We start from the raw sequence: 116,519 nt of genomic DNA on the forward strand, positions 1-116,519 counted from the left end.
AGGTGGGAGGGGGTGGGCGAAAGCAGCGTGGTTTTCCATTTTTCTGAAGTGTCAGAGCAAACTCTGCTAATGGTGAGATGTTGATCTGGGTTGTTCACTTATGTAACCTCAGTATCTGGAAGAGTGACTGGCATGTAGCAGGAGCTTGAGGAAGCGATGAAATGAAGTGCCAGATGCCCAGAATATGCGCAGTATTTGATAGCTTTCAAGGCTGAGGGCGTTAGGATTCCCCAAGTGAGTGGACTAGTTAGGACTCCACTGCGTAACAGAAACTAAGTTCAACTAAGCAAAAATGGAGTTTATTTGTGTCTATCATGGAACCCCAAATCAGGAAAGTATCTGGATCCTGGGAAGGACTGGAGCCAGGAACAGGAAGGCAGTGAGAGTTTTCTGGCTCTTTTTGCTACTACTTCTTCCATACACGGGAGATTCCTTCGTCTCAGCACCCTGGCTCACCTGGTCCTGAGTCTGCATTGGGAGGGAAGGCTGGACTCACAGCTGCTAGTATCACATGCAGCTGTTCTCTTTTATCGGGTCAGATGGTCAGACACCTCCCTGCTCTGGCCCTTTGGAGCACAGGTTCATTTCTGGAGATTAGAGAGGGGAAGCTATGAGCAGACACTCAAAAAATTGTGCCCTATAATAAGCAATTGGAATGCACTAAAGCATGTGGCCGGGGTGCTCTTATTTCTATGCCTATATGTCTAAACCATAAGTACTATCCATATGGAATACGTTAGTCTAAAATTTTTTTAAATGCCTGTTAGTTGACTTATTTTCCACTTCTTCATTTCTACATCCTGGTAATTATTTACCAAATATTGGTCACCAGTCTCTCCAGCTCCTTTCAGCATTGTCCTGACTGCCAGAGAATGAGCAACACCATTTCCCAGACACTGACTGACTTTCTGTAATGTGCTCATGCTACCTTGATTGGCCTTTGTGAAAATGTAGGATTTTTGAGCTGGAACAGGACATGATTACTCAATTTCTTTCTTTTATAGATGAGGAGATGGGTCCATGAGTAATTTATAATTAAGGTTTAGTAAATGTTTTGCAAACATAGAAATAAAAATTACATTATTGTGATTCTAGAACAAACAAAGAGGGCTTTTGATATGTTGCAAAGAACAATGGATTTTTGGGACCAAGAACCTTAGTTTTATTGCTTTTTAAGCTGTAGGTATGGCCTTGAGCCTTATTGATAAGAATTCTCAAATGTGCAAGGGAAATACTATAATAATATTAATAGTAACTATTGTACAGTCCTGTAGTAAAAAAATAGAAAAATAAAATATTGAAGGTGATGTCATTTAATAAATGGTAAAGCACATGCAATGACGGTTATCAACAATAAGTATGTCAGGTGAAAAACAACCAGGATGAGATATTTACTGCAAATTACTACAAATGACTACACTTAGTTAATGGTGAGCTTATGCACTACCAAATGTTAAAGGCTGTTTCAGTTTGGAAGTACAGTATATAACACAGAAACTCTACTATCAGTTTCTGGAGTTATGAATAGTTTCACATGGATTCTCCATTGTCTTAGGAAAACCTGGTATATGTGGCTTTCACAATTCTATCAAGAGTTAATAGTTTAATTGCATTCAAAATTTGCTTACTAAAATATCCTATTGTAATTAAGTTTTAAGTCATGTCCACAAGATGGGGAAACATACTGTGGTGAAAGAAAATAAAACCATAGATATGTAGAGTGGGGAGATAATCTTGTTTAACCTCTAATTACAGATAAAGATGGGGAAAATGTAAGTTTTTATAGAAGAGTTCAGTGACTTGCTCAAAGGCACGCGGTCATTAGTGTTGAACTTGAAGTAAAACTCACATCTGCTCACTCTTCAGCTGTTCACTATAACACCAAACCTATTACTTAATCACAATATTCAAATAAGAAAAATTTAAGTAGATCCCCAATGAAAAACCATAGATCTGTAATAAAGGACCACCCAATTTTCTCTAGGTTTGAATAGAAACACAAAGTTTTATTCACCAATTTTGTAATTTGTAAAGATAACAATGAGTCACAGTGGGAATAAAGGAACACTTATAAATGAAAATAAAATGCAAAAACGATAAAGCTATTTGCTATATTCGGAGGTAGCCAAGTTTAGTTTTAAACTTTTCCATCTTTGAGTCATTAGGTGTTTCCGAGGATAGAAGTATTGGAAACGAAGGAGAAAGAAGAGGGAGGAATAATGAGAGGGCCAAGGGGGAAAAAGGAGACAGAGAAACGAGGCTGAGAAAGAACACTTACAGCTGGCTCCCGGCACCATATTTAACGTTGGCCCACTAGATGGCGATATAATGTAAGGCGCTACCTCGACTTTTTTTTTTTTTTTTTTTTAAACAAGCTATTTGCTGATTTGTATTAGGTACCATAGAGTGAGGCCGGGATGAAGCCGAGAGGATAGGATGCTGCAGAGGGCTCTGGTGCATGTGTGCATGTGTCCGTGTGTGTCTGTGTGTGAGTGCTCTGCCCCAGGGAGACCGCAGCCCTTGGAAATACTTGGTCACCTTTTGCAAGAAGGAATCTGAACAATTGCAACTGAAGGCACTTTGTTATCCTCTGGGCTCTGGGAGATGCAGTTCCTCATTGCAGATGGGTAATTTTCCTTTTCATCAGGTAAGCCATCTGGTCGTTTCGTCGCGGCGTTAGACATGTTCCTTCCAGTTATTCCTCTGGAAAAGGAGCCGGTGGAAATAGGGACTGGGCAGAGCAGGAAGTCCATTTTCGTCTGTGAATTCGGCCCAGCTGGCCCCCTCCTCCCCCTCTTCTCCTCCCCTTCTGCTCTTCTTCCCCTCCCCCCTCCCCTCTCAGCCTTCCACGAACTGAAATGGGGCTTGTTTTGCAGCTCAGCATTTTGATACAAGATGCGATTCCTTGGCCTGAGACAGCTTGGAGCCTGGCCAGCTCCTGCCTTGATCCTATTCAAGGTCTCCTTCTGAAGCCCCCTCCGTCCCTGGTGCTTTAGAGCTGGACTGGCTGCGAATAGAGGTCATAGTGTTCTTAGGGAGGGAGCAAAAATTAGATCTGGGTGTTAAGGCCAGGAGGAGAAGGCAGGACTGCTGCTGGAGCCTCGCACTGCAGGGGTGGTCAGCCTCCTCAGGCTGAGGCTGGGCTGTTGAGGAGAAATGCCCGATGGTTTGGGCGAGAAGGGGACAAGATTGATTCCCCCTAACTCCAACCGGACAATGCTAAAAAAGGAGCTTAGGGAAGTGGGCAAGAATCCTGTCTGTGAAATGCCAAGTGGGAAATAATGAGTTACTTTTAATTAGACAGAGGTCACTATCAGCAATGATACTGCAGATGCTGTTCCATTCCCAGTGTGAAGCATCTTGCTTTTCCAAAAGGCACACAAAATGTCTCTGGGTGGATGGGAGGCTTTTCCAAACATTTCATTGTCATGGATTCCCTCTCCTACCTGTTAGAGGCATGTGTTTGAAGACACCCCCCACCCCACATTTACTTTTCACGCTTCTCTTTGTTGCTTTCAGTTACTCACTGACAGCTGTCACTCCTCTTTAACAAATCAACCTAAATAGAGTGGTGGCAGGTGCTTTTTACCTGTGCTTTTTGGCTAAAGCCAAAGCAGGGTAACGTTCTATCCATATGTGCATGTGACTACCTATTTCTGAGGTGCAGCAGCAAACTTGCAAATTGCCAAACGCTGTTGCTATTCCACTTACAAGATGTAGCTCCTTTTTCTATGGATTTACAGGTTCATGTGGTGTTTCGGATGCACTAGTGTAGAAACAGAACATATTTCTCCATAGAGCACTTTAAATCACCCCAAGAGGATGATGCCAAACAGAAATAGGAAAATTCCATGCTGAGGTTGGTGGTTTCTGCTTTAGGAGCAGTGGGTAGCTTACCTTTCCTATTTGCTGCAATACCTAGCACGCCAGGGTGATGCAAGTGGAGGTTCTGCACGTTCACCAGGCGTCTGACACTTTCTTTCCCCTCAGCTGTGCATTTGGGAAGCAGGGTAGCTGGTGAAAAACTCCTGCAAACCTCCCTTTTGTGGTTGTTGCCTTTTTAGTTGCTGTCAAACCATTGCACCCTTCTTCTAGGAGCAGTGTTGCAATTTAGGCCTTCCTCCACAAAGCTCCTTGAAGAGATTTTTTAGATGGTGTCTATTTTAGGAACATAATGTGTAGACAGGAATGGATGGCCACAGAGATTTACGGGAAAACAATTTCGTGGAGAGGGCGAAGTAACATTATAAACCACTAGAACAGAGCCCCGTAGCTGGTTATATATCACATGAACCCAGCAATGGAATTAGTTTCATTAAACTCACTGCAACTCATGTGATGATTTTTTTTTTCTTCCCTCTTAACATTGTGCGTCTGTTTTTCCAAGTATTTTTTCAGGCAGCCAGTGAATTCAGAATGCTCATACTGGCAAACATAATTTTTTGGATTTTTTTAGCTGATGCTAATAGTCTCCAGTTATTTCCTGTGATATTTTCTATCTGGGGACTCATTTATTAGGACAGTCTCCCTTTAAGCCATGGACAAGAGGGTTCCTCCATCTATGGGAGGGGAGGGAAGGAACAATTGGAGGCCTAATTAATTATATAGTATCCAGGAAGGCACTGGGGATCTTAGACAGGATTCTGCTTTACCAACCAGAGATACCAGGGTGAAGGGATGGACTAGAGACCCAGAAGTAGTCTTTGGTCACCAACACAGGAAAACTCTGGAGTCTTCCAGAGTTCAGTAAGAAACATTCTAGCTCCTTGTGTAGAGGACACTGTCAGGGAGCCCAGAGATTCAGAGAGGGAAATGGAAGAGCATCTTCTCTGGGGGTTGAGGGAGAAATCTGGGGCTAGTTTGGAGTTATTTCTAGCACTTTACAGACCAGGCGGTCCTCACCAGTTTATATTGGTATGTGCTTGACACATAAAAGCATCCCCCCCAGATTTAGCCTGGGGGCCCATATCAGGTATTTTCCTCTGGGTAGTTGGAGAGACCAAGCCCTCACTTCTTCCCTGTAAGTACCAAGAGCACAAGACCTGATCTCCCAGATACCTTAGAAGTGGGAAAGGGGAAGAAAGGGAGGGTGGAGGGAGAGTGGGAATCAGCAATTGAAGCTCTTAAAATATTCAACTCGGGATCAATGAAGCTGTAGCTGCGAAGTAATCAGTTCCCTTTGAAATTCTGATTAGCCTATTGAGCATGTTTCACAGCTCACCCTAGATTATGCTGGTTATAGGGTCGAGGTGGGGAAGAGAGTTATTCTGAGAACAACTGTGGTCAGAAAAATAGTTAAGCCAAATTTCCCCCACACAGTGCTTTTCCAACTTTTTCTTTTGGCCATGTTTTGAAGTTCCCAGTTATTAATTATTTTATTTAACAAAGATGGATAGCTTTTATTCAGTGCCAGCCACCATTGCAAGCAGCACTTTACAAATATTTTCTCACTTAATTCCATGAGGTAGGTGCTGTTATTAATCATCAATTTATAGACAAGGAAACCAAGGCACAGTGAGGATGCGTTAACTTGCCCTTGGTCAGACAGTGTGTAAGTGGCAGAGCTGAAACTTGAACCCAGGTAGTCTGGCCGCAGTGTCTTGCCCTTCCGATCACCTGCGTGATGGTAGAGCTCTGGCTTAGCCCTGACTGATAGTCAGGACTCAGGTTGGTGTGGTCTGTACATGGCAGCTGTAATTCATCTACTTTCTCACATGCCGGAATTTCAAAATGCTTTATTTGGTTAAGAATGATTCCCTAAATCTATAGTCATTCATTAAAAAAAAAACAACACAAAAAAACAGCAAATAAATGTGCCCTCTCCTAGCATAAGACAGTCCCTACTCTAGGTGCTGGAATGTGGTAAACAACAAAAATTCCTGCCCACATGGCGTTTTCAGTCTAGTGATGGAGTTAGGCAGTAGGCAAATCAATGTGTAAGGAAATAACAGTGAATATGCTTTCTTTGAAGAAAAATATAGCAGGGTAAGGAGATAGTGAGGCAAGAGCAGCATGAAGGAAGAAAATGTTACTGGACCAAAGGAAGAGTCAGTTTGCCTGTGGACATCAAAGCCCAGTAAGACAGGAATAGGACACAGGAGTTTGCAGCAAAGAAAGCAACACTTATTTTTAGGAAGTAGCCCAGCCGAAGAAAGACAGGTTAGCTAATGCTCAAAGACGTGGCTCCCCAGAGGCTCCCAGGGGATGGGTTAAATCATTAATCTTGGTGACTAAGGGAGTTAGGGCTGTGGTCAGGGTGGTAGCCTCTACTGATTGGTCAGCGCTGGGTAGGAGGTAGTTGATCAGCACTTGGCATCCCTTTGTCTGGTTTTGCCACTTTTCTGGGCCTGGAGCTAAAACACAACTGAGGCCTAGATGTTATCTCTGGTTTGATGAAACTCTACGTCTGGGGTCAACAGACCCAGGCTTTGTTCCTAAGATTATTGAATCAGAACCTCATTGTCCTCAGGGCTTAATGATTAAGGGAGTGGACCGACCTGCAGGGCAAGGAGTCAGGGTGCTGCATGAGGTCAGTTTAAAACAAAAGGAAAGAAACAGAAAAGGTCATATTAAAGAAGTGAAGTTTTTAAGCTATTACAAAAATGCTGTTTAGGAGGTGCAGATAGTGCTTTTTATCTGAATGAAGTGAAAGAAGAGCATTCTGGGCAGAGAAAAGGGAGGAAACACAAAGTTCCCAAAGGGCACAGTGTCTCAAGGGTATAAGGAATGGCACCTGTTTTGTGATCATGAGAGCAGAAGAAATGGAAGGAAACAGACCATACAGGTGACCAGCCTGATGCGTGGAGTTGCTGAGCACGCTCTAATTGTCCCTGGCTTTTACCAAAAAAAAGCCCCAAAACCAAAAAACAAATTTAGGAGCAATTTAAGTCTCATATTAATGGTGACAAGTTACTAGGTTTAGAAAAACAGTCACCTGGCAGGGTGTGGCTCAGTGGTTGAGCGTCGACCAGGATCCAGGTGATCGGGGTTTGATTCCAGGACAGGGCACATGCCCGGGTTGCAGGCTCGATCCCCAGTCGGGGGTGTGCAGGAGGCAGCCGATCAATGACTCTCTCATCATGGATGTTTCTCTCTCTCTCTCTCCCTCTCCTTTCCTCTCTCTGAAATCCATAAAGATATATTTTTAAAAAACCAAAACAACAAACAGCCATTTTCACATGCAAAAAAAGTTTTAACAATTTTTGTTAAGTTCTTTGAAACATGCTATGGTTCCTAGAATACAGTGAAATTGACTGAAAAGCACTTAAAAGACACTATTGATGAAAAAAATCTGTTTGAATGAAATTATTGGTTAGCTTGCTGCAAATTATCAGTTAAAATAAAAATAGCCCCAGTGACCCAATCAGTCTTCTTGCACATAAGGATTTACCCTGAGATGACTGAGGATGGAGACCAGCCTCTACATACCCCGGAGTGGTCAGGGCACTGCAATTCCTCAAATCATCTTCTGAAAATTAATTAATGTGATTTCAAAGTAGTATAGTAAAATATAAACATTCGCTTTCAGTTTTTACCTGTATTAAAACTTTTGTTACATTTCTGTTTCTTCAAAATTTACATTCTAATGGTTTATGCTTTTATATTTTCTGGCTATTTGCTTCTACTCTTTCGCAGTTACCTACCAGCCTTATAGTTCCTCTCTAGCAAATGTGAGTTTCTATTCTAACTGAGAATAGAACTTGGTTCTTATTTTATCCCTACAAGGGGTAAAAACTCCTCTCCTTGCCCTCTCATATGGCCTCTGCCTCCTTTGGTGCTCCATCTACAATCTTGCTTTAATTTTGATGAAATATCTATAATATTTGATTTAATCTTTTCTTTTGTCACTTGTGATTTTGTGTTATATATAAAAAATCATTGCCTAATCCAAAGTCATGAAACTTTACTTCTATATTCTTTTCTACACGTTTTATAGTTTTAGCACTTACATTTAAGTCTATGATACATTTTGAGCCAATTTTTGTACATAATGTGAGGTAGAGGTCTAACTTCATTATTTTACATGTTGATATCCATTTGTCCCAGCGCTATTTGTTTAAAAGACTATTCTTTCCCCCATGGAGTTGTCTTGTTAATCTTGTTGGTTGTGCCATATTTATGTGCATCTGTGTTTTAGCAAATTACTATTAACAACACTTTTATACACTGGGTGCTAGGGACAACTTTTTTATTTAAAAAAAGAGCAGTGATAGTCTTTCTTGAGAATTCACATAACTTTAAAGTAAAAGAAAATTGACCCATATGCCATTATCTTTTTAAAAAAAAAATTAACTTTATTGTTGAAAGTATTTCAGATGTCCCCTTTTGTTCTCCCTTAACCCCTTCCACCCCCCCGCACCCACTCCCATACCAGGCCATCACTACTTTATTGTCTGTGTCCACGGGTTATTCATAATATGAATATAAGTTCTTAGGTTAATCTCTTCCTGCCCACCCACTCACCCCCACCTTCCCTCTGAGATTCCTCAGTCTGTTGCATGTTTCTGTCTCTGGGTCTATTTTGTTCAGTTTATTTTGTTCATTAGATTCCACATATGAGTGAGACTGTGTAAAACTGAATAAGGAAGAATCAGAAAACCTGAATAGGACAATAATAATTGATGAAATTGAAGCAGTAGTAAAAAAACTCCCAATAAACAAAAGCCTTGACCCAGATGGCTTCACAGGAAAGCTTTACTGAGCATTCTACTTCTTATTACAGCAGTCCCTTTAACATTTCTTGCAATGCTGATTTAGTGGTGAAAAACTCCTTTAGCCTTTTTTTTTTTTTTTGTCTGGGAAGCTCGCTATTTCACCATCTATTTTGAATGATAACCTTGCTGGATAGAGTAGTCTTGGTTTCAGATCCTTGCTTTTCGTTTTCTTGAATACTTCATGCCATTACCTTCTGGCGTTTAGAGTTTCTGATGAGAAAAATCAACTGACAGCCTTATGGGAGCTCCTTTTTAAGTAACAGTTTGCTTTTCTCTTGCTGTGTTTAAGATTCTCTCTTTGTCTTGAATTTTTGGCATTTTAATTATGATGTGTGTGGGCGTGGGCCTCTTTAGGTTGTTCTTGCTTGGAACTCTCTGTGCTTCCTCAACTTGTGTGTCTTTTTCCTTCAGCAGATTTTAACTCTTAAACACTTTTTTGACCTAACTTCATGTCAAAAAATTCTAATTGAAAGTATATTCATTTTTTTACTCTACTGGAAATTTAATAAGATAATGAGGTACAGTTCAGTAATAAGCTAATATTTTAGAGAAAGATTACTAGTTATTTCTAAGAAACACCTCTAATGTATTGCACATGCTTTATCAAACTTTATACAGACATTATCCGTGTTCTTTATGATATACGTTGCTAGTCTGTTTTTGTTTCATAAACACCATCAGAAGGAAACTGTTGAACTTGAGATACAGAAATTCCATTCAAAATGGGTTGGTTGTTGCATTAGCTTGCTAGGGCTGCCATAACAAAATAGCACAGAACCAATAGCTTAAACAGCTGAAATTTATTTCTCACAGCTCTGGAGGCTAGAAATCCAAGATCAAGGTGTTGGCAGGTGTGTTTTTTCCCAAAGCCTCTCTCCTTGACTTGCCCAGGGTGGCCTTCTTGATGTATCCTCAGGTATATTTTTTTTCCTCTGTATGTGTGTGCATCCCAAGGGTACTTTTTTGGATCCAAATTCCCTCTTTTTATAAGGATAACAGTCAAAATGTAAAAGGGGCAACCCCAACAGCCTCATTTTACCTTACTCACCTCTGTAAAGTCCCTATCTCCAACAACAGTTACATTCTGAGATATTAAAGGTTAGAGCTTCAACACATGAATTTTGAAGGGTTCACAATTCAGTCCATAGCAGTTGTCTTTGGTTACACTTATGATTGCTAAAATAATGAGCAAAGAAGATTGAAACTGATAAGTAATTTTTTGTTGTTAAGAAAATTGTTGTCATACTATGGTGGATTTTTATTATTCATGCCTTCTTTACACTGGATAATATGGAGTTTTCTGTGTATTTGTTAATAGTCCAATGAAGGCAATTAATTGGGCTTGTATTTAAAGAAGCATGATGAATAAGAAAGCAGAAGTAATATGGTGATGACATTGATTTCACTTGTAAGCCTATAAAGGCATGTTTATCTTCATAATCTATGATAAATTTACTATGCTAAGGCTCTTACTTGTTTCAAAGATAGAAGTGACAAAACAATATAAAATATTGGGTATTCATGAGGAACTTGTAAGTAAAATAATTTCAAACTGTATAAGCAACTTTAACAGGATAATTTAAATATAAAAGCAATGTTTTGGAAAGTTAATACAGCTTACAGAGTTGAGGAGTAGCTAAAATCTAGACACTGGAAATGGCAAGAGTAAGGAGAGCTGTAACAGTCAGGAAGCCTAGATTTTAGACATTTTGGTGGTTTCTGCCAGGTGCTGCTATCTCCTGAAATGAATTAGTTCAATTGCTTTCAGAATTTTTTTTTTTTTTACATTATTGAAGATTAAAATCTTAGGAAGTGAGCATCTGGTTGATCAAGTTTGGATTATGAATCTGATCCCTTTAGTTACGGGTAAACTGGACCCCTTGACTGAGAGTCCCACCAAATTATTTCCCCACTCAGGAGGACTAATTCCACTCAAACAAAATTGAAAATAGCCTGAATACACGAAATTAGAAGAATTATTAAATAAATCATGACCTATGCAAAAAATGAGATGTTATAAAGCCATTAAACATAATGTCTCAAGGAATATTTACACCTATTGCAACTGCTCAGAATATAATGATGCATTAAAAAGTACCATGTAAACATATCTATCTAGTTTATTTCAAAGAAAAATAGAAAACAAAAAAAGATATATTAGCTTAGGGAGAAACCTGGAAATAATGTGATCATTGTATCTGGTGTATGGGATCAAAATGTCCATTTCCTTCTTTATAAAGTGAAAAACAAAACAAAACAAAAGAATGTTACTGCCTTGGCCAGGTAGTCAGTTGGTTAGAGTGTCATTCTGATACACCAAGTTTGTGAGTTCGATCCCAAGTCAAGGCACATACAAGAATGAACCAATGAGTGCATAAATAAGTGGAATAACAAATTGATGTTTCTTTCTCTCTCTCAAGTCAATAAATAAAAATTAAAAAAAAATAAAATATTGCATTTTGTTTTTTATAATAAAAATAATACATGCTAATTATATAAAGCAAAAAGAAAACTATTAAAGGATAAAGGTGATAAAATAACCCCAATAATTCTGCATAAGCAAAATTATCAGTATTAATTTATTTTATATACCAAAATATTTTTGATACAAAATCTCCAAAATAAGCATATATTGCTTTATTAATCAAAATAAAAGTTAGCAAGTATTATTTTTGAATGTAATTGGGTAAGGCTTTGGACTTTTTTGTGGCTTCTGCAAGGTGTACTTATTTTTAAATCCCTACCCAAGGGTATGTTTATTGATTTTAGAAAAAGGAAGGGAGAGAGAGAGAGAGAAAGAGTGGGGGGGAGAAAGAGAGAGAGAGAAACATCAATGTGAGAGAGTGACATTGATAGGCTGCCTCCCTTAAGTGCCCCAACTGGGATCGAACTCACAACCTAGGTGTATGTGCCTTGATTGGGAATCATAATTTTTTGGTGTATGAGATGACACTCAAACCAACTGAGCTACTTGGCCAGGGAAAGGTGTACCTTTTTATACAAAGATATGTATTATATTGCTAATCAAAACAGTAAACTCAAAGTTATTGAGGTAACAGATAAATGTTTGAATATTTTATTAGCCCCCAAACACTCTATAATAAAATTATAGTATTTTGAAAATTTTGTGACAATAAATGAGCTTTGGGAAGGGGTCTAATATAAAGTTAGTTTTAAAATGTCTAAGGGCTGTTGTCCTGGAAATTGTATAATTTGGTAATGTGCATTTTCCCTTTAGAATTTAGCAGAATTTTAGGAAAGTTATTATATATTCATGGAGCATCTACTATTCCCAATGAATAGTTTCAGTAAAAATTGACCTCAGATTGAGAACATTAAAAAACAAACAAACCACTCTGGCCAGTTTTGCTCAGTGGTTAGAGCGTCCACCTGTGGACCAAGGGGTCGCAGGTTCGATTTCCCTTCAAGGGCACAAACCTGGGTTGCAGAATCCCTGCCCCTGGTTGGGAGAGTGCAGGAGACAACCAATCGATGTGTCTCTCTCGCATCAGTGTTTCTCTCTCTCTCTTTCTCTCCCCCTCCCTCACTCCCTTTCACTTTCTAAAAAATTCAATGCAAAAAAAAATCCTCAGGTGAGGATTAACAAAAAACAAACAAATAAACCTGTAAATACTAACACAGTATGTACATACAATTTTAAGCTATATAGAATTCAACTCATCAAATTGGCAAAATCAAGTTATAAAATTACCACAAATGGAATGACAAGAGTAAATTAACAGTGTATACTCTTATACTCTTGAGCCGGAGGAGGCAGAGTGGAGCAATGAGGGTAATTATTAGTATCTGGTGCGTTTGGAGATGTGAAATTATTTGTGTTGAGGCTGTAGTGGGAAGAACCTGTGTGAAAGAGAATAAATGTTTATGACAAGTCTTAGATTAAAATATCTGGCTTATTTTAAGCAATTATTAATAATATAAAAATTAAAGAGAAATATTGAATAAAAAAAAAGAACCGGAGTTCAGGGTTTTTAATTATATATTCAGGAAGAAGAGAAAACTAAGAGAGTTCTGTTACATCAAATATTTCAATCAAAGAAATTCAGTGAATTTGAAAATCCTGGAAAGAGTTACTTTAAGCCTTGATAAATGCTACCAGGCAGCAGTTTTGATATTACCCTGGAATGTGATATGCCATTTTAAAGGCCAGTGGTATTTTGGGCTATGTATGTCAGTGTGTTAGGACAAAACCAGAGAGACAACAGACTGGTTTTCAGTCTAGAATACCATAATTTCTGTGCTACGTGGGCCTCGGCGTTTCAGGTTTCGGGTGATTTGAGAAGTATGAAAGATTGCACACCATTTTTTTTTAAAGGCATTTAGAGGATTATAGATCAACCTGTATGAATGAAGAGTGCCTTTTGAAGAAACTCCAAAATGGAAGTTTGAACATAGTGAAGAAGTTAGATAGAAGTAAACAAAGAAAAAGAAAACAAGAGGGTGAGCTCCATAAAACTCTCTCTGGAATAACAAAGAATGGAATTTCAACTCTCTCTTCTCTGGGGCCAAACCTTATTTTACTGCTTTTCTTTACTCATATATTTTTTTCATTCCTAGGCATTTTGTTTTAACCTCTGGTTTTGCATTTCATTTCTAACCCTCCCTCCACCCAGTGGGTTATGTAAAAATATTTCGACAGTTGTGTTCTGTGCATGTTCATAGTCTTTGATTCATATAGAATATAATCCAAGAAACAAAAAAATTATTAACATGATTTCAGCACGTATTTTCAAAGCATGGTCCACAGACCCCCTTGAAACCTTTTAGGGAGTCCATCACATCAAAACTATCTTCATAATAGTACAAAAACATTTTTTGCCTTTTTCACTTTATTGACATTTGCACTTATGATGCAAGAACAATGAAAACTACCTTAGCAGTTGTCAAGGCAGTGACTCCAAAATGCAGTAGTAGTCATTGTATTCTTCACTGCCATTCACTCCCAGTAAAAATAAGTAAGTAAATAAATAAAATTAAAAGCCAGTTTTACTAAAGAAATGTCTTCGGTGAAGCAATAAAAAGTATTAATTCTCATCTAGACAAGCAATTACACATATTTTAAATATCCTGTGTGCTGAAATGAGACGTACACATAAAGAATATCAGCCACATGCTAAATTATGATGATAGTTGACTCAAACCCCCCCCCCCAAAAAAAAAACCCACATAAAACATGTGCGATTGTTTGAGTTGCAAGCCAAACTAACTGCTTTTCTATGGGACACCATTTTTACTTGAAGGACTGACTGATAGACAAATTGTAGTTATTCAGACTTGGTTATTTGACAGATGATTTTTCAGAAATGAAGTGAACGTGTCATTTCAAGAAAAAATAACTGACAATATTTGTTACTAATGACAACATTTAAACTTTCAAAAGAAAAATTAGAATTTTGGAAAACTTGTATTTGTCACCATGAGCTCAACAACTTCTCAAAACTTAAAAGATTTTCTGATGTGATTAGTGGTGATGTTAGCAGATGGATAATGAAATGTTTCAACATTTCAAAGATCTGCATGACTTATCAACCAATATTTTACAATGGATAATGATATAAAATCATGCATGGATAATGGATCCATTCAAAGTGCAAGATAAACAAATAGATTTTAGCATAGCAGAAACAATGAGTTTATTGATATGGTTTCAGATTCTCTACTTGTCTAGTTTTGATAGAAAACTAGAAGACTATTAACAATTATGTGAAGAGGCTATTAAAGTTTTCCAGCTACATATCTATGTGAGGTCAGATTTTCTTCATCAGATGTAAATTAAAATAGATTGAATGCAAAGCTGATTTAAAAATCTAGACTTTAAAGCATATAGTAAGCATATATTAAAAATGATGTGAAAATTTATAAAATAATGCCACTCAGATATTTTTAGGGCTATGACTATTTTTCACCTAATATATTATTTTGTTAACATGCTATTGGTTTGTTATTATTTATAAATGAGTTAAAACATTTTTATGATTTCTCCATTTTAATTTCTAATACAGTAAATATCAATAACCTTAACCCACATAAATAAAATATGTGAATATTACTGATCCTAAGGAAATCAATATACTTAGTCATATGCACTAATCTCAATGAAAATTCAATACTCTGCCTCAATTGGTCATAATAAGATTTAAAATTCCAACTTAAATTTGGAACATTGATTTTTCTCTTTTGTAATGCCCAACATAACACCAAAGGTAATTAATAGACATTCTATAAAGAATAATCATTCTTGACTTCATTTAAATGTTGTCATTATTATTTTTATAAAATTCTCAACTTCTTGAAATCCAAAAAGGAGTAATGGGTAAAGAATCAAGGTACTCTGATTCATAAAAAAGTAAGGGAATGAAATAATTATCACTGCTGACATGATTATTGTTGCGGTGTTAGCTTCCTTGATAGGTCTTCGGTGCTTTTTAGTATATTTACATGTATCAGTGCTTTATTATTTTTAATTGCCCTGATATATCCATGTAATAAACATTTTGTTTATTCACCAATTAATGGATATTTAGGAGGTTTCTACTTGTTGACTACTGTGAATAAGGCTGCTATGAGTATACCCATGCAAGTTTTTATATTCATATAGGTTTTCATTTCCCTTGGTTAGATACCTGGGAATGAAATTACTGAGTCATATAATATACTTGTGTTTAACATTGTGAGAAACTGCCAAAGTGTTTTCCAAAATGCTTTTCCATTTTACATTCCCATCAGCAATATATGAGGGTTCCAGTTTCTCTACATTCTCAACAACACTTGTTGTTATCTGTCCTTTTATTATCGTCATCCTAGTGGTGTGGTGTGGTATCTCGTTATGGATTTGAATTTGCATTTGCTTCATGGCTAATAATGCTGAACATCTTTTAATGTGGTTATTGGTTACCTGTATATCTCTTTTGGATAAATGTCTATCCAAATTCTCTGCCTATTTTTAAAATGGGTTTTTCTCTTTTTATCAGTGACTTGTAAGATGTTCTTTAAAACTATATTCTGTATATACTCTTATCGGATATATGATTTGCAAATAATTTCTCCCATTCTGTGGGTTGTCTTATAAAAAATATTGCATATGTTTTTCTGTCTTCTTATTTAATAGTTTATAAAAATATAGTATTTATACTTTGCTTCTACTTTAGAAGACTTCTGTCAGTAATATTGAAAATATAGAGTGTTTCATTCCAGTGGTAGACTGCATAAAAGGGCAAATTGGGGGGGTCTGTCTTTGAGAAAAGTGATTGAATAACTTTAGGACCTTTATCTTAACTGATTATCTTGAAATATCTTTAAAAATAAGAAAATAATGAAACAAAAAAAGCCATATTTATATTGAAATTGAGAGTCACCTAAAATAGTACAGATAAGAACCACTATGACCCTATGAATAGAAATTGTCAGACCAATTTTATTTCCTTCTGTGACAAAGTAAAAAGTCATGTTGATCATCACAATAGATATCACTCATCTGTCCTCAGGGAGGCTTTTGCATATCTGTACATGATCTTTCATCATTGATTCCCAACTTTTATGTCAAGATTGTGAAAGATCACCACATGAAAGAAGTTAAACTTTAGTGTCTGTTGATGGTAAGGATACACATTGACAGCCATAAAGGTTTCTGTGAAAGAATTTGTATTTTATTAAAGACAGTACTACCACATATGTGTAATTTTTAAAAAGATTATGGTATGAATGTGTGTAAGGCATGTATTCAGTATGAAACAAAACTGGTGTGGGCATTATAGATTCTTGTGATCTTTAGAATAACACTGAACTTGATTTCCTGCATATATTAGTCTATGTCATATTACTGTTAGGGTAATGTTCAAGTGATTCAGGATGGTTAACAATGATTTCATGATGTCCTGGAGAAATATATCAATTATACTCTATTGAAATCAATCCAGAGACTATTACTGTTAAATAACTTTTTACTACTGATCTTGATGTTGAAATTGAAAAGTTTAAGTGGTACGTAGTAAATGACATTAATAGCTCTGAGGGATATAGGAAACATAGTAACCTTGAAACCTTCAGAAACTGTTTCATTAAGCCAAGAGAGACTGTAGTATGTAAAGTTTATCCAAGGTGTGGTATATTTTAAATAAAAAAAACAAATTATACAAATAACAAGATGGTGGAGAAACTCAGTCACAAGTTGGTGGAATCAACAAGGCCCTTGTGTTTAACAGGAAGTCAATATGTATTTGTTGTTTCTGATTAATTGCAGGAAGACTAGGAGGATCATAGGATATTTTTACATATAAAGATCAATTTTATTGTTTCATTCCTTTTTTTAAAAAATGTCAAGTTGATTTATACAAAGACACAGACTAGATAAGAAAAGGTATCCTATTACTAGAAGATGACAATAATTTGTACTAAGGAAAATGTATACGAAATTCAGGCATCTTTATGCTATTTTATTACCATTTTTCTATTAGAGTCTCTAAGCAGATCAGTGAAGTTGGGCAGAGATTGGAAAGGAGCAAATACAGTACAAATAATATTGTATTCATGATATTGGACTGAAAATTTTTCAGTTTGGTAAAGAGAAAACTAAAGGGAGACATTATAACTGCCTTCCAGTGTATGCAAGTCTGTCTCAAGGACAGTGTGCAATTGGATCTTTTATCACTGGAAATGGGCATAAACTGTAGCAAGGGAAAGCTTCATTTGGTTTATTTCTTTCTATTTCCAAAAATGATTTGAAAAGAATTACAAAATCAAATACAATATAAATCAGAATAATGAAGACCAAAACGCCAAAAAGAATGGTGAAGTTATTGCCAAATGCTGAAGTATCATATTGATTTTTTGTTGGATCTTGAGTTTAAGTTTGTGCTTCTAACAACTAAAAGGATAGGGTGGGCGAACATGGGGACTTACATAGGTAAATTCCATTATCTACATAGGAAAGTTGGTAACTAAAGGGGAGCACACTGCCAGTCTCTGATGGCCCTATGTCCCCTAGCATGTAACTTGGCGTAGTTGTGGGTTAATAGTTTCTTTGGTGATCGATTGATTGGCTGGTTGGTATTTCATGATCATTTAAAAAAAATTTTTGTTGAATTCTCTTCCACTACATATATGCCTAGCAACTATATGCCTATGCCAATTAAATACACATTTCTGGTATTTTTATCATACTCAACTTCTTTTCTGGCCCTACTTTGAAACATCTAACACACTAGATATTTTTATACCAAAATTCTTTGAATGTTGAATGTTATTCCTTATTTCTGCCAAAGGATTATATAACATATAAAACTGTGACTTTATGTGGAAAATAAATTTGGCTCAATTTAATATTATGGGCACAACAGTGTCAATTGTGCTAAAATTTGTTCCTTCTGGCAGATGTTATACAAGATCTAAAATGATCATTTAAAACAGGGGTGGGGAACCGTTTTTCTGCCAAGGGCCATTAGGATATTTATAACACCATTCATGAGCCATACAATTATCAACTTAAAAATTAGCTATAAGAAAAAACCTCCTAGATTTATTGAATTTCGAGTCCCACCTGCAGTTGCCTTGGCAGCACCAGACCAAATGGTTTCGAGGAGGGTGTATAGGGCCCCAGATGTTCATCACCCCAGATTTTTCCAACCACTCAACTCCTTAATGGCTCAGAGTTTCCATTTGCAGGCTGCCCTTTCTGACAGACCTATCAGCATACCATTCTCAAAAACAGTCATTCTTCAAATGTCTTTTTTTTTTTTTAATGTTTAAAGTGTACTAAGAATGGCTGCCTTTTTTTTTTTCTTCCTGGTAAGTTTTTATCCATCCTTTATAACATAGAGCTCTGACAGCCCAACTATAAATTTGTCCAAGTGCTTGACATTGTATTAAAGATCATTTTTGAGAAAGATTTGTCCTGGTAGGTTTCTTTTATTCTACCTTTATGAAAAAGTAGATGGCTCAATTTCTCAGTGAGGAAACATGTTGGGACAATAAATATTTCAAATAAAATATCAACCCTGCTGCCTGAATTTCTGGATTTAAAACAAAAGCATTGAACTGTGAAACAGTAGACCCAAATTCAAATGTTAAACTTCCCACAAGCCATCTGAGTGGGGCTAGTCACTCTGTTATCTGATATGCAGCTCTCTTGAATCTCCACTTTTTCCTCTGAAAGGTGGGCAGTTAAAATTTAAGAACCTTTGTGAGCAAAGGCTGTTTACATTTTTGAAATTTTGGTCTGGAAACACTGACCAAATTTCAAGGAATAAAAACACATTCAAACTAGTATAAGTAAAACGGGCTATTTACTGTAAGACTATAATTGGAAATCCCATTGACCAAAACACAGCTAAGCCATAAAGAGCCAGAAATGGAACTGAGAAGCCAGGAACAAAATAAAAACAGCCCACTTTTTCTCGGTGGTTGCATGCTTACTTCTTGTTTCTGCTTATCTCGCTTTTGCTGGTTTGGCTGGTGTCCTCTGCTTGCTCATGGCCAGATATCACTTCCCCAGACTCGACTCCAGATCACTCAGCTCAGGTTCCCACAATGTTTTGACTCACTCAGTCTTACTCCAGTTAAACATTCTCCAGAAAGAGAATCCTCTTGGCTCAGTTGGGCTTATGGGTTGGTTCGCCTGTGATCAGTGTCATTTAACCTATCTGGCTCTGGGCGTGGGATTGGGATGGAACGGGAATGGGAGGTGGTACAAACATGGTTGTCTAGGTTCATCTTTTCAGCATCAGTTACACATGGGGCAAAATTTCCAAAAATGTATGAAGGCTAGGAAGCACCCAAAGTATGTTATAACAATCCTTCACGTTTTATAAATGATGGAATGGAAGCTGAAGGAGGTCAAGAAACTATTTTAGTGTCACAGTTTTATTAAGAATTAGAACCAAAAGTTGAACCAAGATATTCTCATTCTAAATCCAGTGATTGTACCAAACTTTCATGGTTAAGAAAATAAATCTCTGGGTCGAAAACGATCCCTTCCAGCATTTAAATTAATTAAATCATGGATTTATTTTTAATCAACAGACCAATACGTGCATGAATTAACTCAATTCCTTAGGTACCAAAAGCTTGCTTTTGATATTTGTTAAGGATGCTTCACCCAGTCCATTCTTCTTACAAATGTTTTTCAATATTTGCCTATTGATAAAGTACAAGCCCTATATTCTAATCACCAGGACAGGTGGCTTGAGAACAGATTCAGGGCAGAACTTCAGAGCTCTAAAACAGTCTTAGCTTGGGACCTTAGACTATGTATTTTCTTTTTTCCCCCCAACGTCATTTATCCCCTCTATGTCCTCTTGACAACCCCCCACTAGCATTCCCACCATCACCACACTGTTGTCCATTCCCATGAGTTCTCTCTCTCTTTTATTTTTTTTTTTTTTGTATTTTCAAAGAGATCCACAGATGATTTTTATGAATGCAGTGGCTAACATCCTCAAAGCTCAGTGTTTATTAGAAAAACAACAAGCAATATGCCATATAATTTTAGTTCACAAATATAAAAATCGTCACTTAATTAAAATTTTATGTTACATTCTTGGATTTCAAAGAAAGGAGAATTTTTACCTGACTAAAACTCTGAACATTTTCATTGTGGCTTTATGTTTTAGTACTCTTAGTTGGTGATAACATGCGTTTTAGCATGAGATGAGATAGGACAGTGATGTTGCCATCTTATGACCTGTGCACTGAACAAATGGCCTAAGGTAAGCCATTAATTATGAACTTATTCATTCACTCACTCATTTATTTATTCATTCAAAAAAAATTTACCGAGCACAGGGTGGCACACATTTTGGTTCTTGAATGTGTCTGATAGAATGATTATGCGTATATTTCTAGGGGAGTTGCAGGAGACTATAGGACAGAAGAGATTGAGTTGAGTTAGTTCTTACTGAATATTTGCACGATTTGCCTTTTTCCTTAATGCTGAAGTTGTCTTTTCTCCCTTCCTCTTTGGCGGAAAAACAAACAATGAATGGAGCAGCAGTAAAAAGGGTCTTGATCTGCTTATGCAGCTGGCAAGATTTATCAGAAAATGCCCAGAGTGCTGAGTAATGCTTACAAAGGTAACAGGCCAGTCAGCCCCTTCTCTTCAGCTCAGGTAAAGACTCTACCAGTGCTCTTTAATCTCTAATGTTGTTATAGCCCTGCTTCTAAGCTCAAAATGAACCTCAAACTAAATAAAGCATAAAATAAGTTTAGGACTCATTTCTTTATTCAAATTAGTAGCATCAAATTCCCTCTTGTAAGGTCCCTCTGCGTTGGTTACTAGAGAGATTAAAATATTTAAAAGTTCTATGTCTAGTTTCTAAAACTTGCTAAACAATTTCCTAAAGTAAATACCTTTCCTTGTAGCCAGTGTTTAAAGGAATTAATGTTAGATTAGTTATGTCCATTTAAAAGAAAGAAAGGAAAAGAAAAATCTCTTTTTTTCTCAGCTGAAAATAAGCAATGCTACTCCAGAATGGTTTTATTACCAGCCTCCCTGCAGCATCTCCCTACTGCATTAGTGCGTAGCTGCAAAACTCCGCGTTGTATAACTTGCTTCATCAGTTGACTGGCTGTTTAGCTCTCTTTCCCATAAAAGTCATTGTTCAAGAGGGGGCAAAACCCAAGACTATAATGCAGGTTAGCTCATTATGTCCTGATGCCTGTTTCATGCAGCCTGTGGTGCAATAAAATGCTAGTAGCTGAAAGAGAATCTAATTGTAGTTTGAGTTAATTTTGGTAAATTGTTTTATTTTATTTTATTTTTAATTTATCTTTATTATTGAAAGTATTACAGCTGTCCCCCCTTCTCCGCCCCCATTGATCCCTGCTTCTACCCCAACCCCAGCCCTTCCCCACACTATTGTCTATGTCCATGGGTTATGCATTTATGCATAGAAGTTCCCTGATTAATCTCTCCCACCCACTCTCCCACCCCCGCCTTCCCTCTGAGATCCCTCAGTCTGTTCCATGCTTCTATGTCTCTGGATCTATTCTGTTCATCAGTTTATTTTGTTCATTATATCCCACATATGAATGAGATCATGTGGTACTTGTCTTTCCCTGCCTGGCTTATTTTGCTTAGCATAATACTCTCCAGGTCCATCCATACTGTCCCAAAGGGTAAGAGATCTTTCTTTTTTAACAGCTGTGTAGTATTCCTTGGTATAAATGTGCCACAGCTTTTTTATCCACTCATCTACTGATGGGCGCTTGGGCTGTTTCCAGATCTTAGCTATTGTAAATTGTGCTGCTATGAACATAGGGGTGCATAAGTTCTTTCTGATTGATGTTTCGGGTTTCTTAGGATATATTCCTAGAAGCAGGATTACTGGGTCAAAAGGCAGCTCCATATTTAATTTTTTGAGGAGACTCCACACTGTTTTCCATAGTGGCTGCCCCAGTCTGCATTCCCACCAGCAGTGCACTAGGGCTCCCCTTTCTCCACACTCTCGCCAGCATGTGTCGTTTGTTGATTTGTTGATGGAGCCATTCTGACAGGTGTGAGGTGATACCTCATTGTCATTTTAATTTTAATCTCTCTGATGATTAGTGACTTTGAGCATTTTTTCATGTGTCTCTTGGCCATCTGTATGTCCTCTTTGGAGAAGTGTCTATTTAGGTCCTTTGCCCATTTTTTAATTGGCTTGTTTGTCTTCCTTTTGTTAAGTTGTATGAGTTCCTTATATATTTTGGATATTAACCCTTTATCAGATGTGCCATTGGCAAATACGTTCTCCTATACAGTGGGCTCCCTTTTCGTTTTGTTGGTGGTTTCTTTTGCTCTGCAGATGTAGTCCCATGTGTTTTAATTTCTCCTTTGTTTCTCTTGCCTTAGGAGATGTATTGGCAAATATATTGCTACAAGAGATGTCTGAGATTTTGCTCCTATGTTTTCTTCTAGAATGTTTATGGTTTCATATCTTACATTTAAGTCTTTTTCCATTTTGAGTTTAAATTGTGTTATTTTAAACACAAGTCTTAAGAAAATGAAATTTTAAAATTGGATTATTTGATTAGGAGTAGCAAATAGCAATATGAATAAAACAAGAGATAATATAAAATATTAGATTTTGGAGTTTAGAATATGTTTGGGAATTTTGCTTAAAAGATGAATTTTAATGAAGAATTGTTCATTTAACCAAAATATTTGGAGGGCCTATTAAATACATATTGCTCTTCTGGGAGTTATGGGAGGTAAAAAAAAAAAAAAAAAATTGTAGCTATGTTTAGTGTACCACATTTTATAAGAAAATATCTGTCTCAGCCCAGTATGTGGTAAAGACAGTACAATTGACCCTTAAATAACATGAAGTTAAGTGTAACAACCCTCTCATGCAGTAAAAAATCCATGTAAAGCTTTTAACTTCCCCAAAACTTAACTACTAATAGCCTACTGTTAATAGGAAGCCTTACAATAAACAGTTGATTGTGATATCTCTACCATTTGTGAAAGTCTGCTTGCCACTGATTTTAACATTTACCATTATCCACTTTTGAAAAATAAATCTCACCACTGATTTCCCTCATTGGTTAAGCCTGTCTTCAAGAAAAATTCTATAATAACTGATTTTTCTCTGGCACTGCTATCTTACACTCCACCCTCATTCCATCCTTTTATAGTCATTCGTTCCTTGACATTTCAATAATTTTGTCAGAAAATCCCCACTAAACATAGTTCATCTATAGGTATCCTTCCATTGAAATGAACAGTTTCTACCCAACCCCACACTCTACCTCTTCCCACCAAAAAAGGAAACCTGATACCCTCAGTTAGACTTATTTTACCCACTTTGATACTGAGAAACAAATGAGACAGAGAAGTAAACAGTCTCTTTAAATTAATCAACACCGATGCATGAACGACCCATATACCTCCCAGAGATATTTGTCTTTTAAAAAGAAAAGCTTGTTAACTGAACTGAAAATGTTAATTAATTGAATTTTAGGCAACGTGAAAAGAATTTTTAACAGAGAAGCCTTTCTGCAGATTTAGGCTTGCCAGATTAACAAATAAAAATACAGAATGCCCAGTTAAATTTGAATTTCAGATAAATAATGTATATACATTTTTAGTAAAAGTTAAATATTATATCAGATATGCTTCTACTTAAAAAAAATCTGTTGTTTCTCTGAAGTTCAAATTTAACTGGTTATTGTGTATTTTTTCTGGCATCTCCATTTCGATTTCTTAAATCAGCATGACCGTTACTAACACCCCCATGGCTTAAGCTGGCCCTGGCACTCCCTACCTCCAGTTGCCAGCCCAGCCCCAGGTGCTGGATTGGCCTTTGCACACAATTATGTTTTTTCCTCCTAGTGTTCTAGCCAGAAGAGAATGGCAGTTGTCACAACAAACCAAGCACTCTTCTAGGCCAACTCTATAGCACTTTAAAAACAATAGTGCCAGGCTGAAGGAGCAGCCCCTACTGGAGACACGCCATTCTCGGGGCAGAGGGGAAGAACCAGAGGCTGGGTGGCCGCACCACACTGCGCTGAAAGTTTCTGTTTGATTGGAGACTGTGTTTGTCTTCTCACCTTCCATCGTGACCAATGGAAGTCACATGGTCAAAGAACAGTGGGGCAAGAACATACATTCCAGGAACTGCACCTACCAGGAGGGCTGAAAGTCACACGGCAACTGCTGGAGATGTACCATCCTCCTACCGGGAGCAGACGACTGAGCGTATATCACAGCTGAATGCCACTGAGGTGCCCCTTTAACCCCTTCCAGTCCTTAAGGCCTCTGTGCCGTGCTTAGTGTATAGGAGTTTGGGGTAAGGCTGAGCCCCTTGCTGGCAAGGATCTAGCCTCCCAGCCTACCCTCTGATATTTTATTGCCTGCCTAGGGCACTGCCATCTCCTTCCGCATCTTTAGATTCTCACTACTCTCCCATGCAGCTCTCTCCCCAGTCTCCCCTGCTCTGGAACTTCTAGCATCACATCTCTAATGCATTCAAGATTTCACCAAGAGAGAGAAGAAAGCATGGACTTTAGCAGCTTCTGTTTACTGTACTTTAATTCCTGAGGCATTAAAGACCTCACAATTCAATTTGCTTGAACTGATAGAGAAAAGAAAAAATATAAACACAGCACACACAAATTTATATTTCAGTAAACTATTCCACCACATAATGATTTTCTAATGGGTAAAGCTCTCAGTCTAAATGTAGTACACATACATTTCAGTACTTCATGCTGTCAAAACATCATTTTACTTAGAAATACATTAAGTGCAAGATATGTCTTATTGGGTTGAGTGGTTTCTGGAGTTCAGGAAACAAACTGATGGTATAGTTAAAGGTATGATCTAAAAATAACAATTGTGCATAAAACTAGACCCAATGAATTATTTTGCCAAATAAAATTTACCATAGAGCAAAGAAAAATAGGAATTAAGACAGGATAATACCTATTAGAACTAAATTGGCATAAGAAATTTCTGTGTGGAGTAAGAGTACAATCTGTGGGCTACAACACCATATGTATGGTCAAGCACACTATGGGAACTGATTTGAGTGAGTCTATGTATTTTTTTAAATTCATCAAATACTGCCTCAAACATATTTCCAAAGTAAGATTATATTCAAAGTTAGCTTCAACTGAACTTAGGTTCTATTATGTTTTTCTAAGCATTTAATTCAATAGTTATGCAATGAGGCAAAAAACATGCCCCAAATTGCACAATTTTATTAATAAAAAAGTGATATGCTATATATTTCTTAATTCCAAACATGACTAGAATGCAGTGTTTTATTTTAGCTTACCATACAGTACATTTTATCATGCTCTTTGCGTTAACTTTGCATTAGTGTCTGAAGTAAATATAGACCATCTGTTCAACAGAATAATTCATTGTGTAGCCAATTTGAACAAAGTAGTTTATTGATATTGGACTGGCAAAGGCAATTGTGGATAGAGTGAATTTTGTAGTTTATTTTTAGGATGTCCTGAAAAATACTCTTAAAATACACAAATACATATGTAGACATGTTAGTTATGTGACCTTATTTTAAATGTAATCTGCATGTAGCATAAAAACTTAGGGGTGGATAATAGAGTTATTAAAGAATGTAAATATCTTAAACACATGTGTGAAATATGTTGTGTCATTAATCCTAATTATAATACTAAATATGGATATTATTAAAAACCAAATGAAATAAAGAAACCATAAACATACCAAACTAAATTATTTCTAGAAAAGAAATTTATAAAATAATATTTTCTAGGCCTGTGAAATTCTATGAACAGCAGTTTCTTTGTTGGATGTTCAAAAAAGAGTTATGTGAGATCACAACTGTAAGAATAACATTGTACCTAGTTATTTTTACTATTATTGGCAGTAACAGTCTTATGTAAAGTGGGTGGCAGAAAAACTGCAAAATCAGCTCAAATACTTCTCCACGAATTGCCATCTCCAGATGGTTTATGTCCCCAGAATAGTAGAGGGACTCTACAAGGAGCTGGCAGTCATTTTGGCAGGAGTCTATTTTCTCCTCAGCATGAAATTCAAACCATTTTAAAGACAGAATTGCAGATATATGAGTTTTCCCTACCTCAAATTATGTAGTATAAGGTGGTCAAGATACATAAATATTGTATGATTATGTTATAACTTTGGTGTTAGGTGAATTATATAGTGATCTACTCAGTAGATAACTAGCAGTAACCAGGCTTAGCAAAACTTTAAAAAGTTTTAGAAATAAAATATAAATTGACTGTGGAAATATACTTCATCAGGTTTCAAACCTACATAATACAATTTCTAAATTTAAATATTATGAGCATTTTTTGATGTCTTCTGTTTTGCAGATTTTTAAAGATAGTCTCTATTTCTGCCAAGCTACTTCATTTACTATATTTGTTTTGTATTTCTCCAAGGAATAGAATTCATTGAAGAACTACTAGTTTAATATGTCTACTGTGTTATATTTGCTTACATTTTATTTAAGTTTACAATCATTAAAGCACTTGAAAATTGTTTAAGAATTATTAGAATCTGGCAGGCACTGGCTTGGGAAACAGGAAGTAAACGTTCTGATTCCAGTTCTGCCGTTAATAAGCTGTGTGACCCTGGACAAATCACATATTTATTGTGGAGGTAGGAAGCACACAGACTCTAAACAAGAAATGTCAACTTTGTTTGATTCACTTTGTTTTCTGTTAAACGAGAGGGATGGATTAGATAATCTCTAACTTTCTTTTCAATGTTCGATATTTCTAAATTTTATGATTGACTTATCTTTGTCTGATTTTCTTAAAATAATTTACTTAACATTTCAGAAGTTCAGAGGCTGAGGCAAACTAAGTCTTCACTTCTGGAAATCCTGTGTTGTGAACTCCAATGACCTGCTTCACATCAACATCAAAATACTATTACATTAAGGATTACGTATATACTCTTGGCAGTAAGGAAACACTTAAAAGCTGCAACCCCTGACAATCTAAGACAATGTGTTTAATTCACTCATCAATTAGTCAATTGTTTTTTCTCTTGTAAATTTCTTGCAGGGTCATACAAGGCATAAAATAATAGCAATAATCCTAATAGGTCATAATGGCAGCAGTAGAAGCTTGGACAAAAAGATGAGAGAATTGTCTCAGCGTGTAGGGGGAGGTGAGTGGAGAAAGGAAATTACTTTTAGGCTTTAAAAACAACATGGAATTTAAGGACATTGTTAAACAAACAAACAAACAAATCCCATGAAAAGTCACTGAATTATTATATTATTGCTCTCCTAAATCCACAATGGCACCAGAATGCAAAGTTGTGGATGTTGGAAGTCTCTTAAGGGGAATATTTAAATAGCATCCCTCTTTCTCACGTGAATTCTGAACAAAGACAAGAATTAAGCCAAGGGTTAAGACAAGTAAGTTACAGAGGATCATCTTACAACCTCATGGAAATGTGTTTGGAGAGCGTAGCTTTATATGAAAACCCCAAGGACTTGTTAACCAAATTCCAGGGTTAGGCAGACCTCCCCGCCCAGGCCCCAGTAGTCATGGCCAGAGGTGCTCCCCAAAAGAAGCAGCATAGTAATTAACTTATAAATGGCCAAATTTCTTCAAGTAGCAAAACATTTATAAGATTAAGACTTGTGTGAAATGCCACAGAGAAAATGAAATGCTCCCATCTGAGCTATTATGGATATTTCTATTTGGGTGAAAAAAATACATATGCCCAAAGCAGTCTGAACTGTGAGAGCTCATGAGTTAAGCTCCGTCTGCACTGCGAAGGTAACCAAAACCATATTGCTTCACGAGCCACTTCAGAACGAAGTATTTTGGCTGTGAAAAATGCTTACTCAAGTCCAACATGTAATACAATTGTAATGTAATACAAATGTAATACATGTAATTGCTGCAAAAAAAAAGACGTATGAAATATCCAGAAACAAAAACTTCATCCAGATCTGAGTATTTATTATCATAATACATGTCATGAATTAGGAAAGTCTAGAAGTGACGCAGAATATTATCATTAGTAACTTTTTGATCTAACAAAGCCCCCCCAAGAATGTGTAGCATTACTAAAATATCATTCTAATGCTACTAATTTAGTTCCTCCTCTTTTATATCAGTTTGATATCACCAGAATGTACTGTTTCTTTCATTTATTATTTGTATATTCTAATACATTTCCCCCCTCTTACTCTTCTTTCACCCACATTAATTAACATTGGTCTTACTATTGCTATTACTTTACCATTTCCACTCATGATTCTACTTTGCTTTTTGACAGCTTCCATTTCCTTTCCTCTGGCTTCCATTTACTTTCTTTTTGATTTTTTGTCTTCTTTAGGAGTTCTTATTTAATCGGTTTCTACTTTAGTTTTGCCTGTCTTTCTAAAAAACAAAATAAAACAAAAAACGTTCTTCTCCCATTTTCCTATTGCCCACTACGCTACTTGTTCCCAGTATTTTTTGTTGTTCTTTCAGATTTGCTCTCTGTTAACATACACTCCCCGATATTCTTTTGTTTCTTGCTATGGTTGTTTAGTCTCCTCTCTTTCTCTCTCTCTCAGTTCTTTTTTTTTTTTTTTTTTGTCTAAATGCCTGTCATTATACATCACGAAAATATGTCATCTCTTTGAAGTCTTTTCTCACCAAGAAATTTATGTTGTTTTATCTCTTTTGAAAGAAGCCAGGGCTCCTCTGTCAACCCAAAAATGTATTTAAATGCTGGTTCTCATGTAGAGAGAAAGGTGGAAGCCCAAATTACAGATTCTGGGAGGTTTTTCTCTCCCATATCTAATGAAGTATAGTTTCATAAATTAGGACCATTTAAAGTATTCAGTTATAAATTTTTACACTGAAAAGTAAGGTTCCCTTTCAAGTGTAAATGGAAAACTCATGATCTATCTCTGTATTTTTTAGCAAAGTATGTACAGATTTTAAATATAATTTAGAATTTTTTCTATAACTTACTGACAAAATATTAATATTAATTGTATTTGACAGTTTTTAGATATTCCATGAGTAAACTTAGGTGATTATATAATTTTTTTATTTTTATAATTAATGTAATATAAGGTTTATTTTTAATACTATTTGAATATAAGGTATATTAAAGTTGAAGAAATACTTTAATTAACCTCAGTATGATATCATTATAATATGGGTTAAATTTCTTGCATATAAATGTAATTCTAGCATCTGAATTAAATTATAATTTTAGGTACTATATTTGAAGTGATCATATTTGTCGGTGTAAAATTCTTTTCTTCTATCTTCCTGGTTGTTTACATCCCCAGTTGACATTGAGAGCCTGTGATTAGAGAGATTCGCTTAGAGGGTTTTCTCAAATGGACTATTTCTGGAGAATAGGAAGGCTTTTAGTAAAATGTTTCTGTTCCATCTACACAACTTCTTGGACAATGATCTCCAATGGCACTCCCTTTGCAAGTCACAGATTGGCCACAATGGTCATATATATTTTAAATATACCTGTATATAATATCTGAACATATACATATCAATGATAGCACTAAACAGTGAAATAGAAAAGATGAAACCAAATGGATAGGCAAAAACATACCAGATAAATGCAAATGAGAAGAAAGTAGGAGTCATTTTATGGTATCAGGCAGAGATGTCTTTAGAGGAAAGAAATTGCAGTAAAGTGATACAAGGGCTATGTAAGGGAGTAAAAGGTTTAGTTTACTGCAAAAATCTGATCATAAGTAATATCTACATTCCAAATAACATAGCATTAAAATTCATAGAACAAAAATTCCGGGAACTACAAAAATAAATGGCAACATATTAAAAGTAGACTTTAATTCACCTCTTTTAATCATAATAGATCAAGTAGAACAAAAATATGTACAGACATAGGTCTGAGTAAGATAAGAAAAAAGGTAAATTGAATTGATATATAATGAACTCTATATCTTTAAAATAAAGAATGCGCTTCTTTTCTGTGTTTTGATAAAGTCATTTGAGAAACAACTTCAATTAGGACAAAAAGGAAATATCAATAAATTCCAAGAAACAGAAATGGTATAAACTACATTATGGGATTATAATGTGATAAAACTAATCATAAATAAAAAACTTAGTGGAAAAATCTATTATTTGGAAATTTTAAACACTTTGACTTACACAGCTTCTATAATAAAGTGGAACTTGAAATCAGAATTTTCTGGTTATTTTTGTTTTCTAGTTTTTCATATGAAGTTTGAAGTAAGTTTGTATAGTTCTAAAATTTTCTTGGTAGTTTTGTGGGCTACATTTAAATTACTCATTAATTTAGGAAAATTTCATATCTTTATTATATTGTATTTCTACCCAAGAATAAGATATGCCTTTTCATCCATTTATATTTCTTTTCAATTTATTGAAAACTTTAAAAAACTCATATTTTATTTATAAAATGTTCATCAATTGTATTTTCCCCTTTTAAATAGACTTTTATTTTTTTGGTTAACAGGAAAATTGAATAGGAATTAGAGCTCCTATATAAACCCAGCCCCCACAAAAACACAGTCCACCATCAACACTGCACACCAGAATGGTACATTTGTTATATTGATGAACCTACAACGATGCATCATTATCACTGAAAATCTGTACTTTATATTAGGGGTCACTCTTGGTGTTGAACATTCTATGAGTTTGAACGAATGTATAATCACCTTATAGTATCATACAGAAAACTTCCACTGTTCTAAAAATCATCTGTGCCTTACCTATTTATCCTTCCCTCCCCCAACCGCAGGCAACCGCTGATTTTCTCACTGTCTTCATAGTTTTGCCTTTTTCAGAATGTCATATAGTTGGAATCATACTGTATGTAGCCTTTTCAGATTGATTGGCTTCTTCCACTTAGTAATGCACATTTAAGTTTCCTCCATGTTGTTTCATAGCTTGATAGCTCGTTCCTTTTTAGCTCTAAATAATATTCCATTGCCTGTACATACCACACTTTGCTGATCCATTTTTCTACTGAATGACCTCTTGGTTGCTTCCAGTTTTGGCAGTTATGAATAAAGCTGCTATAAACATCCATGTGCAGGTCTTCGTGTGGACATGATTTTAACTCATTTGGGCAAATACCAAGGAAGGCAATTGCTGGATTGGTATGGTAAGAGTAAGTTTTGTTTTGTAAGAAAATGCAAAAGTGTCTTCAGTAGTGGCTGAACAATGCAGTGGCTGTATTGCATTCCCAATAACAATAAATGAGACTTCCTGTTCTGCCACACCCTTGTCAGCATGTGGCGTTATCACTGTTCTGGATTTTGGCCATTCTGTTAGGTGTGTAGTGGTGTCTCATTCTTGTTATAATTTGTGTTTCCCTGATGACATATGATGTGGAGCATCTTTTCATATACTTATTTACCATCTATATGTCTTCTTTGGTGAGGTATCTCTTAAGGACTTGGGCCCACTTTTTAAATCAATTTGCTTGTTTCCTTATTGTTGAGTTTTAAAAGTTCTTGTATATTTTGGATAACAATCCTTTATCAGCTTTGCTTTTGCAAACATTTTCTGTGGACTGTATTTTTATTTACTTAATATTGTCTTTCATGAGGCAGATGTTTTTATTTTAATTAAGTCTAGCTTATCAATTATTCCTTTAATGGATTGTGCTTTCAGTGTTTATTTAAAAATTCATTGCCAAAACAAAGAGCATCTGAATTTTATCCTAGTTTATCTTCTAGGAATTGTATAGTTTTACATTTTACATTTAGGTCTGTGATCAATTTTTTAAAAATATATCTTTATTCATTTCAGAGAGAGGAAGGGAGAGGGAGGGAGAGAGATAGAAACATCAATGGTGAGAGAGTCATCATTGATCAGCTGCCTCTTGCACACCCCTGACTGGGATGGAGCCTGCAACCTGGGCATGTGCCCTGACTGGAAATTGAACTGCGAGCTCCTGGATCCTAGGTCGATGCTCAGCTGCTGAGCCATGCCCAGCCGGGCAAGGTCTGTGATCAGTTTTGAGTTAATTTTTGTAAAGGAGGTAGGGTCTGTGTCTCGTTTTGTATAGACAGATGATAGACAGATGATGGTGGATAGATAGATCGATAGATAGATAGATAGATAAAATTTTGCATATGGAGGTCCAGCTGGTGCAGCTCTATTTGTTAGAAAAGACTATGTTTGCTCTATTGTATTGCCTTTGTCCCTTTGTCAGAGATCAGTTGACGATATTTACATGGCTCTATTTCTGGTCTCTTTATCCTGTTCTGTTGCTCTGTTTGTATATTATTTTGCTAATACCACACTGTCTTGGCTACTGTAGTTTTACAATAAGTCTTCAAGTGGGCTAGTGTCAGTCATTCAACTTTGTTCTTCTCCTTTAATATTATGTTGGCTTTTCTTGGTCATTCGCCTCTCCACATAAACTTTAGAACCAGTTTGTCAATATTCACAAAATAATAACCTGAGGGAATTTTTATTGAGATTGCATTGATCAGTAGATCAGTAGACCAATAGATACCAAGTTGGAAAGATCTCACATCCCAATAATATTGAGCAGGAAGTACCTCTCCTTTTATAAAGTTCTTCAATTTTTAAAAAATCAGTTTTATAGTTTTCCTCATATAAACCTTGCACATAGTCTATTAGATCTATACCTAAGTATTTCATTCTGGGGGGTGCTAATATAAATGGTTTAGTGTTTTCAATTTCAAATTCCATGTTCATTGTTGATGTACAGAAAAGTGATTGGCTTTTGTATATATTAACATTGTATCCTGCAAATTTGCTATAATTGCTTATTAGTTCTAGGAATTTTTTGTTAATTCTTTTGGATATTCTATGTAGACAGTTATGTCATCAACTATAAAGACATTTTCATTTTACCATTCTCAATATGTATACCTTTTAGTTTATTTTCTTGTCTTATTGTTTAGCCAGGACTCCAGAATGATGTTGAAAAGGAGTGGTGAGGGGGGGAACATCCTTGCTTTGTTTCTAATCTTAGTGAGAAAGTTTCTGTTTTCTTCCATTGTATTTTTAAACCTGTCTTGTTCTTATAAAGGAAATCTACTGAGTTTTTAATGTTATTTTTCATCTTAGACAATTTGACTGGCTTACCACTTGTAGGAATTTTGCAGATATTCTGTTGGGTTTTCTTGGCATATAATCCTATGTTTGCAAATAATTATAATTTTATTCCCTTTATTCTTATATTAAAAAAATAATAAAAGGAAAGAAAAGAAGTAATCATTCCTCATATCTAATTATATTGGTTTGCACACCAGAAAATTGTTAAATAATAGTGTTAATTTTTATCTTTAATGAAATACATCTAGGATTACTTTGTAAAGTTTGTTGCTGAGTTTAGGGTTCATATAAATAAATATATAATTATATTTTTAACATACAATGAAGGTAGCATTGTGTATCAGTGGAGAAAAGTTATTCATTCAATAATTAATGTTGTAACAACTGGGAGGAAAAAGGATCTCTACCTCACTTCATAGAGAAAACAAATTCCAAATAGGTTACAAATTTATATTTATAAAATTAAATCATAACAAGGTTAAAAGTTCAAGAAAACACAATATATGATATGTCCCTTCACACCTCCAGGGACATAGGTGCTTTCCTAAGCTTGACACAAAATATAGAAGTCAAAGAATTAGAGTAAGATCATCACATTAATATTTTAAAATTTTTAATTAAAAATTTTTAATCTGTGGCACAAGATCATCATAAGGTCAAAAAACATATACTTTTTCAAAAGGCCCCACATTGCAAAATTATATGGTTCATTTTGTATCTAAAAAGGTGCTATAGATTAAAAAGAAAAAGAAAATGAAAACATGGGTTGTTCTTTAGGCAGTCACAGAAAATAAAATAAAAAGTAGTTCTTAAACATATGAAAAAAAAGTTTAGCTTTTCTCATAGTAAAACAATTGCAAATTAAAACTATAATATCACTTTATATTTGCCCCAAGTAGATTGGAAATGTTGAAACTATAACAGTATGTGTTGTGGATGTAGATGAACAGGCACTGTGTTACATTGCTGTCAGGAAAATCAATTTGTGCAAACTTCATAGAGAGTAATTATTCAGTTATATCAAAATTAGAGGTTCGCTTTACACAGACAATTTACCTTTAGAAATTAATTCCATAAATAAATCTACATATATGTGAAATTATGTGTATAAAATATATTCATTGCAGCTTTATTCTTAATACCAAAATGTTTGAAACAACCTGAATGCCCTTGACTGGGAAATTGATTCAATAAATTATGGTACTTACGAACAATGGAAAACCATGTAGCAATAAAAAGAAAGAGCCGAATTTATAGAAACTGACAAGGAATGAACTTTAATTTATATTTTAGGTGAAAAACAGCTTATATGGTAAGATATTGTGTGTATTTGTTTTAAATAGAATACGTGTACATACGCATACCCTCCTGATTTGCGTGTACCTATTACATATCTAGAAAAATAGATGGAGACAGATAACAGTGGTTACCTCTGGGAACAGGAACTGAGCACTGCAGAACAAGGTGGAAGGCAGAATTTACACTATATTTTTGTTAAATGTTTTGAATTTATATTATTTACACATATTTTCTATCAAAAACTGATTAGCTAAAAATAAAAACCATACATACATCTCTGCCATAATACTTCCCTTGTGAGACAGTGCACCAATTTGTTATCCCTAACTTTTATTTCCAAATAAAGAAATAAGTGCCATTATTTTCTTGATGCCTTATTGGAGAAGCAGAGTTTGCTTTTATTTAAATTTACTAATGTAATTTTTTTATTCTCTCAGTGATTGCAGGTAGATTGTAAGAACATCTGAAAGGTTTGTTAGATAACTCAATAAACGGAGGCTACGCATTTAGGCTTGAATCCCCCCTTCTTTCTGGTCACCCACTGAAAAATCTGGTCATAAACCTCACAGCAGTGAGAACCTCCTTCAGTGAAATTTGAGGTCCCTATAGGACTTTTCACAGAATAGTTATAGCTGCAATTTTATTATTGTAATTCATATATACAAAAGACACAATTAACTGTATCATAGCTTGCTGACCTTAATGAGTTAATGCAGTGTCCAAATAAAACATGTGGCCAAGCAATAGGTTAGGCTCTGGGAAGTTTTGGCTCAGTAATATCTGTGAAATTTGAGCTTATATTAAATATGCCTGAAAAGAATACATTTGGGATTTGGAGTCTGGCATCAGATCAGGGCTGACTCTGCTATCTGGAGTTGAGAGTTTTGCCTCAGGTTCTCATAATATGTTTAGCACTATAGGAGTATAGTATCAGCAAGAATATTGTTATTGCTTTAGTAAGAAAAATAGTGCAGTTCCTATTGAGCTCATGGTATCCTGCCTTCCTTCTGGTTATTTTTTCCTGAAATAGGAGAACCCTGCTGTCTCCTGTATCTTTAGCTATCTTCTCCCACCACGACCCAATCTAGTAATTTCTTTCTAGTCTAGTCTTTCATTCTTAGCCATATCAATGGCATCTGTCCAGTCTTGAATTGTCTCTGTCTGTGTGCTCAAGTAAGCCAACGCCAGCATCACTAATGACATGAGCAGTCACAGTTCCAGTTGTCTCAACCTCAGAGTAGATGAAGGCCCAATCAGGACATCAGTGACTGTCTGATCGGTCACCAAGGCTGCCTGCAGCAAACTGCTCTGACCACGTTGGTCAGGAGCCACTTGCCAGGACTCGAGGGCTGGGTTTTGTGTCCCCTCAGACAGCTGCCCTTCTGCTGCACCCTGTCGCTGAGCTAACCCTTGTCTCCGTGGGGCTGCATGCTCGCCTCCTGGGTCTCACAGAGCGAAGGCCACTCATCAGGGACATGGTGGTATTTCGCCCACTGTACTTTAATTAAGGCTAGACTTGAATGCTTTCTTAACTTAGGGCACAGTTCCTGTGTCTGCAAAGCACAAGAATGAACAAACACGGTCGGCACACGGAACAAAACCCTAGGTAGAAATCGTGTCTGCTCAGCCAAACTCCTAGGAGCGGAGTGTAGAATGCCGGTCCGAGGGCCTGGGGGAGCGAGAGGCGGGGAGTCGCTATTCAGGTCTACATCTGTTCCAGTATTATAGCAAGAATGCTAACACACTTAGGGTTTGCTGGAGAAAAAGCTGTCATTTAAGACAAACTAGTGATTTTTTTCCACTCCTGAAGTAACTGCAATCGGTGCTAAATGTCTACTGTATAATTTCGTGCCTATCGTTAACAGTACTGTCTTACACACTTAAAAATTTTTGTTAAAATGGTAGATCTAATGCTAAATGTTCTTACTACAAAAAAAGAATTCATATTTAGTAATTACATTTTAATTTAATTGGAAACAAATTTCAGTACTCTAGTATTTAATGCAATAGTTATAGATAGTAAGTCTTCTCTTAATCTCCTTAAAATATCAGCATTCTTTTTTTCTTTTAGGACTCTCATATGCAGAATAAATGGTAATTAAAATGTGCAGGATGACAAGATGGAGCAAACAGTGCTTGTACCACCAGGACCTGACAGCTTCAACTTCTTCACCAGAGAATCTCTTGCGGCTATTGAAAGGCGCATTGCAGAAGAAAAGGCTAAGAATCCCAAACCAGACAAGAAAGATGACGACGAAAATGGCCCAAAGCCAAATAGTGACTTGGAAGCTGGAAAGAACCTTCCTTTTATTTATGGAGACATCCCTCCAGATATGGTGTCAGAGCCGCTGGAGGACCTGGACCCGTACTATATCAATAAAAAAGTGAGTGTTTTTTATCAGGCATGTTTCGCTGCTAATTGCCTACTGCATACCTTGGACTGTTATAGCACCAACACAGGTTGAATTAGCACAGCCTTAGTATCCTCCTGTTTAAGAACTAAAACAGGTTTGCATGTGTTTATGCGCGTACATGAAAAATGAATATATTATAACTGGTGAAGCTGTCCCAAATGCACCACGACAGATACTTAATAGCAAATTTAAGTTAGACGCAGCCAATTTAATGAATTAAAAAATTTACTGTAGAATTTTATGTGTTTTCTGCACTTGAAAATCCTGGAATTATCACAAGCTATAAAGACTTCAAAAATATTATTATTAATTTTTCATGAAACAAAATTTTATGCCACAAGGGTTTTCAATTTCTATATTATATTAGATAAATAAATCAGTTAACTTCTGGAACATTGCGATATAAATTCCAATTTAAAAAATTATTCAATCTTTTGTTAAAAACATATTTATATTGGTAAGAATTAACAAAAATATTGAATTCAGAAGGACATAAAAACTGTATTTTAATGCTTGCATTTTCTGTACCCATGCTTGAAATGAGTACCTCGTATTAAGCACCCAACCTTTCATTAAGACCACGATTTCACCAAACCTACAAGAAAAGCCTATAGAAAAAGATAAAATCAAAACAGATTATTGTATTGATTTTGAATTAAATTTATGACTATTTAATTTGCAAAATTTTATTATCTTTTTCTTCTGATACATCTTTGAGCTCTTGGTGGAAGGGTAAGGTACAAAGATTGTAATTAAGCAAATGAAATATTTTAGTTGGACATGGGCCTTAAAATACCCTAGGCTCCCTTTGTGGCTGGCACAGTTCTTGACAACATGAAATTAGTCCTTGCCAAATACATAAGTTTGGCAATTTCAATATGTGGATTTGAGAGTTTTGTAAATCACTTTTCATTGCTGTAGTTTCTGAGATAAAAACCTCACAAAAGGATGACTAGCACCGTTTATTTATTTTTCTTTTCTTTTAACTTGCAGGATATAGCTGGTTTAAATGCAATACTTACACTTACTTTCCCTTTTTAAAACCTGTTTTGCCCATTTTACAGTAAATGAAGAGATAATCATTTTCCAAGGATTTTTCTTTCTTCATTGAACATTGCTTATAACATAATATTGCCAAATCTTAGTAGCTAAGGGATTATCCATTTCATTACTGACTTTTAAATTATGAGAAAAGTTGTACTTTATCATTAAATCACTCCTTTGGAATACAACTTAATATGCTACCTGAAATGCTAAAGCCCAAATTAAGCAAATTATGAGGGGTTTATTTGTACAAGGAAAGTAAAAATGCAGATAATCCAATTATTTTAACATTTTTAACTTATTTAAAATTACTTCATTATTGAAGTAATGACACCCGCTGTGTTCTAGACAGAAATTCATTCACCCCATAGAGTGTGTTAGTTTATTGGTAGTCATTGGACATATTCAGTCTATTCAAAGACTGCTCTAATTATGGGTTAGGGGGCTCAACCCCCAGAAGGCCTTTTGCTACTTCCAGACACCCAGTCCCTATCTCTCCAGCAGTAAACACCTTTAAAAACTGTTAAAGCCACCCAGAGTCTTCATCAAACAGGCTGGAATATAGCATCCCAGCTCCTATGCCATATCCTTATTTGTGAAACAATAAATGAATGCTTTGAGAAAGACCGAACTAAAGCACGTTGACAAGAGTGGAGACTCTTCATGTGAAAACCAGGTCATCTAATCAATCTTTTCCTTTTAATTAGTTTTCAGACTGATAAAATGTGTTATCTTGAGAAGATGTTCCCAAAACAAAACATTATTTCATAATGAGTGATATATAACAAAGGACATAAAGGCAGATGGGAAACAAAATTATGCAAACTCTTCTAAATAACTTAAAAGAAAGGTTTTACAACTGAGTATGAATCAGTGGAATGATTAGTCAGCCAGATGCCTGTGCTGATGTAACCCTTATAAACTGTGTTAGGTTCACATTCAAATTTGCCATGAACATCTTTTATCTTTATCTTCAAATGCACATTGTGTGAGGAAGGAAAAACATTTTGACATTTTGGAACAAATCACAGTGTGCAAGTAGAACAACCTGATAAGAAAAATATTGTTATCAGGAAGGAGTTTTCCCCAAGGTGAGGCACATCCAATTGCTTTCACATTGGGCTGACATCAAACAAGTTTTCAAAAGTAAGTCATTCAACAGCAATGCAAAACCAATATGGCAGGCTTAGGACACCTGGTTGAGCTATATGTTTGAAATTTCATTCTTTTGCATTTAAAACTTTCTCTAGTTGCCTGAACACAGTTTTCTAATCTTAAATTTTCTTTCATAATTGTATTATTTCATATGAGGGACTACTCTTAAATTCTGAATTAGTTTGCTCTGATTAAAGTTAGAACGCTTAGCAAAGTAATCACCTTTCAAAAATAATAAATTTTTCTTTTGATATTTGATGAGTAATTTTATTTTAGTAACTTGAGTATCTGAGATGGGCAGGGTGATCTTCATTAAAACAAGGCAGTACACATGCACAGTACTCAGGCATAGCCATAAGGTCTAATGTGGAAATGTCACTAGGGAAAGTGCTTCTTAGAATGAGATTTTCCACTATTACTGATATTGAGGGTGTGGATTATATTGATTGAGTGAGTTGGAATATGCAAACATCAATTAGGCCAGTGACTTCTCTAAGGTTTCACTCAAGTACAATAATTAATGTGTCATTCGTATCTATATACAAAGTCTCTAGTTTCTTTCTTAATATATATAGAATAAGCAAAGCAAGACTACTATAAAAATAGTTGCAGAATCTATTCTTTTTGTTACACTTTTTATTAAAGTACATGTATACATACATAAAATATATATATATATTTATAGAATTAATGTGTAAGGAATAGAAAAGACACTAAGCTCTCTGTGATCTTCTACAAAGACAATGTCAGTAAGCTTACGGAAATGTCACTCCTGATGCTGTATTTCCAGATGGCATATGCCCACATATTTTTATCTTCTCTGCCCCAGTTTAAAGTGTGCAAATTACATAATGTTAAAAAATTCTACTAAAATTGTGAAAGTAGTTTAATCCTTGATCAGTGACATTGTAGTAGTAACTGGAGAAATAGCAACCTTCTCATGAGCATTCCTGGTGTATGGAAGCATTAGGAACTTTCCCAACCCTCAGATGTTTTAAGTCTTCAGAAGTCCAAGGTAGGGGCTAAGAAATAAAATGGTGCAGCCAGAATACTGTCATAGAATTTTCCATACCATGCGAGCTCTGGTGCAGCGGTCTTCAGAACATCATTCAAGGTTGGGTTCCCTTTGCTGTTTATTTACTTTAGTTGTGTGGCAAAGCACATTTTAGCTTGTGAACTCGTCTTCCTTTTTCCCCCTATGGGATTTTTTTTGCAGTTACCTTACATAGCTTGGATTGATTTTGTACCATTTAGCTATGCATTCAAATTCTTCGCCCACTCTTTATTACAGAGAACTTCTCCCTTCTCATGTTCTTCTTAAAATTATAGATGACTCACTAGTACCATGGACAATGTGGCAGTGTACTGGAAATAGAATGAGGTATTTTAGATCTGTGGTGAGAATGGATAAGTTTGTTAATTATGGAATGTTGAAATGTATCCTTTAAAAGCATACCTTTTCCTTGATTGTCTCGTGGACCATTTAAAAACACCTTATTCTCTCTTTTTAGCAGTTCTTTTTAAAAATATGCATACTCCTTCTTTATTAGGCCTGCATGAAGAGGCATACATGAATTTGTTATTTTAAATTCATGTCTGATCTATTTGGCTACAGGAATTTTTAGTTGTTATATTGGGTAGAGAGAGTTATTTGCTTTGTTTTTCATTGGGTTCGGGGAATTTTTCTTGCAAAAGTAATTTAACAAAAAATCAAGAAAGTAAATGGTAATTAAAAGTTTATGGGTCCATGAGTTATCATATGGACAATTCCCAACTTATAATTTTTCTTTGGGTATTATTAGCTCCCAATTCCTCCTGTACATTCATGACAGCGTAATTGACTTCCAACTCTTTCTCCTCCCCACCCATCATTTCTTCCTTAAGCACCTCCTTTTTTGTCACCTCTAAGCCTCTGTCTCAGAAACAATCCCAAGATGATGATATTGGTAATAAAATAATGGTTAGCATTTACTGAGGACCTGCTGTATTAGTAAGAGACCCTTCAAATCAGAGTGACCAAAATGCAACCAAAACTAGTTAAAAAACAAACAACCAACCAAAAAACAAAAACAAAAACAAAAAAAAACAAGAAAGAAATGTGTAGGGTAAGTCTGGTTTTACCATCTAAAGATCCGGTACCTAAAATATCATCCAGACTCAGTCCTTTTCGGTTTTTGGTTCTACTTTCACCTATGCTACTGCACTGGTAGGCTGGTCCTTCCCACACGATGGCAAAAATAGCCACCGGTAGCACTAAACTAACATCCTACAGCCTAGTAACTCCAAGGAAAAGAGCTAATCTTTTCTTCAAGAGCTCTAGCAAAAGCCCTGGCATTGGTTTTAATTAGGTCACATGGCCTCCTCTGAACCAATCTTGGCCAAGGGTATGTGATGGTCTTATTAGCAAGAGTAGTGTCACATTGGCCTGTGTGGCCAATGGATGGCTCAGCTCCACAGAAGTCCCAAGGGCAGACAATAGGGCAGTGGTTTTTCTAAAAGAAAGAGATGGGACTGTTAAAGAAGTTATTCGGGGCAGGCAAAAACAATGGCTCTGTATTCTGTACGCTATCGGGGCATTTACAGTTCTTATTTGAAACACATAGCTTTCCAAAATAGCCTTTGTCTGTATTTAAAAATAATGAAACTGAGGTGAAGTAATTTGCTGAAGATCACAAAGCTATTAAGTAACAGAGACTAGATTTAAACCTGACCTGTCCGCTTCCATGGCCCTTTGCCATGCTGCTTTGGGTCTGCGCTCATACTAATGATACCAGTGGAGAAGAGTCAGTGATAGAATCTAAATAAGCCCGTTACTGCTTTTCCTGACCCTCCATCGACGCCACTTTGCTGGTTGTGCACCTTTCCTCCCAGGCTGGCAGTATTTCCCAAAGCTGACTTGCTGCTTCACTATCTCTGCTCCATCAGGAGCATCCCATGCCTTTGTACAAACTAAAATTTTAGAAGCTCAGTGGATCTGGATCAGCTTCTAAAATAATTAGAAAATTGCATTTCCCACCAGATTCTAGTTGTATGAGAAGCACCTTTTTTGTCAAAGAGGACAGATTTGGGACTCTTCAATTGTGTGCCCCTGTAAAGAAATGCAATTCAAATTGGGATCTGAAGGACAGAAAGGAGAAGAGAAAGACAAATCTTCCAGGGGTATGTGATGTAGCTGGTCTGTGCTAAGAAGAGAGTAGGATGAGGTTGGGAGGTGGGCCTGGGGCGTGGTAAAAGGCCTCTTTTAGTACATCTTAAAGAGTTTGAAGTTTAAGGACAAAATGAATTATCAGAAGGTTTGGGTAGAGGAGTGACATGGTCCACTTTACATTTTAAAAGATCAAGTTAGGAGTCTTCCCGACACTTGGCCTAGATTTTGGATAATGAAGATGGAGAATAATGGATAGGATCGAACCTGTTTGGAGGTGTGACATTCAAGTACCAGAGGGAACAAGCTAATGGCATTGCTTTCTACATATGGAATTTGGGAGGGAAGTTATTGAACAGGAAAGTTCCAATGTGACAACTAGCCTGGTTTTCAGATACATAAGAGCCCATATGTGTATATATTTGAAAACCAGACAGACACACATTTTCAGTCTTTTAATCTTGTACTTACATGCCACTTTAGAATTCATGAAGGGCATTCACATGTTGTATTTCATTTAATACTCAAAAGAAGCCTAAGGTTAGCACTCTTATAATCGTCTCCATTTAAATGTAGAAATCAACATGGAATAATTGCTCAAAGTTCTCACACAAGCCTGCACTAGAACTGGGTCCCAAATTAGTTTTTTCCAGCCTGTGAAATGTTAACTGCGTCAGTAGGAGTGTACCACACCCATGGTATGGGATAAGATTCAGAGCTAACAAACATTTGATCCCCAGATTTTATTATTTCACCTGTGGTCATAGTTTTTCCTCTCGGTCTGAGGTAGAGGCAAAGGTGTCTGCACCCCTGGGTGATGAGAGCCCAGCTGGCACCTTCTATGGGGTCATCTCCCGCACTGGCCCCACCCCCTCTGTTTCACCCAGCTACAGGCCAGGGACAGCAATTTTGCAAACTCTTCTCTGGGTACAAATTCTTCTCCTTTGCAGGAGCTTAAAGCAAAGAAAAAAACTGACTGTGAGGCATGGGGTCCACAGACTCGTTTTGTTGACTCATGGAATATTGCTTAAAATTTTGAATTAGTTTCTGAGATTTATAAGTCTGAAGATTATACACACACTCATTCATACACAAACACACACGCATAATCATGCATATTTAGGATTTCTGATCTGCATACCAAAAATTGGCAGGTACCTCTTGCCTCCTAGCCTCTGTGAACATTTTGATTTGTGATTGTTTTTAGGTGAGGGCTATATTAAAACTTGGTGGGCCCCAGATAGGCAATTGCCACAAGTTGCTCTTTAGGTTGATTATCCCTTGTCTAAAGGGAAAAACAGAATGAGACTAGAAAAGAAACAAAGCTATTTTAATATTGCATGCTCACTTCAGAGTCAGGTAGAGAACCTGTGAGAAAACTTTCCATCCCTCAGTGAGTGAGAAAGGGAGGGAAACCTTGGCCTGAATCCACAGGTTATAACAAATAGGCAGGGAAGTAGGTGAGACCGTTTAGAGAGCCCACAGAAAAAAAATAGAATTAGATGTCATGGAATTTCCTCAGCATGAGGACTGTCCCCAGAGATGTGTAATAATAGGAATGTCTTGACTTCTTTATGCAGTTCTTTACACCTTAACCTCTGAAGCATCTCTCCTCCTGCCACATGACTCTTATTCTACCCCTCCCTGCTGGAAGCTCTTCTTAAGCCAGCAACCTGGAGCTGGAAAAAGTTTGATCCCACTTCTGGCAAAAGACAGAGCCAGGGAATTCTCCTAGGTCCAGTGCCAGGGCACCATTAAGGAAAGAGAGGTGTACCTTGCAGGCCAACTTATACTCCGTTGTGGGAAAATACATTCAAAGTTCTGAGCAGTTGACTTCCAAATACATTTTTGGAACACAGTGTACATACAGGTTGAAAATTGCTTGTTTTAAATTTTGAAGCTAAGGCATAAATTTAATAACCAATAATGCATTCTGCATTTTTCTTTTGTTCATGATCATTGCTAACCTTTCTCTGTTACTTATAGCTTTTGCTGTTTAATCCATGTGTGCAACATAATCATTGATAATTTGGGCAATTTAAAAATTCACTAGTTGACCAAAACAGATTCACAGCCCTGCTACTGCAGAATCATCTGAGTTGTTTTTTTAAAAATGCAAAACACTAGGCATGAGAATCTCTACTGAGTTGAAATCACAACACCTTTATGAGCTAAATATACTGATTCACATTTTTCAAAACAAGCAAGTGAGTGGCAAAAAAATCAGGTGACTTGTCTAGGATCTCACTGCTGGGAAGCCCCAGAGCCAGATTTTGAACCAGGCCTCTGACTCCAGAGCCTGCACTCTTAATAACTACATAAGTTCAAACAAATCTTACTTATATTTTCCTAATCTAATGTTTCCTTACAGATTATTAAGCTATTGACTACTGGGGATGTTTGCCTATTTTTCTTGGTTTGTGTTTAAAGAAATGATATTTTACCTGGCAGTCTTGCTGAAGAGAGACCTACAGCAGCAGTACAATGAATGGTTTATGTCTAGGTCTGTGCTGCCCAATACAGTAGACATCAGCCATGTGTGACTATTGTACATAAAATGTAGTGAATTCAGACTTTGAAGACTTAGTATTGTAGGAAGAAGGATGTAAAATATCTCAATATTTTAAATATTGATTTCATTCCTAAACGGTAACATATTGGAAATATTGGATTAAAGAAAACATTATTAAAATTAATTTCACCTACTGTTTTTTATCTTTTTTAAACATGGCTATTAGAATATTTAAAAGCGCATATGTGGCTCAGATTATTAGTTCACATATTTCTATTGGGAAGTTCTAGTCTAGGTAAACCTTCGCTTATCCTTCTAAACTTTCTTCTATTAGTAGAGATAGTTGAATATTCACTAGTTTATAAGCTTCTTGAGGTAATAACTTATGTATCTTTGTTTCCTCTATAAACCATAGCAAAAAGTTTTGTAAATATTGTGCTAAACAAAACACATCTTTTACATTGAAATCAACTAGATTAAAACTTGAACCTAAAATTAGTTTCATGCTACTTTTGAGGTATCTGCAGTGGTCCTACTTATTAGCACCTTATTAAACAGGGGCTCAATAACTGTTGAGTTTGGTAACAATACATGAAGAGATAAGTGAAAAACTTGACCAATATCCATAATATATAAAGAGTTGTGGTCCTACAAATGTACCTTTAAAGTGATATTTCATATATAGAATCTCATTTTCTAATTCAATCAAACTGCTATGTTTTGAAATTTGTTCTCAAGCTCAAAATGATTCACATGTTAAACACCTCGCTGGCTTCTCACTAGATAAATCGTGTCTGCATTTACATTAATTTAAAGTAATTTTAAACACCTTGCTGACCAAAGCAGCCGGCCGCACGAGTGAGTTTGGGCTCGAAAGAGCCGGTCAGCAAGGTACTGAAGTGACCCATGAATCCCTGTCGCCAGGGCCACAGCGGGAAGCCTGTTGCAGGCCCGACGCTGCTACATCAGCCTTTGGCCTCCCTGCCAACGTCCAACTTTTCCTTTCGTATTGAGGTGACTTCAGGCAATAAGTATTGTGAGTTCTGTTAATGGCATTTTCATAGAACTCATTAAATTTAGAGGCTGTCAAGATCCTTCACAGTATAAGCCATCCAACGCACTCTGTAAAAGAAGTCGGCACCGAGCTGCATGTTTAGAAATGGTTCCGCTGGTAAATTTCGTGCTATGCAGTTTATCACAATAAAAAAAAGAGAGGAAAAAGTAAAACAAAATCACAGTCAGTTGAACAGTTTTTAAATCTTTATTTGCTTAAAGTTATATAATACAGGGTGGGGCAAAAGTAGGTTTACAGTTGTTCGTATGGAAAATAACACAGTGATTAATAAGTAATAACACAAAAATAAACTCTTTTGCATACTCGCGACCATAAACCTACTTTTTCCACCCCTGCGTGTGTTTATACGGCTTGCAGTACGTAACATCTTGGCTGAATTCTTCCCATTTTGAGCCTTTTTTAAATCTCTTAAATGGGGAAGGCAAGTATCTATGTATAATACCCCTGAAAATTCTAGAGTTACTTGACTACTTATAAGTAAACGGTGCTCCCTTCTTCTGGTTCTCTTCTCCCTTCAATAACATTAATACTATTATTTGGAGAAACATGTACCTGAGTCCCCGGGGACAAGTATCTTTCATTACTTCTTAACACCTATAAATGAAATGTTTGGTCTCTTGGCTGGGGTAGCAACTATACGGAGGATGGAGATGGAGATAAGGCAATAGAAATCAAATCAGTTGTAAAGAGCAAGTGTGAAGTTCTAAATGGAACTTATTGACATAAAAATGGTAACACATTTAAGATTCTGTATGTCAGATTGCTCTGTAAGTCTGCTTTATTGGGAGGCTGTTTAAAATAAACCTGTAAACACTTTAAAGCGACATTTATAAAGGTTTTTGATAAGTATGTATGTTATAACACGAGAAAAGCAGAGGAGTCCTCACAGAAGAAATCCTCTGAAAGGTTCACCTACTGTTCTTATTCTCAGCTTCCTGGGGAGCTCTCGAGAGGCTGTCTTGGCCATCTGTATGTCATGTGAAAATTTAAAACAAAAGAAACATTGTCATACAGTAAAACCTCATTAATTTCATGATAAATTCAAACTGTAAAGCATGCACAGGATGTACACGTATTTCCTGTAAATGTTAAAAGTAATAATCTTCTACACATTCTTTGAGTTTTATAAATAAATAAAGGTAATACAACCAAAAACCAGTGGAAGTTTCCAACTAAGGCTGGAACAGTTGAGAATTATGTCCATTTGCCTTTCACGTGTGTGTCAAAATGTTAACTCCTCTATGTGACAGGGCTTTTAGACTTAGCATTCCTTATCAGCATCAGGGGTGCAGGGCCTTTGTTCAGCTCACCTTGATGGCTCCAGCCCTTTCTACTCCCTTTCTTAGCTCCTCTCTGTGCAGTTTCTGAGCCCTGCTTCTTTTTCGTTTTAGTCCTTCGGGCAAAATTTTCCTTTCTCTCCTCTACACCCTCTTTTGGCCTCTCCAACTTCTCTTACCGCTTTACCACGTCTCTCACCATCTAATTCCTTCTTCCTTTGGGCTGCAAGGTACTCATTGCCAGAGTCACAGGTGACCTCTTATGCCCATGGTCCTGTCTCCTTAGGTTGGGATGAGCCGGGAGATTTTTCCCCACCCACTGAGCCACAGTCAGTACCAAGAGCATCCCTGGACCTCATCCGCAAGCCCATGATTTACACTACCTATGAACTGTAACTTCCTCATGATCTTTTTGAATCACTAGTATCTATTTTAAAATTAGTTTGTAATATTTGATATAAGGAAATTCTTATTTTTAAAATACGTGTGCTAGGTTATATTTTTATTGGCTCTCCCATTCCTAGCCTCCAATATTTCTATCAGTTTTTACTTGGCATGTTTTTGGGAAAAGGAAGTATATGCTGTAGGTTTGCAAGGCAGACCATACTCCTTGCATGCATGCATGCACTCCTTAGGGCAAAGGCGTTTGCATTGCACAAGTCTGTTCATGTTTTATGATGAACTCACAATGTCATCTAGGGACAGGAGCATTGAATGGATCAGAAAAAAAAATGGGGCTAAGTATTGTAGACATGGCTGAGTGCTCCTCCAGTAAGCACAGGTGAAACTCCCCTCCTACAGTGCACTTGGTATACAGTTTTTCTTTGTATTCTGAACCAGAAACCTTCAAAGTTTAAAAGGGAAATATAGGGTCAAAGTTAGAATTAGAACATGCTTCTTAAACACTCTGTTGTGAAGGTGAGGTCATCATTCTTCCATAAAATACAATAAATTAATTACTAGAAAATTTTAAAACAGACCAATTAAATACACCCCCTTTTGCTATTGCATTCAACAGATGTAAAATTAGCTTGTCAAACTGACTTACAAGTTTCTAAACACTCACTCTCACTGTCTTGTCACAGACCAGCAATGACGTGGACACCAGCACCGGTTGGGAGACCACACTGTCACAGCCCTGATTCAGGTCACTGTACACATATCAGACAGGAAGTGCTATTTTCAAACAGCAATTCAGTAAATGTTTTGGGGTGATTACTCTCCCTGAATTTAGAAAACCCTGAGGATAGAGGGAAAAAGAAATGAGAAATCTGTTAATGATATGAAGACTAAATAAAGAGAATAAACCCTTATCGAAGATTCTTAGTAGAAAGTAACCATAAAGTTAATGCTTGCCATGTCATAATGTGATCTCTACAGGTATGCATTCTAAGGCCAAAAAACCCACAAAATTTTTTAAGAATGGGTGAATTTTAATTAAAAAGGTATGAAATTTTCACAGAGAAAACGGCTTTCCCCACCTCCAACTCTGATTATAAGTAGGCATCTTAAGAAACACTGAGTCAGAATCCTTCATATGCTATTGTATGTTGCTGCTTTATTCTTTTTTGTCTGCACACTGCTAATTAAATATACCTAATTTTTAGAATGCAGTTTTGTTCACATTCATGGATCCCAGATTCTACAGGGGCTTTGAGCTTTTTCTCTGTGCTAAGAAAGCACTACAGGAGATAAGCAGTCAATTGGGATTAGAATTCAATGTGTCAGCTAATTCAGAAATCCCAATACAGAATTTAGCACTCCTGGTCAACAGATACTCTCTAGGGAACTTGGCCTCCAAAAATCAATTATTGGATTATATCCATCTAACCCAAGAGTGGGTTTGATGGTGGCTGTTTTTATTTCCTATTACAAATAGAACGATAATGTTTATCTTATAAGCACAAATGATAAAAGAATAGTTATTTTTTTAAAGTATTAGTTTTGTTGAGTGATTTTGCATTCCACAGGATTAATTTTCAAGATATTTGAATTGGAAAAGCTGAACTCACTATAAAGGAATCGTAGTGTCTTAGAATTTTTAGAATAAAATGAAAGATGCACCCATTTAAGGCATTTATTTAACTCAGATTTTTAAGATATAAAGAAAATAAGTAAATTCTCTTGGCAAAGTCTTAACATTATGTATCTACATATATCTTATGTGTGATGAAACTGCAGGTAAGCATTGAGTAAAAGGTAAGTGATACCTTTGGATGTCCACTCTAGTTAAGAAAGAGATCCAGTGACAGTTTGTCTTCATGGTGCACATCAAAAGTCATAACATTGGAAAATTCATTGTGACAAATAACAGAAAGTAGACAATAGAGTTTAAATGGTTTATACTTTTATACTTCTATGTTGTGTTCCTATCTTGCAGACTTTTATAGTATTGAATAAAGGGAAGGCCATCTTCCGGTTCAGTGCCACCTCTGCCCTGTACATTTTAACTCCCTTCAATCCTCTTAGGAAAATAGCTATTAAGATTTTGGTACATTCATATCCTTTTCAAGTAATCAATATTAACTATTTGTGCATAATCTATAAGTGCTTTGTAGCTAAATGTAAAATTAAATTAGGGCATGCATATTTTATAGCTTTTGTCACTCTAATTTTGTATCTACATTTGTCATAGAAGCCTTAATCTTTTTTTATAAGCCTTGTTTTTAAAGTTAATTAGTCACATAGATGTCACTGAAACTTACAGTCTTAACATTATGTATCTCCATATATCTTTCTATTGAGATTTGTATGACTTGAGTCCTACAAAACTAGCATAAGATAGCTATATTTGTCTTTACCATCTTTGTACACAGTTTGTGATTATCAGGAATATGTAGCAAAGAATGATAGAACACAGAAATCTACTTCCAGAGCAAGTTTAGCATATCTATAATACAGAGCATTTCAGTGTACCTTAGAGTAAACCTTTAAGTATATTTCCCATGAAAGACGGTCAGGCCAATACTTAGTTAATTCTTGAGATTTCCTAATGAAATCTGTGAAGAAAATACAGGAATATTGACTGAATTTCCAATTTAAATCATTGAATTATGACTGCCATGCAAAACCGATTACTTAGTAAAAACTATGAAAGTTAATGGAAGAAGCTTAGAATTTATTTCCAAATAAATTGGTCTTTAGGGACGTGGCATTGTTATTCCCATGGTGCTTTAAAAAAGAAAGACTGCAAATAACTTCAACTGTTCATTCATTTCTGGTTATGTTTCATTGGATGGCTTTGGCAATAATAAATATAGAAATTATAATGATCATAAACTCATACTACCTGATTTTTTTTTTAAATTATAAAAGTAAAAGGCCATTCTATTTTTAAATTGACAGCAAGAAATTCCTTAGTGGTATAAATAAGCTATTATTAAAATTTAAAGATTTGAAACATAAAAATCCTGTGTTCGGCGTTTTTACCCGTATGGTTTTCTTATCCTAGGTTTTGTTTCTAGTGCCATCATGTGGTCATCTGATGAAAGCTTCCCTTTTTTACTTATGGAAAATTTTTGTTTTGGCAAAAAAACTGGAGTAGAAAGAATATTGAATATGAAGTCAGGAAACTTGTGTTCTAGTCTTCAGCCAAGTTATTTAATTTCTCTAGGGTTTAGGCCTTATTTGCCTAATTTCTAAAATAGAGTGATTATAGTATTTGTTTTTTTAGGTCCCTTTTAGCTCCATAATTCTGTTACATCTTAATCATTTGTTCTAGCTAATACTCAGATCATATCACACATATTAAGTCATTTAATCTGCACCTCAAACTGATGAGGTCTATGGTTGATTAGGGCTATATAAAATTAGGTCCATTGTATAAAAGTCAGTGGGGAAATAAGAAGATTCAGTGTCATGGAGAGGCTGAGTGACTTGCCCAAGACCACTTTTAGACTGAATTTTAATTATATTCACATTATGTGAATTCCTGGCCTTCAAGAATATTCGCTTTTAATCATATCCAATGCTGCTACATTTAATTCAGTCAAAAGAGAGCAACCCTACACCTAGCACCATGCTGCAGTTTGTACATAAATTTTTAAAGGTATTGAACTATATTATATAACACGTATTTAAGAAATTACAATATTGCAGATATGTGCTCTCTTCAACAATTTACTATTTTAATCACTTGAATTAGTTTAAGTCAGTCTCTCTGCTCAAAAGCTGTATGATTCCAGTTTGCACACAGTTTTCCCACTAAAGTTCTCTGGGGGGTAAATATATTGATTTAATAATAGTAGCAAAAGCAACACTTTGTCCTTATATAAAGCTTTCTTGTACATGATCTCATTTAATCTATATCACTACTCTGGGAGGGTGATACTATTACCACATTTTACCGAAGGCAAAACTGAAATTTAGAGATTAGATGACTTGCCCACGGTGTATTTGTCACCGAGACCTGGCTAAACTGCAGTTTAAGCTTTTCAATGTTAGTTTTGTATAATATAATACATGGATTTGAATTTTTGTGTGTGTTCCTTAACAATAACCCACATTATTCAGCATGCTAATTATGTGCACTATTTTGACGAACTGTGTGTTTATGACAATGAGTAACCCTCCTGACTGGACAAAGAATGTAGAGTAAGTTCAACTTATATTTTAAACCACCTACTATGTGACTATATGTATGTGTGTTAAATAGATATAAATATATAGATATATAGACATATAGACATACATATGTATTTAGGATTTTGAAACTATGTCTTAACGTGTCTTCTAAGTAAAACCAAAGAACATATTTTGTAAAGGCATTTCTAGACACGATTACAAAGCAGGACGAAGATACCCATTGATGCTCAGGCCTCCTGTGTTGAGTCTAGTATTTCTCCTTCACCTGTACTTGGTGGTTACCAGAAGCCCGTCATCCTTGGACAGTTACCACTTTTCCTTTGGGATCTACAGCGGCCAAAGCAAATGTGATGAAAACAATTGCAAAAAAGAGCCAACATAGTAGAACTTGGTTCCAGATAAATTTTGGATGAGTTCAGTGAGTTAAGAATTTATAGGGTCAGGTTACACATGCCAGAAGAAGACAATGTGGAGTCTCACAAAGTTTTCCCTTCCATCAGGCACATCCTATTCAGGTAAAGCCTGTATGTTTCAAGGGTGGTAGTTACCAAAAAATTCACCGAAAAAGTATCCCAACAGTTGGGATTTTCAAACTTGAAAACTCAAAAGATTGAGGAGTAAACTAACTAAGGTGAAAGAGTAGCATTTTCAGACACCAAAAACATTACTAACTACAGTTATGGGCTCTGTTATGGGATACATTTGAGAGCCAAGGGTCCAGACCTGTGAAAAGTGCCGCTGGGCTGCTCACACTACCCATGTTGTAACCACTATTACTCTAGGGCTGTTGACCCTTAAAACAGCAGCCCGGAGGTATTCCCAAGAACCTCTTCAACTCTTAGACAGTTCCAGATTGGAACCAATCAGAAAAGAAGAAAGATTATGAAGGAAAAAATTATATACAAACAATACCTAAAGTATTGAAGTTAACGTGTGAGGCCCACAGGTCTTTAGTCACCCTATGTTTTTGTTATTTTGTTCTTTAACTTCTGAGTAAAAGATTTAAACTTTGGAAACATCCAAGTTTCTGAGTTAGCCTCATCTTTCATTCTAAATTAAAATTTCACCTCTTATGACTCTAGAATTATCTACTTTGATGTTAACAAAATTCTTTTTCCAAGTAAGTTAACCTGTTTTGTTCTGTGGAAAGAGAAAAACAAAGACTTGCTAATTTGTCAGTGTTTTCTCATTCATAAAACATGATTGAAATTGAGTTTTTTACTTTCTAAAGGAAAATCATTCTATGCTTCTGCAATATTATTGATTGGCCACTCCATCACAAGAATGTACTAGTTAATTCTCAGGGGGCTTTATTCATTTATGTCAATACTAAGACATTTTAGACAGCAGCTACCTAGACTTCATACAGCATGTATTTCTCACTCTGCTCTTAGGACACTCTTCATGTGTTAGAGAGTTGAATTTAAATTTAGGGCTGTGTTTTATTTCCATGAAAATAACACCAACCTGCTTAAATTCGTTTTATAATATTCATCTATTCTGCTGATGGAGTGATAAAAAATTAATATGGCCCAGCCAGGCCTGGCTCAGCGGTTGAGCGGTGGCCCAGGATCCAGGTGATCGGGGTTTGATTTCCCTTCAGGCCATATGCCCGGGTTGCGGGCTCGATCCCCAGTTGGGGGCGTGCAGGAGGCAGCTGATAAATGACTCTCTCATCATTGATGTTTCTATCTCTCTCTCTCCCTTTCCTTTCATTTCTCTGAAATTGATAAATATATATTTTTTTTTTTAAAAAGAAATTGATATGTTATGAAAAAAATTATTACTTTATCAATTCTTTTTGGATACTTGTCTCCAGGTACACCTTCACAGGAATATATACTTTTGAATCACTTATAAAAATTGTTGCAAGGGGCTTCTGTTTAGAAGATTTTACTTTCCTTCGGGACCCATGGAACTGGCTCGACTTTACTGTCATTACATTTGCGTAAGTGCCTTTTTTGAAACTTCAGAAGAGTATGGTTTGGATTTCTCTGAAATGCTTTGAAAGAATAAGCTTGCTTTAACTGTAGAATATTTTGGTGTGATTTATACATTTAAGCTTTGGATTTTAATTTAGTACAACAGAGGTCAAAGTACACTTCACTTTAGCATAAAGTCTGAAGTGGTTGAAATCACTATTTTCACATGCAACAAACATCTGTCAGCAAATTTCATACATGCTACTTTTTCAACACACACACACACACACCTTAAAATGAAAGCAGAAGTGTATTCATAACACATCTGTGAAAATGGCTTTAAAAAAAAATACAGGCAAAAACAAGCCTGCTGGCCCCACCGACTTTCATCGACCTTACCTGTAGTATGTACTCTTCCCATCTTCTTTGATTAGTTTGGTAGAACAATAGTAAGTAAACATCTGCTCGCATCAAAACATTCTGAATCAAACCAGTAGGAAAAAATAAGGTATTTAATATATTACATTTTTATTTCATCAGCAAAGAATTTTAAGACCTAAACAGATGTATTCTCTCTGCCACTTCTATTTCTAAGCTGATTCCTTTTCTTTTCTTTCTTTCTCTTCTTTCCCCTTGTAATTCCCATCATCTCTCTCCTCACCCTCAACATGAACCTTGCTGTCCTTACCTCCCTTCCAGATACACGCAGTGTGTGCACAATACCTGCATCCCTTCCCCCACCCCCTTTTTCCCTTAGTGGTAAATTTCCCCAAAGAAGAAGAGACTCAGACAAGCAATGGAAGGTCACTCAGGAGTAGGTGGAACGGGGGTGTGGAGCACAGGGCACCTACACCACTTGCCCTCAGCACTCTTTCAGGAGCTGACTTTTTTAGCCTCTTACATGTGTAATAAGGTAGACAGGAAAAGTGGCGCCCGTATACTCAGGGCTCCAAAAGCTGCCTGTCTCGTCTTAATTCCTTATCTAGTCAGGAAAAGCCAATTCTTTGCCATTCCCTCTGGTTTAAAAGAAAGCATATTGAGACTACTGTTTTTTGAAAATAAAATAGCTGTAATGGCAGGGGCATCATTGGGCCCCTATAAAATATTTTCCTTAACTTGCCTAACTTTTACTTAAGAGTTATACTAGAAAAGCTTTGTCATGTACAGATAGTCAGGCATTTTGCCTTTTCATGCCTAAATTACTCTTGGATGATTGTATGCATACTTTTTCTAACTGAAGCCTTGAAACTATAGCCAAGGTTTCTTTTATTTTTCCTAAATTCATCAAGTTACACATGAAGTTGATTGTATTGCTTTTCAAAATAGCAACAGGATTGTGTACCTTATGAAGTTTACATCTAGTTAATAGCCTTAAATTATATGGTGAAGAAAACCAGAGCAATAGACACTGACTTTTAAATTGCTACTTACAAAATTATCATTTAAAATCACCAAGAAGGTCTTTATTAAAAAAAATCCAAGCAAGTATATAAAATCCTGCTTAAATCTTGAATAACTCTGATTTAATTCTACAGGTATGTAACAGAATTTCTAAGCCTAGGCAATTTTTCAGCTCTTCGAACTTTCAGAGTCTTGAGAGCTTTGAAAACTATTTCTGTAATTCCAGGTAAGAAGTGGTTAGTGTAAAGCATAAGGCTCCTTGTACCTACAACTCTTTCTTTGTATCCTGTTATTGTGTTTGTGTGTGAACTCCCTATTGCAGATATGTGACAGAGTTTGTGGACCTGGGCAATGTCTCAGCGTTGAGAACATTCAGAGTTCTCCGAGCATTGAAAACAATTTCAGTCATTCCAGGTGAGAGCTGGGTTAAAACCCATCATGTGTTTTTCAGCAATAGCTTCTTTGCTTGATATGCAGCATTACAGAAAATTGGAACCATAATAATCAAAATCAAAATCATCAAAATTGAGTGTTCCAAAGAAAATGATTCTTATTATTGGGACATAATTTTTCATGGTCTCACATTTTTCATCAGCCTGGAGTTTAAAAGTTTTTTGCCCAAGAACTGTAATATACGGCTTATGTGATTTGCACTTAGAGATGCCATTTTTTCTACTATATCAGTTGCAAGGATTTGGCCCCTATTGAATGTACCAATCTGTGATTTCTTATTTATTGTAGTTGTTGATGACTATGTCTATGCAATGTAATCTTAATATTGTTTAAAAAGACTAGTATGAATATGCATGGAAGACTCATTATCTTAAGGTGTAACTGTATTCCAAACCACCCCCAGTTTTATATCAAAATCTTTCTTACTTATAAGTAGGAATTCAAAAATATTTATTCAGGTAATTTGTTATAAAACTTACTCTAATGAAATTATGGGGCAAGTTTCATTAGCAAAAGGAGAAATATAAGAGCCTTTCCTTAATATAGGCTTTATGAAGACCTTGAATCTCCTGTTATTTTCTCTCCAACATATTGGGATACGGATCTTCATTTCATTGTTTAGATCATTAAGTTTTTGGAGGTCACCATCTCCATAAGCACATCAGCCTACCATGAAATGTTGATCTTTCACTAGCATTGGAAACATTTTCAGACTTGTGCATGTTTTCAAGAAAATTGTGCGAGCCTTTTATTATTTCACACTTTCTAAGTCTTCCTAGTAATGGCCTTCTTTCTTTCTTTCAGGCCTGAAGACCATCGTGGGGGCCCTGATCCAGTCCGTGAAGAAGCTCTCAGACGTCATGATCCTGACCGTGTTCTGTCTGAGCGTGTTTGCGCTGATCGGGCTGCAGCTCTTCATGGGCAACCTGCGGAATAAATGTATTCAGTGGCCTCCCACCAATTCTTCCCTGGAGGAGCATAGTATAGAGAAGAACATAACTGTGAATTACAATGGCACACTTGTAAATGAAACTATCATTGAGTTTGACTGGAAATCATATATTCAAGATTCAAGTAAGAATTACTGTTACGTAGATTTATTTTTTCATTATTGACCTGCCTTCCATTTAGGCATGGATTTTTTTTTAAATGATTGTATCACAATTTGCAATCTCTTAATTACCATAGCAATGGTTTGCACATACATTTAATTATTTTATTAATAACTATTTTAATTTTGACTCTTAAATAGCATTTTCTGTTGTATCATCATATAAGAGGCTAAAGAATTCAGCTAGAAAGAATTTTTCCCAGGACCTTTGATTGCTGTACATTCTTCTTATGCTGGTTGAGAAATTAAATAACATAAAAATTTCTAAAGCCCTTTTTGAACTGTAAATTACTATGCAAATGTAACCCATAAACCGTTTATTACAGAATGCCTTTTATATACTAAAAACTGTATAGGACACTGGAAAATTAATGGTGATGACCCATGGCTTCAGGGTGCTTACAGTTTAGTAGGTTATTTTTATTGTCATTTTTTGGAAATAAAGGCAAACATTATTCTTATATTTGTAGAATAAGAATTAAAAGTAGTATTACATCAAATAGAAGGAAATTAGAGTAAATTAAGCTTTAAGAGAGAGTAATAAAAATGTCAGATATCAGTGGAGTTATGGGAATCAGTTTATTTTTATTTCAAGGGTTTAGACAAAATAGTCAGACATTTAAATGGCCTACTCTAGAAGGATGGAAAAATAATTGGCTTAATATTCTTTCTCTTTAAAGTGACAAGAAAAGTAAGTGAAATTTTCTCTTTTATTTAATTTTAGTACCTGCCAGTAGCAATATTTCAAAGGCAAAGAGAGTTAGAACATGATTCATGAGGGATAGGAATGTCCTTTTAGAGAAAAATATTAAATATATAAAACTTAGACTTTAGATGTACTTAAATTTAGCTATATCTTTATTATTTTAAGGCAATGACTAATACTTAGGGGGGAAAAAAAAATCAAAGAAGACGAAAGCCTTAGTGACTGGCTGTGTAGACCACGCAGGGTTAATTATAAATGGTTACTGGTGGTTTGATAATTCTTAAAGTAATAATAATATAATAAAAAAAAACTAATCAGTGTCTTTTTATAGTGGCAAATGCTTTTTATACTGGACAATGCTTTGGTTGCTATAGATTAACTCTTCCATGATATTAGTGATACACCAACAAATAATTTGTAAGCAGTCGTAAATATCTAGATTAAGAAAAATAAGTGTCAGAGCAGTACCTGAAATGTCCCTTATTGACTTCATATGCCAATAAGTCCATTGCTGTCATCAACTCTCTGAAATCTGTTTATTGTTTTAAAATCTAATATCAAGGAACTGACTATGAAGATGTCATTTAGGGTTTATTTTATGTGGTGAAAATTTATTAGATGCCATTTTTCTTACATTCAAAGTCAAATATATCTAAGGCCTTTTTCAGCTCTAAAAATCTGTTACCTACTAATATTCCATTTGTTGAAAAAGTTTATCTTAAATCAAATACAAATATAAACAGAGCAGTTTCTCTTTGAAAGTGCTAGAAAATGAAATTTATTAAAATTAAAGATCAACATAACTGAAAGTTATGTTTTCTTCAGCTTAAGTTTATAGATCATTGAGTTTAACAGATAAAACTTCAATGATACATACCTGATATAAAAATTCATCCAGAAATTACATATTCCTTTCACTTTGTCTAATTTTAATTAAAAGTTAAGAAATTCTATCACAATTGTTCTATGTTCAAAGAAATAAAGATATTAGAAGTGAAAATTAGCCCAGCCAGGCGTGGCTCAGCGGTTGAGCATCAGCCTAGGATCCAGGCGATCGGGGTTCGATTCCTGGTCAGGGCACATGCCCGGGTTGCGGGCTCGATCCCAGTCAGGGGCGTGCAGGAGGCAGCCGGTCAATGACTCTCATCATTAATGTTCCTATCTCTCTCTCTCCCTCTCTCTTCCCCTCTCTGACATCAATAAAGATATATATATTTTTTAAAAGTGAAAATTATATTTTGTATTATGTATTTTGTATCCCTTACAGAACTATGCATAGGATACATTTCTCTGAAAGTTTAGCACCTAGAAAATATTTCTTCTTAGAAAAGCTAAAATTTTTCTTTTTAGAAATTGTTCTTCCAAAATGATGATTTACTGTCATGTTTCTCTTCCTGTTCTCCCTTTACTTATTCATTCAGTGAACTTTATTGAAAAGCTCTACATTCCAAACACTATAATATGGAAAGAATTAACTCTTAGGCTTTCTTTCAAGGAGAAACAATATTTGTAAGCAAATAATTACACTATCAGACAATGAGTATAGTAATAATGGGAGTATGTGCTTACTGTCGGTAGCACAGGGGGAGTTTTCAATTTTGCCAATTTTTAGTGGGAAGTAAGTAGAGAATATCAAGGACTAATTCACAGAAATGACACTTCAATTGGATATTGAAAGAATCGAAGGAATTTGTCAGAGGCAGAAAGCTTTAAGATAATGTACTATTCACTATAGTAATTATTTAAGCTCTAGTACTTCAGATTATTTTGATTTGATTTGTTTTAGTAGTTGACATGACATATGCATTCTTTACTAAAAGCCACCTATGATATATTCTGGAAGTTGGTATAAAGTAAATTATAATTAATCGTTAAGCATTTCTAAATTGTGTTTAAAATTCTAGAAGACCAGAAAAGATATAATTCCTTCACTTTGAAATATGTGACTGTTTGGGGAAGGCAAAGGAATCCGTTTAATTTTTATCTATTTTTACAGAATGCAATTTTTTTTTTTTTTAATGAAGGTGGAAAAACACTGATACCTTTTAAAAGAACATATCCTTTGTGCTAGTAAGTATTTAATCCCCTTAACATAATATCTAGTATTTGTAGGGAGAAAGGGCAGATACTTGTGTCTTTGAATTATAGAATGTACTTAAAATTACTCAGTGAACTCCAAAAGTGGGGCCTGACTTTCTTGTTCTCAGTGTGCAATGTAATGCACATGTTCATCACATGACTTTCTTTTTTCTAAACAGGATATCATTATTTTCTGGAAGGTTTTTTAGATGCATTATTATGTGGAAATAGCTCTGATGCCGGGTAAGTTAATAATTTGTATGCATTCGTGTACATGTGTGTGTATATCTACACAAATGTTTTCTCTTTTTGTGGAAACTGACAGATGACAGCCTACTAACTTTATTTATACTAATTTACTGTAATTATGGTTACTTGTAAGGTGAGGGATTATTTAAGTATTAGGCAAGCATTTATGTTTCATAAAACAAGAAGTTATAGTTTAGCTGTAATGCTTTTTTTCTTAGATGAGTATATATGAGCCAGGAGTCAACTCTGGAAGCTTCCATAGTAGAGACAATGGCCAAGAGATATGTTAAAATGCTAATTATGGACAGAAAACAATTTTGTAAAATATTATTAGAAATTCTATGCCACATTTTAATGATGGCATCAAGTGGCTAGTAAAATTATGTCAAGTCAAAAGCTGAGAAAAGTATTATTTATTTTTCATACTTCTATTTCTTGAACTAGACAATGTTATAAATATAGCATGCCGCTAGAATAAAAAGATAGCAAAATTTCTTGTAAACTTTCTTTTTTCCCACTTACAGCCAATGTCCAGAAGGATATGTGTGTGTGAAAGCTGGTAGAAATCCCAATTATGGCTATACAAGCTTTGATACTTTCAGTTGGGCTTTTTTGTCCCTGTTTCGACTGATGACTCAGGACTTTTGGGAAAACCTTTACCAACTGGTGAGAACCTGAAGAGACACATACTGTATTTAAATAGAAGTATTTAAGAAAGCCAAGTTAGTAATGAAATTCAGACCAGAGCATAATATAGTGAAAAGAACACAACTTGAAGTTAGATTTGAGTTCCTTTATCCTATTGATTATAACACATATTTAGCACAGCGATGGTAGGGACAGTGATTCTCTCTAATTTCCCCTTGGCTCAAAACTTAATAACCACCCTTCCCAGACACAGATCTTCCCAAACAGAACACACACCTTGCCCTCAGCTCCATCTAGCCTCTCAAGCACTAGCTACATCTCTCAGGTGGCAGGTGATGAAAATTAATAAACAGATGCAGACAGATGACTTTGGTTTCTTCCCTGACTTTCATTTAAGATTCAGCTCTTTGATGAAGGTCCCCATGGTATTTTACTTGACTTTTATTCTTGGTAATTCTAAGAATTCCCTTCTAGAGATCAGAATGTCAATACATGAGTTAGCAGAGAAGAAAATGGGGGATAACCTTCATAATTATTATTTATATCAAAGCCCTACAAAACACACAAGTAAGTTGTAAGTTGAAGCCACCAGTTAGTGAAACAATATTGAAAAATAATGCTGATGTTGTTTCCAGACATTACGTGCTGCTGGGAAAACATACATGATATTTTTTGTGCTGGTCATTTTCTTGGGCTCGTTCTACCTGATAAATTTGATCCTGGCCGTGGTGGCCATGGCCTATGAGGAACAGAACCAGGCCACCATGGAAGAAGCAGAGCAGAAAGAGGCTGAATTTCAGCAGATGCTTGAACAGCTTAAAAAGCAACAGGAAGCAGCTCAGGTAAGTTCATCAAATGAAATATGTCCTGTCTCATGGTACGATCTTTTTTAATTTTTATTGTTTTTACAAAAATACTGGAGAGAAAGTGAGAGACAGATAATTTGGTTGTACTTAAGAGAAGCTAGTAGTATAGGGGATTAGTAAAGATTTCTACATTTTGATCACCTATATAGATCATTTAGTTTAACTATTCCAAAATGTTTAAAATATTGACCATAATAGAACTCTCTCATGCTATTTTGATCACCTGAATATTTTTAGAATAAAAGGGAAAATGTGATTTTGGGGTCTTCTCAAGTGATAAATGCTTACTGAATGACTATATGGCATTAGGAGAAAGTCTTAAGTCTCAGAAAATTTTATTTGTTATTATATATCTATATATCTATATCTATATCTATATCTATATCTATATCTATATCTATATCTATCTATATCTATAAAATCACCTGGTTTTTAGAAGATAGTCCAAGTCTGTAACCAAAACTATATATTTTTAAATTAACTTTTATTTTTTCCCATCACCATTTATCCCTTCTATACCCTCTTCTACCTCCACCCATCCCCCTTCCCCTATATTGGTTTTTAATGTGGTTCTTAATTGCCTTTCTTTCATAAATAAGGAACTCATCAAGTAATATAATATTCTCTGATGTTATGAAAGTTATCAATTTGTGGCAATCTGTTAACTTAAGGATTATTTGTTCTTAAAATGAGGCGTTAGTATTTATAGTTCAATAAAATGCCTTTCCTGTCACTTCCTTCTTTCCTCACTCTTTAGTTTAGCATACAAACTCTTTGTCTTTACATAAGTTTAGTGGGTAATGTTAATTTATTTGGAGGAATCCCTGTACTGAGTGTACTCTGGGGACAGTAATAATAATCCAGCGTTGCCAACTTCGTACCACCTACAGGCCGCAATCAAAAAGCATTGTTCCTGCCCCATGCTCATGTGGCCAGCACGACCCAGCGCTGCGCTGAAGAAGCTAGGGCCAGTGCTGGAGAACCGAATGTCTTGTCTTGCTTAGCAGAAACTGTTGCACTTCCCTCCTCCAGTCTTCTGATAGAGCATTGTGCAGGGCTGGGGAAGGGATTTTATTGCTTTCCATGAATTTCATTGATAATATTTTGAGGATATTAGACAACCCTGTTTCAAGAACTGGAGAGAGGACCTCACCTCTTATTTCATTCCTCCTGCCTTTGGATATGACCTCAAGTAACTCATCAGCTTTTCTCCCAACCTGCAGTTTCTTTTTCAGAGAGAAGGAGACAGTGCTAAGTAAATACCAATTTTTAGAGTAAATCAAATCCCAAAAAGTACAATGAATTTCTGTTCTTGTTGATGCCTGACTGATCATTTTGAATATGTGGTCTGTAAAGCATAATTCAAATACAATACATGTTAGCACAGAGAACACCAGGTTTACTCTGAAAGCATTCATTAGGTGCAAAGAAAAAATAATTCCCTCTAACAATTGCAGAGCTTCTTCTGCGTAAGATCATCTTGAATCAGCTAAATGTATTTTTTGTATGTCATGCAAATACTTGGGGCCATTTTTCAGAAAGATAAAGTCTTCTCTAATGCCACGGCTAACACCATCTCTCCTCCATGTAGCAGGCAGCCAATGCAACCGCCTCGGAGCATTCCAGAGAGCCCAGCGCAGCAGGCGGGCTCTCAGACAGCTCCTCCGAAGCCTCCAAGCTGAGTTCCAAGAGTGCCAAGGAAAGAAGAAACCGGAGAAAGAAAAGGAAGCAGAAAGAACAGTCTGGTGGGGAAGAGAAAGATGAAGATGAATTCCACAAATCCGAATCTGAAGACAGCATCAGGAGGAAAGGGTTTCGCTTCTCCATCGAAGGAAATCGTTTGACCTATGAAAAGAGGTACTCCTCCCCGCACCAGGTACGGCACTGCGGGCTCATGCGCAGGGGTGGAAATCAGAATGCTGAAGACAGGTGGAGACTTAAATTAGACTTACAGATTCTCATCAATTGAATTGATGAAAATTAGATTTATTACATTTAAACCCATTCTTTTTTTACATAGTTTTAAGAAAATTTACTCCGCATATATGTAAGCCTACAGCTTGGTGTAGTTGGCACAACACTGAGTTGAAAGTCAGGAGACCTGAATTCTCATCCTGATACTCTTTGCTGGTACTTGTAACTAAAGACATTTAATCTTTCTGATCCTCAGCTTTTTTAAATTAAATTTATTGGGGTGACATTGGTTAATAAAATTATATAAGTTTTAGGGGTACAATTCTGTAATACATCATTAGTATATTGTATTGTGTGTCACAACCTAAAGTTAAAGCTCCTTCCATCACCATTTATCCCTCCTTTCTCCAGCCTTTAAAAAAAAAAATAGGTTTGGGACTAGTTAACCAGTAATGTCTTTCTGGTAATTTTATTTTGCCCCCACCCCCCAACTAATCTATAAACCATCATGTGTGCTTCTGAAAGTATTAGTCATGGTATACTTTATCGAAAAGTTCATCACTCTGATTTCAGAAATGTTAACTTCGAGTTCCAAAAACACTGGACCTTATAGGTGAAACAGGAAATATAATTAATTTATAGTGATTCTGGAAATATGAACTAAAACAATTTATGAAAAGTGATGAAATTCCTTGAAAGAGCAATGAAAACAAATGTAACTTTATGACGGTCATGCTGCTGATGTCTATCGAATGTTTACAGTGTCCATAGTAATGTGCCAAGAGTGTTTCCTTTTGAACTTGAAAAATAGTAACTCAGGGTTTTGTTTTTCAATATCTTTAACTTGTAGTCTATCTCCCCACTCATTAATCTCAAGGACTAGAAACCTTCTCTTATAAAACTAATTTAACTTATTCTGAATGCACATAAAATAAAAATACTGTTAATCAAAAGGAATGAATCATGTTCTGTTATGAATGCTGAAATCTCCTTCAACTTGATCTTGCAAAATAAAAGCAAATTCAGATGGCTCTATTAATATGATTTTATTTTTCATTTGGTTTCAAACTTTAGTCGTTGCTGAGCATCCGTGGCTCCATATTTTCTCCAAGGCGAAATAGCAGAACGAGCCTTTTCAGCTTTAGAGGGCGAGCGAAGGACGTGGGATCAGAGAATGACTTTGCTGATGATGAACACAGCACCTTTGAGGATAATGAGAGCCGGAGAGACTCCTTATTTGTGCCCCGACGGCACGGAGAGCGCCGCAACAGTAACCTAAGTCAGACCAGTAGGTCATCCCGGGTGCTGGCCGTGTTTCCAGCGAGCGGGAAGATGCACAGCACCGTGGATTGCAATGGTGTGGTTTCCTTGGTTGGCGGACCCTCGGTTCCTACCTCGCCTGTTGGACAGCTTCTGCCAGAGGTGATAATAGATAAGCCAGCTACTGATGACAATGTAAGGAAGTTTTAAACAGTTCAGGCATGGCTGGCCCATTATTGCTGCACCAGCCAGTGTTTCTACAGAATGGAACCCCTTGAGAATGATTCCTGGTTGGTCAAGCTGTGAATGCACCTGCATCTTGTAATACCTTTCTAGACTAACCAACTAAAACGTAAAGCCTCAACACTCTCTTGCATAATAACACCTGAATGCCTTTACTTATAAAACATGCTCAGGATACATTAGACACAATAATAAATTACTGCCTCCAGTTGGAGGATTTGCTATATACCCGTGCTGAACTTAGACAGCAGGACATCTTCTAAAGCCCTGGTATAAAAGTGAATGGATGATGTCCATGTTTAATTGGAAAGGGTGTATAATAAATCTTTCCAACAGATTCTTCAGTATAACCCTGCTTTAGTTTAAAAGATTTTCAAGAACACTGTGCTTAAATACGTAGCTTCATTGTTATCTCAAAATTTCTAGTACCCATATTTGTCCTACTAAAAGAAAATGCTGATATAGGTCTTCTCAAAACTAATCCAAGTGAAAAGAAACAAATAACTAATACAGACAGGTAAAATAATTGTCTATGTTTGAAGGTATGTTATGTGTTTGTGATGTATACTTAGATAGTGAGGAATTTCTAAACACACCCTGCCTCTTACTAGACTATGAACGTCCTTGGAAATATAGCAGCATGACGAGGCATGACTAAGTCAGAATCAGATGACTTATTGCTTTGGTACCCTGGATGAAACTGTTGTCCACGCAGCATGTGTGTGTGTGCGTTTTTTAAACATACATTTTGTGTTGTCAATGACCATCTATGTCTTGTGCCCAGAAAATGAGATGGCAACTTCGTGTGTTATAATCACTTGTATTTCTTTAAAAATAAATGGCTTTCTCAAAATAAAATGCCTTGATCATTTATATGACTTCTTCAAATTGTTAGTTTTTATTATTCGTTCCAAAAGAAGGGTAACCGTTAAATATGATTCAAGAGATTATCAACTATATCTAAATTACATCATGTCTCATAAAATTATAAAATCAGAAGGTTAAACAAACTCAGTTTTTGCTGTATGGCTAAATGGTTGACAGTTTGGACATTCCAGGTTAATGATACAATAAGTCAGCAATATCTGCCATCACCGATTAAAGATGAAAGTGCATGATGCATGTCTTTCATGAAATTCACTGTGTCACATTCGTTGTTTACTTATCATATTGCTCAAGTTAATTATTTAATACATTAGTGTTTTCTTTACAGGGAACAACCACTGAAACTGAAATGAGAAAAAGACGGTCAAGTTCTTTCCATGTGTCCATGGACTTTCTAGAAGATCCTTCCCAAAGGCAAAGAGCAATGAGTATAGCCAGCATTTTAACAAATACAGTAGAAGGTTTGTAACAAATTCCATTTCTATTTTGATTAATTTTACTAAACTTGTATTGTCGCTTTTGAAACAAATGTCTGTGTGCATTGGACGCAGTATAATCTAAAGAGAATACAATAGGTCTTATTCAAGAGTTATTACTTGTTATACCTACTTATAAATTCTAGGAGCTTTAAAAAATATATTTAAATTTAATGATATTGGACCTCTAACAAATGTTTTCCTGTATGTGTAAACCCCTTGAAAACGCAGAATAAGCATTTTTTATTAGGTGTTTCTAATCCCATTAGTCATAGTGATCCTGTCTTCTGTTCTACTTAGTTTAAGACTTCCAACATCAACCTAAATACTCTCAAGATTGGAGGAGAGGAATAGGTCATTTTTTGCAAAATAAAAACAAATTAAAAAGAAGATTCTTGGCTCACATTGATCCCTACCCTATCTCTTATAGCCTGAGGATCATAGCTTAGCCATATATTAACACAGAATTTCACACAGTATCTACACTACCCCAATCCATGTTTCTATTGAGACTTCATTTAAAAGATCATTTACTTAACTTAAGGCCAGATGCTGAGCCACATCATCAGTGCATACAAGAAAAAAACAAATGATCCTTTGCTACCTCTGTTCTATGTGTCTGTCTGAAGAAATATCTTTGTGAATGTAAAGAATAAATACTTTAGGTGTTTAAAGTACAAAAGAGGTTGACTCTGTAGCAAAGGGAAGTGTGTTGATTACTGAAAAGAAGTCTAGTGGATCTGAAATAAATGTACGCATAAAGTATATCTTTTAGTGGTTGTTCTTATTTTTTCTAGAACTTGAAGAATCCAGGCAGAAATGCCCACCATGTTGGTACAAATTTGCCAACATATTCTTAATCTGGGACTGTTCACCATATTGGTTAAAAGTGAAACATATTGTCAACCTGGTTGTGATGGACCCATTTGTTGACCTGACCATTACCATCTGTATTGTCTTAAATACTCTTTTCATGGCCATGGAGCACTATCCAATGACAGAGCATTTCAATAATGTGCTTACAGTAGGAAACTTGGTAAGCATATTGGAAGGTAAATGTGTCAAGTCTTCAAATTTTTGTTTGAGGAACTGTTTAATAGCTTATAGCAGTCTTTCCACCACACTTCCTACTCTTAGCTCCTAAATGATAGGAATTATTTCTAGCTGGCTACACTATACATTTTGCCAACAATAATAGCCCTTAATTCAGAGCAAAAACTGAGAGAGTAATAGGCATAGGAGTATTTGAAAAGTCAATATTGATAGTTATAACTTTAAGATATAGAAGCAGTTTAAAATGATACAAATACAATACAAATGATACAAATACATTAACAAATACAGTAGAAGGTTTGTAACAAATTCCATTTCCATTTTGATTAGTTTTACTAAACTTGCATTGTCTCTTTTGAAACAAATGTCTCAATTTTTGTGCATTGGATTTAGTATAATCTAAAGAAAATATAATAGGTCTTATTCAGGAGTTATTATTTGTTATACCTACTTATAAATTCACTTTTTGAAATGATATTATCACAGTTCCCCTACCTGTGGAAGGCTAAAATAAAATTGTAGTTCTTTTTATCTTGCTTAGTCCTCATCATTATAAGCAATAATTTATCCACTCAAAAATGTCTCCAGCTTTTCCACTTCCAGGATCTAGGTAGGACAGGTACTGTTTTATCCATCTATTCCATATCAAAACTATAAAATACTGAAATCCTCCAGTACATTTTGTGTATTGTATGATGAACAAGGCCATTTTTGGTGAAGGTTGCCACTTAATTCTTTCTCTACTGTGCTTAAAAAGTATAAATTATTGAAGTGTTTGTCAGCTGACTCAACTTAGGAATATTAGTTTTTATTTCCCGAGAGGGGGCTCTAAGGTAATGCATCTATTTTCCATAATATTTGTTTAGGAATTTTGATGGTAAAAAGCAAAACATGTGCCCTAGCCAGTTTGACTCAGTGGTTACAGTGTTGGCCCGAAGACTGAAGGGTCCCAGGTTCGATTCTAGCCAAGGGCAGGTACCACGGTTGCAGGATCGATCCCTGGTCCCAGTCGGGGCTCCGGACCTGTGCAGGAGGCCGCCAATCAATGGTGTCTCTCACTTTGATGTCTCTCTCTCTCTCTCTCTCTGAAAAGCAATGGAAAAAATATTCTCGGGTGAGAATTAAAAAGAAAAAAACAAAACACCCTGCATTGAAGTATTTACATTTTTAAAGTGCTAGTGTTTATACTACAGAAGTAAATGTATTGTTTCATGTGCATAACAGATTGATAATGCACATATTATAATGATAGATATACAGGTGTTATAACTATCTGGGTTGAGGGAAATGAGAATAAACTTATAGATAAATAAAACTGTTTATGGGCAAAGTCTTGTCAGTACCTGTGCTGTCTGAAGTCAGGAGGAAAGGCAGTTTGATGTAATGGGTAGAACACTGGTTAAAAACAGATTGGCACACAAATCCTAGTTTTCCAGTTGTATGCTATTAGGCAAGTCATTGAACCCATCTAAAGTCCTTTTTCCTGGTCAGTAAGATAATTGTAATACCTGCATTAGTGACTTAATGAACTCTGTGAGGATAAAATGAAATCATGTGTATGAGAGCCTTTTATCAGTTATAACTTACTGTACAAGTGTAAGTAATAGAGTCACATGAGGAAAGTAGCATAGACACTTTGTTCTAAGAGCAAATATTGTGTCATTCTATGGTATCAATATCTGGTGGAATTAGAGTAATTTTGTTTTGCTCTTAGGTCTTCACTGGGATCTTTACAGCAGAAATGTTTCTGAAAATTATTGCCATGGATCCTTACTATTATTTCCAAGAAGGCTGGAATATCTTTGATGGAATTATTGTGACTCTTAGCCTCGTAGAACTTGGCTTATCCAATGTGGAAGGGTTGTCAGTTCTCCGTTCATTTCGACTGGTAAATAAAAAAAACAAAGCAGCAACAACAACAGAAAATCTGTCCAATACCCAGGGTTTTTGCATAACACTGTCATAGGTTTGAACACACAACTATTAACATTTTTAAGTTTTTGTGTCACATTTTGCATTATCAGAAACTGTCCCTCAATGGATAAAATTACCCCACTTATTTAAAAAAAAAACACGTTTATCGCCAAAAGCATAGTCATGTAAAATTTAATATATTTCTCAGTTACCATTCTGACTAATTAGTTTTTAGAGATGACTACAGTTAATATTGCTGGATCTAAATTTTTAAGAAAATATATTGTATTTTTGTAGTAACTTGAAAATATAAGCAGCCCTTTGCAGCAATGGATGGCGATCAGATACGAGATGTGCATGCAGAAACTTTTTCTAATTCTACCTCTGGAAAACATGCTCCTTCCCAAAAATCACAGGACAGAAATCTGTAGGATTACTTAACATGCCCAGTGATTCACATATATGTTCTTGCACATCAGGGAAAAGGTTATAATAATGGGAAATATTCCAGATTTTAAAATGCAGGCACATCTAGCTGTCAGTGGTCCAAAGGAGCATTGATGAATAATCAACAGTTTCTCCACTTATAGTAGGGCTCAGTATTATGCTACTTAGCATGCTGTTAACAAATAAATACCAGCAGAAATTATTGCAATTCAGATGTTAATATTAGTGCCAGGTCTGGTATGCCTCACAAACACCTTCACAAACCAAGTAACTGGACCCCAAGTAACCATTAAATATTTACTCTTAGGGAAAATTATCTACATGGTTAAAATATGAAAGAACCAGATCCTTGTTAGGGGATCCAGAATTAACCATGAGCCTGAGAGGGTTCAAAGGCAGGGCAGATGTTAAAGGCCATGCTAATATATATTAATGTTTTCTTTTCCAGCTCCGAGTTTTCAAGTTGGCAAAATCTTGGCCAACCTTAAACATGCTAATAAAAATCATTGGCAATTCAGTGGGGGCCCTGGGCAACCTCACCTTGGTGTTGGCCATCATCGTCTTCATTTTTGCCGTGGTTGGCATGCAGCTCTTTGGTAAAAGCTACAAAGATTGTGTCTGCAAGATTGCCAGTGACTGTAAGCTCCCACGTTGGCACATGAACGACTTCTTCCACTCCTTCCTGATTGTGTTCCGCGTGCTGTGTGGAGAGTGGATAGAGACCATGTGGGACTGCATGGAGGTCGCGGGTCAAGCCATGTGCCTTACTGTCTTCATGATGGTCATGGTCATTGGAAACCTTGTGGTACGTGCCCATTGAAGATATGTATTTCAGAAACAGGTTAAGAGCACAACAGAAGGGGACCAATTTATCCAAAACAAAAACTATGATAAATAATTTAAAATGTTTCTTACCTTGGATATGCTTAAAGTCTCATTTTGACCACACAGCAATATAGCAGGGACCCTACAGTAATTATACTCAACATCATTTTGTCAATCATTTCATCGCATTTATTATGTGAATTACTTACTATACAGTATCATATTGAAGACGGGCCTAATAGGATATGTTGGGAACATTCAGAGACAAGGGACGGAGAAGTCTGAAAACAATTTAGAGAAAACCCAATCTTACCTGATAGTTTACAACTAAAAAGTGGTGCCTTTAAGTGTTCCTAGTGATTTTACTGTTTCCTTGCCCCTTCATAGCAATGGTATTCAGCCACTCTCTGTCATATGGCAGATGCATTAGCCAACCTGGGTTAGCCAATTCTCTGGTGGCTCTCAGTCAAAGCAATGATTGGTTAGTAAGTCATGAGATTACCTAAATGGAGTTAACTGATCAACTCTTCTCTCTCTTAAGTTTGGAATATTAATTACTTTTTATAGTATAGAAATATATAATATACTCTAAAGGATATATACATTAATGTGCCAGTCTTGTGGAAATATTAAGGGTTACTTATAAATAATTCTCCTAATTAGTCAATTAGTCCAATTAGTGGGATATGAAAAATACTATAGATTAAGAAAACAAATGTCAATGCCTATGTTAAACCCTTAATTCTCATTCTGGGTCATAATAGTCATATTTAAATTAATGTGCAATTCAGTATCACTCTTTATCAATAAAGAAGCTATGGAATGTATTTAAATTCATAATTGCAAACTCTAACAATTTTTAAGGTTAGGACTCTTGTACAAGTACATGCATCAACCTGTTACCTTATAATCACACAATTTTAAACTTAGGTAAACCTTAGGGCATCTCATTCCATTCAACTTCTCATTTTATAAGTGAGAGAACTTGAGACCAACAGAAATCATCTCTTTTCAGAAGGATGTATGTATAGTCAAGTAGCTGTTGAGCAAGATCACAAATTCAGATTGCCCAATTTCTCACCACTATGCTGTGGTGTTCCTTTTTGGTCTAGTTGTTAGAACGTATAGTTTCTTTTATACTTAGAGGAACGAGTGACCTCAATCTGTTCTTCTTTATATTGGGGTGAAATTATAATCATGTCTGTGTTATTTTTAAGGTCCTGAACCTCTTTCTGGCCTTGCTTCTGAGCTCATTTAGTGCAGACAACCTCGCAGCCACTGATGATGATAATGAAATGAACAATCTCCAAATAGCTGTGGATAGGATGCATAAAGGAATCGCTTATGTGAAGAGAAAAATATATGAATTTATTCAACAATCCTTCGTTAGAAAACAGAAGATTTTAGATGAGATTAAACCACTTGATGATCTACACAATAAGAAAGACAGTTGTATGTCCAATCATACAACAGAAATTGGGAAAGATCTTGACTATCTTAAAGATATAAATGGAACCACAAGTGGAATAGCAACTGGCAGCAGTGTTGAAAAATACATTATTGATGAAAGTGATTACATGTCATTCATAAACAATCCCAGTCTTACTGTGACTGTACCGATTGCTGTAGGAGAGTCTGACTTTGAAAATTTAAACACAGAAGACTTCAGTAGTGAATCGGATCTGGAAGAAAGCAAAGAGGTAAGATTTTGCAGTTGAGGGTAGGTATGAATTTGTATGTATATACATCTATTATATTGCCTATATTTATGATTATATGTTTTCCATCTAGAATTTTTTGCCATTATATAAAGTTTTATTCAGCTGAGAGATCAAAGATTTAAACCCAGGGAGATGATTGATAAATTTTTGTGAGAGTTTTCTCATCTTTATTGATGGATATATGTTAGATGGTGAGTCAATGAATGATCCCAGAAATGAATAAACATCATCTGACTTAATACTTATAATAACCTTGAAAGGAATGTGTTATCGTTCTAACTTTTCAGACAGGAAAATTAGCTTAAGGTGCTTCAGGTCATATAACTAATGAGGGATATAGCTGAGAATTGAATGTATAGCCTTTGTTTATAGGTTCTGTGTATTGTCCATTGCATCACATTGGCTCACTTACATGGCAGAGAACTTAACAAGAAATATTCTATGTAGATCCTCCAATTAAAATTATATTGACCTATGTATTAATATTCCAGGCTGCTACATAATATATTGTACACTGCATGGCTTAAGCAACCAAAATATATTTTCTTACATTCCTGGAGACTGTAAAGTCCAAAATCAAGGTGATAGCAGGGTCAGTGTCTGGTGAGAGCGCCCTCCTGGGTTGTGCATGGCTGCCTTCTCACTGCGTGCTCACCTGGCCTTTCCTTGATGTGTGTGTGTGTGGAGAGAGAAAGAGCTCTGCTGTCTTCCTCTTCTTATAAGAGCAACAGCCCTATTGGATTAAGGCCCCACCCTTAGGATCTCATTTAACCTTTATCACGACCTCACAGGCCCCATCTCCAAATACAGTCACATTGGGAGTTAGGGCTTCAACAGATAAATTTTGGAGGAACACAATTCAGTCCATAGCAACTTAATTAGAAATATTAAGCTAAAACTCTATTGAAAGATAATTCAAAGGAAGTCTAGAACTAAGAGCCTTCACTTCCCATTTATTGTGGGGAAGTCTCAAAAACAGAAAAGTGTCCTTTAGTTTATATCATCTAATTTTCTTCTTTTAATTAAAAATTTTTAATGTTGACATTATCGCAGGTGTACCCCTCCCCATTCACCTTTGCCCACCTCCACCCACCCTTGTTTCCCCCTCCCTTGGCCTTACCACACTATTGTCCATGTCCATGGGGTATGAATATATGTTCTTTAGCTAATCCCTTCACCTTCTTTTCCTGTCACCATCACCCCATCCCCTTTGGCACCCACCAGTCTGTTCCATGGATCCATTATTCTGGTTCCATTTTTTTGGTCAGTTTATTTTGTTCATTAGATTCCAAGTATTAGTGACATCATTTGGTACTTGTCTTTCTCTGACTGGCTTATTTCACTGAGCATAATACTCTCCAATTCCATCCATCCTGTCACAAAGGGTAAGAGATCCTTCTTTTTTACAGCCTCATAGTATTCCCTTGTATAAATGTACCACAGCTTTTCTATCCACTTACCTGCTGATGGGCACTTGGGCTGTTTCCAGATCTTGGCTATTTTGTAAATAATGCTGCTTTGAACATAGGGGTGCATATATTTTCTGATTGGTGTTTTGCAATTCTTAGGATATATTACCAGAAGTGGGATCACTGGGTCCAAAGGCAGTTCCATTTTTAATTTTTTGAGGAAACTTTTCCTCAGTGGCTGCACCAGTTTGCATTCCCACCAATAGTACACTAGGGTTCCCTTTTCTCCGCACCCTTGCCACCATTTGTTGTTTGTTGATTTATTGATAGTAGCCATTCTGACAGGTGTGAGGTGATACATATATTTCAAACTGTTATGAAAATTGTTACCATTTATTCGGTAAGCACATGCCAAGCATTGCCCATGTGTTACCGCCTTTGATCCCTATAGCAACTATATGAAGTAAGAGAGTAAGAGACATTTTACAAATTTGAAACTAAAGCTTAAGGAATTAAGTTAATTGGCTGAAGTCCATAAAACCAGTTACTGTGATTCAAACCCAAGCTTGTCTGACTCAATAGAGAACTCAACCATCTCATCATACAGTTTCCTTAGCCAGTAGAAACATTAAATATTTGTTAAATATAACTTATTTAACGTAAGAAAATTAATGTCAAAAGGACACTGGTGACTCTTTGCTCAATTCAGCAAAATGATTTTAACAACGGAAATTACTCATTTGGTTTACAATTTTATTTCTAGTCTGGGAATTATAGATGAATCTTGCAGAGTTTTCTGTGTGTCCAACTTATTCACATTACAATAATTTTCTGTTCGTCCAATATATGATGAGATGTCATTTTTCTTTTGTTACTTTACATCTAATCATTGATACTAAAATTTATGTTAAAGCAGAATTTAGAGTTTATTACAGTCTTTTTGGTTTTTTTAAAATGTTTTTATTGATTTTATTTTTTTTAACTTTTTATTTTTTTTAATGTATCTTTATTGTTGAAAGTATTACAGATGTCTCCTTTTTTCCCTATTGGCCCCTTCTACCCTACACCCCACCCCCCCAGCCCAGGCTTTTTATTGTCTCTGTCCATGGGTTATGCATATATTGAGTGTATTAGAGTTTCATACCTTCACCTCTACTCTGGGCAAGTGTTTGACTAACACTAGATTTCACAACTAATAAGGACAATTCAATATTTAGTAAATACGAATAATCTACTGTAGATTGTCCTTCTAACATACAACTTGATGAAGAAATCATCTGGGTTTCAGGGATGACATGGGAATTAACCAGTTAATATTTAACTTTTCCAGCTGCTCTGTGAAAATGCTAAATCTCAGTACAGTGCCTTTTCCTTTGATATTATATGGAGGCTTGGTTGAGAGTCTTTAATAGAGGCCTTTTTAATTTTTAATACGCTTAGTATACATTAGAAATATTTACTAATGCACAATGTACACAATGAAATATTAATATTTTTGAGGTTGTAGAGCATCTCATTTATGTATGATTTAAGATATATATATATAGATATATATAGATATATATCTTAAATATATAACAATAGTAAGAGGGTCACCTTTAAAATAGTACCTACCTAGCTTTAAAAATAAGTATTTTTTTCAAAAATAATATATATACACACATATACATATTCTGTACCCTTTTGACCCTTAAATTTCAGATTTATTTTTAAATTTATTTTAATACTCACTATAAATTGAACACCTATTAAATCCTATAAATAAGCTCCCTATAACAAACCAAGTCTAAAATAAAAGCAAAAACATCCTAAGATCAAGAAAGTACCATTTAATAATTTACTCTTAAAAAAAAGTCATGGAGTATTTTATTTGCTTTGCTTTGTTTTCATGCTCAGGGTCAAAATCATTTGATAGCGAACATTTTCAAAAAGAAAACAATGTTGCATAAAGCCACTGAGGAGGAAAATGTCCTTGCCATCAGGGTTACTGTGAGAGGCAGACTGGGCGCCTCAGTGATGATGTGGCCCTGCCTTCCCTGGGCTCACTTGTTGAGTCGGCCTGCCAGAAGCACATGGAGAATACAAGTCAGTGTAGAGTTCAGCTCTTGAGAGTCATGTGTGAAAACATATTTTCAAATAAACTAGCTCATTTTGGAAGTTAGCTCTAGCCAATTTGGTTCAGTGGTTAGAGCGTGGGCCCAGGAACTAAAAGGTCTCGGGTTCAATTCCAGTCAAGGGCATGTACCCCAGTTGCAGGCTCGATCTGGATCCCCGGCCCCTGTCCGGACACATGCGAAAGGCAACCAATTGATGTGTCTCTCTCACATCGATGTTTCTCTCTCTCTCCCTTCCACTGTCTCTGAAAAGCAATGGAAAAAATATCCTAAGATGAGGATTTTTTTTAAAAATTGTCATCTGGAAGTTAGTAAATTAAAGGTTGAATAATGGTTTAGTAAACATTAAAATAGATTTTTAAAATCGTTTATGAATCTCAAAAACTATGAGAACCAGTGCCTTTATTAGCTGAATTTCAAAATAAAATTAAATTTAAGAACAAAAAAGGAAAAATTAATTGACTTTATTGGTTTTTAAATCAATGAAATACTTGTTTGAGAATGTTTTAGTTTAGCTGTTATCCAATTTCTTTAGTATTTTATCTGAATTTATATCTAATATACTAATATAGAAAAAGACTCTTTCCACACATCTAAAAATTTTTCCCTTCCTTTTTTGAGTAATAGTGTTATTACTCCAACCAAATAAACTACTCAGAGCCACATCATCTTTGATTCCAACAATGAGAACCATAAGAATATACTGATAAAAAGACTGTGTACTGGTGATGAGGCCTTTAATAACATTCTTTTAGCCTGTGATTTAAAAAAAGAAAAATTCAATAAAGACACTGGTAATTTGAGTAATATAAATAATAAAGGTAAATATGCTATAAATGTATATTATCTCAAAAATTATATTTACAGATAGCTCTTATTATCAAGTGCCCATGATATATTCATATAAATGAACAATACACTGGATCTCAAAGTAAACCTCAATAAATTCAGAACAGCAGATACTATATAGGCTTACTATCTATCTCCATAAATTAAAAAGAGAAGACATCATGTGGATATTATCTAATCACAATGCAGCTAAACTAGAAATTAATAGTGAAAAATTCTAACCACTTGAAAATTAAAAGATTTGCTCCTAAACAAATACTAGGGCTTCTCTAAGTCATAGAACAGTGTTTTGCTTAGTACATATTTCTGATGGCCATTTGCAACTTCATGACATAGCAATCCGATTTCATATTTACTTGTGAATTATGGTAAAGAAGTTAATATAGACAATTTTCTTATTTCCTCTTAACCCCACTTTGGCTCTAAACTTAAAATCTCTTCATTTCAAAGATAATTCAAAATCAATGTATAGTACTAATCCTTTCTTGCTAGGCTACTTATTAGTTACCCAAATTAAAGCGATTTGCTTTTTATGCCCACCTCGTGCACAGAAACTTAATGAAAGCAGCAGCTCATCTGAAGGCAGCACTGTAGACATCGGTGCACCTGCAGAGGAACAGCCCGTGGTGGAACCTGAGGAAACCATGGAACCTGAAGCCTGTTTCACTGAAGGTAAAGAAAATGCCCCTCATGATAAGCTTCCATTTACAGAGTGAAGTTGTTTGTTAAACTCTTGATCACCCAAAATAGACCACTCATAATAGAATAGAACTTTGTAGTAGTGGGTCTATTTCAATTAACTCTAATATACTAACAGATTTTAAATCTATTGTTATGTTTCAGTTATCTCTGTCCATTATGTGGAAGGGATCATGAACATGGAGAAAAAATATTTTAATATAATCAAAATCAGCGACTAATTTATCATTTTAAAAATAAAATGGTGATTTCACAAGTTGGCATCTTAAACACTAGTCAAAATTCTCATACATAGAGTTTGTCTTAAAGTAACTATCTGGCTATTGAAATTAACCGAGTTGCAAATGCTAAGCTGTATGGTTTAATGAAATCATCATTTCCCAATGCTTGTTGGATGACACAGGAAATACGCACTGCCCAATACCCGATAGCCGAATAATATCTAGCTGAGACTGGTACAATACGGACAATAGGTCTAAAAGCTTTGTTTTCCCCATGAGTCATAATTCCCATGGTCAGATTTTCTGGGGAGTTTGAGTTTTGAAGAGATGAATATATTTGACTATTTTTTATTTAGTGATCTCTTCTTCAAGGGCCTGATATATATTGTCTCCCACTATTTCCTATATAAATTATACACATCCCTCAAAGCCCTTCTCAAACTACCTTCATCTGACTGTGATGGAAAAGAGATCAACGGCTATAATGAATGTACCCACTTAGTTCTCCTGGTAACTAGTTATACGCTCTTTTATGAGAGCTCGTCTCTCTTTCCTTGCACATACCTTCCCTGTCTTTCTCTCTTTTCCCTTCCCTTCCCTTCCCTTCCCTTCCCTTCCCTTCCCTTCCCTTCCCTTCCCTTCCCTTCCCTTCCCTTCCCTTCCCTTCCCTTCCCTTCCCTTCCCTCCCCTCCCCTCCCCTCCCCTCCCCTCCCCTCCCCTCCCCTCCCCTTTATAACTTCACACAGCTAGTAAATGTGCTCTCGCTACTCCAGGCTTAGAGAGCTATCCTAGCAAGGTAGGATGGCAACGGGCAAGAAAAGAGGGATCAGGGCCGCGCCAGAGGTTGTCATTTTATCTGTTTAAACATTGTACTTGCAGGCTGTGTCCAAAGATTCAAGTGCTGTCAAGTCAGCGTGGAGGAAGGGAGAGGAAAACAGTGGTGGAACCTGAGAAGAACGTGCTTCCGAATAGTGGAGCACAACTGGTTTGAAACCTTCATAGTTTTTATGATCCTCCTCAGCAGCGGGGCGCTGGTGAGTGAACGCGGAGCAAAGGGGCATAAGACTAAGCTCCAGAACCGTCGAATTCCAGCGGCTCATTAGCTCTGCTTTAGTAAATGCACTTTGTCCCCAAACCCTCATGGTAGGTCCATTGCCGACTCCACAGCATCAGCCGCGCCCCCCCTTTGGTTAATCCCAGACTGTCCTCTGCCCGCTTCTTCCATATGGGCACGTGCGTCTCTCTGTCGCCAGCCTGCCCTTCTGGCCACTTCCAAGGCACCTTCAGTTCCCCCTTCCGTCTCTCAGACCGCGAACTTGATGTATAAATATTCACTTCTGAATCACTTATACACACATTTCTCATGAGCTATTTATTAAGTTTTGCTTACTCAGTAACCAAGACAATGTCTGCCTCCAGTTTATTTATTGTAACCGAAGAATATGGATATTCAATTACTTAGATTTCAACAAGAAAGTAAGCGTGGCCCCTGCAGCCCTGCGATAACCCTGCGACTGGGAGTCTATAACCTCTAAAGTCTAATGAACCGTGTTGCTAAACGGTACTGTTATTACCTGTTTAAGGAGGGTCAGTAAGTCCTTAGGAGCCACTTGGCCGCTCCTTCTGAATTGTTGCTGTTCTTCTGCTACTCGGGAACCATGAATATTGTAACAACTAGTGGGCAGTGTGCCCAAGTGATCCATTTAAGGACTGGTTTCTCTTTATAGGAAGGTTTTCTTTACATCAGAATCAATTTACATTTATATAAAAATAGTTAACAAATATATAAACTACAAATATAGATAGCATTTCAGAAAAACACCGACACAAATGGAATGCTTCAAGCTGTTAGACAGATGACAGATAGATGTAGATGACAGCTAGACAGACCGGCAGACCGACAGATAGCTGGATCTTACCTGATTGAAACCAAATTGCTTACATTTCTTTAACTTAAGTTTATAATTAGATTTTAGGACTATATTTTCCTGCATATTTCTCTGATGAAATAAATTTCTCTACATGCTACTTCAGGAGAGAAGTAATCTTTTACCACTGAAATGAATGTGAGACTTAGATGTGAAATATCGAAAGAGGTTCCTATTAGAAGAATACATATTGTGGTCTCAATAAGAAGTAATTTTGCCCAGCCGGGCATGGTTCAGTGGTTGAGAGTCAACCTGGGATCCAGGAGATCAGGGTTCGATTCCCGGTCAGGGCACATGCCCGGGTTGTGGGCTCGATCAATGACTCCCTCATCATTGATGTTTCTCTCTATCTCTCTCTCTCCTTCTCCTTTCGTCTCTCTGAAATCAATAAAGATATATTTAAAAAAAAAAAAAAAGAAGTAATTTTATCTAAATGAGGAGTAATGTAGACTAGTAATGTACCAGACCCTGTCTCTGCTGAGAAATATAAACCGTCAACAAAATGAAGGGGGGAGGAAGAAACAAAGGAGCCCAACTGTGCAGTGTAATTGGACAATGTGATTATCAGTTACAATTTCTGCTTTATGGAAAATCTAAGCTTTACTTTTTATTTCCTCACCCTCCTTTCTATCGTAAAAAGCCAACAAGGGGAAGCAAAAGAAATTAAACAAAAGGAATAAATAATTTCAAGTTGGGGTAGCACCATCAGGATATGACATCAAGAACAATTTCCTAATAAGTCAAATTAATTCATTAGAATTATGCTTTTACTTTTTTCTTCCAGGTATAATATAAATGGAGAGTATAAATTTTCCCTTGATTCATAAAAGATCTTTAAAAGGAAAAAAGCCACAATAGCTCCGGTTCCTCTGTCCTATTCCAATTGAATATTATATTATTATATATATATAGATGATCAGAAAAAATAGCTTATGGAATATAATAGTTTCCGAAATCTAAAATGTGTAACTTTTCTTTATAGGCATTTGAAGATATATATATTGATCAGCGAAAGACAATTAAGACAATGTTGGAATATGCTGATAAGGTGTTCACTTACATTTTCATTTTGGAAATGCTTCTAAAATGGGTGGCATACGGCTATCAGACATACTTCACCAATGCCTGGTGCTGGCTGGACTTCTTAATTGTTGACGTAGGTACACTCCTTATCTGTGTCTTACATTCAAGGTACTTGGTCTTCTGTATACGCTAATTCTAAAACAGTGAATCCCTGGCCACTATGTTGTGTTGACGGGACGTGCTACTTAATAATCCCTAAACTAATTCATTGAATGATACTGTAGTTTTTGTAAGAATAGGCTGATTTAGTAAGAACTTAGCATTGGAGGGATGGGATTTATGGTAATTATCTAGGAAAAAGCTGAATGTAAAAAAACAGCAATTTGTACGGAAAGTGGTAAAATTGGGTATGTTGCTTAAATTCCTTTTATTGTGAATGAGACAGATGGGTCTGAATCTCGGTCCCACCACTGATTAGTTGTATGCCGGTGAGTAAGTCACTTGGCTCCTGACTCTGTACATGATAATACTAGTGCATGTAGTGTTAAAGGCACTCAGCAAACAGTCATGATGGTGGGAGCTTCTGCCAATTTTTTAAATTCTCTTTGATCTACTCAAAGTTTTTGAAGGACAGGTTTAAAGAGTATATAATGTAGATTATAACTTCATTAGAAGAAGCAAGGTGTACAGAGAGCAGGGGAAAACTGTTTCACGCAGTGAGGAGTTTCCCTAGACTGTAGACTAGTACTGTACCAGACCTTCGCAGATTTGTGTAGCTAATGACTAATACTTCATTTGCCCTAAAAGAAATGACTGCCCTCGAATTTATTAAAATTAAACATCATGTTTCATATTATCAATTTGACATAATTTCAGAGTTAGAAAAGTGTATCTAAAATATCACAATTCCATAGGCAATAGTTTTATCTGCAAAAGACAATAATCCAGCAGATCTATGTAGGTTTCTTGTGGAGAGTATTTCTAGAGCTAAGAGTCCTGCATATGTTATATCTCTTAATTCTAAACAAAAGTAAAGCCAGAGCTATTTGAAAAGCTTAATAATGTTACTATGAAATAAGTAAATTGAGGGAAAAACCTCAAAAAAAAGAATTGCTTCATCATATCATAAAGAGAAATAGTTTCTAATATTGAGGTTTCAAATATTAGAAGTTATATTTCAACTCCTCACAATTATTACAAGTTGGTTTTTAATAACCATTTGTGATATATTTTAGGTCAGTAATTCTATAGAGCATTTTGTAGTTTTGCAATAATACTTTTATTTTTAAATGTTCAATTTTAATTATTTCATAAGGATTAGTAAATCACTAAAAAAGACAAAAGGAATTATAGCACATCTAAAGTAATGTAAAAATTATAATAAATATGAGGCTACTTAATACACTTAAAAATAGAAAATTTTACAAAAACAGTGTCCATTGTATTTGGAACTGTCCAGTACTAGCCACTTTCAAATGAAAGGAATTGTAACTGTTTGAATATGGAGTTTTGGTAAAGTCTTGATTTAGAGAATTAGACGCTTAACATTTTTATTTCTTAGTCTTTGCATATTTCATGCAAATGAAGTAAATGCATTGATAGATTTATTTGATAAATATTGATTGGCCATTTTGGACCATATACTATCGCAGAAGGTATCAAGTAGTATAGAAAAAATGAGTTTCAAGATGAAATAACTTTTTAAGTTATATTCACTTACATAGGACTAAACTTTAAACAAGTGAAAGCACAGGGTATTAGCAAGACAAAGAATCCCCTTTGGGGAAAAAAAATGCAAAATTAATGTAATTTAACACATTGATTTCTGAGAGTAGCAATTATAATTAGTTGAACATACCAGTACAAGATAGAGGTTTCCTGCTTTTTCTGATACAATAGCAGCTTTTGTGTCTTATTTAGTTGTAGGCAAAGCTTTATATTGAGCAGCGACTTTAATAAAATAAAGGATAGCCAATGACATTTCTTACACTTGGATTTCTTTCTTTGTTGAATTAATTTTTATTTAGTTTTTAAAAACTATTGGTCTACCAGTAAAGTAATAGAACAATTAAGAATTACATGACATTTGAGGGTTTTATTCACCTAGCTTTTACTTTTTTGTATCAAACTGAAAATATTTCCGTAAAGTTGTAAAAGGTTTACTGAAAGTATGCAACCATTTGCCTTCTGAGTAATTATAAACATAATCATATTTGTTGTATGACAGTAACTAAAACTTGAATGACAGTTTTCTTTGTTCATGTTTTTGTTTGTTTGTTTGTTGGCGCAGGTCTCATTGGTGAGCTTAACAGCGAATGCCTTGGGTTACTCAGAACTTGGGGCCATCAAGTCCCTCAGGACACTACGAGCTCTGAGACCCCTGAGAGCTTTATCGCGATTTGAAGGCATGAGGGTAAGGAAACGGAAAGAACCAGAAGCATTGCCTGTAGCCAAAATCAAATTAAATTAAATTTTAAAAAGGAAAAAACCGATGCATGCAAAAGAATGGCAAATCCTTGCAAAATTGCTATTTTATCTTTTTATCTGTTGCATATTAACTTCTAGATGATATGCAAGAGAATTTAGGCCTCCTTAGAAATGATACAACATCATTTATCTGCTGTGCTTATTAAAATGACTTTATTTCCTACTCTACCTTGGGAGTTTCCTTACAAACCTGTATACAAAAAAGCAAATGCACCATTAAAAGTACTACGTGTAATGATGTGATAATAATCAGCTAAAGTAAATTTGACGTCGTGCGCTTCTCATTTGTGAGGATCTAAACTGTATTTTATGAGTTTTATTAGAAATAATTTGAATTACACATGTGCCTAAGAATAAGAGTAAAGGAAAAAATTTTTAAATCTCAGAATTTTGTCTGTATAATGCCAAAGTTTGCATTGTTTTAATATATTCAAGGGTAGATATTAAATATTGACTAAATTTTAAACTTTTTTAAAAGTTATGTTTAATATAGCCTCAATTTGTAACTGTATTAACCTTCTTAATAGTAATAGTGATAGTAACTTAAAGATTTTATACAGAAATCCACACAATTTTTCGTGACAATGAAGTAAAACATTCATAGCATAATGAACACAAAATGTAATTTTGACTCATTACATAGATGATTCGTAAATTAACCATAACTTAAATCTCAGTTATCAGAATTACACAAAATTTTATGTTATTTCTAAGGAAATACTAAATCATTCCCTATGATTCATAACAGATTAAAAATTTTGCTGTTGTTAATTTCTCATACCTTTTTTAAAAGCATGGAGCATTTATATATAAGATATATAACATAAAAAGTAGTCATTTATTAAAAAATCAAATTTTTTTTACCGAAACAAAGATGCTGAATCAAGTCTAATTTAAGAAAAACATTGCTCTTTTGTTGCGTAAGATTTAGTTATATTTGTAGAAACTAAGATAAATTGCAGATTTCCATTTGCATTGTTCCAGGTTGTTGATAGCTTTATTATGTGTTCTACTAAAATAAAATTTATATTAAATGTCACTTTTTAAGAACATAAGACTTGTCTTCAGTTTCTCTACCACATATAAAGAAGTCCTCATTAGAAATAATTTAACACAACATAATATAGTCCTCTTTTATTTCTCAGAGATCCTTATATTTTTACTAAAATATTAAAGTAAATTCTCTTCAGGGTATGTGAAAATTAAGTCTATTTTCCAATTAAAATGTCACTTTCTAGTGTTTCATAGTTCTGGAGAAAAATATTATTTTAATACCTTCTACTTGAAAACTTGTCACCTGAATCAAAGTATATTAGTTCCCCCTTATTCAAAGTTTCACTCCATGGTTTCAGTTATCCACGGTCAACCACGGTCTGAAAATATTAAATGGAAAATTCCATAAATAAACAATTCATAAGTTTTAAACTGTATGCCATTCTGAGTAAGGTGATGAAATCTCATACCATCTGGCTCTGTCCTACCCAAGGCCTGACTCACTCCTTTGAAGAGCGAGACAGTCCCTTAGTAACTATCTTGATTATCAGGCTGACTGTCACAGTGTCACAGCTATTGCCTTCAAGTCACCCTTATTTGCTTAATAATGGCCCCAAAGCTCAAGAGCAGTAATGCTGGCAATTTGGATATGCCAAAGAGTGCCTTACAGTGAGTGTTTCCTTTATGTGGAAAGAGTACAGTACAGTAAGATATTTTGAAAGAGACCACACTCACGTAACTTTTATTATAGTATATTGTTATAATTGTTCTATTTTATTGTTAGTCATTATTGTTAATCTCTTATTGTGCCTAATTTGTAAATTAATCTTTATCATAGGTTCGTATGTATAGGAAAAAACATTATATATATAGGGTTTGGTACTATCCATAATTTCAGGCATCTACTACGGGCCTTGGAATGTATCGCCCTCAGATAAGAAGGGGCTGCTGTAATACATTTTAACGGTCTCCTGAAATCTGAGCAATGCTAAGCATCTGAAGCTGTTATAAACCTTTCAAAACTGACCATGAATTAAATGGCCAGATACTCCCATATATCACGTTATTTTCGTAACCGTGTTTGTCCTGTGGGTCCACCTGCAATTTTTACAGAAATATCTTACCTATAATTATTGATCAATGATGCTTTTTGCATTATAAGGAGAGATTAATTTTTGAAACACGAAGTTTTAAAAGCATAAACTCCTTATAAATGCTGATAGGAGGTGAACTAATCATTTGAATTAACAGCTTTATGAATCTGGTTCCTTGCCTCATAATGACAGCATATACACAATCCTATCACGGCCGATCAGTTCAATGTGTATTTGGCATTGTAGAGACAAAATAGCCTGATTATGGATTCTATTTTTTGTGTTCCTAACTTTTTAACTTTGTAAAAAAATGTAATCATGGATGATGGTGGGGATGGAGATAATAATGATGATTATAATTGGGAAGTGAGATCTGAATACACGCAGAAACTCTCGTTTATTCTTTTCCCTAGCAGCATAAAATCACAATAGCTGTGCAAAAGCGTAAATCAGCCATTCATTTTATTTTTGTTGTTTCGTCACATTTTTCAAAGCATGTGCTTTTATGCAACATTACCAAGTAAAGCATGCTGTACAATGCTTGATAGAAAGTTAGATAGTAATAAACAAGTTATCATCACGTTGCACTTTATGTTTTGCATGTTTTATGCACATTCTGGCTGAGAGCTTTTCAACATTTATTGTATTTCAAATTTCCAGTCCAAATTTTTGAACTTGTAAAACTGAACTGAGTGAACTGATGTCGTGACTATCTAGAGTAAAATAAAATTTGTACTTAAATTTGTGTATTTAATTTCCTAATCTAGGAAATCATAAAGACCTTCTTTTTCAAAAGAACTCAAGTCTTGATTGATAGGGAAACAGACAGAGAGCATCATATACAAAAAGTAACACCAAATGTTCTGTCATACAGATTTCTAACTAATAACAAACTATATATTTCTATTTTATATAGGATAATCTTGCTCCAACTTGGATGGGGTGGAGCGCTGGTTCCTCCCCTCAGCCCTTTATTATGGGTACTGTATTACCCCTTTTGCTACCTTTCATCCTTTCACTGTGACTTTGTGTAGTGGGATGAGGGAGGGATTGGGAAGGGTACTATTGCACCACAGTAGGGAAAAATACAGTATTTGCAGTCTAATCCCCGATTTTCAACTGTCTTGAATTTTCTTTTGAGAAAAGTAGCTTTGAGTATTTACCCTCTGTGGACTTCAGCCCCAACTGTTGGTATCTTTATTAAGTTTCATTGAATATGATTTAGTTATGTGTATATTGAGTTATCTGTTGATGGGGAGATTGGCTGGTGATGGTGGGGGACCTTGGTTTAGAATGATTGGGTGCATATTTTAACTTGTCAAGTTGATGATGCTCTTTGAGGAATAAAACCCTTACCATTTTCTGCATTGGTCTGGGTCCTGAAAATTGCCAATAAGATACAGAGTACCAGCAGTTGATTCTTTGCCTTGTTTACAAATGTGAGCAGAGGCTAGGGCGCAATATTTCTGGTTTCATAATACTGGTATTGACTGTGTGACCATTCTCATTTTTTTAACTGTAGGTTTATAGGGTTATTTTCAAAATGTAACAAGGCAAAAATATATTAAGAAAGAGTTGAGGTAAGCACATGTGATTTATGTTTTAAATGAAAGTAAGTTAACATACAAAGACTTATTTGAATTATGCAGACTAGAACACCCACCTAGAAATAAAACAAAAACATCTTATCATGTATATTGATGATATGATGTTTTAATTAATGAATTTAAGTTAAATTCATTAAATTAATGATTCATTAAATTTAATTTCAATTCATTAATTAAATGAATTTAATGCAAAAACTCACTTAATGCAATAAATCACTATGGTATCTTCTAAGATCCAGCTAACTTCTTAGGATCTTAGAAGATATCACAGTGGAAACATAAATGAAAATAAACCTACATTTTATGTATTCTTGAAGTTTAAGAATAATGTACAAGAAAGAGAGCTTTTATTTTTGAGGCAGAAAATGTTTGGAATATTTATATGGGTAATTGCCGTATCATATCTTTCAAAAATAGTCACCTTAATTAAGTTCCACAACAAATATAGTCATTATATTTTTAAAAGATTCTCTTAAGATTCATACTTAATAATGTATGACTTCTACTTTGCCTACTTTTGATTTTTATTCGTATAGTTATTTTGTATTTCGAGTAGAGAAACATTAGAATCCATTAGTATTGATTTGAAGTTCAAAGACCATTCAGACGAGAGGACATTTCTGCATGTATCAAAATTCCTCATATTCGTTTGCGTATTTAATTGTCAATTCCTCATTTCATATTGACTTAATAAAAAATGCAGATAATGAACCAGAAACGAAAGTTTTTGTAAGAATGGATTGTGCTAGAATAGAGAAATTCCATTTGATGATGTTTTATAGAACGTTTGTGAGAAGCAACCTCAAATATTAATTCATTAAAATAATTCCTTTCCTAGATATCTCATTTTACACAGCCTGAAACCTCAATCTGTTCTTCTCAATTCATTCAGGCTAGTTCTGCCGAGTGCCTTTACCACGTGGGTGGTAATTACTGCAGTTCCCTGGGGGCTGAAGAGGTTTAATACACCTCCCTCTGTGCTAAACCAAGAACTGGCTTGAGGCTCTTGGGAAAAGACACTCCTTTCCCTCCCTGATCCTTCATTGCTGAATTTAATAAAATTCTGAATGTGAATGGACTTTTGTAAATTCCCTACTACTATGTGGAATGTTTTCCAAAATATAGTTTTTTTACCTTCATAAAAATAAACCTTTCTCTGGGCCAAATGTATGCCAACATTGCAATCATGCCTGGAAGGCACTTTGGCAGAGCATGTGCACCATGAATTCCATAGAGTTAATTTTAATGCCAAGCAAGTCCCCTTCTTCAAAGTAAATCTCTCAGACATATTAACCTATCCCAATTTTTTTGTTGTGCCCAGCTCTCTATTCTCATTCCATATCCACAATGAACATTTAACAATTATGCTTTGATCAATAAATGCTAAACTTCACTCATTCATTCAATGAACCATTTTTGTATTTTTTATTCAAAGCAATCTCTTATATTTCTATATTTAAGCAAGGCACTCAAGGCCTTGGAAAATTAACAAATATATTTTTTGCATCTTAAATTTAACAAAGTAAAAGCCTATCATCTTTGAGGATTATTGGAATGGAATTAACTCTAATACAGAGCAATATGGGTACTAGATAAATGCAAGTAAGTCTTAAGGGGAATTAGTGAAGTTGAGTGCAAAGAGCAGTGGACACTACTTCTTTCTGGTCTACTTTCTGAACTTGACTGATCTTAGCCTCATTCTTGTCAACTGAGAACACAACACTAAATTATCTCTGCTGCCCTGACCAGCATTGGTATTCTAATTCTTGAAATCAAAAGAAGAAACATTCATCTTTATTTTGGAAGCTAAACTGAGGGGGTGAAGTTAGGCTCCATGGAAAAAGTACCACTTTCAATAAAGCTTCTGAGAAGAAGAGTATTTCAGAAAGGAAGGTTTGGGACAAGAAATTTCAAAGGAAATGGCATCTCAATTCTAGGATAATTCTATTAGCTGGATTGTCATGAAGAGTAGGTGGCTAGGGAAGTTAAAACTAGAAATGTAGGTTGTGGAGTGTTTTGAATATCAAGGTAAGGAAAATATAATGAGTGGGGAGCCATGAAATAATTTTAAAGTGACATTTGGAGAAGATTTATTCACCTTACATGGCTCAAAGGAAGGAGAAAGTTAGAAGGCTCTAACGATAGTGCAAGTGTGAACTGTCGGGAGCCAGAACTACAATGGTGGAGGTGAAAATGGGAAAGAAGTAACAGGGATGAGGGAGGTTTTGAAGAAAGAAGAGTGAGGCCTACAGATTGGTGTGAAAAAAATATCCTAGAGATAGGCATAGGTAACCAGTCCTCTGGTCATGCCCTAAATTGGTTGTTGTAGGCAAGAACATATATTTTAACATGTACTCTTGTGTATACACAATAGAAATAGCTTTTTTATCTGGATGGTTGGCAAAATATTTAGGAAAGGAGGCAAATAAGTAATAACTTGACTTTAGCTTTCAAATTTTGAATCCAAGAGAAATCTAAGTGTATCCCCACATCTGAAATGAAGTATGAAACAAATATTTCTTCAATCAATTGTATTAATGCTGAGAGCCAAATGAGATAAGGCAAGGGGCCATGTGTCAGTGTGATAGACTGCATAGATGACATCATTGGGATCTGCCTGGATAACTCAGCCAACTTAATTTTTCATGTGCATTTCTCCACCTTTGTCATTAGTGGTTTTATCATTTCCTTTGGCCCACTCATTACACTGTTTTGTAAACCCAGAAGGCCTACAGTTTTTTACAGACTTTAAGCAGGGCTCAGATGCATACGGAACTCGCTTATGTATTTGTTTTTTCAGACAGGCAGTCACAAAACTTTGCTCTAAAAATACTCTGACATGAAATGGCAGATAGAAGGTATTTTGATGCCTGTTGTTTACTTTGGATTAGATTGACAAGAATAATAGAGATTCATAGGTAGAATTAACTTAGCTATTAATGTTCAAGACTGAGGCGTCATCTGCCACTGGTGAGCATTTTAGGAACTATTTTATTTTCCCTCTTAGCTACTCATATGCAGCTCCCATGGGAACTGTGGAGGAGGGAACAAGAACAGTCATCCCTACAATGTTGCCAAATATGAAAACTCAGTTTGAATTTATGATCTAGAAATAAAAACGGGGGGTGGGCATGCTTCTATAAGAAAGAGTAGATAATTATTTAGCACAGAACTTGATGTAATCACATCAGATTTGGGAACTGCATATGGCATCCCTCCTTTCTTTGTTTTCTGAAGAAACTGATTTCTATTATGTTTCATTTAAAATAAGTTTATTGAATTAAACTCAGTAAATGAAACAACTGACATGACTGGAGCTTGAAATAAAGATGTGATGATCTAATGAAATACATAATGCTAAATTGTCTTGCTTCTTATGCAAAAATTATTAGTCATAGCAATGCATGAATAATTAAGGACAAAATTATATCAGATATTTAATATTTTTATATTTATACGTCTTAATTTTTAATTTATTAAAGTATATTGGTCAAATCACTCACCCAAAGATTTTAGTTTTGTTCTTTAATATATTGCCTTTTTTTAATGAGTTAGTCTGTATTAAGATTTCTTATGTCTCTTTTTTCTAATAAATGATACATATTCTGACTTCCTCTGGCAGCAAATTCCTCTGATTTTGCTTTTCCTTTAACTTTTGAGTACTTCCCCTTCTCTATTTTTAAACTTTTTGTTTCTTTGTCATATTGTCAATATTTGTTTCCCTAAATGTATTGCTTAAGAAAGAATAGATTTTATTGTAAGATTTTTTTACTTTACTTTTAAATATCCCAGTATAGTCTCAATAGTGAAAAATTAAAGATTAGTAGGGGAATGTCTTATCTTTTTTAACCAACAAGAATTCTGACTTTTCTTTTTTCCATTTTTGTATTAGGTGGTTGTGAATGCCCTTTTAGGAGCAATTCCATCCATCATGAATGTGCTTCTGGTTTGTCTTATATTCTGGCTAATTTTCAGCATCATGGGCGTAAACTTGTTTGCTGGCAAATTCTACCACTGTATTAACACCACAACTGGTGACATATTTGAAATCAACGAAGTGAATAATCATTCTGATTGCCAAAAACTAATAGAAAGAAATGAAACTGCCCGATGGAAAAATGTGAAAGTAAACTTTGATAATGTAGGATTTGGGTATCTCTCTTTGCTTCAAGTTGTAAGTGAACACTCTTTTTTCTCTGAAATTTGTTTATTGTTTGGAATAATAAAGTAATGACATATACCCATTATTTAGTTACTAAGAAGAAAGTTTATGACCTATTTATTTTTTCTAATTTTGATTTATTAGTACCAGTTTATAAGCCCAAATTGGTGGAAACTCGTATATTTAAGCAATACAGACATAGTTGATAGTGGCAAGGTATTTCAGTTCTTTCCAAATGTCTTTTTCTCTTTCTTCTCATATTGCTTTCTCTTCCCAAGTGAAAAAATTGATTAATACATCAACAAGTTTATTATTTTGTTCTATTGGAATTGAAAAGCTTGTTTCATTGAGGTATCACACCCCAACCCACCCCCTAAAGCACATAGACTCAATACACCTGATTGGATTGACTCCAATTAGTGGGAATGAACTGCCACTGAGCTGCATCATTGGGATTGAAGATTGGGGAATATTACTTAGGTTTTAGGATCATATTCTCACAGTAAGGTGGAAGTGATACTGGGTAATGCCTGGATACAGAAAAGAAACATAAGCAGCTGTTGTTTCACCTCAAATGACCTTTCCATATAATTACTTAAGTCTATTTTATCTTAATAGTAATGTTTTCACTCCTGGGTCTCTGATTTATACAAAAGAAAAGTAGTTTACACTTTATAAAAACACAAAAGATAGTGGCCCTTTAAATATTTTCATATGATGATGCTTTTAGCTGCAAGTGCATCACAACAAAGCAGTGGATAAAGACAGAATCCAGACTGTTAGAAAAGCATTGTAAGCATACTGCTCTATTTTGGCTGCTGAACCCACACTTAAAAAATTTTTTAAGCGTATAAGTTCTTCCCTGTGGTCCTACAGAGTTCTTAGGGCAGATATCTATTTCTTTTCACCAAGATAATTATTTCAATTGTTCAACCAAAAGACTAGGCAAGCAAAAACCCTACACTGGTCAAAACCATCCTGCACCTCTTTCAAAGGTGTCTGTACTATTATTTCTTTACAGAATCTTCCCACCTTCTTGCTGGGAATTCTTATTTCTCTTGTGGATGCTGCTTACTTACTTTGAATGCTCATGCAATTAAAATAGGGATTTAAAAAAACCTGGTGAGGATGATTTCTTTAAATATAGCAGACACATGATATTTCCTTGAGCATTTATCCTAACTCTTAACTAATAACCACACTTGCAAATATCACAAAAGTTTCTCACTTCATAAAATTGAGAAAATAAAATTTAAAAATTTCAAGGAATTCCTTAGAATACTAAACAAACCTGAAAATATAGGATAATGATCCTATACAAAGTCATTAAATAAATTCTGCTCCTAAAGAAACTCTGAACTATATACTTGGCTTTATACAGAATTACCTCTCTGTTGATTAGTAATTCACTGAAATGGTTCCTTGAATCACTTTCCTCTGTTTCTGTACCTAGTGTATAATGGACATGTTCTATCATTGACCTCAGCCATTGGCACATTCAACATTTCCCTCTTTGATATACAAATAACTTCTGTTGTCTACCTAACAGTCATTACATTCCCTTCACTGTCATCACACCCACCCTTATGTGCCTTTCTTCCCATGATATCTACCACTTAGCAAGTGTTAGTGTTATGAAAATACGTGTGTGTGTGTGTTGCTATACAGATGCTGAAAACTTTGTTAGATTTACTTACTAGGTAGCAAACGATCCCCTCAGACTTATGGGGCTCAAAATTCATATCCTGGGACAAATAACAAATTTCTTAGTTATTAGACTTAGGATCCTTCTTGAACTTGTAAATGCCAAGTGTCTACTTTTTTTCACTTTTCTTATCCATAGTAATTCACTCTCATAAAAAATTCTAGAGAAAGATGGAATATAGGATTATTTCTGGATGTTATGTCCAAAATTCTTAAAAGGATAGTTGCACCTCTAACTTTATATACAGGGGTGGGCAAAAGTAGGCTTACAGTTATAATACAAAAAAATAATATAATAATTAATACATAATACAAGAATAAAGTCTACCTTTCATATATTCACAACTGTATATGCACTTTTTCTCACTTCTGTATACCCGTATAATCCTTAGTGTTACAAATCAAGAGAAATTTTAAACTTTCAGTCACTTTGATCACTTTGCAGATAGATATCAGCAGATGATTAGATCATTGTAATTGTTTGCCGCTACAGACATTGCCAAATGTGTTGGTATTTGTAAGTCTTTCTTAAAGTATTCTACCAAATTTTGATAGCACTTTAAATTGCATGATTTCACTAACTCTAAAGAACTGAGAAGTATTTGTGACTTGGTTACCAAGCAGAAGGATATAGCAAATGAGCATTTTGTTCATTATGTGTTCCAGAAATGAACAGACTAACTAAAAATATTGTGTTGGTCAAAATCCATGTAAAATTTGCTTTGAAAGTCTTTTGAAAATATTCCTTTTTAAAAAATACATAAGAATATTTATTAAAAGTCAGGTCTCAATTCTTTTTGCGCCAAACTAAAGCATGGATTTTTTTTTTAATAGGCCACATTTAAGGGATGGATGGATATAATGTATGCAGCAGTAGATTCTAGAAATGTAAGTATTTTGTGCATTCTCTCCGTTTATAATATTGGTTAGGTGCTAAAATTAATTCAGCACAGCATAGCAGCCAAATGGAATCATTCTACAGTGATTAAAAAATAAAGGAAAAAGTATAACTCAAATAAATATTCAAGTATACCAGTTTATCAAAAAAGTCTTACAAAGATAAATCAAAACTAATTATTTTGAAAGGCAAAATTAAGTAGCCTATTCATATACTTAATAACTAACAAATGTTCTTCTATTAAATATTTTCTATTTTGTTTCCTCTTATCTAGTAATTATATAATCAGTAATAATTTTGGTGTGCAGGAGCAAATGTGAAAATATATGTGATTACCATCAGAAGTTGAAATATGTAGTTACTCCCCAGATGCAGCAGTATGGAAGTTAGGGATGTTGTCATCCAGGCAGCCTTCAATTTCTATGACAGTTCCTTTCAAATTCATTCTTTTATATGATTTTATTATCTATAAATTTACTGAAGCCTTTACTAATGCTGTTATCACTTCTATGGCCAAAATATTCCTTTACGTTTATGTCATCGAAGTAAAATCAACTTTATTTGATTTCTCCTACCACAGCCTCCTTCAGGCTTCAAGAAAAGAACTGATATCCACGCTCATTCCAACTCTGCTCCTCAAACTTTGTAAAATTAAGAGCCTTTAAAAGCTTTGATCTTTTTATTCGGAAGCCCAATTTGTTTAATCTATCATCGTAGACTCTGTCCCTCTAATCTTTAAATTGACCTGATAGGGTTCACTTTTATGTTTCTTGATATGCACTTCCCACAAGTAACTTTAGTTTTACATTGAATACCTTCCTGATATCCGCTAGAGTTGTGTTATTTCATTTGGTTACTTATTATTTTGTTTTGTGTGTTTGGTTGGCCTTTAACGCTATTGTCTTTAGAAGGACATGAACCTATTAGAGAACTCTCCATAATTGACTCCTTTACTAAGAGATAGAGGATAGTTCAATGCTAACTTATCATAAGTACAATCTAGATATTAAATTATCAGTTGAGAATTTGCAAGACGGAGACCTAGTTATGTCTACTCAATCTGAAAAGTTCAGTGAATGCTGTAGTGTTGAAAGTATGATGCCGAAAATCCAAATGAATAAATTCTTTTTTGCTGAATAAATTCGTGTACGTACAAATGGTTGTCTCTAAACAGTCTATACATAGTTACTCAAGAGAACATTTTGCACTAATTTTTAAATTATTAAAATTCAGTACCTTAAAAAATTTCTCATACTACTCTCCAAAGATTAAGATGTTAGTTACACTTACAGTGATAAAAATAGACTCATAAGTGTCCTAATCACCATATTTTTTACATGAAGACATTCTTAAAGGCTACTTTTAGAGATTTTTTTAAAGGTACCTGAACCAGAGGGAAAATTCTGTTCTAATGAGAAAGCACCAATGTCTTCCAGCATCAACATGTATTGTGATATTTTACAAAATATCTTCCTTTGGTAGGTGGAACTCCAGCCTAAGTATGAAGAAAGTTTATACATGTATCTTTACTTTGTTATTTTCATCATCTTTGGGTCCTTCTTCACCTTGAACCTGTTTATTGGTGTCATCATAGATAATTTCAACCAGCAAAAAAAGAAGATAAGTATTTCTAACATTTTCTCTTCCACCAAAGATAGTAAAATTATTTGAAATGTTCTCACAACAAAATGGTACTTTAATTCAGAAACCAAATGGGTGTATATATTAAAATCTCTTTTTGTATCCCTCCTTCTAATCTGCCACCCACTGCCCATCTCTTTCGGGTTATAGAAAGCTAAGAATGTGTTCCATATTCTTGTGCAGAGGCTTGCATAACCTCTCTCTCTTCTGTTTTCTTTCTTTTTTTAAAATCTGAGACTACATTTTCTATCTTTTGAAAGAGAATAATTAGAAAAGAGCTAGAAAAGAACCCAGGCATATGCCCCTTTCCCAAAGTCAACTTGTTGTTTGATCCTAACAACTCCCCTCCTAAAAATTTATCTTCCAGCTAAAGCCCTTCATTCGTTCCTTTTATATATTTCCACTTCATTGTTCCTGATATTTAATTATAAACTACCAGCCAGTTCTAGTCTTGAATTAAACAGCTCTTTATATTATTATCATCATTCCAAATATATATGCACATTATAGAAAATATGGAAAGTAAAGAAATATTTTGCCCAGCCAGGCGTGGCTCAGTGGTTGAGCCTCGACGCGGGCTCAATCCCCAGTCGGGGGCGTGCGGGAGGCAGCCGATCAATGACAGCTCTCATCATTGATGTTTCTCTCTCTCTTTCTTTCTCCCTTCCTCTCTCTGAAAGCAATAAAGATATATTTTAAAAATATATATATATGTGTATATCTTTACTCATCAGTAGCCACTATTCACATAATGTTTTCTGTTCAGACTTTCTCTATACATATTCTTGTTATCAAAATTATTTTACCTATAATTATAAATTCTCTTTTAGACTTTACATAAGTATTTTGTTGTATTCATATATACTTTGTCATAGTTTACTTAACCATTTCCCATAATATTGATGATTTAGGTTGTCTCTCATCTTTAATGATTTAAATAGTGCCTTGTCAAAAGTCTTTGTGCAAAAAAAAAAGTTTTAACTATTTCCTTAAGATAAATTCCCAGAAAGGAAAAAAAAGATAAATTCCCAGAGCAAAGTAGTTTTTGCTTCCTCAAAATAACATCCCCACTCCTACTGCCAATAACAATGTACCGGTGTGCCCAGATATCAGACACTACCTTTGTTTTTAATATTTGATATTTGATCAATGGAATTTGTGTTAAATTTTATTTTTATGCCTTTTACTGGTAGGTTTGAACGTGTTTTCAAGTGCTTTTTTGCCAGTTATATCTCTTTCTTTCTGTATTGCTTTCATCTCATTTGCTCAGTATGTTTTATTATTTTATAATGAGTGTTTTCATTCTATGAGTCTCTCACTATTAGAACATTCCTGCCCCACTCCCTTTTATTATTACTAATATTATTTTATAGTCAATACCAGGCTACTTTATTTCCCTTATTAGCCTGAGTTCCAAATCCTCTGTATCTACTGGTCTATCACCTACCTGCCATATTTATGATCTCCGACTTATCCCCTAACTCTTCTATCAACTTGTCCAGTTTTCTTTCTATCCTCTTACACCAATTCTTGACAGAGTGAAAGTGCCTTTTTACGAGTACTCTAAACCATCTTGCAATATATATACTCTAACTCTTTATTATGTTTGAATTTTTTTAAAAAAATCATTTTTAGCTTCAGAAAGGCAGTATGTATAGTGTAGTGAACCAAGTATTTAGTTTCTCAGAACCAAATTTTACCACTCACTTAGTAGATGGTCTGGAGTAAAATACTTAACCTCTCAGTTTCTGGGATTTTTCCCTCCATAAAATCATAATGAAAATAACAAAGTCGATTTTGGATGATTGTGAGAACTAAATAAGATTATAGTACCTAAAATGTACTTTTAATTTTTCAAATTTTAAAATTCCAAGCATAATTATTCTAACTGGTTGAAGTTTGCATTTCCTTTTTAAATTAATCCCTTTCCTATTTTAAGTTTGACATTGAAAAATTGTGTGCAAAGGGACATAGTTTTAACCAGTTTTGATTTTTCTTTTCTATACTTTGGAGGTCAAGACATCTTTATGACAGAAGAACAGAAGAAATACTATAATGCAATGAAAAAATTAGGATCGAAAAAGCCACAAAAGCCTATACCTCGACCAGGAGTAAGAAATACCAAATGACATGGGGAAAAATGTACAAAAACAAAAACTTGCATGGGTTTTCCTACAGAAGAGAGAGCAGCTAACATTTCCAGCAGCAGAGATTTCTTCCATTTTTAAAGCATCATTAATTCATATCTTTTATGATAATAGTAAAAAATGTTTAAAAAAGAGACAGACCAAAGAAAAAAGAAGAAACAGAAAATGCACCCTTAATTTTAAGGGATTTAGAATTTCACAGCTAGAATCCAAACTAAATGGACTCATAGGAATTTGATGGGCAAAAGAAAAAGTTAATCGTATAATTCAAGAGTAGTTACCAAATAATCTTAGGGAAAGGAGTAAAGCTTCAATGGGGTTAAAATACATGCAGGTTTATGCCAGATTATCAAGTTGATGAAGTGTTACATGAAATAGCATCTTGCTTCCATTTTATTTTTCATTAGAGTTACTGAGTATTTTGGAGGAGTAAAGAATTCTAGTATCATTATTCATATATATGGCTATAAAGTTAGAAATTACTGAAGTCTACAGAAGTCAGAGTCAATAAATACTATTAATAATGACAATAACATTCTTGTGTTTCCATGGTGAACCAACAAAACAACTGCTGTGAAATGTGCCTTATCCCACACTGTATTGATATTTATGATGATGATCTGTGAGGTTAAAATTATTCCTGGGGTACATTGGGGAACAAAATACTAGTGAACATTCATAATATGCTAGCCAGCAGTTGACTTCTTGAGAATGATGAGTGCTATATACTTTCTTTGTTAAGCCTTAACAGTGGAAGTAGAAGTGGGTCAACTGTGTATAGGAAAAATGTAAGATAGACAATATTCTCAGAGTCCTCTGTGGCCTAGGGAAATGAGCCAAACAATGGACTGCAAGTATTGACAGTGGCAGAACTGAGGAGCAGAACCATAGATCAGTGACAAGGAATGTGAATTAAAATATATATATATATATATATTTATTGATTTTTAGAGAGAAAGGAAGGGAAAGGGAGAAAGAGAACCATGGATGTGAGAGTGGAACATCCATCGGCTGCCTCCTGCACTTCCCCTACTGGGGATTGAGCCCACAACCCAGGCCAGGAGTCAAACCAGCAACCTTTTGGTGCACTGGATAATTCCCAATCAACTGAACCACACTGGCCAGGGCTGGAGATGTGAATTTTTTACCTCAAAGAATAAGGAGTGCTTCTCCTTATTCTTGTCCCTGTGTAGACTAAATCAGAATTCTGTATCTGACAATGTCAGCAAAGACTGTGTGGTGGGAGAACATCAGTGCTGACATACATGAACTTCAAATGCATAATGTTATAGGTGTGTCCTGGAAATCCCAAGTTCCCTTGAACAGTTATTTGAGACTAAGGCAAATGAAATGTTGATAGATACTACATTTTTAAACAGATGCATGGTGCAACTGATCATGGGACATTTTGGTAAAACAAAATAAAGCAGATTTCTTAATGTCTCATAGTCCTAATTTGTTCATGTGCATTTTGTGCCTCTGAGAGAAGAGTTTTAGTATGTAATGTTTTTTAATCAGAAACTCCTTTTGACAAGGAATGGATTGTTATTCTGTGTAATACACATTAGTAAACAGCAATTTAGATAACTGAATTTAAAATAACAAATTATAAACCATCTTTTACAAAATTCAGGGTCAGTGGTTATTCTGTACAATACTAGAGAGTGAATGGAGAAAATACTTATATAGATGTTAATGTGCACCAGAAAACTCCCCTGTTGCTAAAAGCATTTCTGTTTCTCTACAGAACAAATTTCAAGGAATGGTCTTTGACTTTGTAACCAGACAAGTTTTCGACATAAGCATCATGATTCTCATCTGTCTCAACATGGTGACAATGATGGTAGAAACAGATGACCAAAGTGAATATGTAACTAGTGTTTTGTCACGCATCAACCTGGTGTTCATTGTGCTGTTCACTGGAGAGTGTGTTCTGAAGCTCATCTCCCTCCGCCATTATTATTTTACCATAGGCTGGAATATTTTTGACTTTGTGGTTGTCATTCTCTCCATTGTAGGTAAGAAATATTTAAAGTCTCTTAAATTCAGCTCAATACAAGTAAAAGTGGGAACAATCAAGTTTAAATTAGAGGCCATTCCACCACTCAGAGATAACCACTGAGAACATTTTAATGTATTTCATCCAGGTGTGTTTTTCTTACAAAATGTGGCTCCTGCTGTATATACAGTATTGTATCCTATTCTGTCCATTTTAGACACTAGGTGTATTATTTGTCAATATAATAAAGTTTCATTCATTTGAATTAGAAATGTACTATTAACTAAGATCAAAATGTTTTGACATCTTGAGATTGAGTAGCCTATACAATATTCTAGATGGCTCTGTTGGGAAAAGGAATAGAAATTTAGTCTGGTATTTAGGAAATACATTGCATCAGAGATATGGACATAGAGTCATCAGCACATAAATAGGAGTGGAAGTTGGTGGCAAGATAAGGTAAAGCACAGAGTGAGAAGAGAATAAAAGTAAGAACAGAATGTTAGCAATAGCATACAGTAACTTTTTTAAGGATATTATGTAGAGATTTTCTAGATTACCCTGATATGGGTTTAATAGTAATGCACAAGGGAAGTGAGGTGGCATGGCATATTATTTCATTGGTTACATACTTCAAAGGCTAGAATGTTCAACAGGCCACGTGAGCAATAGCACATATCATTAAAGATACAACTCTAGCTCCAGTGAAACAAAGAAATCCATCGGTGGGACTGAAGTATTCATTCTTTCCTAAACTAGATAATATGATTGGGTCAATATTTAATAATCCAATATGGGGCACCTCTGTTGGGCAAATTTTTATGTCATTTCCCCTCTGAAGGAGTTGGTCTTATATCCAATTCATATGTTGTATGTAGCCTTTGATTCCTACACTAATCCATGGTGTAATCATTTGTAGATAGGACACTAAAGTTGTATGCACTTCTCTTTCCTCTTTCCCCTCTCTCTCTCTCTTCTCTCTCTCTCACGCACACACGCTTACTTGCCCTTCACAGAATGAGACAGTGTAACTGAAAAACACTTGGTTTCTTGAATACAATCATTATTTCATGATTTAATGGGCAAATGGAGAAAAAAGTTTAAAAGAAGAGGGCTGAGAGACCAATGTCAGCTATAGGTGATCAAAAAGAGCATCAGCCTTGGATTCTTTTAGAGATGCACCAAAGCATATATACATAAATATATAAGATTATTATAGAGCAAACTTAGGAAATATTAACTTCATGGAGAGCTAAAAATACCATCAAAAACTGCAGATACTTTTAGATGGTTAAGGACTGAAAAGAGGATATGTGATCTGGCAATTTCAGAAAAAATAATTGTATTCACACAAACTTGTTCTTATACTGTTGGCCAATGCTGTTCAGCCAGAATTGAGAATTTTTAACTTATTATTTATTTTGGATTCAGTCTTGGGATTTTAAGTAAGATAAAAATAGTCTATAAACACCCCTCAAGATCAAAAAGTACTGTAAAATATTTATTGAACTGAATATTGTCTTGGCTTAGATTGCCATAACCAATTACCATAAAACAGATGGCTTGAACAACAGAAATTTATTTTCTCAAAGTTTTGGAGGTTAAAAGTCTAGAATCAAGATGCCAGCATGGTGGGTTTCTGATGAGAGCTCTCTTCCTGGCTTGTAGACAGCCACCTTCTCACTCTATCCTCATGTGACTGTAAGGAGGGGGGCTTTCAGAGAGAGAGCAAGCTGTCCAATGTCTCTTCTTATAAGGGAACTAATCCACCATGAAGGTCCTACCCTCATGATCTCATCTAAACTAATTATTTCCCAATGACCTTATCTCCAAATACCATCACATTGGGGGATTAGGGCTTTAACATGAATTTGAGGATGAAAAAATTCAGTCTATAGCAAATATTGAGTTAATTTAATCCCACATCTCAAAATTATGGTTTATTTATAATATATATTATATACAATTATATATATTATATGTATGTCAAATTTAAGACTATGTAACTGAATTTCAGTACTCTGAACTTCACCTTGGAGTCTTGACAGAAAATTATTATTTTAATAGATAATTTCATCACTGGTTGGCATTCTTCTTATTATTTTTTTTAATCCACAGGCATGTTTCTGGCTGAGCTGATAGAAAAATATTTTGTGTCCCCTACCCTCTTCCGAGTGATCCGTCTTGCCAGGATTGGCCGAATCCTACGTCTGATCAAAGGGGCAAAGGGGATCCGCACACTGCTCTTTGCTCTGATGATGTCCCTTCCTGCGTTGTTTAACATCGGCCTCCTGCTCTTCCTGGTCATGTTCATCTATGCCATCTTTGGAATGTCCAACTTTGCCTATGTTAAGAGGGAAGTTGGAATTGATGACATGTTCAACTTTGAAACCTTTGGCAACAGCATGATCTGCCTGTTCCAGATTACCACCTCTGCTGGCTGGGATGGATTGTTAGCACCTATTCTTAATAGTGGACCTCCAGACTGTGATCCTAATAAAGTTAATCCTGGAAGCCCAGTTAAGGGAGACTGTGGGAACCCTTCTGTTGGCATTTTCTTTTTTGTCAGTTACATCATCATATCATTTCTGGTTGTGGTGAACATGTACATCGCTGTCATCCTGGAGAACTTCAGTGTTGCCACTGAAGAAAGTGCAGAGCCCCTGAGTGAGGACGACTTCGAGATGTTCTATGAGGTTTGGGAGAAGTTTGATCCCGATGCGACCCAGTTCATGGAATTTGAAAAACTATCTCAGTTTGCAGCTGCTCTTGAGCCTCCTCTCAATTTGCCACAACCAAACAAACTCCAGCTCATTGCCATGGATCTGCCCATGGTCAGTGGTGACCGGATCCACTGTCTTGACATCCTGTTTGCTTTTACTAAGAGGGTTCTGGGGGAGAGTGGAGAGATGGATGCTCTCCGAATACAGATGGAAGAGCGATTCATGGCTTCTAATCCATCGAAGGCCTCCTACCAGCCAATTACTACAACTTTAAAACGAAAACAAGAGGAGGTGTCTGCTGTTATTATTCAGCGTGCTTATAGGCGCCACCTTTTAAAGAGAACTGTAAAACAAGCTTCATTTATGTATAATAAAAATAAAATCAAAGGTGGGGCTAATCTTCTAGTAAAAGAAGACATGATAATTGACAGAATAAATGAAAATTCTATTACAGAAAAAACTGATCTGACCATGTCCACAGCAGCTTGTCCACCCTCCTATGATCGGGTAACAAAGCCAATCGTGGAAAAACACGAGCAAGAAGGCAAAGACGAAAAAGCCAAAGGGAAATAAACTAAAACAGATAAAAAATAATTGGATTACTATTTGTTTACAGCCTGTGAAGGTGACGTATTTTTGTCAACAGGACTCCTTTAGGAGGTCAATGCCAAACTGACTGTTTTTACACAAATCTACTTAAGGTCAGTGCCTACACTAAGACAGTGACCCCTTGTCAGAAAACTGCGACTCTGTGTAAAGGGGAGATGATCTTGACAGGAGGTTACTGTTCTCACTACCAGCTGACACTGCTGAAGACAAGAGACAAATTGGCTACTCAGAATGTAGGGACCAGTTCCAAGGGGTGCAAACCTATGATTTGGGTTGTTTAACATGAAACACTTTAGTGTAGTAGTTGTATCCACTCTTTGCATTTCAACTGCCACATTTGTCACATTTTTACAAAATCTGTTAATGGATTCATCTTTTTTTTTTTAATCCATATGTTGTTTATTATATGTGACTATTTTTGTAAATGGGGTTTCTGTTGGGAAATAGACTAAAGGACTTCTTTAACAGGCATGCCACCAGGAGTAACGGCAATCACATCGTCCTCCCATCTGAACAAAGACGTGGTTTGCATGAGGGCATGCTACACTTAGAGATCATGCATGACAAAAAAGTCACAAGGAAAACAATGAGTTCTTAAGTTCCATCCATGTTTCTGGGAGGAGAAATTAGGCAATATTTGGAGGTGCTTTGCTCATCTTGTTTTTTTTAAATCCAGCCCCTAGACCAAGTATATCATTTGGGTGGGGAGATTGGCCATTAAATGTTAGCAGGTGCAAACTTCAAATGTCTGGAATCATAATATTATGTTTCTGTTTATTGTATTAAGAAACTGAATAATGAGCATCGCTTCTCCCCTGAAGACTGAATTGACCAAAAGAACCCTTTATAAATTTCTGCTTTAACCCTGCACTTTGTTCAGCCATCTTCAGCTCAGCAAGGTCAACACTGTATATGTTAATGAAATGCTATTTATTATGTAAATAGTCATTTTACCCTGTGGTGCACGTTTGAGCAAACAAATAATGACCTAAGCACAGTATTTATTGCATCAAATATGTACCACAAGAACTATAGAGTGCAAGCTTTACACAGGTAATATATTGTATTCTGTACCATTATAGATAGTTTGAATGCTGTCAATGCATGTTTTTATTACCATGCTGCTGTTTCTGGTTTCTCCCGCTGCTCAGAATCTCATTTATGAGAAACCGTATGTCAGTGGTAAAGTCAAGGAAATTGTTCAACAGACTTCATTTCTTTAAGTCATTAAGCAATAGTTTGCAGCACTTTAATAGCCTTTGGTTATTTTTAAATTTTAAGTGGATAACATATGGTGTATAGCCAGACTGTACAGACATGTTTAAACAAAAAACACTGCTTAACCTGTTAAAAATGTGTTTAGAATTTTATAAGCAAATATAAATACTGTAAAAAAAAAAGTCATTTTACTTTATTTTTCAGCATTATGTACATAAATATGAAGAGGACATTATCTTCAGGTTGAGATCACAATCACTTTTCTTACTTTCTGTCCATAGTACTTTTTAATGGAAGAAATTTGCTAAAAAAGAAATGAAAACAAGACTGGGTAGTTGTATATTTCTGCTTTTTTATTACATTTGCTAGTTTTAGATTATTTAATAATTTTAAAGGGCAAAATAGGTTCACAACTCACATCCAAATTATGCTTTGCAATTGGAAAAGGGTATAAAATTTGATTTACATTTTTGGTGGTGTCTGCACTGATTGAAGGCAGTTTTAATTTTTCATTTTTGTCCTCCTTTTCTAACTTATTTTTATGTTTTTATTTCTTTGGAGTCATGCTGCTTTAGATTGCTCTAAATATGATGTGGGTTTCACTCCCCCCCCCTCCCCACAAAAACAGAGAGTAGTGAACTTACCTAGTCAATTACATCAGGACATTTTATGTTTCTTACAGAAGAAGCAAACCATAGGCTCCTCTTTTTCTTAAAACTACTTAGATAAACTGTATTCGTGAACTGCATGCTGGAAAAAATGCTACTATTACCCTAAATGATGCTAACCAACATTAAAAATGTGCAAAACTAATAAAGATTACATTTTCTATTTTATTGTTTGCCCAGTTACTTTTGGTTAAAAGTGTTTTAAAACAAAATGAAGATATTTTTATTCTACAAACTGGGGGAGAAGGGGAGCTAAACACAAACACACACACAAATGGATCTACCTGGGCTGACAGTAAGGTGTGTCTCTGTTAGGAGAAAGAACTAATGTCAGAGCATAAGCTGGTGGCTCCAGGAGGAAAAGTAAGGAAACCCAAGTACTGGTGGATGGCCACTTGAGGCACAAACAGAAGCCCTTAAATCTGTATTTAAAAAAGTAAAAGTTGCTATGTGTGCATTGGATATTTTATTTGTACCTCCAAGAACATGCTTCTCCAAGCTTCTGCACCCTGCTCTGTGTGAGGGTAATTGTAGACACTGCATCAGTCTCATCAATCAATCTCTTAACTCTCTAGCTCCCAACTGCTTTGGCCAATGGGAAGCCCCAGCAGGGAAGCACCATCAGGAAAGCAGCAGTGGGAGAAGAGTGGATTGGGTATTTGTCCCTCAGTTCCTTCTTTGCTGGGTTGCTCTGGGCTGGCAGTGACTGCATTTGACACTCTCAGTCATGAAGCCAGAAGGGAGAACATGGCTTTGATAAGAAAAAGAGCAGTAATGCACAGGGCTTCTCTCATCCTTCTACAACCTCATCTTTTCATAACATCATAGCCCTAAAACAACATGACAATTCTGATTTATCAATGGCTGAAAAGAATTTCCTATTTCCAATCAACATATACTAGAATTATAGAAGAATTCCTACAGATTTTTTTATACTCCACATCCACACCAGTACTCACCAAATACGAAGAGAACTGGTGAACATAATCATATAAATCACCATATTTTTGTATTACTTTGCATAATATTTTTGTGCCAAAAAGTAATTTAATGCTCATGGAATGGAGTGATGTTAGTAAGACGTAGTAAAACAGTTTGAAGGGGGTTCTCACTGGCCAAAATGGGCAATTTGAGGTAAAAATAAATAATGATGGTAATGGATTGTAACCCATTGAGTAAAATAAGAATCCACCAGTATATACTGATATAAATAAATGGAGAAAAGGAAAAGTATCTTCCTTGCAGTTGAATGTTAGCTAGTAAGTGTAGTAGAAAGAATGGAGTTAGAAAGTCACCATTTGGCCATCATGACAATTGATTCAAGCAAGAATAATCAGTGAATACTAAAACTCACGAGCGAGTTCAATGAGGAATAGGAAATTTACATAGTTTCAAGGTTATCTCTTCTGTATTAATTTTTAAAATTTATAAAGAAGAAAGTTTACAGTGGAGAAATCTAGCAAACACTACCTTCAAATAACATCACCAATTATGGGACCAATTATATAATTTTTTGGTATCCAGTCAAAATTGCATAACCAGAATTTAACTATAAAGAAAATTAAATTGAAGACATTCTATAATATAATGACTCAACTTTTCAAAATGTTAATGTTATAAAAAACAAACAAAAGTGGCTAAGGAACTGCTTGAAGTTAAAGAGCTATAAAAACTAAACATAATGTTTGATTCTAGATTGGATACTGGACTTGGAAAATAATAGTGATTATGGATATTATTGGGAAAACTAAGTTTGAAGATAGGCTGTTGATTAATTGTTAGCATTCTAAAAGGGTTAACTTTCTTAATTTTATTAAGTCTAGTGCAGCTATAACATTACTATAGGTAATGTCCTTGTTCCTGGAAAATGCATACTAAAGTATTTAGGGATGACTGGGATGATGTCTGCAACTCATTCTCAAGTGGATTCAAAGGAAATTAATTATATGCGTATATGCGTGTATGTAAATCTAAATACATAAATATATATGGGTATAAATATGTGTGTTTTGGGGGAAGGAGTTCTTGAGGTGTTTATGTATGTGTGTTCACTCTACCATCTGTTTTTGGTATCCTAAAATTTATGACTTCTACCCAGAAAATTAGATATGCTATCTCCAATTACCTTAAAGAATACTATATTTTATCTACTATTCTTGTTTCCTGGAAGTCATCTTCCTGAAGAGTAACTTAAATGATTATGTTTTTTATTCTTTGTGTTAATTTTTATATTGCTAAAAATAAGACCCCAGTATTTGAAGCTAGGCAGACCTAAATTAGAGCTGTATGGTCTAAATTCTGGTGATTCTGTCCGTATTACCATAGAAGGTAGCTAGCTTATTAGCTGTCTGCACATATTAGTGTAAACTAATCACCCTAAACACAGTTCCACAGACCAGCATCCCCCATGACAAGGTTTTCAGGTGTCTACAGTTAACCTAGGATATTAAGAATAATGTCATCAATATTTATAAAGCTGAACATATTCATTTTAAAGAATTTTATTGTAAAAAGTGTGTCTTTGAAATTATTTTTAAAGGCTAAAATTATTTTTATGTTATAAAGCTCTTTTAGAAATTATGATGAGAATAAATGGTAGCAGGTTACTTGTTTTAATATTTTATTTGACCAAATTAAAAACTGGCAACCTTGTGTTGGTTCACCTATTTGTGTTTTACTGGTACTTGAAATCAGGAGTCTAGAAACCACTGGGATAAACGACTCAGCCTCTTAAGTTTGTATATTTGTATGTGTGTACCAGATAGTTCAGACATTAGAACTATATAAAGTGTATTAAAGACAGAACAAATGTCCTGTAATTGCATATTCTATCACATGCACTAAAATTTCATGTTATTATGTAAGAAAATAAATGTTTCTGAATCACTATGAATTTATTAAAACATTCCTAATCAGAAACATTACTTCCATCAAGTGCAGCTGATAGTACATTTCTTCCTGGCACATGGGAATAGTCTATGAGGTTGTCAACTAACATTGATTCAATCAGTGTGGCAGCAAAGGCACTAGCGGAGGAAAATATTCCAGGCAACCACGCATTGCTGGGGAAGTTGCATCACCAAGAAATTCTTAACATCACAAGTGGATAATCTGCAATGTCCACTCAGTGTTGCTCAAGTTCCTTATCCCCTCAGAACACTGGCTTTTGCTTCACCAAGAAACACGGGGTCATTGTCATGAACTTCTTTCCTCACCAATGAAAAATGTCCTCCTTCTCTTCCCTTCCTTTCTATTCCCTTCCTCGCCCCTCTCTCTGCTGTCCTTCCTTCCTTACCGCCCCCCATCCTCCCTCTCCCTCTCTCCTCTTCCCTCCCTCTTTCCTTCCCTTCGTGTCTTCCCAGAGATCATTTTCCCCATTCATTTCTACATACCCTGGGACCTGCCCCATGAGTTCTTCTCCTCTCTTTCTATTCTCTGACTCTTGATTGAGCCTTTCTGTCTGGATTTGCACTTTCAAAATTGTTGTTTCAATCTTGAAAATTAACTTTGCTCAAGTCCGATGCATTTTTACCCACTGTCCCATTATCTCGTTCCTTTTAAAAATTACCTTCTAAAGTCAGGGTTCTATACTTAACCACCTTCAGTCTCAGTTATAATTCAATGAAATATAAGTCCCAATGATATTTATGAGAAAATTTGGCTGTGAATAAGCTTGTTGACATAGCGCTTTGAGTTTTCAAAATGCTGTGGCTGGCTGTTATCCTTCTCAATAACATTAGAAGGAAAGAACTGGAAAATACAAAAGGCGGACATACGAGCAAAGAATGTTACCCGTGTGGGGCAAAGCTGTACGTTCTCTGCTACTGGTTATCATGAGTTACATCGCTGTTTAATGTTCACTAAGAAAGGCAAGATGTTCATAGAGCTATTCAATCTTAACTGCAGCATTTTTTCTTTGTTTTTTGTTTGTTTGTTTTCCAGGAACGTAACCTTTATTTATGAGGGTATGAGGACCAGAAATTTCTTAGAATAAATTTATAGGAAATTATATTTTTCGTAAATTCTTCATGAAAAATAGATTGTCAAGGAAAATTTAATTTGCTCACTAAACTATTAATGACTTCACTACCTTGTGTTAAACTTGCCACAACATGTGTACATTTCATGGGGAAGCATTAAGATAGAGGTTTTTCTTTTTCTTTTTTAAGTTGTATGAAATAAATTGTGACTGACAAATTCAAATACCAAACCAATGCCGAATTTTATTCTTCCAAAGCACCTTCTTTCTCTCTTTAATGCTCTCAGATCTGCCTCTTACTCCCACCAGTCTACAATTAGCCAAATTCAATGACCTCTACTCAGCTGTCATCATATTTCATGGATTTTTAGAATCTAATGGTGATGTCCATCACCACCTCCTTCATTAAAATGTATCTTCCTTTGCCTTCTATAAAACTAAATAAGCTACTCTAGGCCTCCTTGTGTATTTTAGAATCTTTGCCTTTACTGTTTATTAACTTTTTCTCCCCTTTTAGATTAATACTGCAGCATTGGCCTTTTTTGCCACGTCTGTGCTAGTATTGCAACTGCTGTTCATTTATACTTGAATATCACCATCAACTAAATATGATCTAACTATATTCTGTTCCTCTCAGCCACCACTAACCTGCTTCCCCAACATCTGTTATTGTTTAGCTTATCCTTCTAGCTTAGCAAAAGTAGTAAGTACAGATTTACTCTATGGGAGACTAGGGGGATGACTATAACAGGGTATATTCTGATCTGGGTTAGAAGACTCAGAGGGGATGGGCAGCCCAAAAACACCAGAAATTTTATACAGTAGTGGTCAAAAGCATAGGCTCTGAAGCCAGATGGCCTGGGTTCAAGTATTGGCTAAACTACTTTCCAGCTGAACCACCTTGAAAAGTTTCTTAACCCCTCTTTGCCTCGATTTTTCATTTGTAAATGGTAATAATGATTCTTGAGAGGGTTAAACAAGTTCATACAAGTAGAGCTTCAGATCAACAGTTCCAAGCATACACAGTGACTACCCGTGTGTGCCCCGATGGTAACGGCCAGAGACGTATTTGAGAATGAGAAACAGGATGGCACGTTCAGAACATTCACCAAGGTTCAGTATTGCTGAAGTGAAAGGTGAGCATTGGCAGGGACTGAGAGGCAAGCAGCGGCCAGATAAAGAAGAACCCTAAGCTCACGTTGGGCTTTGGCTTTAACTTACGGTGATGAAGAATCCTTAAGGCATTTGTAAAAAAGTGAAGGCAGAGTGAAGGTGCTAGTTAGAGCAGACTTGGCTTTTAGGAAAAGGAAACAGAAAGCAGGGACATCATTTAAGAAGCTACTGGGGAAAACAAGAAAGCAATGATGGGCCGTAAGCCTTGACTCCATTCCCTACCTTTTTATCTTTTTCTACCTCCTGAAACCAAACCCAGCCTCAGGGGTCAGTGGCAGCTCCCTTGTTTCTTATTACTGGAAGAGAATGTTATCTCTTATAAACTCTGCGGGATTTTGATGTATAAGCGCAAACCCAGACACTTTTGAGAGTGAAGGAGGGGACTATTAATAATTACGCTACAACAGCAGGCCTAAGCAAGGGCCCTCCTAGGCAAACCAGGACCCCGAAAATGCCATTCGGATGGCACATAAAGGGCCTCAATGCAGGGGTGGGGCTCTCCTCTCATCACCCTTCTCCTCCACGTCTGCCACCACCAACACACACCAGATAATGTCTGATAATCAGAAACTAGCCTTAAGTAGAGTGGCACCTGGGTTTTCGATCGTCTCCGTTGGCGAACATTTCAGGTTACTAACGCTGTGACCCCGGGAGGAAACGCTTCGGTTTCCAAACACGCCTCGGGAGTCGAACCTGCCCCACGGCTCCCGCTGAGGGCAAGGTCCTGAGGCCCAGCTGTGGGCTGTGGATCCCTCGGCTTTCGAATGTTTCAGAGCTTGAACGGGCTTCCGGAACTGATCACATTTAAAAACCAAGGTACCACTGTACTTTGTATTCTTTATAGTGTTTTGTGCATAAAAGGTACTCAGTATATAATTAGTAAATGAGCAAATTAGTTAATTTTTAGCATTGCTTTTAAATGTTCTTCTCTAACTTACCCCTCTAAGATCTTTCCCTCTTTACTTGTATATCAGAGGCCTGTCATTATATGTAAAATATATAAATTAATAACATATCACAAAGGTTACAAATGAAACTTGGTCTTAGTATCCTATAGTATTATTGGAGATATATATATATATATATATATATATATATATATATAAACATTTTAAATGAACATATGTTACATCCATAAGAGCACATATACTTCCTCTTTATTACCTATGAGAAAGAGACAGAGGTGTAAGTGTAGGTGTAAGTATTTCCACAGTGTAAGAGTCCATACATTGATTTTTAACTCTTTAACTTCAGGGATATATAATGCTCACCTCGTACTTTGCTATGGTGGAACTATTGAACTTACCATTTTAAATTTCTTCCTCTAAAAGGAATTAGGGCTTCTGGACCTTGTTTCCTCTTCGGCATCACTTGGCCTGATTCTCATCTGCATTATTAATGTTCATCTTTCATCGAGGATGGTGAAGAAATGTCTTGTTCAGCAGTATCTCTTGAAGTCAGAAAACACAAATTTCTAAAGGCAAACAGATTGTGCCTTTGCTCAACCTCAGTGGTAAGTGCAGCCTTTTGCCTTACCTTACGGAAAAATACCTATTGAGTTATACTGACTGATAACTTGAAACAGGTGCAATGCTAGAGAGCACAATATAGTAACTGTAAGATTGTAAACTTATATGTAAGAAGGTAAATAACAGGTTTTATGGAGAGCGGTTAGAGTTTCTCCATAAATGTTTCAAAATGGAAACATTTTGCTCAGAGAAAAGGAGAGTGAGGAAGGACTTCATTCAAATAAGCAGAGGTTCTTCTATTTATCATATATTATGATGTGCTAAAATAAAATTGCATGAAATATAGTATGAAACTAGCCAGATATGTCTTAGGGCTTTATGACGTTCTGCTTTCCCCATGCCAAAACCTAGGTAATTCCATGGCATTCTCCCGGGCATCCTTTAACCCGTCCAAATCAATCCACTGATAACCTCAGTATGGTGGGTTCTAAGTCTCTGGGCCTATTATATTATCTCTTATATTTCAACAATCTTAGAACAATTTTTTAACAACTTATTTAATTAGAAAAACCTACCAGGGCAATAGCTAAAAATACAGTTCTAAGTGTCATCTTAAATTAAATCAGAATCCCCAGAAAAGGGCTTGAAAATGTCTATCGAGTTATACTGAGTTAGAATGGGATAGGAGAAAGCTACCACAAGCTCCCCAGGACAATCTGACTTTCAGCAAGTCTGGAAAACCCTGGCTTCGTGGTAGGTAGCCTGGTAAGGTTGAAGGCCTTCAGGGACTCACCATTAGTTGATTTTAGTACTGTAGTGACATTTACTGCCTTTGCAATCTCATGCTCTCTCATGACTTTACATGTCGTCTAACACCTGATGATTCCCAAACTTGTATATTCTGTTCTGACTGTTATCCTGAACTCCATGCCCCAATATCTAACTGCCTCTTTAGTATCTCCACTTGAAGGTATAAGGGATATTTTAAACTTATGTCCTCACCTGAACTTCTGATTTTCCACTCAGTTCTGCTATCCATGTCTTTTATCATCCAGGCCAACTATTATTACAGCATCCAGATTGTCCTCTGTGCTGCTTATAAAACCCGAATAATGAAGTAACTTTGGTCAATAAATAGTCTTATCACCATACTTTAAAATTTTTACTAAAGCAGTGGTTTTCAGAGCATGGTCCCAGACCAACAGCATCCATTTCAGCATCTCTGCATCCATCTCTGCATGCTGATTTCTGGTTATCTCACATCCAGAAATTGGCATCACTTGGAAATACGTCAGAAATTCACGTTTTTGTCCCCACGCCCCTATAGGTGGCAGCCCAGCTGTTTTAACAAACTCTCCAGATGATCCTGATGTATCTTAAAGTTTGAGAGCCACTGTGCTAAAGCATATCTTAGGTGCAACTGATGAATTTAATTTTTAATGTTAATTAATTTAAACAGCCTTAGGTGGCTAGTTGCTATCTTATTGGGCAGCCCAGTTCTAAAGGCTTTTGCTTCCATCCTGCTACAAAAATACTAATGGCCCAGCAATCTACACAAAGCAAGGACAACAGAAAATATGGAAAGCAATACGAAATAGCAGCTCAAAAATGTTCTCTGCTGAGGAGTATAAATAGAGGTACTCTTCAACTTCTATGTTTAAAAATTTTCCAAATAAAAGTTTTTGGGGAAAAACATATACTGCCACAAATTAAAGCCTAATTATAAATGGATTTTATGAACAGGGATCCCGTGGTGTTAGCTCCAGCTATTTTAATTCAGTCAATTTAAACAAATGGTAGGGCTGATGAATGAAACCAGGAGTTGAATGTGAAGAGCGAAAACCTGGATACCTTGCAGTGAGAAAGAAAAATCTCAGCTCTCAGGGGGACAGCTCTGCCTCCAGGCATTACTCTGAATGGGAAAGGTTCTCTTCCTGAAGGATGTGGAGTGGGGGTGCCTTTGGGGTGGAGGGAATGCAGGTGCAGTACTGTAAAGTGATTCTCTGATGAGCTTCTGGCCTAATTTCTCACAGAGAAAGAAATCAAGCTGAGGGACTGAGAAGCATTTAGGACAAGCATTTTGGAATCACAGGCTGGGGAGAGGCAATCCAGTGAAGCAGAGGCATCATACAGTAGCTATTAACACAGAGATGCTGAAATGGATGCAGGGAAGGGAGAGACAATAGAAAGGCAGAGAAAATAAGATCACTGAGAAAAATTACATCCAAGGAAGATCATTCTAGAGCAGAGCATCCTGCATAACCTCAAGACTACTGAGCATGGAGTCCCTGTTCTCTTCTTTACATTTGCAAACTCAACATTACAGCAACACTGCCATAAACAAAGTTATCAAGAATTAGACACCTAGAAAGTTGAGGCCTGATTTTTCTCAACCTTAAAATAAAAACGAGAACAGAGCTCTGGTTATCTCACATCCAGAAATAATAGATGTGCTGTGTGAATTTATGTTGGGTAAGATTTTTCAGTTTTAAACTTGGACCTAAGTGAGTAAAATAAAAAATGATGAACTGTCAGCCTTAGATTCACACCAGGCAAAGTTAGCACTATTCTCAAAAAGATTCTTTAAAGAAGTAGAAGGAAAAACAGATGGCATTTTATCAAGATGTTTTGTATATCACAGTTGTAAACATTTAATAATTCATTATTTCTATTTCAAACCACCAGGTTCTTTTGAGATGTATTTTTCTGTGTCTTCTCTCTCCTACTTTTGCATAAATGAAATGTTAAGATATTGCCAAGAAAACCAAGAAAAAATAACTCTCCTGGTAAGTCTCTGTCATGACATTTGAGGAAGAAACACTCACTGCATCTGATAGCTCAGGTGAGTGAAAAGCAAATTTCCTGTTGTGAGATGTTCTCAGCCATCAGGTATTCTTAAAGAAAAACAAAGTATCATACAGTGGTCTAAAAGAAGGCAGTTGTAGGAATTGGGTGGAAGGATTTCCTGGCTATAACAAGCAATGTGTATGAATCATTCCTGAACCTGGGCAGAGACCATTCAATTCAGTCTCTTGTTTAATTGCACTCCCTAAAACATCTATCAAAGCTGTCACTACTTGTAATTTGTTTATTTCCTTTTGTGAATATCTATTCAAGGTCTATCTACCTTTCCTAGACTTTGAACTCTATGAGAGCAGGGGCAAAATTTGTAATGTTTGGTGACTGAATGAAGGAATAATTGAACAATACATTGTTAGACCTTATTTCACTTCCTCAACTTTTTCTATAGTGTCATTTAGCAAAAGAAATGTGAAAAGCAAGTGGCTGAGCCCGGTTGTCTTGTCCCTAACTTAAATGGATAAGACTGTGGCATTTTAAAGGGATGAGTTATTGAAGCTGGACACAACAGGTGTGGGCTGCCTGTTGCTGCTTCAGCCAATTAAGCAGAGACAAGGTTGAATCAAATATGAGCATTTATTCCATTTTTGTGGGCAAATGGGAAAGCAGTGAGATTTGTCCACATAAAATCTGCTCTACTCTTCCCTTATTACCTGGCTGGTTATATAGGGCTGCATGCAAGGGAAAGAAAGTGGGGGGTAGAGGGTGGGGGGTGGGAGGATGGCTGCAGGGTCTGTGGTCCCTGTGTCTCCTTCCAGCATCTAGAAGTCCAATAACAAGGTAGTTAACTTTCAATGGTGTTAAAACCCAGTTTAGTCAGTTCCCAGGACCTGAGAATGGTCGTCATTCCTGGGGGAAAGGGGAGGAGCCGTGTCAGGCTCCAGGCACAGCAACCACATCAAAGTGCATCCCGTCCCTTGTCTGTTCTTGAAAATGCATTTTCTTTTCTGAGCAATGGACCCATCCAGGCCCCAAGGAGTCTCATTGTTTACAGCTGTTTGTCTTCTTGCAGCACATCCTCCAGGTTCCCAGGACCTGTAGAAAATCTTATCTATAGTTAGTAAGGTGAATATAATCACTGAACAACTATGGTCCTATTCCTATTAGGTGCCCTCTCCCCTTTCCCAGTCACGGTTAGCAGAGCATGATCAACATCTCTGCCCCCAACATTATGACAACCATCTTATTTTTTTGCACCAGCTTGATACACGACTCAAAAATATGGTGCTTTTGTACTGTGTTACTTGGAAAAGACAAGAGCACTGGATAGAATATGGAAAGCTGAATCCTGATCTCAGAGAGGTAAGATGGCTGGCCCCACAGTCAAAAAGCTCATTAGTTAAGGAGCTGTCTTGTAACTGTGCTATGAAAATTTCCTGTAAATGTGCTGTGAGGTTTTACACAGTGATTTTCAAGTTTTGAAATACTTTCACATAATCTCAGTCTATATACTGACAAAGTATGACAAAGCAAATACTACAATCCTATTTCCAATTACCTGCTACAAATGTATAAACTAAAGCAGAGGAAAGTTAATGACTTACCCAAAGCTGCAAAGTTATTAAAGAAAAGAGCCTTAAGTCAAAGTCAGCAATTCTGACTTTATTTAACCTCTAATTTTTCCATGATGTCACCTCTGAGACTAAACCATGTGCTACTACTTTATTTGGATTTCATACATTTTTATACTCTATGTCTCCTATTTCAACTTTATAGTAAAATAACCTTAAAAAGAAAAGACAAACACTTCATCTTATTATTATTCATAGCTGCCTTGAAAGCTAGATTGAGAGTAGAAAACTTGAGTAGACTATTTATTAACTTTGGGCTTCACTGTACTCCTTTGTAAAATAAAGAACTTGAACAACAGTCTTTAAACTTCTTTCTGAATTTAATGATATATATTTATCTCTGTTTTATTTTTTGTCTGCTTGCTTTTACTTTGTCTTCACCAGAACCATCTATTTTTCCTAAGGGCTTTCCTTTAACTTCTTAAATATATGATAAAATAATACAGATACAAACGGATCAGTGTAAGAACTGGGGAAAAGAGAGCCAAACAAAGACACAATTGAAGTGCCTCAGCAGTTCTATAAGATTTCCTAAATATGTATGGGATCAATACTGTACTCTGTGTTTGAAGTAGTAGGGAGTACAAAAAATTACAGGTTAATTAAATTCTTACCATATATCTAATACTGCTGCGTCCATTAAATATTAACTCATTTAATCTTCTTTCTTGGCTTGTGGTATTCTCTGCTGTATACCAAGTGCAGATTAACCCACTGCTCTCAGTATCAGACCAGCAGCTATTACCAATTGTCCATTGCCACGACCTTAGCTTGACTATAAATGCTGGAAACAAACAAACAAAAAATCCTCATGAAATAATATGTGCTTCTTTGGGTTGAATACTCTTTTAAATGAAGCCACTGAGAGTTATTGCCTAGCCTGGAAGCCTGGAAGCGTAGCTACCCCCTTCCCTCCAGATTGTCATTACCCAATCTACTGGCATGAATAAAAAAGTCAGTGTTCACTGACTCCACAACAAACTTAAAATCAGATTCAGGCAACTACAATTCACATCAACTGAATTAGATAACACTAGGATCAAAACTTGGAATTCATGTAAATGATTCTACAAAGGTCACTTACACCTCAAATTTTAATTTCTATTTAAAAAATGCCTTTAAGCAGAAATTTAAAATCTCTTAGCCCACTATATTTCAATTTAATGCTCTGAACCACTGAAGAAATCTACGTGCAGCTAACAGAGTTGCCTGCCGGGTACAAACATAAAAGTTTGCATAAAGATTCATTTTATTGTCAACTTAAATTCAACGATATCATTTTTAAAAACCTGAAAAAAAAATTGTTCCTCTCATTATCAGGGTTGTAAAAAAAAAGATTCACGTACCAGGCATTC

General features: G+C 35.6%; 1 protein-coding gene across 1 annotated transcript; it reads left to right on the plus strand.

Moving 5' to 3' along the window:
• The first annotated feature begins 2,404 nt into the window (after positions 1–2,404).
• SCN1A (sodium voltage-gated channel alpha subunit 1) lies at positions 2,405–104,280 on the plus strand. Its single transcript, XM_081142172.1, has 28 exons — positions 2,405–2,647; positions 36,613–36,925; positions 49,544–49,695; positions 51,676–51,756; positions 53,567–53,695; positions 55,393–55,484; positions 56,328–56,597; positions 59,599–59,662; positions 60,193–60,334; positions 60,952–61,158; positions 62,774–63,058; positions 64,171–64,518; positions 65,813–65,945; positions 66,758–66,996; positions 68,728–68,901; positions 69,823–70,179; positions 71,417–71,899; positions 76,844–76,964; positions 78,092–78,246; positions 80,123–80,296; positions 82,454–82,576; positions 90,237–90,518; positions 93,045–93,098; positions 94,591–94,732; positions 95,943–96,018; positions 96,689–96,860; positions 98,644–98,914; positions 101,014–104,280. The coding sequence occupies exons 2-28, from the start codon at positions 36,662–36,664 to the stop codon at positions 102,189–102,191; spliced, it is 6,168 nt and encodes a 2,055-aa protein (XP_080998298.1). The 5' UTR covers positions 2,405–2,647; positions 36,613–36,661; the 3' UTR covers positions 102,192–104,280.
• The last annotated feature ends 12,239 nt before the right edge of the window (positions 104,281–116,519 follow it).

This window comes from Miniopterus schreibersii (genome assembly GCF_964146895.1).
Source record: "Miniopterus schreibersii genome assembly, chromosome: 7".
Classification (NCBI taxonomy): Eukaryota; Metazoa; Chordata; class Mammalia; order Chiroptera; family Miniopteridae; genus Miniopterus; species Miniopterus schreibersii.

Coding starts and splice junctions, on each gene's coding strand:
- SCN1A (XM_081142172.1), top strand. CDS start 36,662: ATGGAGCAAACAGTGCTTGTACCACCAGGACCTGACAGCTTCAACTTC. Junction 68,902..69,822: donor TTCTCCGTTCATTTCGACTG/GTAAATAAAAAA, acceptor TTTCTTTTCCAG/CTCCGAGTTTTCAAGTTGGC. Junction 96,019..96,688: donor GCTTTCATCTCATTTGCTCA/GTATGTTTTATT, acceptor TCCTATTTTAAG/TTTGACATTGAAAAATTGTG.